This window comes from Labeo rohita, chromosome 9, assembly GCF_022985175.1.
Source record: "Labeo rohita strain BAU-BD-2019 chromosome 9, IGBB_LRoh.1.0, whole genome shotgun sequence".
NCBI lineage: Eukaryota > Metazoa > Chordata > Actinopteri > Cypriniformes > Cyprinidae > Labeo > Labeo rohita.
The window spans coordinates 15371149-15495570 of NC_066877.1; the positions used below are offsets into that span (position 1 = coordinate 15371149).

The 124422-nt window shown below is 35.6% G+C and overlaps 7 protein-coding genes across 10 annotated transcripts; 4 read left to right on the forward strand and 3 right to left on the reverse strand.

Annotated features, from left to right (window-relative positions):
- Window positions 1-2902: 2902 nt before the first annotated feature.
- Window positions 2903-14853, reverse strand: arl5a (ADP-ribosylation factor-like 5A). 2 transcript variants are annotated; one of them, XR_007828513.1, is made up of 7 exons: window positions 14486-14853; window positions 7056-7116; window positions 6441-6588; window positions 6280-6363; window positions 6003-6154; window positions 3318-3443; window positions 2903-3174 (listed from the first exon to the last, which is right to left on the reverse strand). XR_007828513.1 is itself a non-coding variant. In XM_051120066.1 (6 exons), exons 1-6 carry the CDS (start codon window positions 14529-14531, stop codon window positions 3395-3397), a joined length of 540 nt encoding a protein of 179 aa, XP_050976023.1. In that variant the 5' UTR covers window positions 14532-14852; the 3' UTR covers window positions 2903-3394. The 2 variants fall into 2 exon arrangements, 1 of the variants encoding a protein (XP_050976023.1); XM_051120066.1 differs by having other exon boundaries at window positions 2903-3443; window positions 14486-14852.
- Window positions 14854-16380: 1527 nt separating this feature from the next.
- tsn (translin) lies at window positions 16381-21574 on the forward strand. The gene is made up of 6 exons (XM_051120063.1): window positions 16381-16651; window positions 16961-17054; window positions 17131-17227; window positions 17308-17423; window positions 17512-17591; window positions 19618-21574. The coding sequence occupies exons 1-6, from the start codon at window positions 16586-16588 to the stop codon at window positions 19846-19848; spliced, it is 684 nt and encodes a 227-aa protein (XP_050976020.1). The 5' UTR covers window positions 16381-16585; the 3' UTR covers window positions 19849-21574.
- A 605-nt stretch (window positions 21575-22179) lies between these two features.
- Window positions 22180-71020, reverse strand: si:dkey-91i10.2 (uncharacterized protein LOC555224 homolog). 3 transcript variants are annotated; one of them, XM_051120047.1, is made up of 9 exons: window positions 70966-71020; window positions 70619-70768; window positions 40735-40886; window positions 35814-37324; window positions 30108-30291; window positions 26963-27164; window positions 25696-26273; window positions 24943-25088; window positions 22180-23871 (listed from the first exon to the last, which is right to left on the reverse strand). In XM_051120047.1, exons 4-9 carry the CDS (start codon window positions 37271-37273, stop codon window positions 23067-23069), a joined length of 3375 nt encoding a protein of 1124 aa, XP_050976004.1. In that variant the 5' UTR covers window positions 37274-37324; window positions 40735-40886; window positions 70619-70768; window positions 70966-71020; the 3' UTR covers window positions 22180-23066. The 3 variants fall into 3 exon arrangements, with proteins under 3 accessions (XP_050976004.1, XP_050976006.1, XP_050976003.1); XM_051120049.1 differs by lacking the exons at window positions 70619-70768; window positions 70966-71020 and adding an exon at window positions 56055-56191 and having other exon boundaries at window positions 26963-27161; XM_051120046.1 differs by lacking the exons at window positions 70619-70768; window positions 70966-71020 and adding an exon at window positions 56055-56191.
- A 192-nt stretch (window positions 71021-71212) lies between these two features.
- eaf2 (ELL associated factor 2) lies at window positions 71213-74921 on the forward strand. Its single transcript, XM_051120062.1, has 6 exons — window positions 71213-71448; window positions 71920-72014; window positions 72110-72246; window positions 72332-72495; window positions 73882-74112; window positions 74199-74921. Exons 1-6 carry the CDS (start codon window positions 71346-71348, stop codon window positions 74246-74248), a joined length of 780 nt encoding a protein of 259 aa, XP_050976019.1. The 5' UTR covers window positions 71213-71345; the 3' UTR covers window positions 74249-74921.
- A 1403-nt stretch (window positions 74922-76324) lies between these two features.
- Window positions 76325-92606, forward strand: LOC127171405 (sterol 26-hydroxylase, mitochondrial). The gene is made up of 9 exons (XM_051120056.1): window positions 76325-76854; window positions 79301-79491; window positions 80149-80348; window positions 86646-86843; window positions 87634-87797; window positions 87979-88145; window positions 90272-90353; window positions 91387-91590; window positions 92056-92606. Exons 1-9 carry the CDS (start codon window positions 76639-76641, stop codon window positions 92209-92211), a joined length of 1578 nt encoding a protein of 525 aa, XP_050976013.1. The 5' UTR covers window positions 76325-76638; the 3' UTR covers window positions 92212-92606.
- Window positions 92607-94072: 1466 nt separating this feature from the next.
- rnd3b (Rho family GTPase 3b) lies at window positions 94073-100832 on the reverse strand. The gene is made up of 5 exons (XM_051120064.1): window positions 100454-100832; window positions 100222-100309; window positions 97887-97996; window positions 95122-95250; window positions 94073-94535 (listed from the first exon to the last, which is right to left on the reverse strand). Exons 1-5 carry the CDS (start codon window positions 100559-100561, stop codon window positions 94290-94292), a joined length of 681 nt encoding a protein of 226 aa, XP_050976021.1. The 5' UTR covers window positions 100562-100832; the 3' UTR covers window positions 94073-94289.
- A 9405-nt stretch (window positions 100833-110237) lies between these two features.
- On the forward strand, window positions 110238-116333 carry mmadhcb (metabolism of cobalamin associated Db). The gene is given in 9 exon segments (XM_051120060.1): window positions 110238-110364; window positions 111015-111053; window positions 111971-112109; window positions 112288-112505; window positions 113337-113384; window positions 113386-113446; window positions 113762-113892; window positions 114341-114427; window positions 115666-116333. Coding segments are annotated over 8 exon segments (888 nt in total). The 5' UTR covers window positions 110238-110364; window positions 111015-111044; the 3' UTR covers window positions 115861-116333.
- The last annotated feature ends 8089 nt before the right edge of the window (window positions 116334-124422 follow it).

Sequence of the window (124422 nt, forward strand, 5' to 3'; positions counted from 1 at the left end):
TACTGAATGTGAGTATTTGCCCACTCAAGTTGGTTACGACGACGAACTGCAGTCAGGTTGAGACCCCGATGAGGACGGCGAGCATGCAGATGGGCTTCCCTGAGACAGTTTCTGTCCAGGTGGCTGGTCTCAGATGATCTTGGAGGTGAAGATGCTGGAAGTGGAGGTCCTGAGCTGGTGTGGTTACACATGGTCTGCGGTTGTGAGGCAACAGCTCCCTCAAAACTTGCGACATCTGTGGCATTGTGCTGTGTGATAAAACGGCACATTTTAGAGTGACCTTTTATTGTGGCCAGCCCAAGGTACACCTGTGCAATAATCATGATGTCTAATCAGCATCTTGATATGCCACACCTGTGAGGTGGATGGATTATCTCGGCAAAGGAGAAGTGCTCACTAACACAGATTTAGAGAGATTTGTGAACAATATTTGAGAGAAACAGGCCTTTTGTGTACATAGAAAAAGTCTTAGATCCTCGAGTTCAGCTCATGAAAAGTGAGGCCAAAAACAAAAGTGTTGCGTTTATGATTTTGGTCAGTATATTAATAAGCAGCAAATTTATTGAGGCAAAAGTTTTAGTTAATAGTCAGTTAATAGTGAGAATCAGTCCCCAAACCAAAGTCTGACCAATAGCTCTTTAAGCTAACATTTGCAGGTTACCACTTTTCACAGTGTACATACTAACAGGATGCCAAGCAATACTGGGAACAGGTAATAACATGTACTACTGCTGACTGAGCCAATGCACAATTCTTCAGCACAGTGGCATGAGGCTTTAAAGCTTAGTCACTGGAAAAAAACAAGTAGGTAATAAGAGGGGTCTGAACAGCTGAGAATGAGTATTAAACACCTTGGATGACTCCTCGTTTAAATAAAACCACATCTCTCCTTCTGGAAAACAAAACACGGTGGTAGACAGATGCAGATACTGTGCTAAAACCTGTTTACTATGACTCATGAAAGTAACTTAAGATGTAAGTAACTCTGTCTGCACAAACAGCATCTGCTACATCAAATGTCAGTAGGTGGGTTTGTATAGGAATAGCATTTTGTCATGGTAGTGGAAATGCCACTGCAAAATTTTATATAACACTAAGAGATTATGAGTATTAGAGCATGAGAGTAAGAGAGTATGAGTAACAGCCTCATCAATATGTTGTCCTGCTTCAGACAGATACAAAAATAACTATCAGGATAACAACGTCTCACATGTCATTATTAGGCACTGATGTTCTACATGAGATCATCTTTTGGAGAGAGTCAGTCAAGGGTCAAGGACTCTTCATTGTGGTAAGGACCAGATAACAGCTCAGCGATTAGCGGCTTACACTACCAGTCAAAAGTTTTTTAATGTTTTCAAAGAAGACTCTTCTGCTCACCAAGCCTGCATTTATTTGATTCAAAGTACAGCGAAAACAGTAAAATTTGGAAATATTTTTACTATTTAAAATAACTGTTTTCTATTTGAATATATTTTAAAATGTAATTTATTTCTGTGATTTCAAAGCTGAATTTTTAGCATCATTACTCCAGTCACATGATCCTTAAGAAATCATTCTAATATTCTGATTTGCTGCTCAAAAACGTTTTTTATTATTGTTATTATTATGTTGAAAACTTTTCAGGTTTCTTTAATGAATAGAAAGTTCAGAACACCATTTATCTGAAGTAGAAATTGTCTTTATCATCACTTTTGATCAATTTAAAGCATCCTTGCTAAAAAAATACTATAATTTCTTCCTTTTTATTTCAGACGAATGATGTTTTCTGAATTTTCTATTCATCAAAGAGACCTGAAAAAGAAGTCTACTCAACTGTTTTCAACATAATAATTAAAAAAAATGTTTCTTGAACAGCAAATCAGCATATTAGATTGATTTCTGAAGGATCATGTGGCACTGAAGACTGGAGTAATGATGCTGAAAATTTAGCTCTGATCACAGGAATAAATTACTTTTTAAAAATATATTAAAATAGAAAACAATTATTTTAAATGGTAAAAATATTTCACAATATTGCAAGCTTTTGCTGTATTTTGGATCAAATAAATGCAGGCTTGGTGAGCAGAAGAGACTTCTTTAAAAAAACATTAAAAAATCTTTTAATGTTTTAAAAAACTAAATAAAACTTAATAAGCTTAATAATTAACACTAAAGAAGCAAACAAGGTTAGAGAAACATTTTTCAAAAATCTGCTCTGTGAAGATATCCTGAACAATGCCACTTATTCAGGCACTGATGCCATTTTTACATATTTCATGACCAGATTTTAAGTACCAGATTTAACGCGTAGTGTTTTTGCTACCAGTTAAAATATTTAAAAATAATAATAAAAAACATTTCCCTTTATATATACATAGAACTAAACTTATAAAAAAAAACATTTAACTAAAAAATGTTCAATAAAGAACATTTAACATCCAAGTATCCTTTCCAAAGAAAGAAAGAAAAGAAAGAAAAAGGTTCTTTGGGGAAACATAAATGGTTCTTCTATGGCATTTTTGGAACCTTGTTTTCCAGTGTGTATGTCAACGTATTAAAATGATCTGTGCTTATTAAAATTAAAACTATGCAAATAATTACGAAATTAACTGCTCTGAAGTCCAAATTCTGATAATATTATATTGGTATGATCTGTGGTTTGTATTGAAATACTATGATTTTAGTATAAAAGTTCTGATCTTTCTTAAATGTGTCACTTTTTTCTTTCAAGTTAAACAATTAAATAAATGAAATTCCTTTTTAACAATTAAAACAGGTTTCCCTTCAAACCATGTGTCGCCCCCTAGAGGTAGCAAAAGAGCTGTGACCCCTAACCAAATAGTTCAACATCTGTCAGTTTGGACAGTGCTTAAAGCTCTGTAGGGGAAAATCTGTAGAGAATTAAAGTGTGAAACATCTGTCATGACAGATAAAAACACTTTATTTAGTTGTATTTTACATGAGTGCAGTCTCCTCTTGCATGGTAATGTGTCTCCTCAGTCCAGAGGAGACAGAGAGTCAGGTGCAGGCACAAGGTTAATGAAAATACTGGACTGTACACACTGGGCAACACCATGTCAGGTAGCTGGGCAAAGCAGCGAGGCCACTCCAGGTAGGGTTCTCCACTCAGCTAGAGCCAAGTCCTCTTAGTCCAAGGTCTGTGCCATCCCGTTACTCTTTCAACGGCCATTTCTGAAGAAAAACACTGGGTTTATGCTGTCTCGCAAGTCCTGACTTTTTTTTTTTTAGTAAGTTAGTTGCAGATTGTTTGTTCACAGTTCTTAATAATCTGTAATAAATTAATCAAACAAGTTCTGGTGACGTCGCTGGGTCACCTTCACAGTGAGCGACAGCCGGCCTCCACGCCCGGTGGGAAAGACAGAGAGAGCACACTGCTATCTGAGGTCAGAGGTCATCTTACTCGCAGCCGTGACATCATCCATTCTAGACCCTGGCAGAGCCTGCGGACAGGAAGGAGACATTCAGTTAACAATGCTCCTTCTTTCTTTCTTTCTGTAAATCAGACAAAGAAAGACATTCGTGCTTTCTGCCTGTTAGTCAGAGAAAAGCTTCGGAACTAATGACCTTGGCCATAAAATGAGGAGCATTTGAGTCTTTTCAGCAACATTAATCACCAGTCTCACTTTCCATTACAAAATCACTGACTTTCTGGATCACATTATGGCTTTACATAACATATTTTACATGTTTTCTGTGCATTCTGGGGCCAGCTGCATAAACTTAGTCTCTGTTTAGACAGTGTCTTAAGAACTAGTCTGACCAACTAGTGGTTAGCCAAGGGGTAATCTGCCTTTTTTTTTTGGATTCAATTTAGACTAATCTACATTTTTATGCAACTGAATTTTAAAAATGATAACCAGTTTTAAATAAAAAAAAAATAGCTGACTAACTTTTAAGACTAGTCTTAACCTTTTATGTAACTGGCCAGGCATCTGTGTGTATCCACGAAGCCGTCAGAATGGAGCTGAGAAAAGGTACAATTTGAAATTGAATTGGTCAGGGTTGGTACGCTTTGGTAAATCATAATCACGACTTTTGTCATAGTATTACTAAAAAGTCAAAATGACGAAAAGTAAAAATTACAAGATAAAAAGCAATAATGATGACCAAAAAGTAATTTTTGAGATAAAAAGTCAAATTTATGAAGTGGAAATTATCTACTTTTTATATCATAATCTTGATTATCAATTTCCAGTTTTTGTAATTATTTCTAATGTAATACCAATTTCTAATTTTTTTTTTTTTTTTAAACTTATTCAAACTTTTTTTTTTGTCAATGTTTCATCTCATTTGAACTTTTTTTGTCATAATAGTAACATAAAAAGTCAATTCCTCAGACATTTTTGTTCTCATAATTTTGACTTTTGTCAGAATATTACCAAAAAATCAAAATAACAAAAAGTTAAAACTACAAGATAAAAAGCAATAACTATGACCAAAAAGTCATTTTTGAGATTCAAAGTTAAATTTATGACATGCTAAGTCGAAGTTATATCATTTTTATATCATAATCTTGACTACCAATTTCCACTGTTTTTATTTGTAATTATTAGTTTTATCTGATTTTAACTTTTTAAAATAATAATAATTACATTATTAATTATGACATAAAGTGTCAATTTCTCAGATATTTTTGTTTTCATAATTTTGACATTTGTCATACTATCAAGTCAAAATGACAAAAAAAGTAAAAAATTACAACATTAAAAAGCAATAGTTGCGACCAAAAAGTAATATGTGATAAAAAGTAAAATTTATGACATGCTATGTCAAAGTTATCTACATTATATATCATAATCTTGACTAACAATTTTTACTTTGTCATAATGACATAAAAAAAAAAATCAATTTCTCTCATTTACTTTCAAAACTTATTTCTACTTTTTTTTGTCAATGATATTTTATCTAATTTTAACTTGTCATAATGACATTAAAATTACATTTTTCAGATATTTTTGTTTTCATAATTTTGACTTTTGTCATATTACCAAAAAGTCAAAATGACAAAAAAGTAAAAATTAAAAGCAACAATTATGACCAAAAAAGTCATTTTTGAGATAAAAAAGTCACACTTATGACATACTAAGTCAAAGTTATCTGTTTTTTATATCATAATCTTGACTACCCGTTTTAATACCAATTTCAACGTTTTTGTCAGTTATGTTTTCTCTCATATTGTTTTTGTCATAATTATGACATAAAAAGTCAATTTCTCAGATATTTTTGTTCTTATAGTTCTTATAGTCTTTTGTCATATTATTACAAAAAAGAAAAAAAATGACAAAAAGTAAAAATGGCAAGATAACAAGATACAAGATAAGCAATAATTATGACACAAAAGTAATTTTTGTGATAAAAAGTCACATTTTAACTTTTTTGTCAATGTTTTACCTCATTTTAACTTTTGTCATAATTATGACATTAAAAGTCAATTTCTCTGATATTTTTGTTTTCATAATTTTGACTTATGTTACCATAGTCAAAATGACAAAAAGTAAAAATTACAAGATAAAAAGCAATAATTATGAACAAACAGTATTCTTTGAGATAAGTCAGAATAATGATGGTCACAATTATGAACTAAATCTTTATTTAAATCTTTTTATGATATAATTACAATTTTTATGTCATAATTATGAGTTACCAAAGCTTGTTTTTTTTTTCTTATGTGGCGGAAATGGGCACAGTTCCATTGTTGTCTACTTAAAGCCATCAAAGACAGAAAATTCTTGTTTATTAATAAAAACAAGCATGGACTGGAAACACAAGGACATGTCTGCATTTGTCTGATGGCAATTGCAGTCTATGCAACTTTTAGACATCCAATACTGATTCATCACTTCTATTGCTGCTAGTTCTATATTCAGCCAAAAAATGACTAGAACAGCAGACTTTTACACAATCTGTGACTCATTACATGTTCTGTACTGATGAATAACAATAACATTTAACTAAACGTGTTTTTCATGTGGCTCTTTTGTAGGTTTTTGTGGCCTTACCCTTCTCCAGTGAGGGCACAGCAGGCCTGGATGTGCCACTGATGGTCTTTGACGGAAGTAAGCTGAAGACTCTGGGAAATTTCAGCAACAGTCATACAACCCTTAACATCTTGCTTGTTGGCGAAAATCAACAAACCAGCCTTTTTCAGATCCTAAGAAAGAAAAAAAGAGGAATTGAAATCAAGTAGTGTGACGGCACAGAAGGGAAAACCAGACAGTCTCCGAACAATCCCTTCAGCAAATGCTCATGCAATACCAGTCACATACACATACTCGCCTCATGGGCTAACATCCTGTAGAGCTCCTCTCTGGTCACTGAGATTCTCTCTCTGTCTGTGCTGTCCACGACCACAATCACAAACTACACAGGAGAAACATGTTAATGAGATGCTCTCTTCATAATTCAAGATACTTTCACAGCTGTCTCAGTGCGTCTACCTCTGTGTTAGTGTAGTAAGTGTTCCAAGAGGAGCGTAGAGATTCCTGTCCTCCAATGTCCCACATAAGGAAATGTGTATTATTGACCACAATCTCTTCCACATTGCTGCCTATGGTGGGTGAAGTGTGCACCACTTCATTCATAGAACTGGAGATTACAAAAAGAACAATTAGAACAAAACCACAAATATCAAAACACTACAAAATGAGGCTGATGTAATCACGCTATTGTGTAAACTTGTTTGGTGTCAGTAATTTTATAAGGAAAATAACATTTTTTATTCAGCAAGGACACATTAAATTGATCGTAAGTGACATTATAAACATTTATAATGTTACAAAATATATTTTAAATATTTCTATTCAAAGAAACCTAAAAAAAGTATGACAGTTTTTACAGAAATATTAAGCAGCACAACTGTTTTTAACATCTGCATATGTGACATTAAAGACTGGAGTAATAGTAAAATAAATGGTGCAGTAAAATAAAAACAGTTATTTTGAATTGTATTAACAACTCACAATATTATTGTTTTTACCGACTCCAAGCTGGAATTTAACTGTTTAAATCAAGAACGGACTGCTGGATTTATAACTCAGTGTAATAGTACTTACAACTGATAAAGTATGGTGGTCTTTCCTGCATTGTCCAACCCAACAATAATGACTTTGTGCTCTGGGGGGAAAAACAGGAAGACAGATAAATGTTTTAGTAAACACTTTAGATCATACCAAGCATTGCAGCCATTCCTCTTTGATTCTGATTGATGTCAAATTAGCTGAAATAATTAATACACAACCATGTGTAAAACCGGTATCTGACTGTGTTATTGAGCAATGTGTCATCTTATACAGTAACTCAAAGTATAATGGGTGGTGTCAGAGCAGATCTAAAGAATTGAATAGCCAAACCCACACAGTAAAATATACTACGTGTCTCAAACATGTTTTAGGCTGGAGACCAAAAGAACCAGCCCAGCTCCTGCCCTTAAAGGCACTGTTTAAAGGATTAGTTCACTTCCAGAATAAAAAAAAAAAAAAATGTTCACTCCATATCATCCAAGATGACATCTTTCTTTCTTCAGTCGAAAAGAAATAAAGGTTTTTGACGAAAATATTCCAGGATTTTTCCCCATATAGTGGACTTTAATGGGAGCCAGCGGGTTGAAGGTCCAAATTGCAGTTTCAGTGCAGTTTCAAAGGGCTCTACATGATCCCAGCCAAGGAATAAGGGTCTTAACTGGCAAAACGATCAGTCATTTTCTAAAAAAAATTAATTAATATACTTTTTAACCACAAATGCTTGTCTTGCACTAGCTTGACCTTACGCATTACGTAATCACGCACGTGTGACGTAGGCAGAAGTACCGACCTTGTGTTAACAAAACGAACGTGCACAGAAATTCAAACGCACTTTACAAAAAAAGGTAAAACGATGATGTTGAACGTTTGATGAGATTTGAACCGAAGTACACAAATGAAGAACTAACCACGCGTGACTTTCTCAGTGTGATTACACAATGTGTGAAGCTGCAGACACACATTGCAGAGCTAGTGCAAGACAAGCATATGTGGTTAAAAAGTTTTTTATTTTTATTTATTTATTTTTTTTAGAAAATGGCTGACTATTTTTTTTTTCCTCAAAAAGGTCAAATTTTTTCTATTGCACATAAAGTATGACACGGGATGTGCAGTATACAGTATTGGAAAAATGCTGGTATACATTTTATTTCAAACGGTTCGATGCTATCATTTTGATGAATTCAGTATCTCATACGCTGCTGTTCCGAAGTTGCTAACCAAACTGCTGCGAAACAGGTAAACGTGACAACAGACCAACGCGATGGATTATCAAACAGATGAAATCCATCAACACACTCAAAACTAGTAAATAAAGACAATAGTAGAAGTGAAATATCCCATTATTTTGCATACAAAACAGATGATAAAGGTGAACGAGCTGACCTTACTGTACCTGTATGCAAACTTTGCTATAAAACATGTCGCCACAGGAGGCAACACATCAAATCTTGCCAAGCCTTTGGCATTTGTCACTTGCTCATCCTGATCTTTAAAGCAAATTTAGAGTTGACAGGTGAGTGCATCATTCATTATTTAGAAATTCAGTTTTAATTAACTTTTATTCACAACTGATCAACACACATACGTAAGATGTGATACAGAGTAAACACGAAAGCTCAAATGTGTGTGACACGCTAGAACCAGTATAGCTTTTGGTCACATGATATTTGCACTTGCATTTCAAACAATCAAATATTAATTGAATTTGAATGAAGCAAGAGTTTTGCTATATTCATTTTAGTATCAATAATATTATGAAGGGAATGAAAGCAGCCGAGAGAGCGTGAGAGAGATTTACATTTAATGCTTTGGCTATCTGAGTCTGAAAACAGTCAGAGACAGAGAGACAGAAAATAATGTGACTTTAAATATTTTAACTGTTAGAATAGCACTTTACAGCAATGGTTCTCAAAGTGTGGTACAAACAATAGTATAGTAGCGTGCAAAGGAATCACTAAATTAAATATAAATTAATGTTAAAACACAATACATTTTAATTTAATCTTTAAGTAAGCACTGTTTGTAAGCACTGTGCAGTGTTAATGTTCAAACTGTGTATTTACAATGTTAAAGTGGCTAACAACAATAAATATTCTTTTAAGGAATAAAACTGCCTCCGATTTTAACCGTGCGGAGCTGTAGCTGAATTAGTAAGGCCTACAACGCTACTGTATTTTAATGTTGGTTGTTATGGTGGTACATGGCGAGCCAATTATATATTGAGAGGTGGTACTTGGTATAAAAACTTTGAGAACCACTGCTTTACAGTAAAGCAACTTTGTTAAAATTCATTTGGTAAGCTGACTTAACATTATTACAGCACTCTTTAATCTAGGTCAATAACTAGTTATTAAATGATAAATAAACTAATACATGTTTAGTATTTTAACAGTACTTACGAAGTTGTTTTCAATTCTCTTTTCTTTTGAGGCTGGTTATTTGTACCTATGGTATTGATTTAGTATCGATAACTAGGTAACACATTCTGGTACTGAAGCCAAAATTATGGTATCGAGCCATTAATTGACATTAATTAGACTCATTTAGGCCTACTACACTTACACCTACAATCAGTCTGTAAATATCAGGCCAACTGAAATTATTGCTTCTTAAAACACCACAGATCTTGGTAATGTTTCTTAATTTTAATATTACTATGATAAGTATGCTGTGCAGCACCAACCACGTTGCAACCAATTACATCGCAAATTCTAAGCAACTCTGGATACAGTTGGTTGCACCTACAAAAGCATCAAAGGCTTAGATACTAGCTGACGTGGTAACACATTTGAGTGTGTGTAAAGGTGGCTGAATAGTTTCCACAAAAGAAAACAATGCTTAGTTGCAACAGAACTTTGCATACCACAGTTTATCAAGCATGAAAATGGGCAAGAATCATACGTAGAGCTAATGCAAATATCTTAATATAATTTAACTGACTGTCACATGCAAAAGAGCCAGTGATAGAGTTTAGGTTTTATATAATACACATTTCCGTCATCTTTTCGAGGGGGTTTCTTCAATAAAAGTGGTCGTGAAAACAAATTTGGCTAAAAATAAACTCTACATGTCTGGTGCAATTGCAATTTTGATGAAACCATAAATTGAAAAAGGGAAATGAAATCAGCATCCACAGACAGGATGTGAGGAATCATTTAAAGACTGTGATCCACATATGCTAAAACTAACATGACAAAAATACAACCAAATAGTTTATGAACTCGTCACACGTGATGCCTGAATATGACTAAGCTATTTCAGATAGACATATTTCAAACTACAATTGTCTGAGAAAAACTGAATGAACCAGTTTAGAAATAATCAGAATGCACATTAAATAAATTAAAGATCATAAAGAGGGCCTGAACTTTAAGATGACTGACAGATGATATGAATTGGAGAATACAGTGAAAGAAACTAAAGAACAAAGACTACTTTTTATCTGAGCCAACACCACAGATAGACATACAACACAAGAACTGCACTCCACGTCACTACTACAGACCTGCACTGGGTGTGTCTGAATGTCCTCGAATACCCATTCAGATGTGTTGGAAAATGAAAACCAAGTATGCACACTAGAAAGACCACTGTTCTTTTTGAGGACACTGAAACTTGTTTAGTCTGACAAAAAAAATAAAAAAAGAGAGCGCTCTCAAAAGATTTTTTGGTAGATAAGATCTCAGTCTTGCTCTTGTTTGATTGGGCCATTTAATTTGAAAATAACAAACAAAAGAGGAAAAGCTCAGTCAAATAAAATCATTCCAAAGAGATGCTTTTACCAAGACACTGTGAAACCGATGACACTCAGAATTTAAGGCTGATGCAATCCTGCCAGCTAAGCATTCATATGTCAAAGAGGGTCCAAAGGTTAGGTAACCTTCAATTAAATATTATGCCTTCTTATTTCTTGTTTACAAGAACATACAAACTAGGTTAAAACCAAGTCCTTGCCTTTGCAGGAGAGAAGATTATAGCTAAATGGGACAAACATGAGGTGTGTATCACATTCAAATATACAACTGTGTTGACATTTAGATTTAAAAAAAAAAAAAAGGTGGTTGGAATCACACGGTTCCGGATCTTTCTTTCTTTCCTTAAGGTCTTAAAAAAAAAAAAATATATATATATATATATATATATATATATATCTGTGAATTATCCAGCTTTAATATATGCTTTTGTTTTGATAAAATGTGAAATATGGTGTGTCATTTTCAGCCATTTTAGTTTATGCTCCCAAGAGAATCACTAAGTGATTTATGCAATTTCAACAAATCATAATCCATGTAACTAGCCTGGAAACAGTCTGTGACATCAGTTAGATTATCTGTGTATGTCACAGCAACAATTTTCATTACCTCACAGAAAAAAAAGCTTCATTTGCAAGGCATAAAACACTACATAAATATACAACAATAATACACAAAGCTGACAACTAAAACAAAAAGACAAAACTAGCCGGTTCATCACAGTGCCGGGTTTCATTTGCAGCGTCAAATATCACAACATCTAACCTAAAGACTATGAAACACTTCAAAGAAACCTTACACACGCATTGCCTAAGTTTGTACCTGGAAAGTTTTATACTAACCTGAACAAGAACAGACACGAAACTGAGGAATAAACAAAGAAAAATCAAAGCAGTGCAAAGCGTGCAGGAAAGGCTTAGAATCTACTCATTCAAAGGCTCTGATTATGTCATCGAAACCACTTCTGTCTATTGCATGAAATGTTTTGAAAGAATTTAAGCAACTTGTGTGTGTCACTGCTGCTGTGTGATGCAGAAACAGTCAGTAACAACAAAACATGGATATACACTACCAGTCAAAAGTTTTTGAACAGTAAGATACAGATTTTTTAATGTCTTTTCTGCTCAAAAAGCTTGCATTTATTTGATCCAAAGTACAGCAAAAACAGTACAATTTTGAAATATTTTTACTGTTTAAAACAATTGTTTTCCATTTTAATTTATTTTAAAATGTAATTTATTCCTGTGATTTCAAAGCTGAATTTTTAGCATCATTACTCCAGTCACATGATCCTTAAGAAAACATTCTAATATTCTGATTTGCTGTTTAAAAACATTAATTATTACTATTATTATTATTATGTTGAAAACAGCTGAGTAGAATTTTTTTCAGGTTTATTTGATGAATAGAAAGTTCAGAAGGACAGCATTTATCTGAAATAGATATCTTTTGTAACATTATAACGGTTGTCACGGTTTGGTACGTTCAAGGGTTCAAGGGTCACGGTTCGATATGACTTCGGTATAACAGAAAAAACAAACAAATCTACTATACTAGATTTCTTTTCATTTATTTTAAACAGACAGACACTTTTAGAATCAGCACATGGTCACTGTCTAGTGGACTTTGTTTTCAAGTGCGCAACTCCTGAACAGAGTTGCTCCTTCTGGATTTAGGGTGAATTGCCTGTATTCGTTGTACGGCCTCATGCCCGCACCGTGACGGTTCGGTACGAATACATGTATCGTTACACCCCTATTATAAACGTCTTTATCATCACTTTTGATCAATTTAAAGCATCCTTGCTAAACAAGTAATCATTTCTATATAAAAAAATAAAAATAAAAAATAAAAAAAGTAAACAAAATTACACTGACTACAAGCTTTTGAATTGTATAGTGTATAATGTTACAAAAGCTTTTTATTTCAGATAAAGAATCCTGAAAAAATATGTACTCAATGGTTAAATACTGATAATAATAATAATAAAACATGTTTCTTGAACAGCAAACGAACATATTAGAATGATTTCTGAAGGACTGTGTGACACTGAAGACTGGAGTAATGATGCTGAAAATTTAGCTTTGATCACAGAAATAGATCACATTTTAAAATATATTCAAATAGAAAACAGTTATTTTAAATAGTAAAAATATTTCAGCATTTTACTGTATTTGCTATACTTTGGATTAGGGCTGCACGATTATGAAAAAAAATACTAATTGTCGATTATTCTCTTGAAATCGTAATTGCAATTATTAATTACAAGTATCACAATTTACATTGAATGATGTTTTGAATAGCTTTACACCATTATTTGAAGCAACTGTAGTTTCAATACAAACAATAGTGTCTTCTTTAAATATAAAAAAATCAAAAACTTAAGATAACCTGTAGGAAAAATACACACACTCTCTCTCATACACCCACCCACCCACCTTAAGAAAGCAGAATAATGTAAGTGGAATTTTTTTTTTGGTAACTGTGCTTTTGAACGATTACATAATTGCGACATCTGTAATTGTAATCACGGTTAAAAATTCGATTAATTGTGCAGCCCTACTTTGGATCAAATGAATGCAGTCTTGGTGAGCATAAGACACTTACTGACCCAACATCTGAACAATAGTACGTCACCTTTTACTATACTTCTTCGAAAAGAAATAAAACAGACTAATGGTACAGCATCTGACTGCAGGCAACCGTCTCCAACTCTCATGTTACAAGGTTCACCCATATCACAATGATCTGTTCAGCTAATGAGTAAGGTGAGAACCGAAGAGAAATGTTCCACTGGGTTATGTTACAATTTGCACATGCTCTATGCTCCATACGCTGATGTGCAAATCTTTGAAACAAGATTATGCTTTATGGATATCCCACAGCATTTATATATAAATAAATGAGAGACCACTGGCCATCACATGGAGGTGTGTAACAAGCAAATCTGACACAAACTCCAGCGCTTTGAGGATTACACCACAATTCGAGACACACAAGCTGACCAGTGTTGCAAAATGCCCAGCAGGCACAATCACAGAGGAAAGAGGCACAAATGATCTGGCTTAAAAAAAGCAAAGAGTGCTGCAATGGGTGTTTTTTTTGCTACCTACTGGTGAATAAGCAGGTTAATCTATTCTCAGTGCTGACAACTGGCTTTCAAATTCACTTTGTATTGATATGACCTCAACTGAGTTGAGTTGTTTTATCAATACCAGACGAAAAACCCAAAAACCCAAAAATGTCATTGCACAGAGGAATATAATATCCGTATTTAATGGTTAAATGCCAATAAATATGTTCTACAACATTTTTTTTTTGTGTGACATTACATAAGCGCAATGTTACACAACAATAATCTACAAGTGCGTAAAAAATGAAGATATCAGGGCTCCAACCTCCAAAAACACAGAGACTAAACCTGACAGCAGAGTACCTGTCAACAGCCAGTCCTGGACCATCGTAGGCAGCTTTATTAAAGCCTTATGGACCGTTTTAATGTCATGACATACGTTCACACAATATTTATGTATTTACAACAAGTTTATAAATATTTAAGTCGTATGTAAGCACCAGCATCGCTGTTTTAAAACGAAACTACAGCAGCAGGTTAGCAGACACTTGCTAGCTAGTAAAAATCCACGATATAGCCAGTCAATATTTACATCGAACATGATCGCATTATGTTTAGAAAAATACTATTTTACATACCTTGGTGGTTGAAAAGCCTCCATAATTTAGTGAAAATGATTCCCATCGCTGGTGTCCGGCCTCGGGCTACACCACCCAGCAGCAGAGACTGAAAATCTATCTATTAGCAAGCTAAGCTAACGATCCGGTTCAGTATAAAACAGCGCTCTCGGTAACAGTTGTTTTACTCGTTTAATATTCTCCTGTGAATGGTATCCATGTTTTGTGAGGATGGGATTTCTAAATACTGCCGCATTTCTGTACTGTCATGTGTGGAGGTAAGTGAAATGAGGGCGTTCATTTGGTTCTGCAGCAGTGAGACCAGCGTCTGTTCGCTGCCGCAAAAGCTGAACTCAATCAAAGCTGCTTACGGCCACGCAACACTCACCGGAAGTCACTTTTGTGGCCTGTCTCGAATCCTATTTCGCAGCCCACCTAGACAGCATAGCAGGGCGTTTAAAACACGGTTGGGCATGTTTGGGACGTATAAAATGCGGCCTAGCTAGTCAGCTTACTAGGTTTTTGAAATACGGCCACACTCTCACTGACAGCACAGTGGAGTGATACTAGAGATAGCATTTCTACGAACATGTATAATAAATATGTGACCAGACTTGTCTAGTAGATAGTTAATCTGTTTAAAAAAAGGCAAATGCAATGCATAAAATGTGGGGAGTTTTTTTTTCTAACTAAGCCTATACATGTTCTTGATAAATAATTTTGTTGTTATAAAAACAGTTGTGAAACTCCATAGGCCTGCATTTAAAAAATGAGTGAATACTGAAAGAATGAACGAATGAATGAATAAATATATAATAACTTAAAAAATATATATGACCAATATCTGTTCTTGTGATTTGCTTGCTTTTCTGTTGACAGTTCTGTTCTGAGTAATTGCTATCATTTATTAGTTATTTATCTTGGGGTAAAAAGAATATTTATTTATTTAGAATTTTGTGTTGAAAAATAATGGAAGTTAAGACATTCATACATATCACAGAGAGAACAGCTGTGACAAAAACCATTACATTACACATTTTCTGTAATATAAGACTACTTTTAGATTACTTTTGACCTAACTTGTTTATCACATTGATGTAAATAGGATAATCTTGTACCGTATTGACATAAACATACAAAAAGTAAGAAAATATATTTCATTTGTTGTTGTTTACAACATGAAGTGCATTAAACATTATATTGCGACAAGTTTGTGCAGGAACTGCAGGGAGTTTATGAGTTTGATGAAAAGCTAATAAGCAATTAAATTATTAATTAAATTCAAATAAATCATTTTAAAATCAACCAAAAATAAATAAATAAATAATTTATTTGTTTACCTTCAGGTCCTGTGACCATAACCAGATGAGAACCAATGAAAATGCAAATCATGCTTAATTATTAAAGTATTTATTTTAAATGTTTATAAAATATTTCTTTTAAAATATTTATTAGAACATGATTTAATTTAATTTAAAAAGATATTTTAAAAGCCTCATTAAAAAAAAAAAAAAAAAACTAAACTAAAATAAAAATAAAATAAAAGAGCTAGGTATTTATGACGGATTCTTAATTTTTTCAGCTTTGGCAACTCAGATCTTTTTTTTTTTCAAAATGTAATGATTCTGAGTAAAATAAACGGTTTATTATTTTCTTATTATTATTTCTTATTATTTTCTTATTATATCTTTTTTTCTTTTGATAAAACTATTTTAAAAGCCTCGTCCAAGAGCTAGGTATTTATAACGTATTCTTTATTTTTTTCGGCTTTGGCAACTCAGGTCTGTTTTTTCTTAATAAGTCAAAATATAATGATTCTGAGAAAAAACTGAGTACAAAATGTTGAATTAGTTGAAATAAAGCAAAGCCAGTAGAGGGCGTCTGGATCACCAGCAACATGCATGAAGAGAGACGATCATTACATCATTATAATGCGACGAACTGAGCAAGGACAGATGTTAACGTGCATGCTGATGACTTCAATTATAACTGCAGGCTGTTTGGTTCGCGACAACGACAATTAATAAACAGTCTTTGTTTACATCCTAACGTTATCTAAATAGTGTATTTTCGGAGCAGCTGTTCACAACAAAAAGCGACGCCCAAGCAACACATTTGAAGATGTCTGTAACGGAGATGTTTAGCTATATCCAAGGCTTTCTGAGTGCCGATCAAGATATTCGAGAGGTAAACAACTACACTGACACGTAAACGGGCCTTTTCTAAAATCGCAAAATAATTTTCCCGAACAAGGTTTGTTAAGAAGCATCGTGAAATCCGTTTGAAATGTTATGCACTTGTCGCAGAATCCTGTATAAAATATTGCTTTTTCAGTAATACTATCACAGGACATTTATGACTTATGAATTACACGCGATAAAGTGCAACAGATGTTAAAGTCTAGACAGAAAGTTCTGCTAATTTCTTTCTGAATTGTGCTGTTTTTGAATCCATATGTGCTGTGGGCTGACTCATCTTTCTATCGTTATCCTGTAGGACATAAGAAAAGTTGTACAAGTTTTGGAGCAGACGGCGAGAGAGATCCTTACTGTTCTTCAAAGTGTCCATCAACCGAGTGGTTTCAAAGACAGTAAGTTAAAATACTCAATCCAAGTCTTTTGGTCTACATAATGTCCTTTATAATACGTTTTCATTACCTCCTCCAGTTCCCAGCAAGTGTCTGAAGGCCAGAGAGCTTTTCTGCACTGTAAGAAACCACACTGGAGAACTGAAAACGAAGTTCCCTGTGGAACAGTACTATCGGTTAGTGTAGATGCCTCTTACACATGCTTCTAGTCTTGATAATTGATAATCGAGACTGACACGTCCTCACCTTTTCACAGGTATCATGAACACTGGAGATTTGTTCTTCAGCGACTTGCCTTCCTTGCAGCTTTTGTGGTATACCTGGAAAGCGAGTCCTTGGTTACACGTGAGGAAGTGGCACAAATACTTGCCAGTATGTAATGTTCATGTTTATTTATACTGTATATCTCGAATACTAATGTGAGACTGTTGTAGATTAATTCTTCTTTGCACATGTGCAGTTGAAGTTGATAGAGAAAAAGGGTTTCATTTGGATGTGGAAGACTACCTTGCAGGAGTTCTTATTTTGGCCAGTGAGCTGGTAAGTGTTGTTTTTTTTTCTTTTCAAATTCATTCAAACTACCAGTCTTACCATCTTTAGTAGTAATAATGTTCCTGATACTGTATGCAAACTTTTATGTTTACTTTAAGTTAACATTAAAAGGGTCATGACATGGATTTTTTTTTTTTTTAATTTGAATGTTTCTGAAAATTCACATATCAAGCAGTCCTGCCCCCTTTTTTAAATAGTTTACATCGCAGGTTCAGGGTTCTACGGATACTTTTCTTTTTAGAAGCACTTGTGCTCCTAACTTAATAAATTTAGCAGCACAGTCAGAATTTTAGGAGCACCTTCTAATCAATAATCAAAAAATCTGATCCAAAATTAGCCTTCCCATTACGAGGTGATATTTGACTCCTTAAAGTGATTTACAGGGGAATTTTTATGATGCTTAGAGGTGACACGAGTGCAGTCAAATTACATATAAAATTTTGAATACAGAAATATGAAATGATTTAAATATCTTTAAAAGTTACTTTAAAAATCAAACTAAACCTGCCAGTAGGGTGGCGGCAAGTCACTGATTTAAAGGAGAAGTCCACTTCCAGAACAAAAGATGTTCATGTCTTTCTTTCTTCAGCTGTAAAGAAATTGTTTTTTGAGGAAAATATTTCATTTTTCTCCATATAATGGACTGATATGGTCCCCCGATTTTGAACTTTCAAAATGCAGTTTAAATGCGGCATCAAAAACGATTTACAAATTATATACTCATGTTCATGACAATTAGGGTATGTCGAAAAATTCACATCTCATGTTCTCCCTCAACGTCAAAATAATCCTAAATTGCTGTTTTATGTTTTTTGTTAATGGTGTTTAATCTTCTTTGCATGTTCACTTTGCAAAGACTGGGTCGGTACTTCTGCAGCGATGTAGGATGATTTTAAAATGATTTTTGAAGTTGAGGGAGAAAATATGGTCGGAGTTTTTCGACATACCCTAACTGTCTTGAACCAGAATACACAGAGTTCAGGGACAGCAAGACAAGATGAGCGTTTGAGATTAAAAAGTATTTAAATTGTATTTTTAAAATGAAAATAACTAATCGTTTTGCTAGATAAGACCCTTCTTCCTCAGCTGGGATTGTTTACAGCTGCATTTGGGATCGTTTGAAGCCGTATTTAAACTGCATTTTGGAAGTTCAAAATCAGGGCACCATATTAGTCCATTATATGAAGAAAAATCCTGAAATGTTCAACTCAAAAAACATGTCAAAAAAAAAATTAATTCTTTACGACTGAAATGGACACACAGTTGAGCACTGAACTTGGGCCAGAGCTGTTAAGCTGCCTTTGACAGTGTATGGTAGCCACAATCTCATCCATATCACTATAAAATATAGCATTCTGTCAAATTCAAATAGGTCAGATATGTTTTATGGACTGCGCTGACTCGCGATTCTAGACTGGAGCAGACTGTGCACTCCGGTTTGTGTGACAATGTGAAACCAGACTTCATTTGCCACAAAGGAAAGCATATTTACACTGTCTGAATCGTTCCCTATCCCCTATATAGTGCACTACGTGCCATTCACTGTACAGAAAATGCCAATTCTGTGAACAAGTGAGCAGATTCAGCCAAAGCTTCAGCATCTATTTATAGTGTAAGGGGCAGGACACTTCAGAGTCTAGAAAGCATTTGATTGGACAGAAAGTTTGTTGAGAAGCTGATCCATATTGGCAGAAGTTAGAGACTGTAAGTTTTGTATGCTTACATGTTTTGTACACTAGCTTATACATAACCTTAAGACTAACAGGATAATCTTAATATTCCAAAACTTGAATTTTGATTTCATAGGGACTTTAAGGCTTCTCAGTAAACGGCCACTGTTTTGATTGGCTAACGCTAACATAAGGTGCACTATCACCATCTACTATGTTGGAGTATCAAAAAGATAGTTCCTGACGTTAGATTATTTATAATATTGTTGTATGTGCAGTATTAACACAACATCAGTATTTTAATTTTTTTCATAATTTACCTGTTGCATTTTTTTTCCATTTAGTCCAGGCTGGCAGTGAACAGCGTGACCGCGGGGGACTATGGGCGTCCGCTGAGGATCTCAAACTTTATCAATGAACTTGATTCTGGCTTTCGGTTGCTCAACCTAAAAAACGACCCTCTTCGCAAGCGCTACGACGGCCTCAAGTACGACGTGAAGAAGATCGAGGAGGTGGTGTATGATCTTTCCATTCGGGGCCTTGCCAAGGAGCAGGAGGCTGGAGGAGAGAAGTAGAGGTGGTGTGGGAATGCAAGAGGCCGCGGGGCACTACCCTGGCTGGGATTCTCCACAACTGGAATTGTGGTTAAACCTGTCAGCGAGCAGGCGGTCGGAGGAAGAGGGGAGGGAATGGAGGTTTTGAAGCCCCAGCAGCCTTGGGCGGTGTCTTTTATGCCACCACCACCCCCCCGTGACAGAGATCCCTTCAGGTTTTAGAGGGGAGATCTTCTCTTTCTCACTTTTGTTGAGAGATGCTTATGTACAGCTGCATTTGTTTGCCTGTTTGTTTTTTTGATTGGCTGCTTTTTACTATTATTGATGTTTTTGTTTCAGCTATCTCTCTTCTTGTGAATCATTGTACAGTCAAACAAGAAGGAAGGAAACATTTTTGGCTGGGCGATATTTAAGAATGCTGTTAAAAACAGTTCTGTGGCTTGTCCAGTTGAGACATCAAAACATTTTCTTGATGCTGAACTACATATTACATACATATACACATATAATCATTGCTTCATTAGATTGGATTTTGTACCCAAGCACTTTTCTTGAATGTAACTGTAAACGACACGTTAATGATATCTTGCTAAGGTGTACATAGTTAAACCTGTGCCAAAATGTTTCATTTCATACTGCAAATACATATTTAATCTTCTAAAGGGATAGTTCACCCAAAAATGAAAATTCTGTCGTTGATTACTTCCCCTCATGTCGTTTCAAACCTGTAAGACCCATAAGAATCTGAGAGCTTTCTCATCAAAAATATCTCAGTTTGTGTTCCGAAGATAAATGGTCTTACGGGTTTAAAACAACATGAGGGGGAGTAATTAATGACAGAATTTTAATTTTTGGGTGAACTATCCCTTTAAATCATCTAGTGGTTAAATCACCAACCACTTGCTATTGGTACATTTCATGTATTTCTCCATTAAAAGGACAGTTAATCAAAAAAAAAAAGTCTGTTATCATGTACTCGCCCTCATGTCGCTCTAAACCTGACTTACTTTCTTCTGGGGAACGCAATATTTTCTTGTCTATGTAAAGTCAAAAGTGTCCAGTGTTGTTTTGGACCCCTTTGACTTTAGTTACATAGAGAAAAACAGTATGAACATCTTCAATATCTCTTCTTTTGTGATGCTTAGAAGAACGTTATGGTTTGGAACAACATGAGGATGAGGATGAGATTAATACTTGACATCAAAGTGATTTCTTCGCTGGTTTATCACTTCTGCTTTTCGGTTCATGTGTTTCTTTTCCTTTGTTCTGGCTCTTATGTTGTTGCATGCTGAACTCCACCTGCAGACAGTGTTGTATCAGAAAGAGCTTTGGAAAAATAACACTAAAACCTTTCAATCAAATATTTTCAAAGAACAAACAAACAGTGTGTTTGTTTTCCTTTGTAAAGCTTTATGGCAACTTTTATGTTCCTCCCTATTTTGTTTGTTGATTCTCAGTGCATTGAGACTTGTTTTTATTGCTCTTATTGTTGTGGCTTCTTTGTGGGTGCATGTTTTGTCTGCTCTTTCAGTGTTTTGGGGGGCTTTTACTGAAAACGGTTAAAAAGAAATTCTCGGCAATAACGCGTTGTGTTGTTTGTTTCTCTCCAAAGATGGTTTCTCAACTCTTCTAAGTATTTGCATTTGAAATGCTTGTGTTCGTGTGCTGGTTCAACTTTCTACTTTTCGCTTTTCACTGGGAAAACATTTGCTCGTTCACTGATGTAATAAAGATTCACTGCGAGTCAGTTGAGAGAGATGGATACTTGTCATTTTTAATTGTAATTCACAATATTTTACACAACAAAAAATATTAAATTAGGTTTTTAAGAATGGAAAAAGTATTTAACAGCTTGATTGGTCTCCGTTAAAATTCATATTTTTCAGTCCTGGCAGGTTCAACTCTTCATTGTGTAATGTGGAAGCTACAATATGATATTTCTAACAGTATCAATGCCATTGGAAAAAACAGTAAATATTCATGTTGAAACCTAAATGCCTAAATCCAGTGATAGCAACAATTTATATCCATCCGTATTGACTTGAAACACACAGAGAGACCAGAATGACTGAATGTGGTTGATTGCTATTGCTGAAGTCAACTGTGGATCATTTTCTCTTAAAGCTAAAACAATGTTGAAAACAAAGTACAGTAAAGCTTTGTAAACGGCAGAACAATGTCCTCGCTCCAGTTTCAGGACCTTCATATTAAAGTGCATCAACCAAAAACAGTTAACATTTAACGAGTCGCCATAAAGCACGGTCTGAATATCAACGGGAAAGTCGGAATACAATAGCAGCTAATGACATATCTTATCCTCAATTTGACATAAGGCCTGATTTGTAGGTAAACACAGAGGAAAACTTGAACAAATTAGACTCATTCAGTATCAAATAAAAAAAGGCACATATCCCCCCCTCAGAGATCATAAACCAAAGCAAAATTATAATTATAACCTACATAATATAGGGGGGGAAACATCCAATTGACATTTTCTAATCAAAGAGCTGGTTTACGGCCACGGATGGTTTCAGCACAACCATAATGTGGCAATGGCAATACTTGATGCTTAGACTGATGCTACACCCTCATTAGATTGTGGAGAAAACATACCCAAAATGTGTTACATCACCAATCACAAGAATATGGGTACCTGTGAATAAAAACAGCTCGACTGCCGCTACATAATACAATGAAGATTATTGCTGTTTTGTAAACCAGCACACATGAGAACTGCTCCTGAACGGCAGTGGGAATAGATGCTAACGGAAGAGAGAGATTACAATGATCCGAAAACAAAACAGCTTTACCTCAGTCTTCACACAAAACACAGGTTTCCACTCTGTTGTGCAAACTAAAAAGTCCACATAACATGTTCCCTCATGCTTATCACAAATACCACTTCGCAGCCGAGAACATTTCTTCTCAGTGGCAAACTGGTTTTACAATCAGTGTTTTACAAGTGCAGCAGTGAGGCGCCAAACAAGGCCCTCATTTTGGATTACTTTTTGCTTGACAGTGGATTTTTCCTCTTCCCAAATGTCATTAACTTGCTTTCCACTTGTACAAAGTGCCTTCTTGCAGTTTATATTAATATTCAGTCAAATCACAGTAAAACCTTGCAATTTTAAAGTCCATGAGTGGATGGTTCCCCCACTCAAATACTGTTCGCTCAACAAAATATTGATTTTTTTCTTCTTATTATTATTATTTACATCAGAGTTCTGGGAAGGGGAGTCTCAGGACCGGCTCTGGGTTGTGTTAATCATGATATTAGGGAGAGCGTTACGTCTCTTTCTCCAGGATCCCAAATCGCAAGCGTATCTCTTGACCTGGCGAAACCACTGCTGAGTGCGAGGTTTGTCGGAGGCACGGAAAACGAAGGCCTCGCGTCGGATGTCCAGCACCTCGAAGGTGTCTTCACACTCGGGGTCGGCGGACACCACGCAGTTCGCCAGACGGATTGGTTCCCGCAAAACAGTGAACTTCCCGCTGCTTTTGTCCTTGATGAGCACCAGTACTCCGTCCTGCACCGTCTCCGTTGTCTCCAGACTCCCTTCAGTCACCGTGTCTGCGTTGCGCAGAGTGCGTACCATGAGTAAACTCTGAACGTTTTGGAATTTGAGGGATTTGCTTCCCTTCTTGAGCCACTGGCCATCGGCAGGTTGTGCTAACTGGAGCGGCCCCTCCATGATGAAGCGTGTGCTCTCTCGCGTCCAGCCCACCGTCTTCATCGAAAGCTCTCTCATCTCGATGTTGATGACTTCTCGGTTTTTGCGGCTGTCGCGCCGGAAAGAGCGCAAGGACCATGTGGCGGTTCCCTCCTGTTTGGTTTTCATGTTGATGTGCTCTAGATGGGACTCCACGCGACTCTTGGCTTCTTTTAAGCGGGAGTAGTCCGGGTGGCACTCGTTGGTGGCCTTGCTGATGCGACTTAGCAGTAACGGGTATTTGGTCACACGCTGAAGCGGTGCCATAAGGAAGGAGCGCAGGTTCATACGCCGGAGTGCTGTGTTGTCATTCTGGGACACGTCGAGGAATATCCTGAGGGATGTAAAGGAGCAAACTTTCATATACAGTTGAAGTTAAAAGTTAACATACACCTTGCAGAATCTGCAAAATGTTAATTATTTTAATAAAATATTTCACATAAAAGATGTTTACATATAGTCTGCAAGAGAAAATAATAGCTGAATTTATAAAAATGACCCTGTCGAAAGTGTCCATACACTTGATTCTTAATACTGTGTTGTTACCTGAATGATCCACAGCTGTGTTTTTTTTTTGTTTACTGAGAGTTCATGAGTCCCTTGTTTGTCCTGAACAGTTAAACTCCCTGCTGTTCTTCAGAAAAATCCTTCAGGTCCCACAAATTCTTTGGTTTTTCAGTATTGTTGTGTATTTGAACCCTTTCCAACAATGACTTTATGGTTTCGAGATCCATCTTTTCACACTGAGCACAACTGAGGGACTCTATGCAACTATTACAGAAGGTTAAAACGCTTACTGATGCTTCAGAATGAAAAATGATGCATTAAGAGATGGGGGGGGGGTGAAAACTTTTTGCATTAGAAGATCAGAGTAAATGAGTAAAAATTATTTTGTTTTCTGTGGGACATGTAAATATCCTCTGTAGCTTCTGAAGGGCAGTACTAAATAAAAAAAAAATATGATGTTTAGGCAAAATAAGACAAATTTACACATCCTCATTCATTCAAAAGTTTACACCCCTGGCTCTTAATGCATCGATTCAAAAGAGAAGAAATTATTGTTGAACAGAGTTGTTATTTTTGTTTTCTTTGCGCAAATTAAGGTTGAACCACTGATGTCACATGGACAATTTTAACAATGTCCTTACTACCTTTCTGGGACTTGACGTGTCAGTTGCACTGCTGTCTATGCAGGATCTGAAAGCTCTCAGATTCAATAAAAAAAAAATCTTATTTTGTGTTCCAAAAATGAATGAAGGTCTTACGGTTTGGAACGACATGAGGGTGAGCAATTAATGACAGAATGTTCATTTTTGGGTGAACTATACCTTTAACTACCTATATTTGTAACACTGAACAACAGTTGGAAAGCAATTAAGCAGTTTATATTATACATTACATGTACCTAAGAAGCTCTTTTTCTTTCTCCAGAGTGTTGAGCATGTTCACAGATGTGGACTGCTGCAGGCAGTAGGTCTGAAACGCTGGAAGCATGTTGACAAACTCCAAGAAGATTTCTCCAATGCATACAGTCTGCAGGTCTTCATCACCCTGTACAGAGACAGTTACTGTTTAATTTAGGTTTACTATTACTTTTCAATAGCCATTACTCCAGTCTTTAGTGTCATATGATTCTTCAGAAATCATTCTAATATGTGTAGCATGGGTTTATTTGTAGCAACAGCAAAAATTACATTGTATGGGTCAAAATGATTTTTCTTTTATGCCAAAAAATAATTAGAATATTATAAAGATCACATTCCATGAAGATATTTAGCAAATATATCAAAACTGAATTTTTGCAATATGCTTAATATGCATTGCTAAGAACTTCATTTGGACAACTTTAGGTGATTTTCTCAATATTTAGATTTTTTTTGCACCCTCAGATTCCAGATATTCAAATAGTTGTATCTCGACCAAATATTGTCCTAACCTAACAAACCATACATCAGTGAAAAGCAAATGTTATTTATTTAGTGTTCAGATGATGTATAAATCTCAATTTCAAAAAATTCACCCTTACAACTGGTTTTTTGTCCAGGGTCACATAAGCTGATTTGGTGCTCATGTAACATTTCTTATTACCTTTGTTATGTTAATGTTGAAATGGCCACATTCTAGCCTGGCAAAATGTTCAATCACTAGTGTTCTTTACCTGATCAAAAGCCTGATCAATGCTGTCCTGCAGGTGCTCTGTGAACCTGTCATTGACATCAATGAGCTCTTGAACGTTGCTGAAGACCACGGCCAGCTGCTCTGCTGTGAGCAGCCCTGCACTCTGCATCGGGCAGTAAAACTCTTCCTTGATAATGCGCAGGTCCTCTCCATAACTCGACTCAGTATTGAGAAACTCTAGGATGGCCTCTTTGCGCTCTGTTCGCAACTTGGAACAACGTTCACACATGCCTTCCTCACGGGCGCCCTCTTTGTGTCCACAGTCGGGACAGGGCTGCTGAACATCCCAGTTCCTGAGGGACGGCGAGGGTCTCCTCCAGCCCCGAGCCAATCCAGGGCCGATGCCGCTGTCCACACGTTCTACCTCGGCTCCGGCGCTGTGGCGGGTACGACGGGGCTCTTCCTCATCTTCACGCTCATCACTCAATCCTACGACACCGCTGTCTGCGCTCAGGCTGCTGACAGTACTCCAGCGGTGCTGGGCTGAGCGGCTCACACCCAGGCCCCTGCTCCGTTCCTCACCTCTGGGTTCCGAGCGGCCCCTGGCTGTGCCAGGCACTGATGACAAAGAACAAACAAACCTCTGATCAGCTTTCAGAATTTCATAACAATAGTTACATTAATAATATAGTGATAATCAAAAAGTATAATAAAACAGTAAAAAATTAAACCTAAAATGTTAAAGTTACATACACTGAAACAGTAGAGGTAAAGAAAGACCATAAAAAAATAATAAATCACTTTAATATCATATTTCAATATTTTAAAACTTTAGTTTTCCTTATCAAAGTAACATTTAATATTTATCCTAAAATAGCCAGAAACAACTAAGTATTTCAATGTTTGTTAATACCAACGCATTTAAAAAAATGACAAATAATGGAAAATATCCAATATGGTGCTGATACAGTATAATGTGCACCCATAATTTTATACTAGACATGCATTTGGTATGCCTTCAAGTCTAAAAACAACAATAAAACAAAGTACAGACACTGTATAGATGCTGCGGTGCAGAAGGACAAAAGCAGTCCTCAGGGCAGAGGTCATGCATGTGATGGACCTACAGTAAAAGCCACCTAAGGCCAGGTTTTAATAAAAGCAAAGTACTCAAGTGATACCCTTCGGTTACAGACAAGCCTAAAAATTGTTTCAAATGAAGTATTTTCAGTGCAAAACTAGGACACGAGTTAAGTTTACTTACAGCAAGAACTGTGAGCAAAGCTTAGTGCGGTTGAAAGTCTTACCACTGTCCCTGTCTCTGCGGTGAATGTGCAAACGTGCCGCAGCGGCGATCTTCATCTCCAGCTGCTTACGCTTGGTGGCGTCTGCAGGCATGGGGTCGCTGTAGTGGGGCCGCAGGCGGCACTCTCGCTGGGCCCTCACTGACTCAGCCAGCTCATAGGCCGCGTCTGAGCTGGAGCGTCTGCAGCCCGCCCCAGAAACCTGCTGATAGGGTGGAGATCTGTCAATCAACAGTGCACATGGCAGAACACTTGTCTGAAATATATGTGTGTGTGTGTGTGTGTGTGTGTGTGTAAGGGTTTAACAGTGTAAAACCTCAATAAAGGTAGATTTGACTTCTAAGTATATATGAGAATTAATGGAACAGCTAGTTTCAGACATCAATCAGCGTCCCTGCATCATGGTATATCCAGATGGTGTTACATTACCAAAGCTTTTAATATATTGTGGTGGTAAATGGAATATTTTCTGATGTGGCTTTTCATGCCCATTTACTATTTATTAAAATCTATTGACAGACTCCAAAGACATAAAATGCATCTCTTTTCTCAACAGAAATAATTTGGAAAGCTAGTTTCCTGTATGACTTACTTTTTTCTTTATTTAACTCAACTGTTGCTTAAAAATGACTATATGGCTGGATGAAAATGAACCCAAAATCAGACATAATTACTAGAGGCATCAGCAATAATCATGAGCATATTAACAATGTTAGTTTCCAGCCTATTTTAGGCTGATTTTAATCAAGAAATATAGTCATTTTTAAGTAATAGTTTAGTTAACTAAAACTACCCTGAAGGTTGGGTTAAACATTTAACCAAACTGCTTGATCAAAACAACCCATTCGCTGGGTTTGTCCATATTTCACCCAGTGCCGTGTTGTTTTTAACCCAGCATGCTGACCTATCTCTTACACCCTAATCGACCCTTAAACCTACCCATATCACCAAACCTGTTCCACCTCAATAGCAGCAAAAGTGTTTTGCAATACAATATGAGCACAATAAGTATATTGTACTTATTTTTTGATGTACAGTTGAGGTCAAAAGTTTACACCCCCCTTTCAGAATCTTCAAACTGTTCATTATTTTACCCGAATCAGAGGGAACATACAAAATGCGTGTTGTTGTTTATTTAGTACTGACCTGAATAAGATATTTCACATTAAAGATGTTAACATATAATCCACAAGATAAAATAATAGTTTAATTTATAAAAATTACCCTGTTCAAAAGTTGACATCCCCTTGATTCTTAATACTGTGTTGTTACCTGAATGATCCACAGCTGTGTTTTTTTTTTTTGTTTGTTTGTTTGTTTGTTTGGTGATGTTGTTCATGACTCCCTTGTTTGTCCTGAACAGGTAAACTGCCTGCTATTCTTCAGAAAAATCCTTCAGGCCCCACAGATTCTTTGTTTTTCCAGCATTTTTGTGTATTTGAACCCTTTCTAACAATGACTGTATGATTTTGAGATCCATCTTTTCACACTAAGGACAACTGAGGTAATGAAACTTTTACAGACGGTTCAAACGGTCACTGATGCTCCAGAAGAAAACACGATGCATTAAGAGTGGGGGGGGGTGAAAACTTTGAATCAGGGTAAATTTAACTTATTTTGACTTCTGGGAAACATGTATCTTCTGTAGCCTCTGAAGGGCAGTACTAAATGAAAAAAATATAATATTTAGGTAAGATAAGAAAAATGTACACTGTTCTGTTCAAAAGTTTTCACCCCCGTCTCTTAATGCACTGTGTTTCCTTCTGGAGCATCAGTGAGTGTTTGAATCTTCTGTAATAGTTGCATATGAGTCCCTCAGTTGTCCTCAGTGTGAAAAGATGGATCTCAAAATCATACAGTCATTGTTGAAAAGGGTCAAATACACAAAACCAAAGCATTTGTGGGTCCTGAAGGATTTTTCTGAACAACGGCGGGCAGTTTAACTGTTCAGGACAAACAAGGGGCTCATGAACAACTATCACTAAACAAAAAACAGCACAGGTGAACAGAAACAGGTGAACAAGAATTAAGGGAATGTAAACTTTTAAACAGTGTCATTTTTATAAATTTAACTATTATTTTTCTCTTGTGGACTGTATGTAAACATCTTTTATGTGAAATATCTTAGTCAGGTCAGTACTAAATAAACAATAGCATGGGCTGTGTTTGATCCCTCTTATTTTGGTAAAACAATTAACATTTTGCAGATTCTGAAAGGGGGATGTAAACTTTTGACCTCAACTGTAAGTACATAGTAGTTTATGCCACCTAATACAAAGTGGGACCAAATAAATCAATAAAAAAACTTGGGACAGACAGAAACTATGAAACAAAATGTAATATTACACCTGTAATATTACAGACTTTTTGTGATCCAATAAAGTGTAGCTCACTTCATTTTCCAGTTTAAATTTAACTAAAAAATCTGTCACATTGTGAAAGGCGTTCACACTGACTACACCTGCCTTAACTGACAGAACTGATAACCTTTCACCTTTCAAACCTCTGCGATTCTAAAATGACATTACATATAGTGTATTTCAATTGCATCTGCTACAAACACATCTATGGTGTAAAATCCTCAAAGGTTTCTCGACAGCATTAGGTTTTCATGTGTTATCAACGCACAAGAAACAAGACACCATGGCTTCAGGTGACGTACAGAATAATTAATAAGGCGGCTGTTATCTTAATTAAAGACACAGAAATGCAGAGATGGAAGAAGCATCTGTGCGCAACGGCTGACCAATGCATCATAGCAACATAGCATATGAATGCCAGCATTCCTCGACATCACCCTTAACCTTAAAAACATGCAGCCAGTCATGTGGCGTGAATGAATGTGGTGCAATGAAGAGCTGGCCAGCATCTCAAGCAGCAGTGAGCATCAACACACAACCTGACACACAGAAGAACCATAAAGCAGTTACCACCATGAAACCTGGCTCTAATCCTCCCTGCGTGCAGCTCTTAGCTGCGGCTCTGCGCGCTCAGCTGCATGTCTGCAGTCGCCTCTACTGTGCAGATTCCCCTGCAACCTCAGCCTCCCGTGCACCCTGATCACGCTCCCGTACATGCATGACAGTTGCCGCTGTCCTCGTTCAGAGGTGATATGCAGAAGTGTGCGTGAGACGGCAGCATTCCTTACGCATTCTGTCGCCGCTTTCCCCCGTTGTCCCGCGGGCTCGGTGCAAGCCTCCTCTCCGCAGGCCGACGTTGTCATGGCAACGTGGGCAGACTGATGGCTGGGCTGGGGAGCGGTGATGTCAGTGACGTCATTCTGCTCACGCGACAGTCGGACGGGAGTCTCGGCTGCAATCTCTGCACTGCAGCTGGAGCGGAGAGGGAGAGAGAACACAAAGGGAGGGAAATGGGAGTGTTAAATTGGAATTACAATTCCTGATTCTCCGCTCCTACACGTGTCGTGCGGTCAACCCCCATCCCCCTAGAGAGGACCGGTGGCCCCCAGACCAGAGGGGCTCACAGAGGACAGCAATTAGACGCATCAATTCACATTAACACCTGAACTCCTCGCTGCAGGGCTCCGAATGGGAAACAAGCACAATCAATCTTTTAGATTCCTTTGTGTGTGCACGAAGTAGAAAAAGAGCTTATGTATCCGTGGATGACCCCACACACTGCGTCTGGTGAATAAATAACAGCACATAATAGACCAGTCAAACTGTGTAAGATTTCAGATTTCAGAAAATATCTCTTGTACCTTTTTGGCATTTTTTTTGCAATTTGTTTGTGCAGTTTTTATTGTTTTAAGAACATAAAATGTTTTCTGATCTTTTTTTTTTTAATCCCACATAAACCAATTTTAAACTTATGTTTGGATTTACAAGAAAATATATTATTTGATTTCCCAATGGAGTAAAAATAAAATAAAATAAAAATTAATAATAAAATATTTTCTTACATAATAATACTTTTGAGGTAAATGTACACTCTTGTTGAAGTGTTTGGGATAAGTACGTACTGAAAGAAATGATTACTTGCATCTAGCAAGGACACATTCAGTTGCTAACTAGTGACATTTATAATGTTACAGAAAATGCTGTTCATTTGCACTTTCTATTTATTAAAGAATCCAGAAATGTATCATGGTTTCCACAAAAATATTAAGCACTATTTTTTTCAACATGAATAATAATAAGAATTGTTTCTTGGACATCAAATCAACATATTAGAATAATTTATGAAGGATCATGTGACACTGAAGACTGGAGTAATGACTACTGAAAATTCAGCTTTGCCATCAAAGGAATAAATTACGTAAAAATTATATATATATAACCCAGTTATTTTAAACTGTAATATTATTTCACAATTTTACCATTTTTTATGGAAGCCCGTTTTCTCCACTGAATACAAAAAGGTTTTATTTTAATCTCACAATCATTTTTTGTCAAAATTGTGTGATATAAACTTGCAACTGCAAGTTATAAAGTCAGAATTGTGTGATATAAACTCTCAATTGCGAGTTGTAAAGTCAAAACTGGGTGATATAAACTCATAATTCTGACTTTTTCTCATAACTGCATGATAAAAAATTAAAAATTGCGAGATATAAACTCGCAATTTTTACTTTTTTCTCAGAACTGTATGACATAAACTCACAATTGCGAGAAATAAAGTCAGAATTGTGAGATTTAAACTCACAATTGTGAGTCATAAAGTCAGAATTGGGTGATATAAACAGCTTATATCTCGCAATTCTGACTTCTTTTCTTGCAGTTCTGTCTTTTTTAAAATATAAACTCAATTGCGAGAAATAAAGTCAGAATTGCCAATAAAGAATTGTGAGATATAAACTCACAGCTGCAAGTTATAAAGTCCCATTTTGAGAGTCACAATATCAAGATATAAAAAATATTTATTTCTCAGAATTGTGACTGTCTCACAGTTCTAACTTTAAAATTCAATTGCGAGTTTATATCATGCAAAGTGAAAACTCGCAATTGTGAGAAAAAGCCTGAATTGTGAGATAGAAAGTCGCAATTACCTTTCCTATTTTTTTATTCAGTTCCGGAAATGGGCTTCCATAGATTTTACTATATTTTTTTAACAAAATAATGCAGCCTTGGGAAGCATCAGAAACTTTTACTGTCATATCTGACCTCAAATATTTCAATGGTACTGTATCTAGTTGTAAGGATATTTAGATATTTATAAAAATAAAAATAAAAACAAATAAATTGAATAGGAACATGATTTTTTTTTTTTTGTGTGTGTGTATAAAGGACATAATTGTGAATGAATGCTGATGGCTGTGCATTCATTGTTGAATAAACATACTTTTGCATATATCAGTCAGCTGTTTTCCCCAGCTATTGTTCATATACAGACATGTCTTAGGATTAAAAAACAGGTGTTTTGATTGATTTGTTTTAAGCTCTTAATTGCCCCTTCCACATCATTTCCATCTCCTTTGATGCTTCAGTACCTCAGAATCTGATAATGCTGCGCTCATCACTGTCATAAATTTGCATAGACGCCATCTGAGAATAGTGCTGACAGCACAGCCATGAGCTCTGAAGCATTCAAAAGAAAACACACAAAGACAAAGAAGTCCTGACATCTCACTAGGAAAAGAAGCATCACAAAATGCAGATGTTAATAGCTGGTGTGCGTCTAATATCAGTTTTAATCCTAACAATAAAATGTGGAAAAGTTCATTCACAAACCTGTAGCCGTGGACTGACAGTAATTAATTTAACGCTCTGAAACTGGCAATAAAACCAATGTCTTTCACACGTGAATGAAATTGTCATTAAAGCACTGCATATATATTACCTGTCATTTCAGCCGTGCTGTGTGAGGTCATTAATTGGATTTTTTTCTTCTAAATTATTTTCAAATTTATTAAGATGTATAAAGACACTTATTCCAGTGTACAGACAGGCTTTTATAAAAGCATTTTTTAGGATGATGTTCTATTATTTATTTAAAGGTACAGATGTGCATCCTGTTTTTACTCATCTAAAAAATTGTATTAACACTACGATAAAAGAAGAAAAGAAATCACATCAGGACAATAAGCTCTTCTGAAATGTGCTCATCTATTCTAGTCAATAAGATAAAGTGACTGCAAGCTTAATAAGAGCATTGCCTTGTGGCTTGCTCTTCTTTCTTCTATCAAGCAGACAATAAATGAAAATAACTATATAAAAGTCTCATAAAAAAGACCTGGAAGCCCCGGGCTGCTCTGTACTAAATGAATACCCTCACTTGAGGCACTACGGGACAGCTGGGATATTGGATGTTATATTTAGATGGTTCACAGCCCGGATTGAACTCCTGCCCTGGAGGAACACAACATTAGAGAAAGGCTCTGTAATGTCGAAAAGCTTCTGACGCACCAGCAATTAAGCTCTGTACTATGTCTGGAGCAAAAGCGGCTGAAGGAAAATCTATACAGATTTATGCATCCATGCTAAATTTGAGAAGACTGCCAGGGCCAGAGTTATGTGCTGTTATGTTAATCAAATTTCTGTCAGGTTCGCATATTTCTTGCTCGCGTGAGATTCTTTGCGTGAAACGTGCTGTTGGTGGACAGGTGTGAACCAGACAACTGCCACAACACAACACAACCACTGAAAAATCTACTGCCTGAGTGAATCAATGGGGAATTAATGGGGTTTGTTGCTATAGTATCCAGTTCTTTACCTCTGATTGCTGCTACTGCATAAAGGTTTGTTTTCCTGTAATAATATGTAGTGATAAAATACATCTATCTGAAGCTTTAACAAAATTCAATAATGTTTATGTTTAAATTCTACAAAACATGCTTTTGCATTTTTGCTTCAAAGGAAAAATGATTTTTCTGGGTTTTAATTTTATACTGGAAAACAAGACAAAGATGATTAGGACATGATATTTAACAGCATTTGTAATAGCCATAGCTAAACCTGCTAATCACCACAGAATATGCCACTATATGCAAATATTACATCTGCTACTGTGCACTTGGCATAAATGAAGACATTAAAAATCACATCAACAATGATATATTCACTCTGTTTCTCTGTATACAAGCTGTGGAGAGATTCAATAATAAATCAATAACACACATGCTGATGCAAACGTTACTGGAGCTGCTATGGGATTCATTTTCACAGCTAACAAGCAAAACTGTTAACCTAGAGATCCGCTGTCCAGCTGATGTCCATTTTTCCCATTTAAAATCTGTGGTATCGAAATAGTGGATAATGGAGATTTGTTACCTAACTGGTAATGGTCAGTATTGGTTATATATTGACTAATATTTAATATTGAATTGTTCATGCTTATTCCTCTATTTCAGAATTTAGTTTCCTTTGCCATTATCTACTAAAACTAATTTAAAGAGTTAGTTCACACATTAAAAATGATAGTAACATTAAAAATGATCCTGGCTCTTCTGAGTTTTATAATGGCAGCTGGCATGTGTTTCTGTTCAACAGTCCAAAAGAAGTCCAATAAAGTGCATCCATCCATAACATAAAGTGCTCCACATGGCTCCAGGGGGTGAATAAAGGCCTCTTGTAATTGATGTGTTTTTGTAAAAAAAATATCCATATTTAAAACATAGTAATCACTTTTCTCCAGCTTGCACTAACTGTAATATACAGCCGTTCCAGGCGGATGACGTAGGACGTATGCTAAAAATGTAGAACACGGAAGCACAGAGGAGACAGCAAAACAACGGCCATGAATTAGCAGTACAAAAGAAGGACTTGTGAAGAAAAACATCAGAAGATTTTGATATAAGCCAAGAGGAGACTGGTTTTATTTTGCTAAAGTAAGGAGACTTTGCTTCCTTTGCTCCTGTAAACAAACATTTTTTTTTGTAAACAAACAGGATATTTTTTTAATGTTACTCCGACTGTATTCATCTGAAAGAAGGAAGTCATATACACCAAGAATGGCTTGAGCGTTGAGTAAATCATGGGCTAATTTTCATTTTTGGGTGAACGATCCCTTTCATCTTTAAAAACACTACTAATTTAATAACACTGCAATGTTAAATCAGCAAATTTCAATGTTAATTTCTATTTTTTATTTTGTAAATTATAATATGGTGCCTTAAACCACTTATACCAGGCATGGGCAAACTCGGTCCTGGAGTGCCGGTGTCCCTGCAGAGTTTAGCTCCAACCCTAATCAAACACACCTGAACAAGCTAATAAATGTCTTCAGGATTACTAGAAGGCTACAGACAGGTGAGTTTTATCAGGGTTGGAGCGAAACTCTGCAGGGACACCAGCCCTCCAAGACTGAGTTTGCCCATGCCTTATAATATTTACCTTTTCATAATGTCAGACATTTGTTAGTTATCGGATATTAAAATCTGTATCGCCTGATTTTAATATAATGGGTGATCCGTATTTGAATCCAACCTAGGTTCCCATCCCATTCCCTCTCCCCCCCATTTTAGGTCTCTTTTTATGTGTGCATCAATAAAACGTGGCAAGAACTGCAGAATTCAGATGAAGAATTAAGAAATTCTGAAAGGTGTCTATTGAAGCCTCACAATGTACATCACAATACGAAAGAAGTGATCTGTCACTACTCCCATTGCAACTTTAAAGGGATAGTTCACCTAAAAATGAAAATTCTGTCGTTAATTACTCACCCTTATGTTGCTTCAAATCTGTAAGACATTTGTTCATCTTCAGAGCACAAATATGCAGGGTTAGAAGGCTCTGGGATTTCATCAAAAATATCTTAATTTGCGTTCCGAAGATGATCAAAGGTCTTACGGGTTTGGAACGACATGAGGATGAGTAATTAATGACAGAATTTCCATTTTTGGGTGAACTAAGCCTTTAAGTACAATGTGAATGCACAACAGCTCCCATCCACTCACCTTTTTTTAATAAGGTCCAGGGCGGATCCCAGGAAGCCATCCCTCATTTTGTAGATTTTTGCTCCATAGCTGGAAAGGTCTGTTCCGTCCAAAATGATAGCCGGGCAGCAGCTGGATGGGCCATCGCCACTCTCCCTGCGGGGCGGGAAGGGGAGAACAGCTACATCTGTGGCCCCAGGGCCTGCTGGGCCCTTTGTCTCCTCTTCTCTTCCTGTAGCAGCTTGAGGGTGTAATGGAGAGCGAGCCACTGGGCCTGTGCAGATGGGTCCTCCTGGGACCTCCGTGGTGGAACTGGGCTCAGACACCTCCACTGCGCTGTGTTTCGAATCCTGAGCTGTGTTGACGTCAATGTCAGTCCTTCCAGCACTTTGCGTTTCCTCTGTCTGTGTTGTTTCCTCTCTATGCTTGTCATTACTCGCTATTTCAGAGGACCTGTGGTTATTAATGCCCTCTCTTTGTCTCATTCTCTTAAACTCCTCAAATGTAGGTATGTGCAGGCGCCCCATCGGGGGTCTTTTCCTCTCAGGGGTCGAATGGGCAGAGTTAGTGCAGATGGGCTCTGCGGTATGAGCTTTACTAATGGTACTAGACTCCTGTCTGGAATTCAGTGCCAGGTTTGGAGTGCTTCGTTGCCTTCGGAGCTGCAGTCGTCGGAGTGCTTCCTGTTTGATCTCTTCAGGACTGGTGATGCGACGGGCGCTCAACTCTTGCTGTCCGTTCCTTTGCAATGATGCCAGCCCAGGCCGAACTGCTAAGTCCTGATCGCACGGATACAGCGGAGAAGGTGCATTACCAAGCACGGGCTGAGGACGCAAGGGCTTGTTGGGCTCCAGCACACGTGTGCTCTGTAGCCGCAGCTTGTCTCGAAGACCCTTTCGAGCATTTCCATTCAAGCCCCAGTCCTCAACGGCTGGTAAAAGCCATTGTGGGAAGAGCGGTATATCTTTCCTAACCACTCCTCGGCGGCCGTAGATCGCCATGCTGTCATGGGAAGGCATTAAGCCGTAAACTTGTGGTCCCTGAGGAGGCCCATCGTACCAGTGGCTGCTTGAAGTACAGTGAAGAATAAACTCACTGTCCACGCTCCTGTAAGGATACGCATTGGGATCAGACATGGCGGCCCAGTGCAGGTTTTCCAGGCTGCGGTAAAGCCGGGTGCCACCGGTGTTCACGCAGCCCTGTGGAAAGCGCATCGTCCCGTAGCCAGACTGGCCGTCAGGCTGTTTAAGGGGATGCATGCTGCTGGTGGAGCAGTAGACCCCCAGGTTGCTGAGTAGGCCATTGTTGTTGTTGCAGTGTCCTGGTGCTACATCCTGAGCAGGGAATGGGGGCACGCCGTGGTGAGGGAAAGCAGACAGCGGGGAGCTGAGGACGGACAGGTCCATGGACAAGTCCATGCTGCAGCCTGCAGGAGAGCCTGCTGGGGAGTACTCACATTGTGGGGCCTTCACATCCGGCATGGCCACAGAAATAGCTGCCACATTTCAGAAAGGAGCATCGGGATCACAGCCCTGCAGAAATACATCAGTAAAAACATCAGTAGTGCACCAACACCTGGAGTTTAAAATTGGTTTTGAGTGAAAATGAGAAAAAGAAAATAAAATGTTTAGTATCCACAAGTTTTCTATGCCCCATGAGCCCTTGCGTCAAAAGTGGGAGCATCTTCTGGTTCGAAGTAAACAAGCAGGACGTAACACTCAATTCATTCAACAGCTAACAGTAGTGATGGGCAAATGAAGCCTTGTAAAGCACTAACATTTCATCTGACTGTTTCGGGAAAAGATTCAAAGCTTCAAAGACTCAAAGAGTCGAAAACTGCATGATCTGGTGGTTAGTAAAAAATAATGCAGAAGCATGTGTAAGAAACACCGTCGGAAACACTGACCACACATTTCACAGATCAACTCACGTTACATGCACAAATATAAGTCTAACAGTGTGTGTTTGTTTGTTGAATTTCTTTTACCCATTAAACTGTGGCATTAAATGCTAGTACAAATATCTATATGATGTAACAGAAGAATAATGTACACATGAACATCAGCATATGGCAAATTTTTAATTTAATTCTGAAATCATTTGTATTTTTCATATTATAACTGGGTATTTAAAAATATACATTAAAAAGTAAGTACAAAATTTGAGTTAAAAAAATCGAATTATCATGCAAAGCGATAAAACAGCTTCTCTTCCCTGCAAACAATACAATGAAGAACGTGAATATTTAACTAAAATGTACAAACAAAATGAAAGACTAGCAGGTATCCATATTAATTGAAGCATTTGTAGCAGAGGGTGATCCTCCCAAAATGGCGGCGGCACCCCAGCATGCAACGTGGCACGACGTAGCTTCACATTCTCTGTTGCGATTCTCTATACACTCCATATTGCGAGAAATAGTCAGAATTGCAAGATTCACAATTCTGACTTTATTTCTTTCGATACTGAGTCTATATCCTGCAATTCTAACATTATATCTCACTATGCTGACTTTATAACTCAAAATTTTCAGTTTATATCTCACAATCCTGATTTTGTAACTCGCAATTGAGGTTTCTTTTTTTTTCCAACTTTGGTTTTTATTTATTTTGCTACAAAGCCCCCATGAACATTACAAAATATAAAATTATATATCATTACAGAGTAGACTTTCCCACCCCTACATTTTTCAAAAAGAAAATAACATTTAAATAATAATGAATTCTAAAATAAAATAATATATACAAATACAAGAAATTAAATAGTAATAAAAACAATTAAATAACATTCACCAATGTATATTTAAAAAAATATAGGAATTCATAGGAATGTTTTCTTTTTTTAAGTCAGAATTATGAGATGTAAACTAAAAAAAAAGTCTGAATTGTGAGTCGCAATTGCCATTTTTTTATTTAGTGGTGAAAACGGGCTTCCATACTTTCTCCGTGGCTTATAAATACATAAATAACCAAATACATAATAAATATATTCCACTGATAATCCTAGAGTATATGTGAGCAATTGAGGATTTTAAAATACCAGATAAAATCTACAATTACCTCAGGTTTCAAAAATAATCATGAGGATGTCCTACCGAGGATTTCATACAAAAACTACCTCCTGGAAATTCTAAATGTCTAACATTTGGTATAAAAATAAATAAATTCTCCCTACACTGTAAAAAACAATTTGTTCAGTCAACTTAAAATAATTTGTAACCTGGCTGCTTTAAAATTTTAAGTTCAGTCAACTCAAAAAAAGTTTATTCAACTTGAAATGTTAAGTTATACTAAGTGACAACTTAGATATTTGAGTTGAATCAACTTCAAATTTTAAGGCAGCTGGGTTACTTACCCATCTGTTAAGTTTAGCAAACACAAATATCTAAGTTTTTACTTAGTACAACTTAACATTTCAAGTTGAATAAACTTATTTTAGTTGACTGAACTTAAAATTTTAAGGCAGCAGGGTAACAAATTATTTTAAGCTGACTCAACAAATTGTGTTTTTTATTTTTTACAGTGTACATTTCTCGCATATTTATAAATGGATTTAATTTAATTCATTACATTTATATAGCACTTTTCTGCTTTTCCAAGCACTCTACAATGTGAAGGGGCATCTCCTCGTCCACCACCAGTGTGCAGCATCCACCTGGATTGAGTTTACTGTACAAAGCTACTAATATTCCTCTTGCTGTAGAACTAGTTGGATACTACTCTAAAATGTTCCTTCCAAAGATAAAACTACAGCAATGTAACACAAGGATGTTTAACGGTTCAATAACCACTACAGTAATTATAATCCTCATCATGCGTAGTTCCAATGACTTGTATAATCAAATTCTTATTCTAAAAATGTCTCGATCTTTTTTACAAATCAAATGACTGAGGGGAAGTTCTGTCTGGAATTAAAAACATTAAACCTAGAGGGAGGAAAATCAGAAGGGACAGTAATGAAGAGAGCCACAACACTCGCCCAGGGCTCTTATTCCACTAATCAAATGAGAACCGTGGATTAACAAGGAGAGCGCTTCTCTTTTAGTAATTAGTACAAATTGCCTTGCTTTGGGCCATATTGATATCCCCCCTTAATCTTAAACAGAAATCAGGGTCAAGCCAGGAGCTACAAAAGAGCATGTCACAATAATTCCAGGCAGCAGAGTCTGGACAAATCCATCTAGATGAATATTCATCTTCTTCACATTGCCTGTCAGAGAACAACAATGGCATCGCGATTAGATTGAAAAAGGCGGAAAACTAGCGATTTTAAGTGGGGGAAGCCCAGCATGTTCAGGTGTTCAATTAACGTTTGGCACAATTTAATTAAAATGAAGCTATTGAAACCCCTCTGGTACTATCAGGGTAATTTCAACGCACCATTTAGGAGATAAAAAGATTGAAAACACCCTTTTTGTTTTTCTGTGAATTGTACAGTGGAGCGTTCGGGAGGATTTATCTTCGTGGGTGACTAGACTCTCTGTCTCAATAGCGCTGCCAGTGTTTTCTTCGTTTGACTTGAAAACTGCTGACGTGTGAATAAACAGTCAATTAGCATAAGGAGCTTGTTTAATGAGCATGTGGCACGGGATCAGCTCATGACGGGCCCACTGTGTCCTCTCTGTGTGTGACAGACAGGCAGATGCTCCGCTTCCTATTTGAGGAGAATTATTACAGACACAAGCAAGCAAGAGCAGACAGTCCCTCACTGAGACAATAGGTTCATACCAAGCTAAATACTGGAGATTCAAAGACACTCAAACTTGAGGACTGGATTAGCCAGATTCATGACAAACTAATCAGTTTCCTTTATTGATTTTACATTATGTACTTTGTATATAATACTATACGGCTATACTTGTATCTGCAGGCCTTTGGTAAAAAAGTGTGTTAGAGAAACCCTTTAGGATAGGTCTATTGTTGTGTTAGTCATAAAAACTTACCCCATTTTAATCAAATCTGTGTGTGCACCTTCGCTCGGCTTGCTTTAGGCTCTCATTCACAGGCTCTGAGCCAACAGAATCTCTTTTGGTTTGGATTAGAGGTAGACAAACCATCCACAACACCAGACTGTTGCGACCTCAAGCATAGGCAGCTACAAAAGAAGAGAAAAAACATCAATACGGGCATCCAAAAATAATATGAATCAATTTCTGGAATGAACAAAGGATCCTGCAGTATTTCTGAGGATTTTGTGTGTTGTTTTCCCAGAGAAAATGCATTTGCTTTGACTGAGGAAATTTTGTTAAGAAGTCAAACACTTTGAATAAAACAAAGTCATCATTGGGGTTTCCCTTATAAAAAGAAAATGATTTCTCTTTGGATTTAGAGTATTATTAAAGGAGACCAATTATGCACCATTTACAACATGTAATATAAGTTTCTGTGCGTCTGTGAAGTCTCATCTCAAAATACCCCACAGATCACTTATTATATCATTTTGAAAATGCCCCTTTTGAGCAGAAGCAGAAACACGCTGTTTTCGCACGTCTCTTTGAGCTGCTGCTCCCCTCCCCCTTTTCCAGAATAGGACTGTGCCTTCACAGCTCGTAATTCTGCTTGGTTTTGATTATCATGTTTATCGTGCTGAAATCATGCGTTTTAAACCATTCGTTTAAACTTCTCATATAGGGTTTTCTGAGCGCACACATCCGAAACACAGAAAGCGGCTGACACACAGCATGTGAGTACTAAACTAAGTTCTCTTTCATGTCTTATTGTGCTTAAACTGTCAGATGCACACAAGTTTATCTTAAAAACACACATGAGCTGCAAAAACAGTCGAATATGTCTGTGAAAGTAAACAGCTGGGAAAGAAATTACATGTTTATATTAGATCTGTGTGGCAGCAGCATAATATACAGTAAATAAATCAATAAATCCACTGCTCTCTTGTCTCCTCTGAAGCTGGGACTCTAAACAGTGTTATATGCTCGTCTGTGCAATCAACATCAGAACAGTTAGCATGATTTGCTTGAACTTTTGCCATAGCGTTAGAACTGGTACATCATTGTCACTTGCGAAAACAAAATGGCGAAAACTGACGCGCACGCTTTTTCACAAGCTTGCAGAGAAAGGCTTAGCAAAAAAAATGTACTGGGTTGCTCTTTTTCGTGTTTTCTTGGTTGGTAGATGCACCAGGGACCTAATTATAGCACTTAAACACAGAAAAAGGCACATTGTCATGATATGTCACCTTTAAACTTAATCATTTTCTTGCTTTCTTAGAACAAAAAACTTCTCAAAATATTCCAAATCGCACATACTTTGACCTCCTGTGATTCAAGACTCTGAAATTCAAGGCATGTTGTGGAGTTAGCCTTACAATTTTATCTCTTCTCACCTCAATATCAGCCAGAGACCTTCTGGAATTAGTTCTAGTTGTGATAGTGGCATGTCAGTGAATGCAGTTTCAATGATTTCTCATTACTGAGGGAGACACAGCTCGACCTCCACCAGGATGGAGTCAGGCTTCAGTCAATAAACACATTCAGTTGCTGTTCTACTCCATCCTGCTAATCACGAGAGCTCTTGGTGTTTGACGAATGTCTGTCAGTATGTGGTCCAGCTGCTCACTAACACGTCTTCTCAAACCCTGAAGAGACGCCTTTCGAGTTGCACTCAAGATATGCACCAGAGTCAGAAATTAACTTTTCCATTAAGGAAATTCCAGGGGCAATTTTTACATTTGTGGGGACAATTTTTATAATCACCCTATTATTATAAAAACCACATATTGTTTTTAATGTCAAATACTTAAACTTACCCAATTACTTTAATCACTGTTGTCAGTAACAATAGGCTGTTTAAAAATTGTATCTAAATTATACATGTAAAAAACAGGAGTTCACAGGGCTGCAATATTATGACAGAAATCATTATTGTTCATTTTGGTGAAATTTTTTGCCAAAAGCCCTCATTAATTTTCGACCCTGGAATGCACAGGCGTTCCATGCTGATGCTTTAGTCTGATTTATGACTAAATTACTCTTATGAGGGGTCCTTTTAACAAGTCGTTCAAATTCTTCTCTGAATGAACTCACTGATGATAGACAGATAGATAGATAGTCTACACACAAATAGACACTGAACACCATTGTATAAAGAAGTGAGAATACCTCATTATCACCTCATTGTAGCAACTCCACCAGTTCAATCCCTTGAGTCAACAACCATGAAGAAAAAACAATGGAACTGTATCCACATCTATTCTCTGCTGGTGCTGCTTACATTTCCTAAGCCTGCATTTTTTTATTTTTTTCCATGGAGCCGCTGCTGTTGTAAGGCTGCACATTGATCTATGAAAGCTGCTCCATGGGGAATCAAAGACTAAAAGGCCACATATTGATTGTATCTGCAGGTTTGTGTGATAGCACAGCAGGGGTGTTTCTAGGTTTAGGGAGGTGGAAAGACATGGAGCGCAGATGGAGATTCACAGTATGATTATGCTGCAGAAGACTGACCTCATGATTGCTTGTTGAGATTGATCTATTTCGTCTGAGGTCACAATGGCCACAGCGTCACATGTCAACCTATTTCTAACCATTGGATTTGTGCTTCCATGAAAAGGATTTTCAGGCTGTTTCTAGGAGCAAAAAAGGGGGTCATATAAGTACACTGCTGTTGAAAATTGTTGAAGTCTGCATGTTTGAGAAGTATATAGGTTAGCTTTAGTTGAAATGGGGATGGTTTACAGAGTAAGATGTGCTCGGATTAGTACCTGTTGGCGATTTTGCCTAATCCATTTGATCCTGTGGAAAGCCGATATGCGGGAAAGCTCAGAAAGGTCCACTAGCTATTGATCATTGGCTGCTTATCTCCAATATCTTGCAGTAAGTGGACTAAACGCTATCTTTACAGTCACATTATTTGTATTAGGATTTATATTGTCCTAAATGTGAATGAACTTGCAATGTATGATTTCTTTTTTTAAAGTTTTGCGTAAAAGCAATTTAGAAAATTGTTTGTAAAACATTATAGCATTTATATATTATGCTGAAAACATGTTACAAATACTATAAACTATGTAGTACTGACCAATAAACAGTTTTTCACCATTCATAAATACATTATACATTATAAAATATGGAACCGCAAACAAATTATACCACTTTATTTATTCATAAATTAATTAGTAGATAATTAACATACTGTTTATCCACTTGCAGAAACATAAACACAATTTTTTACATTTTTTTTAACAGTGTTTAAATACTATTTACATTTTACATCATCTTTAAAACAAATTTTCATTTTTTTTCCGTTTTTTTTTTGTATTTTCTTAACAATATGTTTGAATACTATTTACATTTTTCATTTTTTATTTATTTTCTTTTTTTTCAATCTTATTTTAATTTTTTTATGTTTTTTTTTAACATAAGTATATTTGAAAATTATTTCCATTTTATATTAAAAAAATCTATTTTATATATAATTAAAAAATGTTTAAACAAAATCAGTTTTTATTTTCATTTTTTGTATTTTTTAACAGTATGTTTGAATACTATTAACATTTTATTTTATTTAAAAAAAATCCAATTTTCCTATTTTATTTTACATTTTTTCTCTTTTTTTAACATAGTATGTTTACATAGTATGTATACTATTTACATTTCATAATTTTTAAAATGATTTTTCTTTTTTTCAACTTGCCTTTCAATTTATTTTATTAATTTTTTGAACACAAGATGTTTCAAATACTATTTATATTTGATATAAGTTTTTTAAATATTTTTTTTACAAATTTCTTTCAATGTTTTTCATTTAATTTTTAATTTTAATTTCAATTGTTTTCATTTTTGTAGTTTTTTTAAATAATTTACATTTTATATAATTATTTAAAAAATACACATTTTTAAATTATTTTTAATTTATTGTATTTTTAACTGTATGTTTGAATACATTTTATATTTTTTTTTTCAATATTTTTTTCCATTTTATTTCCAACTTTATTTTCATTTTTTCTATTTTTTTTTAACATTGCATGTTTGAAAACTATTTACATTTTATTAAATGTTTAAAATAATTTTTCATTTTTTTTCAACTTGCTTTACAATTTATTATTATTATATTTTTTTTTGAACACAGGATGTTTAAATACTGTTCACATTTTATATAATTTTTAAAAAATTCTTTTTTACAAATTTCTTTCATTTTTTTTTTTTAATTAACAGTATGTCTGAATACTGTATTTACTATTTTTTTAATAAAATTTTTTATTAACTTTTGAAATGAATGACATTCACACAATTAAGTGTCTTAAGTGTCCAAACTCTTTTGGCCACCAAAGCCTGAATAATGCTTCATAGCATTGCTCCACCTGTTTCTGAAGCGGGTGAACTAGTCACGAAGGTGAGGTAGTTACAGTAGAAGCGAGTGCTATATAATCAAATGCAAAACTGAACTGAAGAGCTTCTCTATTACCTGTCAGCAGAGCACCGCACTCATTCTGACAAGAGCATCCGAGACAGAGCTGGGTTATGGCTCTTCAAAGTAAGAGGAGACGGCATCAAAACACGTTAGAGTGAGGCTCAGGAGAGGTGAAGACTCAAGCACCAGCACACCTCAGTTAATTATGCTACAACTCTGCCATGAGTTCACTGCATTCAAACAAAATGTACTGTCTACCATATCCGCAACATCTAAGCTAAACAAAAAGAAATAGCTTGCTACATATAGTAATCACATGCATGCAAGGTATCCAAGGTGAATACCGTACATCACGCAGATTAAAAAAACCCTTGACAGATATACTATAGGGTGTGTCTTTTCCTTTAGCTCAAGATTGTTTAGTGAATATTTTATGCTCGTGTAGTGTTAACTGAGCTGATGAATAATGCATTAGGTAGATTAGGTGAGAGAAGCATTGTTAGCGCACAAGTTTTTCCATAAACACATTAGTCTACATACTAGACTATGATAACAGTGATAGCAGGCTTGACGCACTAGTAATTGGTACATATCACAAAGCCATAATGAAGTTATTGCTATCAGTAATTGGTGCACACAGATGTCACAATCTTGCTCGTAAATCATTATATATCTGGCCGAGTATAGACGCTGCCTCAAATAACCAGAACAGATCATATCATTCTAGCCAGCAGCAACACAAAGGCAGTTTACAGAGCTTGCATTTCCAAGAGACGCACACATCAATATGGCGATGGATCAATGTCTGCCAGTCTTCTTCTTGGTGGATGTGTTTAATTAATGACCAAGCTGCCACATATAATATCATTAGTGCATGATTTCATCCTGTAAATTGGTGTGTGATAGAAATAATATTAATTGAAGTGCCACTGCAACCCAATTCATCAGTAAATTTGCTTCCTAAGCTTCAAATGCTGAATATGAGGGCAAACTGTCTTTCATACAAATATCCTCATTCTAATACTATAAGGCCGCCACTTACACAATTCATAGCGAGACGTGGACGAGGATAAGAATCTTTTCCATGAAATGTATATGCATTGAAGCTGTGTGACGTAACCCTGTTGTTAGTTGATTTTTGCCTGCAGAAGGAAATGAAGCAAGATGATAATTGCCTTTCAGACTGATGAATCAATGCTCTGCTGCTCCTCACAAGGATTTTTCCCCTCTTCCTGAATTAGATAAGTCACATGAACATGATACCGCTGCTCTGAAAGATAAAGCCGGTAGTTACGGACGAACTGTCAACAGTAGTCGGCTCCACCTTCAGAAAGAGTATGTGTCAGTCAGGGAGAAACAATTATCTATTGCTGCGAAATCATGATGAGCTGGATGAGCACTGGAAACATGCCAATCTCCTTCTTAAAAGCAGGATGACTGTATATCACAGTGATATATAAACTCTTCTGATTAAACAGTACATCTGAATAAAACTTGTGATACCTTTTATTTCAGTAAAAAAATTACTACAGTGAATTTTGGATTTTGTATAATTTCAATAATGTGATGCATGAATATGGTTATCAATGAGTATAGTTCATGTAAAAAGGTGTCAAATTTAGGGGTCAACCAATTATCGGTCTGCCATTAAGCATTTTTATGCTTATCGGTATTGGTCATTTTTAAAACCAATGAAATAATTTAAAAGCATTTAAAAAAAGTTTTTGTGAGAGCCCTTGTATTCTTAATTTCGACATTGATTTTCATTTTACACCAGACACAACTATTTACATTATATATATATATAATTCTTTTTTCAGTTTGTTTTTCAATGTACAGTTGTGGTCAAAAGTTTACCACCCCCACCCCCTTCAGAATCATTAAAAATGATTCTAAAACTATTTTTCCAAAATAAGAGGATCATACAATACACATGTTTTTGTTTATTTAGTACTGACCTGAATAAGATATTTCACATGTTTACATATAGTCTTTGGTTTTCCAGCATTTTTGTGTATTTGAACCCTTTCTAACAATGACTGTATGATCTTGAGATCCATCTTTTCAAACTGAGGACAACTGAGAGACTCATATGTAACTATTACAGAAGGTTCAAACACTCACTGATGCTCCAGAAGGAAAAACCATGCATTAAGGGGGTGAAAACTTTTGAAATGAATGAAAATGAGTACATTTTTCTTATTTTGCCATTTTTTCATTTAGTACTGCCCTTTAGAAGCTACAGAAGATACTTACATGTTTCCCAGAAGACAAAATAAGTTATTTACTCTGATCTTCAAATTCAAAAAGTTTTCAACCCCTGGCTCTTAGTGCATTGTTTTTCTTTCTGAAGCATCAGTGAAAAAATCATGCAGTCATTGTTGGAAAGGGTTTACAAACTCAATACACAAAAATGCTGAAAAACCAAAGAGAATTTTTCTGAAGAACAGCAGGTAGTTTAACTGTTTGGGACAAACAAGGGACTCATGAACAATTATGACTAAAAAAAAAAAAAGCTGTGGATCATTCAGGTAAAAACACCATATTGAGAATCAAGTGTATGTAAACTTTTGAACCAGGTCATTTTTATAAATTGACCTATTATTTTCTCTTATGGACTATATGTAGACCCCTTTTATGTGAAATATCTTACTCAGGTCAGTACTAAATAAACAATAACATGATTGACTGATCCCTCTTATTTTGGCAAAATAATTAACATTTTTAATGATTCTGAAAGGGGGATGTAAACTTTTGACCTCAACTGTATTTTTTTTTTTAACACAGGATGTTTGAATTTACATTTTATATACATATTTTTAAAAATAAAATAAAAAATAAATAAATAATTTTTTTACATTTTAATTTATTTCATTTATATCAGTCAACCCCTAGTAAAATGTGTTCTTAGCATCAAAATTATGTTAAAATATATGCAATTTTTTAAATGAACATATATACACTGGTTTTCAAGATTTTCCAATGTTTTTCACTTGAAAATATGTTCATTTATATGTATTTTTCACTTAAAAATTGTTTACATTTTAACATATATAATTTTGATGCTGAGGACACATTTTACTAAGGCTCGACTGATATGTTTTTTTTTTTTTTTTTGAGGGACGATGCATTGCCGATTATTACAGATCAAGTAGACGATAACTGATATTTTGAACTGATATATATGGGTGATGTATGAAATGAAAATTAATGTCAAAATTAAGCCTCTTGTTTGATCAAAAATACAGTAAAAACAATAATATTGTGAATTATTATTGCAATTTAAAATAACTATTTTCTATTCAAATATATTTTAAAATGTAATTTAATCATGTGGTGTCAAAGCTGTGTCACATGCTCCTTCAAAAATCATTCTAATATGTAGATTTGAAGCTCATAAGAAGCATGTCTTATTATCATCAACATTGGAAACAGCTGTGCTTCTTAGTATTTTTAAAGAAATGGACACATCTCAGCATTTGTTGATGATCTTGAAGAATAAAAGTATTCATTTACAATTATTAATTTCAAAACATATATTAATGACCCCAAACTTTTGAATGCTAGTGTAAATAGTCTTGTTATTGGCAACACTTTGATTTTTGCACCATTTTTATTAAGCTTTAGACCTCACTAGTTCATTTTAAATAGTCTTCCAGCCTGGAAAATAAACTTATAAATACGAGATCAGAAAACTGGCATGCGTAATAATTACAAAAGAACTGCCAAAGGCTATTTCATGCAATATTTGTTTAAGTAAACCTTGCCACACTGTAGAACATCCCAAATCATTTCATGTCAACTTCTAATATATATATAAACATCAAATGCCATCATTCACTACACCATGGTACCACCTAAGTGCTTTTATGTAAGGCGTCCTTGATTAGTAAACTTGTGGAGATGGTTTTTAAAAGCAGATAGGCTATTGGCTGTCATCTAGTCAGCCAAAGGCACTTCCTCTTCATTACTACCAAGTGCGGCTCTGTTTGTGTTTTCATTGGATAATGACACCAGCAGCTCTGGCAACAGTAACAATAACAAAAACAACTTACGAACCTGCCGACTTCACACTTATCAACCTCCAGAGAGAAAGAGAGAGTGCTATGGATCCAGTGTGAAATGCTGTGAAGATAACAAGAGAAAATCGTGCCAAGGACAGAGAAAGATGGGACAGGACAGGACAGGGCAGAAAAGAGTGATTGATAGGTGAAAGCAGAAAGCCTGATAAAAGGGTAACGTGTGGAAAGCAGGAGACACGAGTGATGAGAGATGAGCGATGGAGGGAGGAGAGCAAACATGAGCGAGTGGGAGAGAGAGAGAGTGTCCCAGGAGCTCCGCTGACAGGCAACAGCACTTGTAATAAGGCAGGACTGCTGTAAGAAGCAGATGGCCCTGTGGCAAGAGAGACAGAGATACGGGCTAAACAGAAAATGATAATATCATGGAATCACTGATAGCACTCATTTCTCCTTCATTGCCGTCTGCACTATACTGTCCTGGACTTCACAATCCTGGAGAAAAGCTCTAACCAGCTCAGACCACAGCTTTAGGGGGAAACAACACAATTTAAAGTGGTCCTATTATGCCATTTCAAATATTGCCTTTCATGCAGCATGTAATGTAGCTGAATGTGAATGCAACAACCTGATCTCATAACAAAAACATACCTGTGGGAACTTTTCACAAGAGAAAATACGCGAAATACGCACCGCCATGTACTTTTCGTGACATATTCGATGTGAAATGTCCACTAAGTGGAGCTAAAAAAGTTTTTTTCTTCTCCGGAACAGATGAACATACATATGGTATATTTTATGTGATGTTGGTTTGTACGTGTCACCACAGTTCTGACTTGCAATGTCTGTTGAGTGGCGCTATAACTCTAATGCTCCGTGATGTTTTAAAATTACATACCATCTACACTACACTATATCCGGTAGTATAAACAAAAGTGAATGTGATGTAAAAACGCAACTGCAGGCATGCCGTTTTAGCTTGTTTTTCAGCTCTTTCATCGTGAGTCATGTTTTTTTCACTGGATTCGTACTCAATGATTCCAAGCTTGTTATGTCCGGAAAGCGAAACATATGGAGTTGTAATCATAAATTGTTAAGTGCTGGCTGTTTTACCACCTCTAGTGTTCATTTCTATTGAAAACTGCAGTGATCTTGCGAAAAAAAGTTCCCACAGGTACATTTGTAGAAATGTAAACAATCTGCAAAGTTGTAAAGCCAAAAAAAAAGAATAGACTCCGATGGCTACACATAATGGGGTAACACATTTGCATAATTCCCGTCTATGTTCTATGTTGGCCGGCCGTATCAACTTGACAACTTGACACCCTCATGTCATTTTACTGCCGACCTATTCTCTAACCTTTGGAAGATCCACAAACCGCTTGCCCTTGATGGCTGAGTACCCAGTTTATTTGGACCAGCTTACAACCTGTAAGCAAGATAAAATGTTTATATTTTCTATCGAATGTTCAAAATATGCAACTATGACAATGGGAGTGTCGTTTCTAACACTTGCTGTAAGCAGTAGTCCAATCACAACAGACTGGGCCATCTGACCAATCAGAGCAAAGCAGGTTCACGGAAAGGAGGGGTTTAAAGAGACTGAATCTTTGAACTGCTTCGAACAAATCGTTTGAGAACTGCTGAAAAATGAGGTGATATTAAATTAATATTTGTGAAAATACAGTAAAAACAGTATCATTGTGAAATATTATTACAATTTAAAATAACTATTTTTAATTTAATATATTTGAAAATGTAATTTATTCTTTTGACAGAGCAGAGTGGGCTTACACAAAGGAGGAGTTTAGAGAGACTGAATCTTCTGCTTCGAACGAATCATTGGAGAATTGCCGGAAAATGAGTTGATATTATATGCATATTTAGAGAAACAAAAGCATTCTTGTGATGCATGTGAACCAATTGTAGGGACTCTAAAAACAATATTAGGAACCTTAAAAATGGTATAATAAGGGCACTTTAAAGTGCCTCAATTTTGAGCTTCCAAAATGCAGTTTAAATGCGGCTGTGTTTAAAATGTGTTAAATGTGTTTGTAAACAATCCCAGCTGAGGAAGAAGGGTCTTATCTAGCGAAACGATCCTTTATTTTCATAAAAATAATACAATTTCTATACTTTTTAATGTCAAATGCACGTCTTGTCTTACTCCGCCTAAATTGTTTTTTTTCGGTTCATGACAGACTATGACGAAAAATCTTATGTTCCCTCAACCTCAAAATCGTCCTATATTGCTGTTTTACCTTTTGTTAGGGGGGTTTGGTCTTCTTTGTATGTTCACTTCGCAAAGACTGTGTTGGAACTTCTGCAGCGATGTAGGATGATTTTGAAATTATTTCTGAAGCTGAGGGAGAAAATACGATTGGAGTTTTTCAACATACCCTAACTGTCTTAAACCAGAATACAGAGTTCAGGCAGACTAAGACAAGACGAGCGTTTGAGATTAAAAAGTATTTAAATTGTATTTTTTTTTTTAATGAAAACAACCGATCATTTCGCTAGATAAGACACTTCTTCGTTCTTCCTCAGCTGGACTCATTTACAATCGCATTTAGGATCGTTTGAAGACACATTTAAACTGCATTTTGGAAGTTCAAAATGCTGAAATGTTTTCCTCAAAAAACATAATTTCTTTATGACCGAAGAAAAAAAGACATGAACATCTTGGAGAACAAGAGGTTGAGTACATTATCTGTAAATTTTTGTTCTGGAAGTGGACTTCTCCTTTAATTCTGCGTTGAAAAAAAGGTGAATAGATCTTCTTAACTTATTGTATGACTAAATAGAACATGACAAATAATTTACAAAGCGACAGATAATTATTATTGGTAACGCAACCTCTGATCTCAACAGCGCAGCCATACATTACACAGTCAATACAGCAATCTATACTACATCCTGGGCTGTGGCATTAAATAGATGACAGAGCTGAACAGCATCACGCTTCTCTTTTAGTAGAGCAGAACTGTTGGATGTCCTCAGGAGCTGCCTGTGGCTGTCATATTTCAACAGCTCCATACGAACCCTAATAACCATCCACTGGGAGAACATCATAAGACCCACACAACCCTGTCCTACGGGGCCCTCCCACACACACACATCAGCTCCTTTGTTGTTCTTTGTGAATGAAGAAGGGATCAAAGCAGCGGATCTCTACGTGAAGGTGCCCCAATCTCCATCAGAACCACTTGGCCGGTAATGGGCTTTCATCGGGGGGTGATGAAGTGAGAGCAGGATAGGACAGACGGGGGGAGAAAGGGGGATTAGGAATTAGGAACACGAAGGAGGCGGCAATTGATCAGCTGTCATCTCCGCTTACAGTACGCCGGTGCACTTTTCACAGGAAAATGCCCGATCCGACTGGGTAAGATGCACACTGGGCACAATTATCACCATTTCAAAGTGGAACCATTTGAATGAGACCACAGCCCACAAATGCAGCAACAGGATACAGTTCAGCAAGAACTTTCAAAAAAGCCTCCTTTTAGAAAACCCAACATGTTGGTATTGACATTACTATTAATAAATTATGAATGAAAATATACAATCAAAATCATAATTTAAACCTCAAATCAAAATTTTTAAACAATAATGAGATGGTAAAATCCAGGTTCATGGCTGTTCTCTGGTGCTGTTCAGTATAATTATTCCAAACATTCATCACGCATGAACAATGGCAGTTCAATGCCACTGCCCCACATACTTTGCAACATAACTGTCTCCTCCTGCTGATAACAAAACCATACTCTGGCAGTTCACATACCAGACCAATGCTTAGCCTTCTGCAGTGACATAAATGAGAACCTTGCCTCAAAATATTTAGGTATAGACAGTCTGAGGCAAATATGCATGTTGTCCTATAGCAGCACAAGACGATGATTTAAACATTCATGTTCAAGTTCACTCAAAAATAAAACTTCTGTCATCATTTACGCTCACTTATTCTTCATCTGCACTGTCAGAAAGAAATGTTCAAAATGTGTAAACTTAGGGACATCAGCTTATCACTGAGCCAGTATCTTTAAAGGGGCAACTTTTGTGCCTTACTAGTACCTTAGAGTAAATAAGGCACGAAGACCCGTCTTTAAGGGTACATCCCTCCATCTGATTGACACCTTACAATTGCATGAGGCCATGTGAGAGGAGTTGTGATTGGCATTGAAGCGAAGCAACACACAACACACAATGTACAAATGTACACACACACACAACACACATATTAGGGGTGGGCGATACACCAGCAGACTTGATTAACCAGTGGAAATTTGTGAACCGGTAGAGACTTTAAGCCATTGAAATGCATTCAGCAGTAAAAGAGAATTCATTTTGTTATACTATATGTAATTTTTGACACTTTATAGCCCTTGAACATTTAAATACCAACACTTGTATGTGTCAAAATGTGTATTTTTCTTCATTTAATGGACTGACATAGTGCCCCGATTTTGAACTTCCAAAATGCAGTTTAAATGCGGCTTCAAACGATCCCAAATGCGGTTGTAAACGATACCAGCCGAGGAAGAAGGGTCTTATGTAGTGTAACGATCGGTTAGTTTCATAAAAATAATACAATTTATATACTTTTTAATGTCAAACGCTCGTCTTATCTTACTCTGCCTAAACTGTTTTTATTCTGGTTCATGACAGTTAGGGTATGTCGAAAAACTCCCATCTCATGTTCTCCCTCAACTTCAAAATCATACTATATCACTGTTTTACCTTTTTTGTTAAGGGTGTCTGATCTTCTTTGCAAGTTCACTTTGAAAAGACTGGGTCAGTACATCTGCAGTGATGTAGGATGATTTTGAAATGATTTTTGAAGTTGAGGGAGAAAATACGACTGGAGTTTTTTAACATACCCTAACTGTCTTGAGTCAGAATACACAGAGTTCAACGAGAGCAAGGCAAGATGAGCGTTTGAGAATCAAAAGTATTTAAATTGTATTTACAACCGCATTGGGGTCGTTTGAAGCCGCATTTAAACTGCATTTTGGAAGTTCAAACTCGGGGCACCATATTAGTCCATTATATGAAGAAAAATGCTGAAATGTTTTCCTCAAAAAACATAATTTCTTTACGACTGAAGAAAGAAGGACATGAACATCTTGGTTAACAATGGGGTGAGTAGATTATATGTGAATCTTTGTTTTGGAAGTGGACTTCTCCTTTAAAGCAAAATAACTATATCATGATATAAATATTGTCACAGTGAAATAAAATTACTCATACTGTGATTTAAGACTTTTGGTCATATCACCTACCACTAATATACTAATATACATATAGTATATAAAGCATATACTTTAAATGGTTGCAAAGTAATTACTTCTTGAAAAGGAGTACCTAATATAAGATTTCAGACACAGCCAAACTGTTGTACTACCTGTCTGAACTACCTGAGCAAGCTTGTTACATCCAGAAAGCTGTATGGAGCTGTAATCATAACTGTGTACAAAAATGATTATAAGTGCTCACTGTTTTACCACCTCTAGTGTTCATTTCTGTTGGAAACTGCAGTGATATGTACTTACGTTACTGGTACGTTATTTGCATCTTGCGAAAAAGTTTCCACAGGTACGTTTTCATCATGAGATCAGGTAGTATAAAACACAAAAGGGGAAATGTAGCAGAATGTCCAAACTGCTACAAATAGAAGCACAAAACACCAAAAAGTGGCAATTGTGTGCTGCATTCCTAATCATCTGAAGCTTTGATAGTTTTTGAGCAGAACAGACAGACTGAAGTTGCTATTCACTTGTTTGACAGCTACGCTCTGTTTCTTTGTTTGGCAAAGAGAAGCTTGGGCACTGCAATAAACACCTCATTTTGTGTTTCATAGATACACTTAAAAAAACATGAGGCTGAGTAAATGATGACAGTTTTTTTCTTTAAAATACATCGAAAAAAAACTTTTAGAAAGCGAAACCTAAGATCATCGGATTCCCACCCCACCTTTCTGCTCTACAGAGATGATGTTATCCTCTGATGAATACTATGCAAACCTGCAGGTGTCACATCAATTTATTTTCCAATTTCCTGTCCGCTGAGATACCCTCTTTCGATATCGCTCTACTGTCCAACTAGATGAAAAATTGAGGTCTTTCTGCCGAGGAGAAAAATGGCCCATTTTTACCCCATACGCGCCAGACGCTGAGGTGATCGTCTTGAGCATCCGGCTCAAGTTCTGTAGCATTTGTGCCCACACAACAACACACAATAAATCAATGAAGCATTTCATTAGAGCAGACGGCTACATCTCCAGCCAGCCGGTGCCCTGTGTATTGTAAAGGTGCTCGGCGGTGGACCGGGTCAGGCCAAAAACTAGATTGCCGGTGTTGTCACAACGAAACAGCCTGACCCTTTACTCCCTTCGTCACAACGGAACGTCAAGAGGTCAGTGAGGCATGACAACCCCACACAACAGAAGGATCGTGTGACAGCGCAGCGAGTATAAATGTATTCAGCTCTTCTCTTTTTCTGTCTCTCCCTCCCTCCAGAGGTCTATCCTCCGCTTCAGATCTGTCCAATGTCATGAGCAGAAGTATGCAAATGATATTCACAGTGTACTGTTCAGCAAGTCTGCTCTGCATATTCCAAACTAGAAATCTCCTCAGGTGGAAATTCACTCACGAACCACGAGTAATAAACTGGATATTTTTATTTCAAATACTAATTAGACAAAAGATGTAATCATGTATCCACTGATCTAAATGACATCCTGGCATATCATCAGCACAGAACATATGTTCATCTTATTCAACAAGCACAAAATAAAAGCTTTTTAAAGCATAAACCAGTGGCAAAATTATTCTTTTGCCAGTCAAAATCCCCCCCAATCCCCATCCAGAGTTACATACCTCGTTCTCAAGCAGGAACGTCAGGTAGGGGACGAGAAGGCAGAGCGTGTCAGCAGAATGAGCAGTGCGCACGCAGCGGTCTATTCCACTCTGATGTGATAGCAGCATGTGAGCTGCTTTAGCTCTCTCAGCTATTGTTACAGCCGCCAGCTCCGCACTGAGCATGCTCCAAACACCGCTCCACTCACCGTTGGCATGGGAACCACTCAAGCACAGACCTCACTAAAAAGGACCTCCCTGAGATGCACTCTCTGTCTCTCCCCCACCTGTCCTCTCAAGGGGGTTTTCCTTGTTTTTGCGTCTGTAACCCTGTGAACCGAAGCAAAGCTTCACAGATGAGAATAAATTGACGTAAAACATCCACTTGTGAAGTTAACAGAGCTAAAAAGACAGCTGTAACAGTAGTTGTAACATCAATTTCTGAGTCATTGTCTTGAGTTTTGAGTGTTTCCACACTGAGTCAATACTCTGCAGGAATGTCCAATAATCAGTTAGTAAATTTGAAAGATTAACTACTAGGTTTATCTGGGTGTTAATTTTATATTTATTTATTTATTTTTTTTTTTAAAATATTTTTTTAAACAAACAAATGCAACTCTATTTTAAAATATTTATTTAAATAGTTTTGTAAATATTTATTTTTAAAATTACCAAATAACTAAAAATTAGTATCACTAATTAACAATATTTAAAAAAGACAAACAAACAAAGAAGTGTACGTGGGTTTTTAGTTTATTTGTTTTAAAGTATCTAAAATTAAATAAAAATTAATTCATTAAAATCTAAGCCTAATTTATCTAGGTTTTTGTATTATATTTGTTTATTTTTAAATAAATGCATATAAATATCTAAAAAACTATAATTAACTGATTTATTTAGGCTTTTAACATTAATAAATAAAAAATGTTTTTAAATTAACCAAACAACTAAAAGTAAATATCAAAATCTAAATAAAAATATTTAAAAGGTAAAAAATAAAAGATAAACAAACAAACAAATTTACCTGGGTTTTTAGTTGTATATTTATTTATTTCAAAGTATCTAAAATTAAATACAAATGTTAATTAATTAATTTAATCTAAAATTAAAAAAAAAAAAATTGAAAAAGCTAATTTATCTGGATTTTTGTATTATATTTATTTATTTTAAAATAAATACATATAAATATCTAAATAATAAATAAATGTGTTTATTTAGGTTTTTAATATAAATAAATATGTTTTTAAAATAAACAAATAACTAAAATAAATAACAAAATCTGAACAAAACGATATACATTTATTTTTAGTTGTATATTTATTTTGAAGTATCTAAAATTAAATAAATGAATGTTTAGGTTTTTGTATTAGATTTATTTTATTTTTAAATAAATACCTATAAATATCTAAAAGTAAACTAGTTTATTTAGGTTTTAACATAAATAAATAAATACATACATACATACATACTGAAAAATCTAAAACGTAAAACTAAATAAAAATATTTTACAAATAAAACCAGTTTATCCACGGTTTTTGTTGTATATTTATTTATTTTAAAGTATCTAAAAATGTAAATTATTTAATTAATTAAAATGTAAAGATAATCTATATCTAAAATAATATATCTACGTTTTGTATTATATTTATTCATTTTAAAATATATAAATATCTTTATTTAGGTTTATTTAGGTTTTTAACATTAATAAATATTTAATACATATTTTAAAATGAACAAGTAACAAAAAATAAATAAATAAAATAAATATAAAAATAAATAAATAAATAGGCAAACAAACAAACCAAGAAATAAATAATAAATAAATACCAAAAATAATTATCAAAATCTAAATAATAATGTTTAAAAAAATAAAAAATAAAAACAAAACAGGCAAACAAACATTACATTTATACATTTATTTATCTAAAATGTAATAAAAATGTAAATTAATTAATTAAAATCTAAATAAAGATAGATAAAGAATAAAGAAAATAGGTTTTTGCATTATATTTTTTTATCTTAACATAAATACCTATGAATACCTAAAAATAAATAAACTGGCTTATTTGGGTTTTTAACATTATAAACAAACAAACAATCAAAGAAATAAATTCTAAATAAATAATCTCTAAAAATCTAAATAAATAATTCCAAAGCACAGGCAGTAATATCTACCGGAATGCGGTGCAGGATTTTATGGCATTCCTCAGAATTCCCATGAGAGGGCTTTCAAAGCATATTGGCTATGCTCTGTAATTACAGTATGTTGCGTGGGGTTGTCGTGGCTGGGCCATATGGAGAGAGCTAATCCTCTGTGTTACCGCACAGGCTTCTCAGCTCCTCCAGCGCTCAGAGCGCTAAACTGACATCAGCTGAGCCCGTCAAGCCCCGTCAGTCTGCCGTAACCCTGCTCACTGGATCTCTGGGGCTCAGGGCTAGAGTGGGTTAAAGAAGAGATTTCCTCTTAGTCTCTGCCATACATCAGTGATCTTTTGGGATCAAGCGCAGGAGGTCGGCAGCCGATGCATTATCAGCATTTGATACCGAACTCCCTGGGGAGTCTCAAATTTACTATTAGCTTTTCTTTCAGGGCTTCTAGCCTTACATTATCCAAAGTGACACTTTTATCAGAGACTCTAACAGCTTATTTCAGTTGTTACTGTGTAATTTATCTTTATAAGTTATTAATCATGATGTGTATCTGTTCAGCACTTTAATAGCTAACCGCACTTGTGGTGGGATCAAAATAAAATCACAAGTCCCTGTGGTTCAGTTGAGGTTTGTTTAATACACTACAGCCAGTAAAAGCTTCATCCATTAGCTTGAATGCTTCTCCAGAGGGCTGGGTTTATATAGTCTACTTATGAGCAACAGCAGTGCAAATAGAAACAATACAGTGAGTGAATCATATCATTTGATTAACATCGAAACACAACAAAATTCTGTATAGCTTCAATTACAAACACATGATACCATAATTTTTGGATATTTATCATAGTTAACCATTCATTTTAGTACTAATATTTGAGTGTTTCTTCAACTATGAGCTATTTTGGTCACTTAATGCACACGTTGCTCTCACCAAATTATTTAATTTTTTAACTAACAGTGTCCAAAAGTGATTTTTTTTGAAGTATCATGAGTATTTCACCACAGCATTATTTCTACAACCTTTCAGATTATGTTTGTTATGTGAAATAAAATGTCTGACTCCTTTGTCTTGCGAAAGCTAATCTCATAGCTAGCATTATATATATCCTAATACACCCATACAAAATGTTGAAGTTTTATTGAAAATTCTATTAAATATTCTGTTCAAAATGATATATATTAGATATGTAATAATTCATTTTTTATGATGGAAGTCTAGGTCTGGGACAAGAGTAAAACAACAAAAAAATCTATATAAAATATAATACGCACTATATAAAACACTAGCTATGAAATTAGCCATAGCATAAGTGCCTTTTTTTACACAGTAATAACAGTAAATTGCCGTAAAATTACTGTAAGTACTTTACAGGTAAATACAAAAATGTGCTGTTCACACAGGCAAAGACATTTCATCTTTTTACCGGTAAAACACCATTCATACATCACTTTCAAAATACCGGTAAATTCTTTGACATCATTAACAAGAAATTCTGTGACATCATTAACAACGTTTATATTCATGCAGCTGCTTTTGGCCCAGAGACATTGTATTAGACTACTTTAGACATTTTTTTTTACTTCCGTAGGCAACGCAGATTAAATGCATCATCTGCGTTGGAAAATAAAATACTGATATGATGCCCACAGTTACTGAAAAAACTTACAGGCAGTGATGGATATAAACATAGGCTTAAACCAAATGTTGTACCATAGACTTTCCCCACAAGAAGTCTAAATGCCCTGGAGATCAAGTGAAATCCACACTGAGAAACTCCTGCAGCATCATAGCAAGCATTGGAATGTTTACATCCTGCCAGGATGGCATCTAGTGTTTCTTGTCTCTGGGATTTGTAAGTTCTTTCAGTCTGTTGTCTACTTAAAGCCTCAAAGGCATCAGGGCTAAAGTGGAGAGGACAAAGACGAGGGTCTTTAGGAAATTTTTTTCGTCTGCAGGCATCTTCCCACTCTTTTCACCTCTTCTTTTCACTAGGAAACAGTGAAGACTTACATCACTTCTCTTGTTGCCCTTAAACTAAAAATTACAACTAAAAGCCGCACAATGTGGCATTATATCAGTATTTTATTTTTAGAGTTGTGTTGCGGTGAAAACAGGTAGCCCCAGTGGCTCACAGAGTGCAACCATTTCACATCATTGAAATAATGGTGGACACCTTAGTCCAAAATATGTATAAAACGATGTGGATTTTTTTAAATACCGCAAGTTTTTTTTTAAGCCATACGAGTCTTAAAGGATTAGTTCACTTCCAGAGCAAAAATTTTACAGATAATTTACTCACCCCCTTGTCATCAAAGATGTTCATGTCTTTCTTTTTTCAGTCGTAAAGAAATTATGTTTTTTAAAGGAAAACATTTCAAGATTTTTCTCCATATAGTGGACTTCAATGGTGCCCCCGAGTTTGAACTTCAAAACAAACAGTTATTTTCAAAAAAAAAAAAAAAATATATATATATACAATTTATATACTTTTTAATCTCAAATGCTCATCTTGTCTGGGTCTGTGTGAACTCTGTTTTTTTCCAGTTCAAGACAGTTAGGGTAGGTCAAAAAACTCCAAACTCATTTTCTTCCTCAACTTCAAAATCGTCCTACATTGCAGCAGAAGTCCCGACCCAGTGTTTGAAAATGAACATGCAAAGAAGATCAAACACCCTTTACAAAAAAGGTAAAACAGCGATGTAGGACGATTTTGAAGTTGGAGGAGAAAATGAGATAGAAGTTTTTCATTTAGAGCCCTTTGAAGCTGCATTTAAACTGCATTTTGGAAGTTCAAACTCGGGGACGCGATAGAAGTCCACTATATAGAGAAAAATCCTGAAATGTTTTCCTCAAAAAACATAATTTCTTTACGAATGAAGAAAGAAAGAAATGAACATCTTGGATGACAAGAAGGTGAGTACATTATCTGTAAATTTTTGTTCTGCAAGTGAATTTATCCTTTAATACCCGGGGTTCCCTTTAACAGTAATTTACCGGTAATTTAGCAGTAAAAACTGCATGTATAAAAAGGGCTATTGTCTCGCGCAGCCAGACGGCAGAAGGTCTGGGAACTTTGGCCGCTTTGAATGGCCAAGGACCGCCCAAGAGGCCATATGACTGACAGGTAAAGGAACTAATCACGTTTCGTTTTATGTTGTGTCATGTTTAGGGGCATGGAAATGTCCCCACAATAACAGACAAAAAAAACACTCTTTGACATAAATTGCAAACTTTGCATATTTCACATACTTTTGAAAATCCAGCATTTAGTTGATCCTGCTAAGTACCCATTGTCACAGTTGTAAACACAACGGCTTTCTTCTTCTATGAGGTGGTTTGGCATCACAACATCTTTATTTCCAGGTGGAACATTAAAGAACACGACACACACGTCTCCCAGAAATCCTGTATAATTTAACTAACCCGATGAAATTCCTGAAGTGTTTCCAATTTTGTGTGCCGTACGCATCAGACAATCATCCAACAGTCCATAGGTGTGATGTCTGAAGATGAGACTAGCCGTAGCAAGATAAATGAGTTTTAGGAGAATTTATAAGAAATAAAAAATCTTTTATAACATTATAAAATGTCTTTACTGTCTCTTCTAATCAATAATGTGTCTTTGCTGAAGAAAGATATTTATTCATTTAAAAATAACACTGACCCGAAGAATGATTAGTACTAGCGTATTTACTTTAAAAAAAAAAAACTTTTTTCATGCCCTTCCAAGGTTCATAGTTTTATTGTGACCAAATGGTTTTACTACAAATCAACCCAATGGACACAAAAAGTGCCTTCATTTGAAGAAACATCAATTCAGAGTGCAGTGAATTATGCATTTCTAAACTGACAAATGCACAAAATGGATCCAGATTTTTAATACACAGCATTTGTTGCGGTGTCTGAATGAGGGGAAGCATTAAAGAGATTGATGGGCCTCAGGGCTTAGAGAGAGAGTCTCAAGCTGGTGGCCATGACACTCAAGATGCAGAGCGGCCACAGAGCAGCGGTCGTCACCCTGCCCAAAGACTTGCCATTCCTAATTTATGAGGCCTCTACCAAGCCTCAATAATTCATACACCCAGCTCCACACAGTGATCACTGAAGCACAGACCGCCTTTCACACGAGACTAAAAAAAATTAATAAATAAACACAATTCTCTTTCAGACAAGGTTTGCCTCTCCATTATGAGATTCTTTATTTTGGCAGCAGTGGGACTATATTTGGCACTGCCTATGAATCATCTGACGCACAAATAGCTGAATGATGAGAAAGCTGAAACAGCATTCACAAAGCTGTTAAATCAAGTGAACAACTGTTAATATATCAAAATAAAAAATTAAAAACACCACAATGACTTCACTAAGAATGCACTGAAATAATGCTATTTAAGAGCGTCCCTATAAGTAAGCCTAACCGAAGTGCATTTTTGCGTGGGATGTCATAAAAAATGTATTAGTTTAGCTCTAGGGCTCCACAACCTATATTTGGCACCATTATGGGAGACAATATTGGTGAACGGATGAGAGACAATTGATTGTTCCCTGAGAAAAGGGCTCACAATACATGCTGACACACATACAGGGAGAGGGCAGCTGGGTTTAACACACTGACACACATACTGATGGTACATGTGAGCATCTCTATCAACTCTACCAGCTGAACAAAGAAACTAAATGGGATGTGCATTTATAATGTATCAGATGTGGGTCAGTGTGCAATACATTCATTGCTCATATAGATGCATATGTTTAATGTGCCATATACTGAGGTGGTGGTTGGTGCTGGCATCACTTCCTGTGCTCTGAGCCTGGGAAACAGCATGGGAACTGTCCCACATTCCTCAGGCGATTCACGACTGGGGACTGCAAACGTGTCCAGGAATGTATTGTCATTAGGGCATGGAACTACATGGGTATTGACTCAACTGCTCTATTTAATGAAGCTGCTACGTATGCCAATGATATATGGGTGCTGTGTGAATGGAAAGTTTGATTAGTCCATTAATGGCCCAGACATCCAAAGGCATGTTTATATAACAATAACCAACCCACATTCTTACAGTCAGGTTCTCTCTGTTGGTTAATGGGTCTCTGATTAAATGCCCTACACAATGAGAAAAAAACTTAAATTCCCAAGCTGGACATATCTGTTCACAACTGTGTAACCTTTGACCCAGAACATCCTACCAACACCGTAGCAACCACCAAGAACACTCTAGCAAGACCCTCACAGCCACTGAAAACACACTATGACCCATAAAACCCCAGCAACTGCCCAATAAGTGCAATGACCCAGGAACCACCAAGAACACATAAAGGAATAGTTCACCCAAAAATGAAAATTCTGTCATTAATTACTCACCCTCAAGTTGTTACAAAACCATAAGACCTTTGTTCATTTTCAAAACACAAACTAACCCTTTCACTGGTGAGTTTAAAATATTCTATCTGACCCCCCAGAGTGATTTTTTTTTTTTAGGCGACTGTTATTTTAGAATGTTCCCTTTATTGCGTCATGATTGTCACGTGACACACGGCGGCCACTACAGCGCTGTATGACAGACGTTTCACTTTTATTTCGTTTTTCCCTTTTTTTTTTATTCAAAATATTCACACGCATGCTTAACATGTCTTCAACTATCTGATATTCCGATTCACGAATATGTGTAAGTGAGTGTATTTTGCCATTTTAAAACATTTATAAATTATATGGATTGTGATCTATAACGTGAGGGGGGCGCCGGAGTCCTGTCAGACGGATTTACAGCGCATAAATGAACCAGTTTCTCCCGAAATAAATGCAAGTAAGCGGCTGGTGAACTGGGAAATGACTGAAGTGAATTATATCATTACTTACACTCCGTGTGTATTTTACAAATACACAACTGACACATTCAAGGCCCAGAAAGTTAGCAAGGACATTGTTAAATTAGTCCATGTGACATCAGTGGTTCATTTGTAATGTTATGAAGCTACGAGAATACTTTTTTTGCACATGGAAAACAAAAATAACAACTTTTTTTATCAATTTCTTCTCTTCTGTGTTAGTCTTCGACTCATGTTCATATTCAGTGATATATGAAGGATATTATGTCCACATAAAAAAGAAAAAAACTAACAATGTAATCTGCGCATTCCACTGAATGTCATTTACCATATTAAAGGAGAAGTTCACTTCCAGAACAAAAATTTACAGATAATTTACTCACCCCCTTGTCATCCAAGATGTTCATGTCTTTCTTTCAGTCGTAAATAAATTATGTTTTTTGAGGAAAACCAATCAGGATTTTTTCCATATAGTGGACTTCAATGGTGCCCCTGATTTTAAACGTCAGAAATGCAGTTTAAATGCAGCTTCAAAGGGCTCTAAACGATCCCAGCCAAGGAGGAAGGGTCTTATCTAGCGAAACGATTGGTTATTTTCTAAAAAAAATTAATAAATAAAGACAATTCTCTTTCAGACAAGGTTTGCCTCTCCATTATGAGATTCTTTATTTTGGCAGCAGTATTTGGCACTGCCTATGAACCATCTGATGCACAAATAGTTGAATGATGAGAAAGCTGAAACAGCATTCACAAAACTGTCAAATCAAGGAAACAACTGTTAATATATCAGAATAAAAATTATTTTCTACAAAAATTACAATTTATATAGTCTTTAACCTTAAACACTCGTCTTATCTCGTTTGCCTGAACTCATCCTACATCGCTGCAGAAGTACCGACCCAGTGTTTACAAAGTGAACATGCAAAGAAGATCAAACACCCTTAAAACAGCAATGTAGGTCAATTTTGAAATTGAAGTTTTTTTTAGACAAACCCTAATTGTTCGTTTGAGGTTAAAAAGTATATAAATTGTCATTTTTTTTCGAAAATAACCGATTGTTTCGCTAGATAAGACCCTTCTTCCTTGACTGGGATCGTTTGAAGCTGCATTTAAACTGCATTTTGGAAGTTCAAAATCGGGGGCACCAATGAAGTCCACTATATGGAGAAAAATCCTGAAATGTTTTCCCCAAAAAATACAATTTCTTTAAGGCTGAAGAAAGAAAGACGAACATCTTGGATGACAAGGAGGTGAGTACATTACCTGTAAATTTTTGTTCTGAAAGTGATTTTCTCCTTTAAATATTTCTTAAATTATGAGTCTCACGATCAAATTAGAATTAGCCTTTTATGCTTGGGAAAACTGCATGGACTGCACACAATATCTTTGTACACGGTCCAAACAAAACATCATTGCTCACATTAATTTTGCACAGCATTAACAGTGTTTTCTCTCTTAATATATGGCTGTTTGTCTTCCGCAGCTGTGAAAACAGCGGTAAAGTCATTTTGCTATGTTGTTTGCTTAATTTGCACACAAGTAAATTTGTTATATTAATGCATTTATTTAGATTTTATAGCTTAAAAACTGGGTAAGTTAAATCTTTGCATCAAAGCCTCATTAAAAGCTTTGTTAAATGATAGTATATGACACTGCCATCTGCCTTGCTTGGGGTGAAAGAGTCAAGTTCTTCAATAGCAATGTAATGTCTTATAATCATCTGCTTACAATTGTGTAGTGGTAGCAGGAAGTGAGTGGTACCAGGAAGTAGCCCATATTTGGTCAGAACGCTTCTTATTAATTGATTTAATTGAATTAATAAAGCGCTATTTAAAGTCAACTTTATGTAAAACAGGAGGAAGAGCTAAACTCCTCACTGGCATCAGTATTTACATAACAAAAGGGGTCTTAACAAGCCCTTTCAGCACACATCAAGCACCGGCACTATTATGATGCAGAATATTCAATGCATTTGATGCTGAACGCTATGCAGATGAGGTCCGGTAACAGCCAGGGATGATTTTGCGACCAACAATGTGGCCATTTCATCTCTGAAAATTGAGTTTTTCAACCAGCCTTGATGTAGACAGAATATTAAACTGTGCACTGAATGTATTACTAAGCCCTTGATGGCCTTTAGTCCATCAAAACAACTATGGCAAATCAGCCTTGATTCAAGACATCCAGGTGATAGTGCTAAGTATCAAAAAAGAAAGCACAGCATATCTAAATAAAGTGTACTGCATTGATGCCTCCACTGATACAGTAAACTCTATATTGCTACAGGACACAGAATATGAAAGGTTCCACTGAAGATTCTATGAAAGCTACGAGGAATAGGACTGACTTCATTATACTGTGTTTTACAGACACAAAGAAGTATAGAAATGAAAACTGTTCATTTAATCCAGGCCCCTGCTGTTTCCTCAATTTGGTTTCTCTGGCTAGAGAGGGAAAACATGATTATTTCACTCATGCATTTTGCTTTGAAAACTAACTGGTTTTATCAAGGAGCATGGTTTCACAGATCTGCTGATTCAGTTGAACTACAGATTCCCCAATACTTAAAATATGAAGTATGTCAAGTTTTCAGGCCAGAAGTCACAAACAACATAAGACTATTTTGTAATGTATGCAGTGCTTCTACAATTATTTAGTCTTCTTAAACCCTGACTCTGCAAAATCACATTCATCTGCTCTTGTTTTTGAATGCAACACCTCTCAAGATCTCAAAATCTAACCAACAACCAATGCACGAAACCAGGTCCCTAAGGTTTTTGAGGAAAACATTCCAGGATTTTGCTCCATATAATGGACTTCAATGGGAATCAATGGATAGGGTCCAAATTGCAGTTTCAATGCAGCTTCAAATGGCTCTATATGATTTTAGCCGGGAAACATACTAAAATAGATAAAAATTTATATAATTTGTAACCACAAATGCTCATCTTGCACTAGTTTCGCGATACGCGTCTACGACTTTATGCATTGCATAATCACGTTGGAAAGGTCACGCACGGTTAGTGCTTCCTACGTGTACTTTGGTCCAAAAAGGTAGGGTAGGGTGAAAAACTCCATCTCATTTTAACTTCAAAATCATCTGACATTGTTGTTTCTTTGCACGTTTGCTTTGAAAAAACAGGGCTGGTACTTCCTCCTACGTCACGTGTGACCTTTCCAACATGATTACATAATGCATGAGGTCAAGCTAGTGCAAGATAAGAATTTGTGGTTAAAAAGTATTTTTTGTTTGTTTTTTTAGTAAATGGATCATTTCACCAGATAAGACCCTTATTCCTCAGCTGGGATCATATAGAGCCCTTTGAAGCTGCATTGAAACTGTAATTTGGACCTTCAACCCACTGATCCTCATTGAAGTCCACTATATGGAAAAAAAATCCTGGAATGTTTTTCTCAAAAACCTTAATTTCCTTTCATCTAAAGCAAGAAAGACACAAATATCTTGAATGACAAAAGGGTTTTATATAATTTATCTGGAAATTTTAATTCTGGAGTGAACTAAATAACTTTAAGTGTTTATATTATCATTTTATAGAAAATTATATTCTAAGCAGAGCAGTTGTGCAGACACCTAAATAAGATAATGCACTTTAATAAACACTCAACAGTGAATAAAGCCTATTACAATCTTCCTGACATTGTACACATTCCCACTTTGTCTCAAGGTCATTCGAAAATCCTTGAATTACAACAAGGCAATTTTCAAAATCAAATAAAACATCTTTAACCACCCAACACATATTGGTCCTTCCAACTGACAAGGTGACCTAGACTATATTTAAGAACAAAACAATACAAACACAGCAGGGAGGACATTCATCATAGAGCTGCACATGAGATGTGCTATGTCAGAGCTATATGGGCTGAACAAGAGCTGTATATATGTATATATAGTTCCTTTGCTTTATAGCAAACTTGAGTCATTTGTCAGATCATCTTCGTAAATGAGTCAGATGAAACACTGAAAAATGAATTATGCTGATGATGTTATCAGCCTCACTGTCATTATGCTTTAGCCATCATCTTGCGGTGGTAATTTAATCGTCTTAAAATCCACATCATAACATGACAATGTCATGTGGTATTCTAGTTGTGATACTGCTTTAGTAACATTTCAGATTATTCTTTCTCGAGATAAAGCGACATGCCTTGTTTCAAGGTCAAGGCCAGACTGATATGATGTTGTTTTTGCAGTAGACCTTACAGAGAACATCCACAGTTGATTAGGCAAAACAAACAGTAGCTATATAACATCATTTGCATCTTAGCTAAGTTAAATTATGGAACATTAAAGGTTTGTTTAAATAAAACACATTTAAAGTAGGCCACATACTACATGTAATCTACAGGAAATATGCAAATGTGCTCATACTGAGTGACTCATACTGAGCAGTTCTGAGCTCATCTGTCCTTGCGTTGCAACTCTCCTGTCATGTTTCTGCTAGTGACCATGATACATGTCGAGGTCATTTAATGTGTTTTTAGTTCATCTAATCTAGAGCTAAATACAATTTTGTTGTATAGCTGTCTACACAACACTGAAATAGGCAAATTTGCTTTCATTTCAGTTTGGATCTTATTTATTTCACTACCCTTATTAGAGGATTTTTTTTGTTTAATGACAAATGATGCATACTGCACATAATCAAACAATCATTTAAACCATTCTAAATTATAGCGATGCACTGAAATTTCAGCAAAGAAAAATTTATGAAAAAATTTGTAATAATTTTTAGGTTTCAATGATGCTTTGACTGTCATTGTCTTATTTAGTGAACACAATGTGGATAAGCTACAACAAGTCAACATGTCAGCAGTGCAGACCAAGACCCAAAAATGATGCTAGATGTGTAAAAACAGTACTTTACTGAAAACATGTTTTTTTAGTTTTGGTTTTCAGCTAATTGAAAACTTTAATTTCGGTTTAATTTCGGGGAAAAAAATCATTTGGTTGCATCACCAATAAAGTTTCCTAAACTTTCTGTTAGAGACCAGCTGTCAGCTCTCATTAAAATTAACTACAACTTTATTTGTCCAGTAAGCAACTGAGGAAAGAACAGCAATCCTGTAATGACTCCCTTGATGACCATTACTTAGATAATGCAGTCTGTGTTGAAAGGACTCCTGATCTCAGCCAATCATTTAATGGAAAACAATCATCCTCTGTCCACCATTGCTGAGTCCACTATATCTGTGTATAACACCTAGCAGTGCCATTTGCAGTGGGGACAAAAGGGCTGAGACCACTACAATTGCTTTTATTTTGCATTTTTGTAATACAGTTTTCTTTCATTATGAGTTATGAATTTCTTGAGCTTGCATGACTTCTAACGTGCTGTAAAATGTTTGCATGACTAATGTCATTAAGATGATTTTTTAAAAATTAAATCAATACATTTCCATGTTTTAATAAACTAAATCCCAGATTTTCAATGTGATATCAAACTTTTGGAAACAACTATAAATGAATATGATGTGTGTTCACAGGAACACTGTCCATTCTCAGCATATGTGACCCTGGACCACAAAACCAGTCATAAGCCACACGGGTATATTTGTAGTAATAGCCAACAACACATTTTATGGGTCAAAATTACTGATTTTTCTTTTAATGACAAAAATCATTAGGATATTGAATAAAGACAATGTTCCATGTAAATTTCTTAATATGCACTGCTAAGAACTTTATTTGGACTACTTTAAAAGTGATTTTCTCAATATTTAATTATTTTTCTCCACCCTCAGATTCCATATTTTCAAATAGTGGTATCTCGGCCAAATATTGTCCTATCCTAACAAACCATACATCAATGGAAAGCTGATTTAATTCAATGAAAAAATGACCCTTATGACTAGTTTGGTGGTTCATATTTAAAAAATCTGATTGATCAATGGGGTCATAAACAGATGCAGAAACTCCAATCTAAGAGTGCCAGCTGGTCTCCATCTGTAATGGCAAATACTGGCAAATTTCCAGTCATCTTCACCCCATTATGGGTCTTAAGAGTGAAGACAGTCACCCAGCAACCTGCTAGTTCCCACCAATCACATGCTACTGCTGCCCCCCCATCCCTGGTGAAAAAACCAGCATATGCTGGTAGGTATGTTTTGATGCTGGTTTAAGCTGGTCCTTAGCAGGTTTATGCTGGTCCTTGACCAGCAACATGACCAGCAAAAACCAGCAAAGGACCAGCTTAAACCAGCATCAAAACCTACCTACCAGCATATGCTGTTTTTTCACCAGGGATCTCAACCTGTGTTGACTTTTAACGGTCATAGATATGAATTCTGATATCATGACTATTTACTTCTACGTGTATGAATGACATCCCACAGTAAAGCTGCAGCTTTAATTACCCAGCATAATGTATCCTGTGAAATTAGACTCACAGACGCTGACTAAACTGAAGAACGCTTGCAGAATGGGAAAACCTCGCTCAAAAATTCAGTGAAAACTCGACCTCGAAGTCCATTCATTTAACTTGCGCTGTTAATGAACCAAACGCCGTGAGTCACATTCACAACCGGCTCATTAGAATCTAGATATAGGACGAATGACAGTTTAATGGATGCTCATACTTACATTCCGCGCGAGTCACTCGTTTCCTAGAGATGACGGCGTGACGGTATCATCCAAAAGCGATTATGCCGGTTGAGCGGGACACACACGATGTTCGTGAATGAACCGGCTAGTGACGACGACCTCCAAATAGGTTACGACCCGCTATTCTGCCTGTATGAATGGAAATAAAAGTACACTATTTTTTTCAAGCACGTAAATGCGTAATCGCACCTTTGTGCGATACACTATAATCAAACTGGAGACTATTCTGCTGACACATAATTATATTATAATAAATGTAAAATAATTTATAAGTCATTATAGATACATATTACGCGCTCTTATGAAATTACCAGCTTTGAACATACCTTAAAATATATATTTTTGGACTTTTTTTTTATTCTTTGTGTTGCTACTCCAAACTTACTAGGCTAAAAAAAATAAAGAAAAAAATAAAATGCATTTTCTTAGAGAGCACTAGAGGGCACCCATGCATTAAAGTGATCCAAAATGGACATTTCCGTCCGACGTTGCGTTAGCGTTGACTGACTGTTTTCTTAGCCAATTACAGTGAAGAAGATCTCCAATGAGGCGTGACCGAGTACACAAACGCATCCAATCACAGCGTAGCAAGCGCAAGCAACGGGTCCAGACTCCAGAAGTGAGGTGTCTATTTCTGCCGTAGATGGTATCGAAACAAGCATAAAGTTAAAAACTGCTAACATATGATTAAAAAATTGTGATTAGAATGAATGGAACAGCATATTCAAACTTTGACAATCAAGAACACGTTCTCAAACTAGGCGAAACTTTTGAGAAACAACCTAAAAGTGCATTCCACACGGTACGATGTAAGTGGCGTCTTTTACATTATTATCTCTATCTTTGGAATATTTATATAAAAAACATGAAAACAAGTCATATTTTGAAAGAAAATAAACACGGTTTCTTACGTTAATACTGAAACCATAAGTTGTTTTCAAACAATGTGCACAGGCATATGAGAAGGCAGCTATGTGCTTTTCCACCTTGCTGGCTAACTCAGCTTTTTATTGTAATTTGGAAATATAAAAGAAGCATCTGTCTTTGTGCTTATAATGGAAACCTTCTTAAACGAACATTCCGTTCTTTCAGCTGAAAAGCTGTGGTTTAAAATTAAATTTTGGAGACCGTTTAATTCATGAAGAATTCTAGACTTTTTATTACAATAGGAAACACGCGCCATCTGTAGGTTCTACATTGGTACTACACTACTTATGTTGTATGCCAGTAATGGCACACATGACTCTTATGAGATAACATTTTTTTCTTCCTGATCATAGATGATTTCAAACCAGCCTCCATAGACACAGCATGCGAGGGGGAGCTGGAAGTGGGCAAAGGAGAGCAAGTTACAGTCACACTACCAAACTTAGAGGTATGTTCAAAACCTTAGTTCCACCATAAAAAAATCTTGAATGTACAGTAGCATGGATGTTTAAGCTGAATCTTCTTTCCCATCAATCTTTGCAGGGATCCACGGCACCTGTTACTGTATTTAAAGGTTCCAAAAGGCCTTATATGAAAGAATGTGTTCTCATTGTTAATCATGACACAGGAGAGTATCGTCTGGAGAAACTCAGCAGCAACATTGCAGTTAAGAAGACCAGGTATATATATATTTTAATATATTTAATTATATACTCATTTAAAGCCTTTAAGTAAATAAATTGTCATATTTCTGTTTCCCTACAGGGCTGAGGGAAGCAGTAAGATTCAGTCACGGTTGGAGCAGCAAACCAGCAGGCTCAGTCAGCAGATGAAGACTGGCAGTGGAAGCAAGGCTCCATCCAGCACCAAGAGCTCTCCTCCCAAGGAGAAAATGTCACCATCATCTCCCATGGATGATATTGAGCGAGGTAATATGTCTGACCAATATCTGAAAACGTCAGTATAATCAGCAGGACAACAGCTACAGAGCCATGAATCAAAAACATATCTGAAAATTGTAAAATAGTACACAACTGTTCAAATGTTTGGGGTCTGTAAGGTTTGGTTTAAATAAATAAATTATTTTATTTATCAAGAACACATTAAATGAACTGAAAGTGACAGTAAAAACATTGAAAATAATAAATAAATGCTGTTATTTTGAATCTTCTATTCATAAAATTATTATGAAAAAAATTGTCACAGTTTTCACAAAGATGATCCCAAAAATGAAAATTACCCTATTGATTTACTCACTTTCAAGCCATCCTAGGTGTATACGACTTTCTTCTTTCAGATGAATACAATCAGAGTTATATTTTAAAATGTTCTGGCGCTTTCAAGCTTTATAATGGCAGTAAATGGGTGTTGATATTTTGAAGTCCAATAAACTGCATCCATCCATCAGAAAAGCTGCTCCACAAAGCTCTGGGGGGTTAATAAAGGCCCTCTAAAGCAAGTCGATGCATTTGGGTAAGAAAAATATTTTTATTTAAAACTTTGTAAACCATAATCTCTAGCTTTCACTAACTGTTGTATGGGCTTTTACGAGAGAGTGGCATTCCAGCGAGAAGTGACGAACGCGTGCATTGGAGAAAGTAAAACAAAACACCGGTAACGAATTAGAAGAACAAAACAAGGATTTGTAAAGAAAATTGTGAGAGGATTTCTATATAAGCTGAGAAGAGACTGGTTTTTCTTTGGTGTAAATAAAACTTTGTTATTGAGAGACTAGCATATTCTTACCAGCGCTTCCAGCGGGTGACACAAACACATCGATTCGCTTCAGATGGCCTTTATTAGCACCATGTGGAGTACGTTTCATGATGGATGGATGCACTTAATCAACACCCATTCACTGCTATTATAAAGCTTGAAAGAGCCAGGGTATTTTTTTTAATACAACTCAAATTGTATTCATCTGAATGAAGAAAGTCATTCAAACCTATGATGGCTTGAAGATGAGTAAATCATAAGGTAATTTTCATTTTAAGGTGAACTATCCTTTTAACAGCACAATTGTTTATAACATTGATGGTAATAACTGAGCATCAGATCAGCATATTAGAATAATTTCTAAAGGATCATGTGACACTGGAGTAATGATGCTGAGAACTGAGCTTTGCCATTACGGGAATAAATTATTTTTTAAATTATATTAAAAAAGTATTATTTTATTTTACAATATTGCAATTTTTTCTGTATTGATCAAATAAATACAGCCTTGGTAAGCAAGGAGACTTCTTTCAAAAACATTAAAGTGACCCAAACCCCTTGAACAGTAGGAATCCTCCTTGTTTTGTTCGTTTCTATAGAGCTGATGGCAGAGGCGCGTGTCATGGATCAGATGAGCAGTGGAGACAGCTCCTCCGATTCCCACAGTTCCTCCTCCTCCAGTAGCGGGGACAGCTCCAGCAGCAGTGACTCTGAGGATGAGGATCGGACCTCGCATAATGCGGCCCCAGCTCCTCCCCAGAGCAGCTCTGCCCTCAACACATCTCAAAGCCGTGTGGAGGAGAGCAGTGGGCATTTCATGAACACACTCAGTGAGTTTCAGGGCATCTGGGTGATTTTGGATAGGTGTGTCTCTCTCTTATATGTGTCTAATATGCCATATTTTGATTTATTGCAGAAAATGATCTTCAGTTGAGCGAGTCTGGAAGCGAAAGTGACGATGACTAACCGCAAAAAGATGTGTGGGACACGGGATACTGAAATAGGATCAGGTCTTCAGGAAGTACTTTCACTAGCTGAAACATGGTGATATCTGAATGAGAATCCCCTCAGCTTATCAGTTACGGAATCTTTTCTTTCTCCCAGTTTCTTAGTAATACTTGCATCTGTGCCATTGGACACGTAGCTGGGGGGGTTTGCTGTATTAGTAAATTAAGAAAAAGTATTTATTTTGTTGAGAATGCTACTGCATAGAAGTTACTTTTATAGGAATGTCCTATAATTGCTTCCTCAGAGGTTATAGAAATATATCTGTTTGTGAAATAACTGTTTAGAAAGATCACTATAGTCGTATATCTATTTTTTGTTTTGAGGCTTATACTCAAGCACAAGTGATTCAGCATCATTTTAAAGTAAGTCTTAAGCAGCACCAGTGCGTTAAGGTGCCAAGCTCAATCTCAGATATTTACACATTACCCGACCTGCAATACTTGAATTTGTCTCTCTTTGATTCAGAGACATTTGTTCATAGCAAACTGTGCCTTGTATATAAGGTGTTTTTTGACTATCCATCCCATTCTCTTACATTGAAGTACGCCCTTTTTTTTTTTTTAAACACAATTCCTGCTTGGATTCCCTAAAATATGATCTCCATTTTGAGGTAGAAGTCTCTGTGTTGTGTGTGTCTTACTGTACGCCTCTGGAAGGCCCAAAAGCAACACTCTCAATCTTAAAGGATGTCCTTAGCCAGCCCTTCTTGAGCAGTAATTGCAAAACATAACGTGCCATTCTGTGTATTATAGCAGGGTTGACTGATGTGGTAAATGTAGTTCTGTGGAAGGTGTTTGATCATTAAAATTGTGTGTAGACTAATAAAGATTTGTTTTGTGATGTTTATTTATCATTTTATTGTCTTATAGCAGAATCTGACGTGCGAAGTATGTTAACTGAGCTGCATGTTATGGCATGGTTTACTTGATCAAGTCTGATCGAGTTGTGAGGTAGCAATCGTTTCTTTAATTATATTGAGGGTTTCAACATAAATTTTGTTGAACATTATGCAGTTACTCACAAGAGATGCCTCTTTTCTGCGAGGAGAAACTATATGACTGTTTAAAGTCACAAACTTTAAAAACACATTGATTTGTTTCTAAAGCAAAGATGTTGAAATAGTCTCCCCTCTATGGCCCCCAGCAAGTGTGCATCTAAATATTTGTGTTTGTGTACATACCTGTACCAGTATCTGTAACAGTATGCATGGAAACATGACGTTGCTCATTTTTAATACCATCACAAAAAAATTGGCGTAAAATACCAGTTGTTAGTGTGCCATCCGACCATGGATACTTATTATTTGTCACTACGATCAAAATATAGTAGTCAACATTTTAAAAGGAACAAAATCTTTCAAGTTGTCTAAAACTAAAACAATACCCGTTCTTGTCTCAACTTCTTTTGATCCAGTAATTTTGATTACTGTATATATATATTTTAGACGATTTCGTAGCTTGTCCTCCCAAAACACTTTCAAATGTTTATAAAAACGCCTATTAAAAAAAAAACAAAACAAGTAAGTACTTCCCACAAATTTACTTGCCAAAAGTGTATTTGTACCGTAATGTGTTGATCTGGAAAAGTTTTTTTTTGTTTTGTTTTTATATAATTTAACATATATTAAAAGTTTTTTTCTGTAGCAACAACAAAAAAAATTGAAATGCCTTTAACGCATGAAAAATAAACCGAGTGAAATATCCAGTCTGACAGACCATGGTGAATTCATTAGACGAGTCCTTGCGACCCAACTAGTAATATTCAGTGAACAGTAACACGCTATTCGTTTGCAAATTTGTTCTTTTTTTTTTCTCTTAGGGGTGCTTAAAATACAAAAGTTGCAACCAGAAGGACACATTTAATTGGTCAAAAGTGACAGTGACATCTTTTACAATGATGCACAAGATTCCTGTTTCTTTTGAACGTTCTATTACAAATCAGTTCAAAAATCCGAAGAATCATGTGACACTGGAGTAATTGTTCAACAGCTTAAGACAAAAGTTACATAGTTATTAAAAAGTCTTAACTGACCCCAAACGTTTGATCGGTAGATTCACTTGAAATTACAATAATACGCCGTAAGATTACATTATTAAATAGTTATGATTTTTACTAGTAACAGTTGTATTTCGGTAGAAACAATGGTTGCCGTGGAGGTGAATGGGTACACTAAATAGGAATGGTAGATAGAAAACACTGTCGACTTTCACAGAATCTCAACACGAACGAGTTTACTCAAGTTCATTCGGAGGAAAAGAGCCGCTTTTGACACAGCCTGCCATTACAGGGTAGCACACTGCTGTAGCAGGGCTTTTGTACAGATTGTGCTGTGGACTGCGTGATTAGAAATGTTTTCCAACTCATTGTTGAGAACTAGATTATTTTTATGCAAGTTGGACTACGGTGGAATGAAATGCCTGACATCGGCATCCTTCGCTCGGACAACCAGTACATTAATAGGTGATAAACAAAAAACCATGGACGACTTGCATGGTCCTAGCTTTCTCACATCATTATACTGGCTCTTCGGGAAAGGTTATTTTCAGACGACACATCAAATGCAGGTAAAGTATTAGTATTCAGTGTTGAACCAACACGTTTAGTACCTCCAGATGATGATGGCTTTAAATCTTTGTTATATATGTATTTCACTGTTGTGTACCTTTCACTACTTACGTCAACGAGTGGGATGACATTTTCAGTAATATTTCTGAAACTGTTTACAATCGAAACCTAAAAATTATATATATATATATATATATATATATATATATATATATATATAAGTAACAAAATGTGTTGTCCACACACAAAAGTGTGTTAAGAAACAACACAGGCTGTACTGTTTTCGACACATACTTTAAAGAAAAAAAAAAAAAAAAAGCTTGGGTTGAGTCAGGATCATAATCTTTCCAATGGTTAAATATTCCCATTTCATTAAGAGGAATGAAAATATAATTGACCTGCAAGGAAAAATGCAAAATAATAATCTAATTGATTTCTGGGGTGAAATCAGTAGAAAAGAATAAATAACTGTGGTGTATGTGGTGTAAGTGGTTCAGAGGAAATTACTTTAGTTGTGGCAGAAACATTATTATGACCTGTTCAGCTGTGTTAAAAGTAACTCCTTTTGTAGTGGGTAATATGGGTAATAATGAGGATGTGACTATTTCTCTGCAAGAAGTTTATGATGCAGTTATGATGTTAAAAGATAAGGCATGGGGTATGGATAAGTTATCTGCTGAACACTTAAAGGTGCAATAGGAGATCTTGGAAAATGCTAAGTTTAACCTGATAGCACTGAAAGCGAACGTCCCACCCTCCCTGCAAATCGCCGTCCAAAGCCACGCCCCCTGAACGCAATAAACCCACACAGACTAACCGACCAGAGACAGCATTACTACAATACATTGTAACACCGAGATGAAATGTTAAACAGCCAAGATAGGAAAACCGTGTGGTGCTAATAATGCACGGATGGCGTGTTTTCCCCGAGTTTAAATAAAACGCCTCACGCGTCATCACATTCGTCCACACACAAGGAGATGGAGCGAGGAAAAATGTACACAAGCATGCATCCAACTCAGGTGACAACAAGTAAGAGAATTAATAAAATAAAGAGAGACAGATGACGGTAGAGCGAGTCATCTCTTCACCTTTCCAGAACGTACAGACACGTTATGCACATGCGCAGTCGTCAGTCTGCCTCAAAACTATTTGACAGGCAGGTAGGAAAGTCAATCAAAACGTTCGGTTCGAACGTTTTGATTGGACGAACATTTCTTGGTCTTATGCCTTCCACAGAATATATAAACATGTATAAATACATTTAGACCACTTAACTTAATGATTGCTATCGGGATGTGAAGACACTTTCAACCAGCATAACAAAAAATGTTTCTAAAGACAATCACCTATTGCACCTTTAAATTTTTCGAGTAGAAAAATCTGTCCTCTGCTTGCCATTTGCCATGTTAGTGCCTATTATAAAAGACAAAGCTGGCAAAATATACAGCATGAATAATTACCATCCTATAGCTTTGGTCAGTATTTTATCCACGGTCTTTGAAAAGACATACTAAATAAATTGAACAGTTTGTCCAGACATTTGACAACCAGTTTGGTTTCAAACCTAAACATGGCACAGATATGTGTATTTTTTACTACAAAGGAGATTTTAGATTTGTATAACAGGCATAATTTTACAATTTCTATTTGTTTTATTGAGCCTTGTGTAAATCATAAAAAAACATTTTACAAGTTACAAAACAGAGGGGTTTCTAAATTTCTAGTGAGAATTCAGGCTTTTGGTACACTTATCAGTCAGTGTATGTAAAATGGGGTAATTATGTGTCTGCTCCATTCAGTGTATGTAATGGAGTTAGACAGGAGAGCATTTTACGCAATATAACGTTCAGGTATGTATAGGTTATCAGACTCTGCAAACAGTATAGTTTAAATACTTTTGAACCCGGCACTAAGTTCAGTGAGATTTTTCTCCAGTATGCAGAACCATGTGATATTGTGGATTCTGTCTGTCTATATTATTTGTCTGTTTTATTGTTTGTATATTTGGACCATGTGTGTCCTTAAAGTAAAATTCTTTAGTAATTGTGTAACAATGATACATAACCCCCTGTTTTCACAAACAAGGCTTAAGCCCAGTCCCAGACTATTTTTAAAGGGATCATCGGATGCAAAGTTCACATTTACATGTTGTTTGAACATTAATGTGTGTTGTCAGTGTATGTACACATCTACCCTATAATTATATAGTTTGTTTGTGAAGGAAATGAAAGCAACTGATAACTGATTGATCTTGAAATATGTCAGTGCCCTTGTTTTTGTCTCAAGGTGTGTCTAATGTTTTTTCTAAGGCATGTTTATAAAAATGACTTTAATGTCCTAATTGAACTATGGCCTAATCCTGGCTTAGTCTAAGTCCTGTCTGTGAAACCAGCCCAACATGTTTTGTGTGTTTCCTAACACTAAAATGTCTAATTAATGCAGATAGAGCACAGCAAAATCTACGGCCCCCTTTGGAAGTCCAAATATGGACCACTGGTTGTTGTTAATGTGGCTGATGCAGACCTCATAGAACAGGTTCTACGGCAAGAGGGTCGCCATCCCATCCGTACTGACATGCCTCACTGGAGAGGCTACCGAAAACTCCGGAATCATGCCTATGGACCCCTCACAGAGTAAGTAACACCCCAGTATTATTGGCACGAGCATTCATCTGTTATTTAAATACGTTCATTGCACACATAATGTGCAACCATAATGCTTTCAGCTGCTGCTAAAGCAAATATAAAAACATCTGCAGATGTTATTAAGAGTCAAATGTTGTGCACGTCTGAACATGTATTGAATAGCTAGAAACATGCCTGAGGACACACATTATTGTGTCCGTTGAACAGTAAACCAAAACCTAATTTGAGAAAAAAATTTATTGAACATGTATGATACATTAACCCATTTTATTGGGAATAAATAGGGAATTGTTTTTAAGATTTTACAGTGAGCAATGAAATTGCATAGACGTGAGGGATTCTTTGTGAGGGATGACAACAGATCAATAAAGTTAATAAATTCAGGTGTTAGTGGGAAAACCGGTTTTGAGGAACCATAACAACCTCCAAACATAAAAGAAAAACTGAGGGCTTACTCAATCAGTATTCAGACACAAACTTAGACGGACTATAAGGTCACTACATTTATCAATTTACCACATAATCAGTGTTCTAAACTTATTTTGAATATAAAATGTCCAAAATGCTTTATGTTATCAAATATGTATGAGAAAGTCATTATGCTGTTATGCTGACAGAAATGACAATACTCATTTCCGGTTTCAGAATGGGAGCGGAGTGGCAGCGCATTAGAAGCATCCTGAATCCTCGTATGCTTAAGCCTAAACACGTGTCCTCCTACACCAATGCCATTAATGGTGTGGTGAGCGACTTTATTGAAAAGGTGGCTAAGCTTAGGACAACCACAGGCAATGAGGTTATGGTGTATGATGTGGCGGGCGAACTGTACAAGTTTGCCTTTGAAGGTATGACATATTGGGTAATTTCAAGGTCAAGATATTGCATTATGCCATAGAGTCATTCCCAGGTTTTTAGATCTTTTAGACGTTGGTATCTATAGCATAACAAAGGCCACTGGTTATCCTGTAAAGAGCATTGGCCTTGACTTCTAGTCATGTGCAGCTGACTATCTTAACTATCACTGTTAAAATTTTTCCTGTATTTTTACAATACATTACTGGCAACAAGGTTACCAGCAAGTTGCTGTAATTTGTTTTACAGCAATGTACTGTAATGCAACTTTACACTACACTGTGTGCAGAATTATTAGGCATGTTGGTATTCTGGTCATATTTTTTTTCCAAACACATTTTACCAATTCCAAACCACATCAGTCTTAATAACTACTGTTAATTTTGTGTTTAATCATTTATATGTGATATATAATTGTCCGTGAAGGCTGGAAGTGAAAAACTCCTTATATTCAGGTGTGCAGGATTATTAGGCATGTTTTCGTTTACAGCTAAAATGAGCCAAAAAAGAGATTTAACCCAGACTGAAAAGTCCAAATTATTAAATGCCCATGAGAAGAATGCAATACTAATGCATTACAAGAATTTGCAAAGTTAAGGCTTGACCATTGGACAGTGAAATGCTTGTTGAGTCTGCATGGTCAGAAAAAACAGGTGGAGAAGAAAAGATGCATGTTAACTGCAAAAGAATTAGGAATTAAGGTGAAGAATTAGGTGTGACACCATCAGGAACCGTTTCCAGTTCTCCAGCGCCACCATTTTCCAGAACTGCAACCTACCTGGAGTCTTCAGAAGTACAATGTGTCAGGTTCTCAGAGACTTTGCTTGGTAAAAAATCCTAAAAAATGCCCCTGACTTAATAAGAATAACAAGCTGACGTCTTGTGAAATACATGAAGACAGTTTTTTTTATATGCTTTAGAGACAGATAAGTTGAGAGTGACTCTTGAAGGACAAGCATCACATCCTCTTGTACCTCTGATTCAAGAATTGATCTTCTAAAATCTGCCAGTAAGTTTTGGGAGTTCATTTTAGTCCATCTCTGCAAGTCAGACTTTTCAGGATAAGAGACTAAACATGAACTCCCAAAACTTACTGCCAGATTTTGGAAGATAAATTCTTGAATCAGAGGCACAAGAGGATGTGATGCTTGTCCTTCAAGAGTCACTCTCAACTTATCTGTCTCTAAAGCATATAAAAAACTGTCTTCATGTATTTCACAACACGTCAGCTTGTTATTCTTATTAAGTAAGGGGCATTTTTTAGGATTTTTTACCAAGCAAAGTCTCTGAGAACCTGACACATTGCACTTCTGAAGACTCCAGGTAGGTTGCAGTTCTGGAAAATGGTGGCGCTGGAGACTAAACGGTTCCTGATGGTGTCACACCTAATTCTTCACCTTAATTCCTAATTCTTTTGCAGTTAACATGCATCTTTTCTTCTCCACCTGTTTTTTCTGACCATGCAGACTCAACAAGCATTTCTCTGTCCAATGGTCAAGCCTTAACTTTGCAAATTCTTGTAATGCATTAGTATTGCATTCTTCTCATGGGCATTTAATAATTTGGACTTTTCAGTCTGGGTTAAATATCTTTTTTGGCTCATTTTAGCTGTAAACGAAAACATGCCTAATAATCCTGCACACCTGAATATAAGGAGTTTTTCACTTCCAGCCTTCACGGACAATTATACATCACATATAAATGATTAAATACAAAATTAACAGTAGTTACTAAGACTGATGTGGTTTGGAATTGGTAAAATGTGTTTGGAAAAAAAATATGACCAGAATATCAACATGCCTAATAATTCTGCACACAGTGTATGTAGAATGATGTACTGTATAACTACAAAAAACTATTGTACTGTATTTTTACAGTACTTTGTAATTTTGTTTTTACTGTAATTTGCTATTGTGATTATTATTGTGTATTGTGTAGTTGGAATAGTACATACAAATAGTTAGTAAAATTGTGATAATTCAGAATAAAATTACAAATCAAAAGATAATCCAAACATTTTTACAAAAGTATTTTTATTAAAACACTTCAACCCAGAGTACAGTGCATCAACAATTTACAGCCATGGAAGCATTTTAAGTGTGCAAGAATATAAATTAAACAAACATGTGCATCTTGAGTTGGGAATCAATGTCCTAAGAGAGACCTTGTTTTTTCTTAAAACTATCTAAAAATTAACAATCTTAAAATTAGCAAAAACAACAACTAGGCGACTAGTCTCATAACCATCACCCCTAATTGCAGGGCATGTGGGTGGTGGCAAACAGGTCACTGACCCTCTCTTTAAAGTCCTCCATTTAAACATCATTTTGGACAGAATGAAGCTGTTGACATGCAGGGTTGATGCCCATCACTTGGCACCACTGTCCTAATCTTCTGCTCACTCCCTGTCTGGCAGTATACAGTGGGTACGGAAAGTATTCAGACCCCCTTAAATTTTTCACTCTTTGTTGTATTGCAGCCATTTGCTAAAATCAAGTTCATTTTTTTTCCTCATTAATGTACACAAAGCACCCCATATTGACAGAAAAACACAGAATTGATGACATTTTTGCAGATTTATTAAAAAAGAAAAACTGAAATATCACATGGTCCTAAGTATTCAGACCCTTTGCTGTGACACTCATATATTTAACTCAGGTGCTGTCCATTTCTTCTGATCATCCTTGAGATGGTTCTACACCTTCATTTGAGTCCAGCTGTGTTTGATTATACTGATTGGACTTGATTAGGAAAGCCACACACCTGTCTATATAAGACCTTACAGCTCACAGTGCATGTCAGAGCAAATGAGAATCATGAGGTCAAAGAAACTGCCTGAAGAGCTCAGAGACAGAATTGTGGCAAGGCACAGATCTGGCCAAGGTTACAAAAAATAATTCTGCTGCACTTAAGGTTCCTAAGAGCACAGTGGCCTCCATAATCCTTAAATGGAAGACGTTTGGGACGACCAGAACCCTTCCTAGAGCTGGCCGTCCAGCCAAACTGAGCTATCGGGGGAGAAGAGCCTTGGTTAGAGAGGTAAAGAAGAACCCAAAGATCACTGTGGCTGAGCTCCAGAGATGCAGTCGGGAGATGGGAGAAAGTTGTAGAAAGTCAACCATCACTGCAGCCCTCCACCAGTCGGGGCTTTATGGCAGAGTGGCCCGACGGAAGCCTCTCCTCAGTGCAAGACACATGAAAGCCTGCATGGAGTTTGCTAAAAAACACCTGATGGTGAGAAATAAGATTCTCTGGTCTGATGAGACCAAGATAGAACTTTTTGGCCTTAATTCTAAGCGGTATGTGTGGAGAAAACCAGGCACTGCTCATCACCTGTCCAATACAGTCCCAACAGTGAAGCATGGTGGTGGCAGCATCATGCTGTGGGGGTGTTTTTCAGCTGCAGGGACAGGATGACTGGTTGCAATCGAGGGAAAGATGAATGCGGCCAAGTACAGGGATATCCTGGACGAAAACCTTCTCCAGAGTGCTCAGGACCTCAGACTGGGCTGAAGGTTTACCTTCCAACAAGACAATGACCCTAAGCACACAGCTAAAATAACGAAGGAGTGGCTTCACAACAACTCCGTGACTGTTCTTGAATGGCCCAGCCAGAGCCCTGACTTAAACCCAATTGAGCATCTCTGGAGAGACCTAAAAATGGCTGTCCACCAACGTTTACCATCCAACCTGACAGAACTGGAGAGGATCTGCAAGGAGGAATGGCAGAGGATCCCCAAATCCAGGTGTGAAAAACTTGTTGCATCTTTCCCAAAAAGACTCATGGCTGTATTAGATCAAAAGGGTGCTTCTACTAAATACTGAGCAAAGGGTCTGAATACTTAGGACCATGTGATATTTCAGTTTTTCTTTTTTAATAAATCTGCAAAAATGTCAACAATTCTGTGTTTTTCTGTCAATATGGGGTGCTGTGTGTACATTAATGAGAAAAAAAAATGATAAAAACTTAAATGATTTTAGCAAATGGCTGAAATATAACAAAGAGTGAAAAATTTAAGGGGGTCTGAATACTTTCCGTACCCACTGTATTTGAAGAGTGCAGATGCAAAACCAGCTAAAAGCCAACTCGGTCAAAAATAAGATAATGATACTGAGTGAATGCTCCTGACACATATTATACGTCCATAAAATACTTTTACTTCAAACTCGCTTAATTCCAGCCTCTGCCCAATCAGAAGTACCAGTACTTGCATAGAAACCTGTACAAAGTAGCCAGAAAATAGTTAATATAAATTCTGTAGCACAGATGAAAAATAAATTAATAAATAAATACAGTTGAATTCAAAAGTTTACGTACACCTTGCAGAATCTGCAAAGTGTTCATTATTTTACCAAACTAAGAGGGCTTATCATACAAAATGCATGTTATTGTTTATTTAGTACTGACCTGAATAAGATATTTCACATAAAAGATGTTTACATATAGTCCACAAGAGAAAATAATAGTTGAATTTATAAAAATGACCCGTTCGAAAGTTTACATCCACTTGATTCTTAATACTGTGTTGCTACCCAATTGATCCACAACTGTGTTTTTGTTTTGTTTTTTGTCTAGTGATAGTTGTTCATGAGCCCCTTTTCATGTGTCCTGAACAGTTAAACTGCCTTTTGTTCTTCAGAACAAATGTGAAGATCAGGGTAAATTTAACTTATTTTGTCTTCTGCCTAACATGTAAGTACAGTATTTTCTGTAGGTTCTAAAGGGCAGTTCTGAATGAAAAAAAATGATATTTAGGCAAAATAAGAAAAATGAATCTTCATTCTGTTCAAAAGTTTTCACCCCTGGCTCTTAATGGATCATTATTCCTTCTGAAGCATCAGTGAGTGTTTGAATCTTCTGCAATAGTTGCAGGAGGCCATCATTTGTCCTCAGGGTGAAAAGATGGATCTCAAAATCATACAGTCATTGTTGGAAAGGATTCAAATACACAAAAATGCCTGAAAAACCAAAGAATTTGTGGGACCTGAAAGATTTCAGTGGGCAGTTTAACTGTTCAGGACAAACAAGGGACTCATGAACAACTATCACTAAACAAAAAAAAAAAACCTGCTGTGGATCATTTAAGTAAGAGCACAGTAGTAAGAATGTGATCATTTTTATAAATGCAATGATTATTTTCTCTTGTGGATTATATGTAAATGTCTTTTATTTGAAATATCATATTCAGGTCAGTACTAAACAAAAATAACATGCATTTTGTATGATAAGCCCTCTTATTTTGGTAAAATAATTAACATTTTGCAGATTCTGCAAGGTGTATGTAAACTTTTGACTTCGACTTTAAATAAAAATTAAATAAATTTTAGTAATACTTACAAAAAACTGCCTTGTGACAGCATTGGCCTTCCCAGGGTGCAAAGACAAGTGGACCACAGTCTTTGTTGACTAATAGATCATTAGTAACTAATAAAAGTAATTGTCCACTACTCATATACTCATAATCATTTTTATCAATCCCCATGCTACAGAACTGGTCTCCCACCTAAATAACATTAGTTAATAACCTGTAACGTTACCAATATCTCTGACCCCAAACCACCCATTTACATCCCAAGTGAAAATGTATTTCTGAACCATGTTTGCATAACTGTACTATTTTTCCCCCAAATAAAGGATTATGACGACATATTTCAGTCTTGACTATTATGTTAGTGACAGTTTTATGAGATAAAACTCAAAAAACAAAGATGTCACTACCACCACATGTTTTGGTCGTGACTGTTTCGGTAGTGACAGTTTTAGATACTTTTAAACCTATAGTTCAAAGATGCTACTTAGCACAGTTCTGGGGTGCGTTTCCCAAAAGCAACTATGGTTGTAAGTTCTGTCGTTGCCAATAGATTTCAATGGAACTAATGACCATAGTTAGCTATTTGGGATGCTTTTGGGAACAGTTGTACACATATAAAAACTTAATGTTATGGAATAACTCCCAAAAAAGTGTGCTTAATTATAAAAAAAATGGTGTTCGATAGTGACGTTCCTTAAAGTTATACACAGATTTTTCATACTTTTGAACACATTTATCTCAAAATGATGGGGCCTATCTGTTCACCATGTGGCTATGAGAGAGAGTGACACTTTCTATAAATGTAGTGCTGTAGTTAAAATCAGCCTCAGCCAGTGGACTAAAAACTTTTTTTGGTAGTGACATTAAAATCCAGGACACATTTTTTTACATAAAGTTTCATGATTTAGGGTTAGAGAGTGTGAGTGTGTGTATGTGTTGTCCATCACACTAATGTTGTTTTTGTATTTCCCTCATAAGGAATATGCTCAGTGTTGTTTGAAACTCGTATGGGGTGTCTGAATGATGTGGTTCCTGAAGAAACACAGAAGTTTATCTTCTCTGTTGGGGAAATGTTCCGTCTTTCTCCCATTGTGATCCTGTTCCCCAAATCTCTCTGGCCCTACATGCCTTTTTGGAAGCATTTTGTGGCTGTTTGGGACCATTTGTTTAAAGTTGGTAAGTCTGTTTCTTTTACTGTCATTAAAAAAAAAAAAAACATTAAATTAATACTGTTATGTTACTGTTATTAAATACAATTACTGTTATGAATAAAAAAATTTTTATTGTTGTCTTTTTTATATAATCATTACTGTTAAAAAGTTTGGGATTAGTAAGACATTTTTAAAGGTAAATTAATGCCGATTTCCATCATAAAACTCTACATAGTGCAAGCTGATGGGTCGTTAATGCAAACTGATGATTTTCACAGTGTTAAACTACTTGGCACAAGCTGATTGGTTCATGTTGCATACGCAGCCAATAAGCTTGCGGCTTTACATTTAAATGGCTGGTTAGTGTTCACTTGAGTTCCTCTGAAACCCTCCACCTCCCCAGCTCCACCTGTATAGATCTGATGTGGGTATTATATCTTAAAGAATTAGGTCACTCCTAAATTAAAATTTCCTGATAATTTATTCACCGCCATTCAAGATGTTCATGTCCGTCTTTCTTCAGTCAAAAAGAAATTACGTTTTTTTAGGTAAAACATTCCAGGATTTTTCTCTATATAATGGACTTCATTGAGAGCCAATGGGTTGAAGGTCCAAATTGCAATTTTAAATGCAGCTTCAAAGGGCTCTATATGATCCCAGCCAGAATAGGAGACAGAATAAGACTTTTTTCAAAACATTAAACAGTCCCCCAAACATTTGAATGGTAGTGTGTAGAGAGACTCTATTCTAGACATACTTTCATAACAGAATAACAGAATGCCAGTCATCTTCAGATAAGCTGTTTTCTTGCACAGCGGATGAACTGGTGCGGAAGAAGATGACAGAGATACAGGAAATGGTGAAACATGGGCAGCCAGTGGAGGGCGAGTATCTCACACACCTCTTGATCAGTGAACAGATGTCCTTCACTGAGGTTTTGGGAAGCATTACAGAGCTTCTGCTGGCTGGAGTCGACACTGTGAGTATCTTCATTCTTTACAGTGGCAATGCATTGCAGATATTTTTATTTTGTTTTTGGAAGTTTCATTTTATAAACACACTTGCCATTTGCAGCATTTGATTTAAAACTAAAGGAAATAAATAAGCAACGTAAGTAACGTACTTGACATTCTCCATTTTTGATGCATGCTCATTTTTAGACATCAAACACTATTTCTTGGGCGCTATATCATTTGGCACGGGAGCCAGAGATCCAGCAGAAGCTGTATGAGGAGGTTATCGGTGTCTGCCCAGGAGACAAAGTGCCCTGCAGTGAAGACATCACCAGGATGCCATTGCTAAAGGCCATCGTTAGAGAGACTCTTCGGTGTAGTATCTTCTGTATCTCTCAGTTATACTGTTTATAAACATATTTAAAGGAATAGTTCACCCAAAAATGAAAAGTTGCTTAAAGGAGAACTCCACTTCCAGAACAACAATTTACAAATAATTTATGCACCCCCTTGTCATCCACAATGTTCATGTCTTTCTTTCTTCAGTCACAAAGAAATTATGTTTTTTGAGGAAAACATTTCTGGATTTTTCTCCATATAATGATGATATGTACTGATGATATGTACATGTACTGATATGGTGCCCCGATTTTGAACTTCCAAAATGCAGTTTAAATGCGGCTTCAAACGATCCCAAATGCGGTTGTATACGATCCCAGCCAAGAAAGAAGGGTCTTATCTAGTAAAATGATCGTTTTTTTTTTCATAAAAATAATACAATTTATATACTTTTTAGTGCTAAATGCTCATCTTGTCTTGCTCTGCCTGGACTGTTTTTGTTCCTGTTCATGACAGTTAGGGTATGCCAAAAAACTCCCATCTCATGTTCTCCTTCAACTTTAAAATCGTCCTATATCGCTGTTTTACCTTTTTTTGTTAAGGGTGTTTGATCTTCTTTGCATGCTCACTTTGCAAAGACTGGGTCGGAATTCTGCAATGATGTAGGATCATTTTGAAATGATTTTTGAAGTTGAGGGAGAAAATACGGTCAGAGTTTTTCAACATACCCTAACTGTCTTGAGTCAGAATACACAAGGACTACAAGGCAAGACAGGCATTTGAAAATAAGTATTTCAATTGTATTTTTTTAATGTAAATAACCGATCGTTTCTCTAGATAAGATCCTTCTTCCTTGGCTGGGATCGTTTACAACCGCATTTGGGATCGTTTGAAGCCGCATTTAAACTGCAATTTGGAAGTTCAAAATCGGGGCACCATATCAGTCCATTATATGGAGAAAAATCCTGAAATGTTTTCCTCAAAAAACAGAATTTCTTTACAACTCAAGAAAGAAAGAAATGAACATCATGAACATTCAATTCAAAATTCAATTCAAATTTATTTGTATAGCGCTTTTCACGATACATATCGTTGCAAAGCAACTTTACACCAAATTAACTTTTTTACAATATATGTAGTAGTAGCTTACTAGTGTTGACTATGTCAAGTTGATGTACATATGGCAGAGATGTATAGTAAAGATCAATTAATGACGGAATCAAACATGGATTGTATGACAAGGGGGTGAGTACATTATATGTGAATCTTTGTTTTGGAAGTGGACTTTTTCTTTAAAATGAAATCATCCTCAAGCTGTTGAATATGTAGATGAGTTTGTTTCTTCATTGGAACAGGTCTCGGATCCTTTGCAGTGAATGGGTGCTGTCAGAATGAGAGTCCAAACAGCCGATAAAAACATCACAATAATCCACACGACTCCACTCCATCAGTGGAGAAACTGAAAAAAGCAATATTATGGATAAAGGACTCATATTTTAGCTGAAAACAATGGTTTCCCTATTGAAAAAAATATGTTGTTTTGAAGCATGGCATCTGGTTTGAGTTTAAACTGGTCCTTAGTTGATCTTTAGCTGGTTAAAGCTGGTTCTGAGCTGGTTATAAGCTGGTCCTGAGCAGGAGCTAGTTGCTTATGACCATCTTATAACCAGCTCATGACCAACTAAGGACCAGCTCAAACCAGCTGCCATGTTTCAAAACATACCTTACCAGCATATGCTGTTTTTTTCAACAGGGTTGACACTGAAAATGTCTTAATCATGTATTTGTTTACTTCAAACACGTAACTTTTCACTTCACAAGACATAAATTCATGGGCTGGAGTCGTGTGGATTACTTGTGGATTATTGTAAAGTTTTTATCAACTGTTCGGACTCTCATTCTGACGGCACCCATTAACTGCAAAGAATCCAGTGGTGATCAAGTGAAATAATGTAAAATATCTCCAAATATGTTCTGATGAAGAAACAAACTTATTTTGGATGGCCTGAGGGTGAGTACATTTTCAGTAAATATTCATTATTAATGAACTATTTCATTAAAAAGCTATCTAATGTGCAAGTGCAGTGTGAAAATATTGTAAAAACAGTGTTGTGTTAGTTTGCAAAATTAATCCTCCAAACATGTTCTTTGACATTCTCAGTTTATATCCAGTGGTTCCTGGGAATGCTCGTGTCATTGCTGAAAGGGAAATAGTTGTGGGTGACCACCTCTTCCCTAAAAATGTAAGCTGAACTACAAACTGCCATTTTATAAACAAATACAGATGAAATCTGATATACATTCTGCAAAATGTTAATTATTATACCAAAATAAGAGGGATCTAATGCAAGTGACTTTTTTATTTAGTACTGACCTGAATAAGATATTTCACACTGAAGATGTTTACATATAGTCCACAAAAGAAAATAATAGTTGAATTTATAAAAATGACCCTGTTCAAAAGTTTACATACACTTGATTCTTAATACTGTGTTGTTACCTGAATGAACCACAGCTGTGTTTTTTTTTTTTTTTTTTTTTTTTTTTGTTTAGTGATAGTTGTTCATGAGTCCCTTGTTTGTCCTGAACAGTTAAACTGCCTGCTGTTCTTCAGAAAAATCCTTCAGGTTCCACAAATTCTTTGGTTTTTCAACATTTTTGTGTATTTGAACCCTTTCCAATAATGACTGGATGAATTTAAGATCCATCTTTTCACACTGAGGACAACTGAGGGACTCATATGCAACTATTACAGAAGGTTCAAACGCTCACTGATGTTCCAGAAGGAAAAACAATGCATTGAGGGGGTGGGTGAAAATTATTTGAATTTAAAGATCAGGGTAAATGTAACTTATTTTGTCTTGTGAGAAACATGTAAGTATCTTCTGTAGCTTCTGAAGGGCAGTACTAAATGAAAAAAAAAAAAAAAAGATATTTAGGCAAAATAATAAAAATGTACACATCTTCATTCTGTTCGAAAGTTTACACCCCTGGCTCTTAATGCATGTGGATCATTCAGGTAACAACACAGTAAGAATCAAGCATATGTCAACTTTTGAATGAGTTCATTTTCATAAATTCAACTATTATTTTCTCTTGTGGACTATATGTAAACGTCTTATATGTGAAATATCTCATTCAGGTCAGTACTAAAACAAAATAACATGCATTTTGTATGATCCCTCTTATTTTTGTAAAATATGTAAAGTATGTAAACTTATGACCTCAACTGTAGATATCCAAACTAATCAGCACTGTGTATTCTGTGTTTTCCAGACTCTCTTCCACCTCTGCCACTTCGCAGTGTCCAACGATGAGAATGTGTTTCCAAATCCTTCTGTCTTCCTCCCCCAGCGCTGGATCCGGGAGCAGAAGCAGTTAAACCAGCATCCCTTTGGGTCTGTGCCATTTGGTTTCGGCATCCGTGCCTGTCTGGGTCGCAGAGTGGCTGAACTGGAGATGTACCTCCTCTTGTCCCAGGTAAGAATGAATATATCAGTCAGCACAGTCACCGTCAGCAACATTTCACAGATGTTTCTGTTATAATATGAATAGACTTCTTTTTGTACCTCACAGATGATTCAAATTTATGACACACTGGCATTTTTGGTTCGAAATACTGTACAGTGAGGCTTACATTAAAAATCTGGATTCAGGTTTTGTGGTCAAACCACAATACCTATTGCAAGCCATTACATTACGTCATATGAGCTCAAATGACTATTCGACAACAGAAAATATTTGTAGACAATTTTTGGCTTTTGTCGACTAATCGTTTCAGCCCTAATCTGCAGTCCTTAACCTTTGGTCCAACCTCCTCTGCTAACACAGAGATTCTGCTAATCAATGAGTAACTATGTTTTGAGAATGCTCCCTGTGATACACATTACACCTAAATAAACTGCATGTTTAGGTCAATGTGCCTTCTTTTTTACCCTTCTGCAGTTAATAAAACACTATGAAGTGCGTCCAGACCCTTCAGGAAAAAACGTGAAGCCGATCACACGAACTCTGCTGGTTCCTGCCACATCTATCGACCTGCAGTTTATCGACAGGCAGAAGGAACAAGAGGAGCCAGTCAAAGCAAATACTTCTATATGAATAACGACGCACTTCTTAAAGCAGTTTGCTTCTTGATAATGTTGTTTACATATTTCATATGACTTATATCCACCTTATCTTTCCTGAAAGAGTGGGGGCAGCCATTTGTAAATTGCATGGGTTTGGCTTCCGGTCTCATCTGCTTCCAGCTATTTTTAGCTGAACAAAACAGCTTGTTTTGCTGTTTGATATAGCAAACTGGTGTGTCTTACCATATTATTTTAATGAATACTAAGAATATTAAGAATACTATTGATATTAATTGCATCACTTGTCCACAATTTGCATGAAATTCTTCTCTCACTAGTTAAGTTTCAGTATAAAATCAAACTCCACTGTTGCCCCCATGTGGGAGACAATTGAAATTGCAGTAAATGAAAATTTTCCAGCTTTTACATATTTCTGTTTTTCCAATGGAACATTTTCCTTTTTTCTATCCCAATCTTACAATAACTTTACTATGAAATAGATTTTGCAAGCCCATCACCCAGTTGCATTCTCCTCACTTGCATTCTCAAGTTTATTTTGCAGATGATTTGACCTTTTACTCCTTAATGGAGTAGTTCACTTCCAGAACAAAAATGTACAGATAATGTACTCACCCCCTTGTCGTCCAAGATGTTCATGTCTTTCTTTCTTCAGTCGTAAAGAAATTATGTTTTTGAGGAAAACATTGCAGGATTCCTCTCGATATAGTGGACTTCAATGGCGCCCTCCAGTTTGAACTTCCAAAATGTAGTTTAAATGCAACTTCAAAAGACTTTTAAATTACAATTTATATATTTTTTAACCTCAAACGCTCGTCTTGTCATTAAAACATTGATAATACTTTTAAGGTTGAGGAGAAAATTAGACATACCCTTACAGTCTTGAATAGGAAAAAATGGGATCTTTAGAGTCCTCTGAAGCTCTCAAACTTGGGGGCACCAATGAAGTCCACATTTTGGAGAAAAATCCTGAAATGTTTTCCTCAAAAAATAATTTCTTTACGACTGAAGAAAGAACAGACTTTTTGGATGACAAGGGGGTGAGTACATTATCTATATATATATTTTTTTTGTTCTGCAAGTTAACTTCTACTTCAAAAATAAAAATAAAGGAGCTTTAGCATACACAATTTTACAATATTTTCATATTTTCCCAATTTACCCGAGTTTCCAATTGTATCCAGCAGATGGCAGTGTTAGATCAAACTAAATGCAATAGAAAGCTGAAGGAAACGCTCCTTTTGCCAGTGTCAGTGAAGGACGTTTCAGTATAGCTTATATTTAAATAAACACAGTATATTTTTGTACTATGGAAGTCAGTGGCTACCAGCAACTGTTTGGTCACCAGCATTCTTCGAAATATCTTCTTTTGTGAAGAAGAATGTAAGTCATACAGATTTGGAACAACTTGAGGCTGAATAAATGATAACAGAATATTCATTTTGGTGTGAACTGTCCCTTTAAGTTATTCTAAAGAAAGAATACAGTCAAACCCTAAAATCCTCATACTTAAAGGATTATAAAAGTTTAGTTTGTCTATGATGTGTTTGCATATAATAACATGAGTTCACAACAGTTTTCAACAGGTATGCTTCATTTATTGCCTCATACTAATATCTCATATAAAAAAAAATACCTACAATGTGTATCTGTGACATTATTTGACACTTTTTGATGCAGTCAGGTCTAATAGTACAGGACTAAGTTAGCAGCACTGACCATGCATTAAACCAAGTTAGTTACAGCTATAAACTGGAGTATGCTGCAATGCAAAATAACACAACAAAATCCTACGGAATTCTTCTTTGGACAGTTTCTACAAAGTTATTAAGTGCTTATTTGGCAGTACATAGGAACATTTTCCCTGCTTGAGGTTTTATTTAATGGCTAAAAATATTCTGAGGTGCTTTTAAATGGGAGAACAAACAGCATCATCATTAATACTTGTCACTGACTCAGTCGTACATATTGCGAATACTAGTGAAGTGCAAAATATCTCCCTTCAGTTTATGTCCTGTAAATTCCCCAATGGAATTTTAGTAAGAATCCTGATAGGAGAAGGAATGCATGCAGATGAAATGGCTCCTGAAATCACATGACTGTGCAGGTTTTTGCCTTGGTCTTGTGTAGACGTGACACTGAGTCCAGCTCAGGCCTGTTAGAAACATGTGAAGTCCTCTTTTTGGCTCTGCTGGACTTGATGCGCTTCACGTTCTTGTTGCTTTTACTGATACAGGCCAGTGTGGCTATGTGAAAAATGTCCCTCACGCTGTTCTCAGACTGCTGTGCTGAACACTCGATGTAAGGAGCCGAGATCAGCTTGGCCATGTTTGAACCCTAAAACAAATAGTCAAAAATGCCTCAGTACATGATTTCCTGTCATCTAATGCAGACGTCAACAATGTTGAGTCAATTTAAAGGCATAGTTCACCCAAAAATGAAAATTATGTAATTAATTACTCACCTTCATGTCATTCCAAACCTGTAAGACCTTCATTCATCTTAGGAACACAAATTAAGATATTTTTGATGAAATCTGAGAGCTTTCTGACCCTTGTAAGGAGCCAGTCTTCTCTGAAAGCTCTCGGATTTCATTAAAAATATCGTAATTTTTGTTCTGAAGACGAACGAAGGTCTTACAAGGTTGGAACGACATGAGGGTAAGTAATTAATGACAGAATTTTCATTTTTGGGGTGAACTATCCCTTTAAAATATAATGTACAAGTATATGACTGTGTGCAACAATAATGATTATTTTAATGGTTTGCAAGCTAAGCATCTTAAAATCCTTCTACTAATACTATTATACTTAAAATTCTATTCTAAGGATCTCATTGCATTATTTTCTAGTACATGCTTTTAACATTCTTTGTTGTATCTGTTCTTTTTCATTAAGATGTAAAATGTTCTTTAAAAACCCACCTGGTCATATGATGAAGGAATGTCATTGGACAGCTGTACAAATGTGGCCAGGTCTGCACGCAGGTCTGACTTGCATCCAACCAAAAGTACTTTAGTATTAGGACAGAATTCCTCAATTTCTCCCTTCCACTAAAGGATTTAAAAACAGTGTTAGATTGATGACAATCATAAAATCATATGTATTTAAAGAAAATTCTGATATGTAGCTGTATTCCTATTGTTAACTATAACTATTAAAAAATTGTATTGTTTCTTGTATTAAAGCAAAATAAAGTCTAAACAACAATATATGACAAACATATATTTTTTTAAATTGAAAAAAAAATAGAATTAAAAGTTTAGGACGCAGTATTAAAATTAAAACAGAAATTAAAAAAGAAAAAAGAAATGAAAATAAAAAAAATAAAATAAAAGCTAAATCAATACTACGATTGGATATATGGCCCATTCTAAAGAACTGGTCCAAAGTCAGTTGGAAATGTTTTGAAAAAAAATTTTGTATGTATGCAAATTGTGTAATATCCAAGGTTTACACATTTCTAGTAATTGTGCAGTGAATTCTCATATTGTATTTTCAGAAGGTTTTGGAATATTTGTCCTCTCCCCAAATTTGTCACTACCGAAACACAGTAATAATAACTTAATTAGAAGGGTTATATTGACCTTTTAATATATTATATATAAAAATATAATATTTTTTTGCTATTTTATCACAATTTTTTTGAGGTAAATCAATAACAATTACCTTTTTAACAATATTTAAGTGTAATTTATGAGATTTGTTGTATTTTGAATCCAATTTTTCTTTGTAAAAGGCAAAAAGTTGATCATTCTGATTTCGAACTTAAAGGAGAAGTCCACTTCCAAAACAAAGATTCACATATAATGTATTCACCCCATTGTCATCCAAGATGTTTATGTCTTTCTTTCTTCGGTCGTAAAGAAATTGTTTTTTGAGGAAAACATTTCAGCATTTTTCCCCATATAATGGACTGATATGGTGCCCCGATTTTGAACTTCCAAAATGCAGTTTAAACGTGGCTCCAAACAATTCAAAATGCAGTTGTAAATAATCCCAGCCAAGAAAGAAGGGTCTTATCTAACGTAACAATCGGTTATTTTTTTATTAAAAATAATACAATTTATATACTTTTTAATGTCAAATGCTCATCTTGTCTTGGACTGCCTGGACTGTTTTTTTCCAGTTCATGACAGTTTGGGTATGTCGAAAAACTCCCATCTCATGTTCTCTATCAACTTCAAAATCGTCCTATATCGCTATTTTACCTTTTGTGTTAAGGGTGTTTGACCACCTTTGCATGTTCACTTTGCAAAGACTGGTGATGTAGGATGATTTTTAAATTATTTTTGAAGTTGAGGGAGAAAATACGACTGGAGTTTTTCAATATACTCTAACTGTCTTGAGTCAGAATACAGAGTTCAACGAGAGCAAGGCAAGACGAGAGTTTGAGAATAAAAAGTATTTAAATTGTATTTTTTTAATGTAAATAACCGATCGTTTCGCTAGATAAGACCCTTCTTCATTGGTTGGGATCGTTTATAACCACATTGGGATCATTTGAAGCCGCATTTAAACTGCATTTTGGAAGTTCAAAATCGGGGCACCATATCAGTCCATTATATGGAGAAAAATGCTGAAATGTTTTCCTCAAAAAGCATAATTTCTTTACAACTGAAGAAAGAAAGACATGAACATCTTTAATGACAATGGGGTGAGTATATGTGAATCTTTGTTTTGGAAGTGGACTTCTCCTTTAAGGATTCATTAGTTTGAACATACACTGAACCAAAAAAATATCATAACATCTTAGTTGATAATTCAGTATACTTTACTTTTATCAAAAAAAAAAAGATGATTTTCTATATATTAAGCTTACTGATATTTTAAATATTATTGTGGGAGTCAATAGATAATAAAAGGATCTTAGTAAACAAATAAGATTTGAATACCTAAATGCTTTTTAAATGTGTTTTTTGGTTGTGGGACAGCAGTTTGCACCAATTCTGCAGAATGCCCCATATGTTAAGTGTTGTTAAAATTCCTTTCAAAGACCAGAATATACTTATTATTTTTTCCAAAGAATCTTCTGTATAATTCTGGATTTAGCTGTTTGTTTGGAAAATGACAGACCTCACAAATTCTTTTTCACATTGTTTATATAACATCTACTGATTTTAGACCATGTTTGTTATCTTAGCCCCCATAACAATTATATGATTGTTCTTCATGATACTAACACACATTTGGTTTTAACTATCATTTTTCCTTCTAGCCAGTGGAGAACTCTAGCATACAGTATAGTGACTGTATGTTCTTTAGTTTTCCTAGAATCACTCCTGATGACATCAGCATAGAGTTGGCACAGATCAGTATAGTCAGTGGGAGCACCAGTGGAGACCGTAGCGCCCCAAAATGGCTAATTCTTGCACTCTCACAACCTCCTGCCTCCCAGTGACATCAGGGGTTACAAAGCACCATGTGGCACAAAGACTCTATGATTCTGAGACCCAACGTAAACAAGCTCTTATTGGTTGTCGTTGTCCCCCTCATGTGATAGCCAAAAGATCAAAGCCCTCTCACACATTCCCCGTCTCATTCATTGGACCCTTCTCTCAGATGTCTGGACTTTTGTTCTCAGTGCTACAAAGACAGCGCTTGTGAGAATATCCCAACCACAATTCAGAGCTATAAGAGTTTATAAACATTCAGCATCGATGAACAAATGTCTTTAAAATCAGCCTACCTTCCTTAACACATTCTCCAGAGTCTCTGGTCGGCCAATATCAAAACAGATGAGAACCGCATCAGCGTCCGGGTAAGAAAGGGGGCGCACGTTGTCATAGTATGGAGACCCTGCAAATAAACACAAAAACACTGTACTAATAAATAAATTATTATTTAACAATATGAACAATAAAAGACAATGGAAAATGTTGAACAATGAACATAGCATTTATGCAGCTGAATTGTTTTAAGGTATATCGCTAGTAGATTTATTCCATATCCACACTTTGCTAAGCTTTTCAACAGCGTAAAAACAATTTTATTATACAATTTTAGATTTTTGATTAATATATTCTAGCTTATAGGTTTAAATTTTCTATTTTTATCTATATTTCATTTTAATTTTATTTTGAGTTTTAAAAAAGTTTTTTTTTTTTTGTATTTCTGTATAGCTTTAATTTATTTTTATTTTAGTTTTAGTAATTTTAGTACTTCAACTTATTTATTGCAGATAATTGCCAAGGCAGCATTAAAAGTTTTTTATGTTTACATTTTTTATCTAATACATTATTTTATTTCAGCTTTATTTCAATGACCAAGAACAATTCTTAATAGTTTAAATAAATAAATAAATAAATATAGCTTCTGACAGACATGGCTACACATGCAGTGTGTCAGAATCCATGCTTTTTTTTTTTCATTTATAGCATGCAGTTTGTCTGCGTTTATTTATTTATTTAAAAGTCTTTAAATAAAGTCTAATAATTAAAAGTCAAAAGTAAATAATTTCCTTATCCATTTATTTATTGGAAGTGTCACTGTGAGTAAAATCTTCTTAGGACATTCTAAACAAGTTCGACTGATGTTGGTTGATTTTCTGCCGGGGTCCCTGTGCAAGTCACTGTCCCGCTATAGGAAGACAGCACATGTACTCATGATCCAAGCCCAGTAAATTAGGTTACAGTGCTATTCTGGGAGGTGAGTGTTGAATCTGCTCTAGAAAGTTTGTAGGGCTTGAAATGAGTTCAAACCTCAGATCATTAGCCATCATTACTAAAATATTTAAAGGTCTCATTTTGAAATGTCTGTCCATTCTGATAAAAGGATGGCGAGTAGCTTCATGGGTTGCTCACAAAAACATAGACGAGAAGTGAAAAAAAGATGATAACTGTAAGTTCAGATTTCATAATGCATAAACAGATTTGACAAATGTGTTGAAAGAAATCATGCTACGATCACATACTACCTACATATCTGTAGTTTATTTTGAGAATAGTATTACCTAACATTAACAACATTCATCTGAGTCATTCTAGAAGTGTGGGAGACAAGAGTGAGTCTGCTGTGTGAACATCACGGTCAATCTGTGGTCTTTATCAACTGGATTAGTCAGGTTTACTGTACACTCTTAAAAATAAAGCTTGGTCCTAACAGTTAGGACCAAGCACAGTTTTACAGCTTGATTGAGAGAATTTAATATGCTGATGAAGAGCTTATATTAAACTATTTAACTAAACTCAAGATGTCCCTATAAACATTGCTTTTGATAAGAAAAACCTGAAACCAAGCTGAACCGAAACCTTCATTTTTAAGTGTACATTAATAAAATATGAAAATGGCCCATTAACACTCACTTTTAGCCTACATTTTTGCTCTTTTGCTCTATCTTCACATCATCCCACATATTCACGATTTTATGAATTTCATTCGCCCACAGATGAATTGTGTTAGTCTAACAAGAATTTCTGTGGTCCTCACCCAGTCCCAGTCCACCAGAAATGGGAGGAGGTTCATGCCCTTTACATCACATAGCCCACAAAGCCAAAAACCTCACAAACTGCATTACAGCTGCTATAATGGCTAATAAATACATGTGACCCTAGACCACAAAACCAGTCACAAGTAGCTTGAGTATATTTGTAGCAAAAGCCAACAATACATAGTATGGGGCAAAATAACTGATCTTTCTTTTATGCCAAAAATCATTACGATAATAAGTAAAGATGATGTTCCATTAAGATATTTGGTAAATGTCCTACCGTAAATATATCAAAACTTACTTTTTGATTAGTAATATGCATTGCTAAGAACATTAACGTCGTTTTTTTCACAGCCTCAAACTGCAGATTTTCAAATAGTTGTATTACGGCCAAATATTGTCCTGTCATAACAAACCATCAATGGAAGCTTATTTATTCAGTTTTTAGATAATGTATAAATCTCATTTTAAAAAAAATGACCCTTATGACTGGTTTTGTGGTCCAGAGTCACATATGTGAATATGATGGAGGCTTAGATGATATTTTTTCAGAGACATCAAATTAGCTACATCAAATGGCTTCTGCTTCTCTTACCTGAAGTATCCCAAAGACTGAGCTCAACTCTCAGTGTGTCCACCTCAAAACTGGCTGTGTAGTTCTCAAACACTGTAGGAACGTAGTTCTGTGAGAGAAAGAGCAAATGTTTGATATTTAACTAAACAAAACTACTACCTCAGTGCTAAAACATAACGTTAACGTAAGTTTGAACCCACGACACCCGTGTCATTGAAAGTCGAATTAATAGTCGTGACTTTTCTCTACAAACCTCTGGAAAGGAGTCTTTGGCAAAAACATTTAACAGAGACGTCTTCCCACACTGAGTGTCCCCGACCACAACTATTTTACATTTCAAATCGTGATGGTGATCCATCATGGACTAACTGAGCCTCATCTTCATTCACTGTCGCTGAACATCAACCGGTTGACCCGAGTTTGCCGTCTGTCCATGTTACAGTACGTTAGAAATATTCCAGTAACGTTACTTTGTTCAAAGTGCTTTGAGTTGTCCTCAGTGTCCTCGGGGTGTGATAAAGGTGAGTTAGGACTAAAGCTGAACCTCGGCTTTCTGCGAAGGCGTGAGGCGCATCCTCTGTCCGCTGCGCTGAGAAATAAACGGCTTCTACCGTGTCGCTCTGGAGTCTGTGAAACATCCACATACTTGTGTGATGAGCGCAGCGCGGGACCGCCCCTCGCGTCGGCTCACATTCCAGCGCGAGTGCGCGCTGCGCGCTCCAACGCTCGAAAGAGACCAACGCTGCTAGAAAGACAGGATTTGTGTCTGAGGACTGAGATGTGAACAGTTAAACAGCATGTCAATTTTAATCTGTTTTTAACTAAAAAGTAAATGTTTGTGGGTCGTATAAAACTTTTTAATATTTTTAAATATTATCATCATCAAGGCAACATTTATTTGATCGAAAATGAAGACATTGATATTGTGAAATATTATTGAAATTTAAAATAACTTGTTTTGCATTTCAACATATTGTAAAATGTAATGTATTCCTGCATTCGGTTTTACGTGATCCTTCAGAAGAAGAAATATTTATTATTATTATCAGTGTTGAAAACAGCTGTGGTGCTTAATACCTCTGTGGAAACCGCGATTTTGTCAAGGTTATCTGATAAAAAGAAAGTTGTGGGCAGTGCGTCGACATATGGTGCAGCTGCACCTCGGGTGTCCCGAGATCGAATCCTGCCTCGTGGACTTTTCCCGATCCTACCCCCTCTCTCTCTCCCAATTACTTCCTGTCATATCTCCACTGTCCTTTCTAAGAAAAAATGGAAAAACACAACCAAAAAAAGCAGCATTTATTTTACGTCAGCATTTATTTTTATGTCACTGTCATTTTGATCAGTTGCATCCTTGCTGAATTAAATATTACTTTCTTTAACAAAAAGCTTGCTGACTCCAAACTTTCAAGTGGTATTGTAGCTTTTTATGTATGTATGTACACAACCAGTCAAAAGTTTTAAACAGTAAGATTTTAAATGTTTTTTTTTAAAGAAGTCTCTCCTGCTCACCAAGCCTGCATTTACACAATTTTGAAATATATTTTTTACTATATAAAATAACTGTTTTCTATTTGAATATATTTTTAAATGTAATTTATTCCTGTGATTTCACAGCTGATTTTTTGCATTATTACTCCAGTCACATGATCTGTCAGAAATCATTCTAATATTCTGATTTGCTGCTCAAAAAACATTATTATTATGTTGAAAACAGCTGAGTAGAATTTTTTCAGGTTTCTCTAATGAATAGACAGTTCAGAAGAACAGCATTTATCTGAAATAGAAACATTTTGTAATATTATAAATGTCTTTATCATCACTTTTGATCAGTTTAAAGCATTCTTGCTAAATAAAAGTATTAAATTCTATAATTTTTTTATATATTAAAAAAAAAAACACTTTTGAATGGTATAGTATATAATGTTACAAAAGCTTTTTATTTCAGATGAATGCTGTTCTTTGGATCTTTCTATTCATCAAAGAATCCTGAAAAAATTGTATTCAACTGTTTTAAATCTTGATGATGATAAAAGTTGGGGAAAGTTACTTTTAAAAGTAATGTATTACAGTTTTGCGTTACTCCCTGAAAAAGTAACTATTTACGTTAGTTACTTTTTATGGAAAGTACTTTTGCGTTACTTTTTAAATCTGGACGGGGCTTGCTTCTTTGTTTTTAATTTAGAACAATTGTAATGTAAAAGCCCTTTTACACCAAAAGTGAATTGAAATCACCTCAGGCTGAAAGAAAAGTACATTTATGTGGGAGATCACTCTTCAGCTATAAAAAAAATTAAGCACAAATGTTAGTTTATCTAAAGTAATTTTTGCTTATTAGTACAGTTGAATTGCATCATTAAAGGTCATCAGCAAACACACTGGTTAATAAAATGGGATTAAATACATAAAGGAAATTTGTTTTATTTAACATATTTAGTTATTGCATGGTTACATCATATTCTGAGTTTGCATTTCAGAGTTTTTATTCATTTTGAGGAATACTGAATCTTTTTTTTTTTTTTTTTTTTTTGTAAGTGAGATGAATTAATGCATGTTCACATTTAGTCTAGAATACAGTAACATCATGTTTACTCCCAGGTTCCCGACAGGAGATTTGTCAATCAATAAATAGGGAAAAAAGTAACTGGCGTTACTTATTTGAAAAAGTAACTCAGATATATTCTTAGAAATTCAAAAGTAATGCGTTACTTTACTAGTTACTTGACAAAAGTAATATTATTACGAAACTTGTGTTACTTGTAATGCGTTACCCCCAACACTGATAATAATAATAATAATAAATGTTTCTTGAACAGCAAATCAGCAATGATTTTTGAAGGATCATGTGACACTGAAGTCCAGAATAATGATGCTGAAAATTTAGATTTCATCACCATAAAAATTACATTTTAAAATATATTCAAACAGAAAACAGTTATTTTAAATAGGAAAAATATTTCCAAATTTGACTGTTTTTGCTGTACTTTGGATCAATTAAATGCAGGCTTGGTGAGCAGAAGAGACTTTACTAAAAACATAATCTTACTGTTCAAAAAAAGCTTTTGACTGGTAGTGTATGTATTTATTTACAGTTAAGGCTTCTTTTCCTAAATCCTGCAAATTCTAAATTAAAATGTAATAATAATTCATCACGGTCATCACTGTCACCACAAAATTCATCACTGTCTTGAATTTAAGTTCTAACCAAATTATAGGATGATGTCAGGTAAAATAGGCCTTTGTTCATAATGATGGTTTTGCACAGACTCATTGGCCCATTTTGAACCCACTCATTTTGAATGCTGATATTTAAATGGCTGATTTTTGTGAGCACACATTTTAATACTGTTCTAGAATATTTATCAAAATGTGGCAATGTGAAAACGTTCAGATATCCTTGGAAGTCTAATTCAGAGAGTAGTTTGCAAGGGTGTAATTCTCTAGACAAATTACAATGAGGAGGAATTTTAGTCAGCCCATTTGCAAAAGCTCTTAAAAAGAGCAGATATAGTGAACTATTTTATGTCAAATATCAACAAGTTGAAAATGGGTTGAATGTCCTATGATTTTTCAATACATTCTGACCTGATTGTCCCAAAGATCACTCTCCGTGAGGTCAACATACAAGATATTTTAAAAGAAAACAACCAAGGAGGGACTTTTCAAACTTATAGGGAGGGTAAGCTTTTGATGAAATGTGAGAAGAATGTCTTGCGGTTGGTTTGTCCTCTTTTCCCAACAGTTTCGCAATATTTTTGGCTCCCCAAGCCTGCGTCTTAACACAAAAATCACACGAATCATTCGTTTTGTCTTTTTACTCCGGTATAAAACATGACCATCATAAGCAGCAATAATGAAATCATATTCCTTTTTTTATTTAACACAGTCATTTGCACATATTGATTATGCTGCTCCTTCTGAAATTTTATTATTTCAGTAATAATCTGAACAAATATTGTGCTAATCTCATATACTATTAAAACATTCAAAAAGCCTTTCCACATCATTATCATTTTTATTTTATATGCTGAAAATAATAGCGAGCACCCTCCTGTTTTTCTGTGTCAGCAGCAGTTGAAGAGCACAACCCAGAGCAGGAATGTTCTTATGTTGGAGAACAGCCAGAGCAAGACTGAATGAATACCACATCCTCACAGTCAACCAACAAGAACTGTCTCCTTTCTGGATCAAAATCATGATAAATACTTTTAGGAATACTGATCACATATGGAAACACTTGATGATTATTTTTCCACTTCAACTTGTGATTTTACTAACCTGCCGATCTAGTATGATTCTTTGTCTTCAGAGCAAATTAGCACAATATTCATTTTTACGTTATCAAATGCAGCTCTGATCATTGTATACTGCAGCAGAACTGCTAGAATGTTTCCGTGTGATGAAGAGTATCTGTATTCATGTCTGTCAGCATCACCGTCTACATGTTTGTGTCATTTCCTTTTCTGTCCCTGGAAACCCTATTGGCCCCAGCTGGTGTAACTTTGTGCTGACTGAGTAGAAATACCACATGTGCTTTACACAGAACCCGAAAAATCTTAGAGGTAGCGGTCGCTCGCTGTGTGTGGAAACATATGGATCTGATAACACCATTTTTCAAAAAAGTTATTCGCAACCCCCGCTGGACCACCGGAATATAGAATAACAAACTGTGTGAGTCTGTGGAATGTGAAAGTTAAACATCAGGCATGGGCCTCTTCTGTTACAACACAGCTCCTCACCTGATAAAAGTGCACTCCGATTTTAGACTGAGGCGGGAAAGTCGGAGATGGAGGCAATTTGCCAGAAATCTGTTGTTCCCACCATAGAGACATGAAATAAACGAAAATAACTAAGTGCAAGGACAGTGTATATTTAGATTGTGACCATTTCATGGAAGCATATGAGTGATTGAAAGTTTGTGGCAAAGCCCAAGGTCATCATGTATGTTTTTCTTTCTTTTCTTTTTTTTTTTTAGGGTGTACCAGTCGCTGTCCCAGATTTGTGCTCCAGGCAAGATAAAACATAACCGAAGAAAAAAACATAAACACTTGCAGTACTGAACAATAGCAGTTAGGAGTGGTACATACGTTTTCATTTAGTGCAAGAGGACTTGGGTTCAAATTCTATATTACATAGTATATTAATGTAAATCAGTTTTGTGTATATTGTTATTTATTAGTGCATATACACTGCCTTTCAAAAGTTTGGGATCCGTAAGATTTTTAATGTTTTTAATGAGGTCTCTTTATGCTTATCAAAGTTTTGATTATTTAAACAAAAATACAGAAAAAAGCAACATTATGATTTTTTGTGATTTAAAATAACAGTTTTCTATTTTATACTTTCAAGCGTAAAAGCTGAATTTTCATCAGCCATTAATCCAGTCTTTAGTGTCACATGATCCTTCAGAAATCATTTTAATATGATTTATTATCAGTGTTGGAAACAGCTTAATATTATTTTGGAAACTAAATTATGTTGTTTTTATCGTTTTATACATCAAAGAATCCTGAATAAAAGTATCATAGGTTCCAAAAAAAAAAAAAATCAAGCAGAACAACTGTTTCCAACAATGATAATAAATCAGCATATTAGAATTATTTCTGAAAGATCATGTGACACTGAAGACTGGAGTAATGATGCTGAAAATTCAGCCTTGCATCACAGGAATAATTTTTATTTGAAAGTATATTAAAATAGAAAACCACTATTTTGAATTGCAATATTATTTCACAATATTACATTTGTTTTGTATTTTTAATCAAATAGATGCAACCTTGATGAACATTAAAAGTCTTACTGATCCAATACTTTTGAACAGCAGTGTATATTTAGTGCAACAGTTGTGCCAGCTATCAAAGTATCTAGAATTTTTAAAATATAGTGTGAGAACCTCTCAAGTGAGAACAGAAAACTGAAGTGAAAACAGTTTTCTCTTTAGCATTTGATATACTGTGTGTAAAGTGTTGAACTACAAATAGAGAACAGTCTGCCCAGTTTTCATCTTAACATGGAAAAATGTTATATTCCCAGAAAATATGGGTGAATTCTCAACCCTGGGAAACTACATTTCAAAGGAACATATGCGTCAGCCAGCAAATATGTACTCCAATCTTAACTTAAAAAAATATTTTTCTCATTTTTCTAATTTTTCTCATTTTTCTCATGTACCACTGTCACTATTGGTTACCATTAGCTGCAGGCTCAACACAGCACTCACAATGTGAGTTAGTGTCAGGGGGTTTAAGGAAACACTGAAAAGATGAAAGCTTTCGATTTATGGTAAGATAGCACACCTATCACCATCAGAAAACAAATTTTATCAACTAAAATCACACCACCATCTGTACCTTTTTCATGCTCTAGTAAATGGTTTGTGCCTCAGGCACCTAGCAGTACTTTGCAGTGCACAGAAAGCAGGTATCTCTGAGCTGACCGGTTCCTCTAGTGATATGGGGAAACATCAGCATGTGGTGGCTTGTTGTAACTCAGGATGTTTTGTCTTTGAAACCCCAGAGATGAACAATTTCTCAGGATTTATTTCTATTACTCAAACATGTTTTCTCCACTGCATATATCTGTGAATTTTGTATTTTTCTCTAAAGATTGCAAATGTCTTAACTGCTGTATGTGTTTAGCAATCCTACAGTTGAATCATTCTGGAATCTGCCAGCCATTCCAGTCCTTCAGTCACACATTCCTGGGAAGCAACACCTTGGATCATTACTTGGTATTCTCGAAACACCACTACAATCCTTCCAATAAGTAACGAAATATGTTCTCTATAATTCCAAATGACAATCAACTGGAATCAGAGAATACTTACTGTTACTGGTAGGAAGTTTTTTTTTTTTTTTTTTTTTTTTTTTTCCATTTGTGTTTAATGGAAAGTAAGTCATACAGGTTTGGAATAAGTGGGTTTGTGTATCACCCGATCATTCAATCTGGCAAATGAAATACGGTGAAAACTGGTCCATATTTTACAGTTTTTCTAAAATAAATAAATAAATAAATAAAAATAAAAATATATATATATATATATATATATATATAGTGTATATATAGTTTATATGTATATATATATATATATATATATATATATATAGTTTATATATATATATATATATATATATATTTTTTTTTTTTTTAACATATATATATAGTGTATATAAAATATATATTTTATATACACTGCTCTCCAAAAGTTTGGAAATGTCCCAGAAAAGTTGGGTTTTGGACAATATTGGCATGAATCCCTTTTAAATTTGTGATAATTTTGCACTGATAAGGGACAACACAAACTATGAAAACATATTTTATTACATAAACAGTTTATACATAGAAAAAACGTACATTTTTGATTCATCAAAATATCCACCATTAGCAGCTATTACAGCTCTGCATAATCTGGGCCTAAATTCACTGTATTCTAAACTTAATTGGAAATAAATGGTTGAAACTATTAAGGTGTGCTGACCCAAAAATCTTATAAAAACCTTGGCCAAGTTTAAACCAGTAACCAGGCATCACAGCTGGCAAAGGGGCATGTCTGACTTTGACATGTATATATTGCCATCATTGTGTAATCACAATGAAAATTATTATTGCTGGTCTTCAATGATAATGTCAAGTTACTTTAATGTATTTGCATCAAAAAATGATAAGGATTTATGCTGATATCATCCAAAACCACACTTTGCCAGGGGTATTTCCAAACTTTTGGATATATCTGAAGGATCATGTGACTGTAGTAAAATTATTTTATTTATTTACATATTTATTTATTTACATAATTCCCAGTGATATTCTCTCCCCAATATGAAAATGATGAGATTGCTGGTTTACGTAATGGCTGATCCATTATGTAATGTACTGTAACTAAACACATCTTGCTGCGTCATCTTATAAAACAGAAGTTTTCCTGTGCTTTTAAGTGTGATTAATCCACACAGTTATTAGTGAATGAGTCCCATTGTCATGCTGGAAATGAAAAAGCCCCTCCAACTCCTCCTCAAACTGTTGAAAAAAAGCTGGAAACACGCAGTTCTCTATAGAGAGTCACTAGCACAGCATAAAGATAAGAGTGATCTTCACTGGAATTAAGAGGCATAGCCCAACAGATGTATAAAAAAGTGATGACCTCATACAAATTTAGATTTCACAGGAAATCCTGCCACATTGCAGAAGGGCTCTTTGCCATTTCATATCTAACAGTATTTTGATGTTGCCTAACTGAGAAGCAGTCAGGAACAGAATCATGTGCTGTCACATGTTGAGACTAATTCATGACTAGTTTTACAGAAAAGGAAATAACTTACTGCACCCAAGGAAAAAGATAAAGTCAGAGCCTGATGATAGACATTTTTAATTTAATATGGTGTTTTTTGATGTTAAGAAATAGATATATGGAGGTAATGAACAATTTTACATATTTGAACATGCTTCACAATAAGGTTAGATTCAGTAATATCATTGCTTTTGATATCATAAGCTAACAACGCTCAAAAAATCTTACAAAATCCATAGCTAATGTTCATTTATAATGGTTTCCTCAGCACATGCATTTGGCATAGAAAGACCAAGCCATCTTAGGACATCTTTTGGGTTTTTATCATTAGAAATAAGGCAGCCAAGTGGCTAAGTGCCACTAAAAGAACTGAGGGAAAACCTGAAGCTACTGTATTTCCATTACACCTCATTGGAGTAAGTGCAGTGCTGCAGTTTTTAACTGTGCCTTTGTTGAGGAGAAACCCTTTAGCTTTAGTTCAGCTTTTAGACGTTCAGTTGCCACATGCTCATTGATAGGACTGACAAACAGTGCCTGGTAATGCAATTCAGTGCTTCAGGGTGACCTGGAATGTCTTCAGAGTTTCAGAAGGCAGTGGCAGCATGCAAGGCAGTGAAAGCCTTAATAGGCCTCAACAAAAGCCTTCTGTCCTTTACAGAAATGGGGACTGTTGCTGTTTTTAGTTTCGGTGCATATCACAACTGACCCATAATGTATGAAAACATGACAGATTTATAAGGACCCAAAAGGAAGACCATAAAAATGCCCTCACGGTGGGACACCGTTATGTTTGCTTATCTTTGCTTTATAGATAAAAGTAATGAGAAAATCATATACAATTGCAATGCAGCAACAGTAATGTTCTTAAAGCTTACATCTGCTAAAAATACAACTGTCAAAGATGAAACACTTAATCACTGTTTTCTTGTTGTCATTATATGTGAACTTTGAATGCATGCTGTACTGCAGAAAATCCACATTTTCCTTTTATATTCTCAAGCTGGCTTTAGTAGAATAAAGGAGGAAATGCCAAGACGATTTTAATAGACTACATAAATCACATACTCTGGCTGGTCTTACACGCTTGGAAGAGATGGAAAAATCTGTATAAATTTGTTTGGTTTTCAAATGTCACATTTTCTTCATGGCTGAAAGTAATGAGGTCTATACCCGTCATGGTGCATGGCAGAAAACAGAGTTAAGATAAATTGTTTTAAACATGGATGGTTTTATATAATGTGAAGGTGCTTTCATCACCAAAACAGCGCTAAAGCATATTCACATAGTTGTTTTTGTTATACCTTGTTATAATTGTTTCTGAAGTGTGCCTTTATCCCACTGGAAAATGAGTCATAGCTCTAAACAGATCTTTCCAAGTTGTCCTTGATTGCAAAAAGCTTTTCCTGGTCCTGCCTTAAAACAACCCAGCAGCTTGACTTTTGATAGTATGGGCATTTGGACTGTGATGCAAAGTCAAATATTTACAGTGCAGTCATTTCTTGCTTGAAAAATATGAAAATAACAAAATTATTGTGATGTAAAAATAAAATAAAAATAAAAAAGAGGCACTGTATGATTGACACCAGCAGATAAACAAAACAATAATTTAATAATTTAATTTTAATTTTAGTTTAATTTTATTTTATTCAATTATTGTTATTATTTTATGGTTAAAGAGAGTGCATAGCTAATTACACATGTGTTATATGCTTGAAAGAAACGTTTTCTACCTTCTCCTGACATCTAGTGCATCTGTAAGGAATTTCATAGACGTTCTTGGTTTGTCCTTTACGCGCTGCCGTTGTTACGTACTCGAAAGGTTAAACAAGACTAGCTTTTAGCAAGCTAGCGGCTAACGTCAAGCTTACAAAATTCAGGTAATCGCAAATAAATTTGTGGCATTTGAATATCGTTACTGACTGTCTAGAAATAGAGTACGAAATAATATAAAACACAGCGTACTTTATTCATTTTTCGAGTGATTATTAAATGTAACCTCATTTTAGTTTAGCCACTAGGCTAATGAGACATGCATAAATATTAAGAAATGTGTCGTTAAATGTTTACCTACACTGAATCTATTGTTACTTTAAATTTATTTTTAGACAAACGGATTCGTTTTGTATTGTAACGTTAGTTATGTTTATTTTTAGTGTAGCTTTATTGCTTTATTGTCCCTGTATGACCTTTATGTTTCATTTGATTAAAAACACAACAGACAGATGCTGTTTAATTACATCTTGCGTGTTTCTAAAAATCGTGTTTTTATTGTTTACTTTTCAGAAATAAGAGGAAATGTGATGATCTAACAAAAATCGCAATTTCTTTAAAGCTTTACTCGACTGTTTAAGTCTTCTGTAAACAAACTTTTAAACACATTTTTGATATCATCCATGGATATCATTTCCTGTAGGTGTTTTGTCAGGGGCCTAATAAATATCTGCATTAGTTCTGTGTAAATGACAGTTTTGTGTTTATTTTAATAAGTATAGTCGTGTGGCTATATTAATGTTTTTTCCATCCTCAGGTGAACTGTAAAAAAGAGAAGCCCAACAGGATGGCCAGTGTAAGTGTACTGTAAATTCCAGTTTACTGTAATTGCTTTGTATTATGCAAGGTGGATCTGAATAAATGCAACACAATCTATCATCATATACAGTACTGTGCAAAAGTCTTAGGCCACTAGTATTTTCATCAGCTAAAAATGGTTTAAAGTCTGTCTGTTGCTGTAGTGTGTCAGTAGGAAATATCAGTTTACATTTCTAAACATTCATTTTGCCATTAATTGTAATAATCCAGTGAGATTTTTGTATGGAGCACAGGCTGTTGTCAGACTCCTTGTGCAAACAGAGATGTGATCTCTCCATCATTCAATCCAGTCTGTCTTAAGAAACAGAAAAAACAGAGACAGACTGAATCCAGAAGAACTGTGGCAACATCTCCAAGATGCTTTAAGAGACCTACACCTACAAAGCTACAGTACTGTTAAAATTTTTAGGCAGTTAGGCACATAAAATGAGGATGCTTGTGCAGAGTTTTTCAGGTAACTTTGCAGGTAGGTTACTTGAAACATCTTGGAGATGTTGAAACAGTTCTTCTGGATTTAGTCCGTCTCAGTTTGTTCTGTTTTTTCATGTCATTCCAGAGACAGACTGGATGATGGTGAGATCAGATCTCAGTGTGGAGCACTGGCTGTTGTCAGACTCCTTGTGCAAACAAAAATCTCACTAGATTATTACAATTAATGGCAAACAGAATGTTTGGAAATGTAAACTGATGTTTCCTACTGACACACTACAGCAAAAGATAGAAATAACTTATTTAAACCATTTTTTAGCTGGTGAAAATACTAGTGGCCTAAGGCTTTTGCACAGTACTGTATAAAAGCTATTCTCTTCGATGTTTTTGTTTTTGTTTTTGTTTGCATTTTTGATGTTTACATCCACTTTATAAGCACTATGTATACTTACTGTGTTTTGTCAGGTGCTCTGCAGCAGAGCTCGGCTGGTGACGTACCTGCCAGGGCTTCACATTTTAGTTCATCGTGTTGTAGGAGCCAGGACATTCTCTGGGGCGTCCGGCTCAGACGAGCCACACCTGAACAACACAACCCTTGATGCTGGTAAATGATTGCATTCCTCTGTACAATACTAAAGCAACTGTTATTTTCTAATTAAAATAGTTATTGACAATACCGTCACAAATAGATTTGATTACATAATATTTGAGATACAGGGTAATAATAGCACTTGCTCTTGTATTTCTAGTTGATAATCTGAGTTTGATATTTCTGTGAATAGCACAAAGGACGGTGTGGCCAGACGAGACCATGGGCCCATTCGGACCTCAGGATAAGCGTTTCCAGTTGCCAGGTAATGTGGGTTTTGACTCTCAATTGGAGGGTCCAGCAGAGCAGAGGACCGCAGCGATCCACAGCGTAATGCCAGACGTGTTCACTGCTCAGTCCAGCAACGAGAGGCACAACTTCATCCTGGCCCAGTTCATCAATGAACTTCATGTATGATGCTTTCGGAATAATTTGACTGAATAAACAAAGAAGTAGTAAAATTATAACTTTATTAATGGTTGTGAAGTTAATACTTTAAGATCATAATCACTTAACAATATAAATCTGAAAAACAAAAGTAAAGTCTAATCATTAATTAAGTTACGTTTATTTATTCAGGTTTTTTTCTATTGCTTGCTTACAAGTGTTATCTCATAATAGATGTAAGCTCATGATATTTGTATTAAAATGTGAAATATAATGTGATGTAATGGTTTAAAAGTGGTCAGTAAGATTTTTTTTGTTTTTGAGACTCTTTTGCTCACCAAAGCTGCATTTATTTCATCAAAAATCAGGACAAACATTAATAATGGTGAAATATTATTATATTTTAAAATATTTTAATATATTTTAAAATGTAATTTGTTCCTGTGATGGCAAAACTGATTTTTTTTTAACATCCATTACACCAGTCTTCAGTGTCACATGATCCTTCAGAAATAATTCTAATATGCTGGTTTGCTTCTCAAGAAACATTTCCTGTTATCAATTTTGAAAACAGTTGTGATGTTTAAAACATTGATGGAAACCACATATTTTCAGGTCTTATTATATTTAAAAGAATATACTAGAATATTTAAAAAACGGCAAAAGAATCAAAAGAACAGCATTTATTTGAAATTGTTTGTAACAATGTAAAGTTTTTGCTGTCATGTTTTTAATTTAATGAATTGTTGCTAAATAAAATATTATAATAGTAATAATTTCATTTAAAAAAAAAAAAAATCATCAATAACATTACTAATCCCAAACTTCTCTGTTTCTCTTTATGTTTTTTTTCAGGAAAGTGATAAAACATCCATGGAACGGAGCGTGGATAATGCAGAAAACTTTTTTTGATCATTCCAGTGTGGAGTGTGCCATTCAGTCTTGCCCTGAATTGTTAAAGAAAGGTCTGTATGTTACTGTTTTAGAGTGTTTGTGATCCGATTTATCATGGACTGCTATAATGCACTGCGACTTTCTGAAAAATTATTGCCATTATTGGTGAGCTCATTTGTAATGGTTCAGTATAAAATGTGACCACAAGAGGGAAGCATTTCCATTTATATTTTTGGCACTGAACAGTGTGGTTCTATATCTTAGCATGTAATTTGTGTAATTACTGTATTTATCTTTTTTTTTTTTTTTTTTTTTTTACTGTAGTGTAGCTGTTGTGTGTTTGATGTTCAATAATGTTTGCATTCTGTGTTCATCATCTAATTCAGATTTTGAGTCCATGTTCCCCGAGGCCCCGTCGACTGGCATGATGGTGGTCACAGTGACTCAGAAAACACAGAACGACATGACGGCCTGGACTGAGCAAGTGGACCAGGAAAGAGAAGAGCTGCTTGCTAAAGTGAGTTGATCTAGATAATATAATATGTACAACATAGAGAACCTGCTTTCACAGTGTCAACATAGCTCATTATTAATTTATTATATTTTAGGCTTTTTCTATGGCTTTGTATTGTCTTTGGGCAAAGTTATGTGGCTTTAGTATAATAAAACATGTGTGTACGAGAGCTCTGTGACTCAGCAGTGCGTGCCTTTGGCATTCTGTGTTATTTACTGTCTGCTTCACATCACTATGGAGTTCCTGTCTAACTGGCATGTAGCCATCCTGTAGGAATGCTGCAGGCACTGTATAACTCTCATGCTGTTGTTTGTTTGTGAGCTGCTGCATATCAAAGGAAAGATTTATAACTAAGCATGTGCCAAAACAGTGTAAGAGAAACTGAATGGAAGCTCCATAGTTAAAGTTCTTCATTACAGATGAATAGTGAGATATAGTGTGTTGTATGCAGTTCATTGCAGGAGCAAAGGAGATCTGTCATGCTCTCCAAACAGAGGGATTCTGGGCTGACTTTATAGACCCGTCATCTGGACTTGCAGTAAGTCATCTACAGTTGAAGTCAAATGTTTACATACTGTACACCAGAATCTGCAAAATGTTAATTATTTTACCAAAATAAGAGGGATCATACAAAATGCATGTTATTTTTTTATTTAGCACTGACCTGAATAAGATATTTCACAAAAAGGATGTTTACATAGTCCACAAGAGAAAATAATAGTTACATTTTTATTAAAAAAAAATAAAAGATCCTGTTCAAAAGTTTACATATGCTTGATTCTTAATATTGCGTTGTTACTGAATTATTATTTTTTTGTTTAGTCATAGTTGTTCTTGAGTCCCTTGTTTGTCTTTAACAGTTAAACTACCCACTGTTTTTCAGAAAAATCCCTCAGGTCCCACAAATTCTTTGGTTTTTCAGCATTTTTGTATATTTGAATCCTTTCAAACAATGACTGTATGATTTTGAGATCTGTCTTTTTACACTGAGGGCAACTGAAGAACTCATATGCAACTATTACAGAAGATTCAATCACTGACTAAAAGAAGACACAGGGTGAAAACTTTTTTTAATTTGAAGATCAGGGTAAATTTAACTTATTTTTGAAGTATCTTCTGCAGCTTCTGAAGGGCAGTACAAAATGAAATAAATATGGTATTTAGGCAAAATAAGAAAAATTTACACATCTTCATTCTGTTCAAAAGTTTACACCCCTGGCTCTTAATGCATTGTTTTTTCCTTCTGAAGCATCAGCGAGTGTTTGAATCTTCTGTAATAGATGCATATGAGTCCCTCAGCTGTCCTCAGTGTGAAAAGATGGATCTCAAAATCATACAGTCATTGTCGGAAAGGGTTCAAAAACACAAAAACACTGAAAAACCAAAGAATTTGTGGGACCTGAATGAATGATTTTTCTGAAGAGCAGCGGGCAGTTTAACTTTTCAGGACAAACAAGGGACTCATGCACATCTATCACTAAACAAAAAAGCACAGCTGTGAATCATTCGGGTAACAACACGGTATTAATAACCAAGCGTATGTAAACTTTTGAACTACAACAAACATCTTTTATGTGAAATATCTTATTGAGTACTAAATAAAAAATGACGTGCGTTTTGTATGATCCGTCTTATTTTGGTAAAATAATTAACATATTGCAGATTCTGCAAGGTGTATGTAAACTTGACTTTAACTGTAAATTCATACCAAAATTTTAATGCAATCCAAAAACTTTTCTTAATCTCTGTATTTGTATTGCATTTCTCTATCTGCAGTTCTTCGGTTCATACACAAACAATGCGCTCTTTGAAACGGATGAAAGATATCGCCATTTAGGTTTTCAGATCGAGGACCTGGGCTGTTGCAAAGTGATTCGGCATGTCATGTGGGGGACGCATGTTTTCGTGGGCACACTTTTCACCACAGCACCACCCAACAGCCAGATCATGAAGAAGCTACAAGGGAACTGAAGTTAATTCGTTAAAGATGCTGAGTCTTGGGAACACTATTAATATAAAACCAAACCTCACCTTTGAGAAGATTAGCACAATCAAAACACATTTACATACCGTAATTACCTTAATACAGTTGCCCCATGTCTGCTGCTCCAATGGCTGGAAATATGTATTTATTTTTGTAGATCAAATAGCACTTTTGGTGTGACTTCTATTTATGTGCGTGTGCTACAGAGGGACATTCTGTGTCACACGTCCAGCATCTTTGAATCTCTTCCTAACTCTGTTGCCTTTCTTGTATTACAGACCTCAAAGGAACTAAAATGTGACAGCTAAAAATTTCCACACTACTGCTCCATACAAATCTGTATTTTTTGTCCATACGTTATATTTTAAAAAGTTATAGTGGTAATTAAGAGCTTTCGATTTATTTCAGTATTGTAAGCTTTCTTCATATGATAGTCACAATAAATAATTAAGGAGCTTAATGTTGGTTTATTGTTTGTGTGAACAGTTTAAAACCATGCATTAATCTAAACGCTTGACCTATCAAGATATAAGGCCTTCATGACATAGTAGAGCCATGCATTTTAGTGAGTAGACTTGGTAAATGTAACTAGAGTTAAACTGATAACTGGTTTCATTGAGATTTTTTTTAAGACTCTTGTACATAAAGTAAACACTTACTGGTTCTTTAAAGGGATAGTTCACCCAAAAATGAAAATGTCATCCAGACCCCTAAGCCCTTTATTCTTCTTCAGAACACAGATTAAGATATTTTTGATTACATCTGAGAGCTTTCTGACCCTGCATAGACAGCAACACATCTGACACATTTAAGGCCCAGGAAGGTATAAGGACATTGTTCAAATAGTCCATGTGACATCTGTGGTTCAGCTGCCATGTTATGAAGCTACAAGAATACTTTTTGTGCACTAAGAAAACAAAAACAATGACTTTATTCACAAATTTCTTTTCTTCCGTGTCAAGTCTTTCACGTAGGTTCATAAGGACACATTATTTCTGTGCATACTATAACACAAATAACGTAGTAGTGTCAGTAAAAAGTGCTGTGATTTACCTGTCTGGTTTTTAGCCTGTCTAAAACCTAAATGGTGGATGTTTTGCCCTTATTAGCCTGTCGCGATCAAAGCTGGCATCTGCTGAGGTCAGTGTCTCAAGGGTGTCATTAGAATTCATTCAGAAGCACAACAGATGGACTATAATCATTCTTCTTTAAACTCTGACACTACCATTATTGTAGACAGTTCTTCACTCTCCATTAGCACATCCCTGTAAATTATTAAATTATTTGTAAACTGTTGTTCTGGAAGTGGAGTTCTCCTTTAAGTGATCACTCTTACGGCAAAAATAAGGTGGATAAAGTGTTTATTTATTTAAATGTTTAGTATTATATCAGATTTGATAATTCGCTTACATTGTTTTTCTCCATAGAACATTTTATTGCAAACTATTTTTTGTGAGTGCATTTAATCAGTATGGTTTTCTTCTCGTAGTAAGCAGCACCTGAAGATTTCGTTTAAGACATGTAACAAAAATCCTGTCATGATGTGTGGGGTAATCAAAGCATGCGGTTGATCAAAGCAGGGCTGTTTGTATGGTGAAACGTTTTAGAGACAGCAGTCATCACCCCATGCCTGTCTGATTGACACGGCTATCAATTAGATGTAATTGTCCTGCTAAAACTTGGTTCCTCCCCTTTGTTCGTTGGAAAGTTCACTTTTAACTGTTTCACTGAATTCAGCTGTCAACCAAACAACTCATTAACAATATGATTATAATGTCAACTGGTCCTTTTATCACTCTCACATATTGTTTAAATTTATAAATCCCCTTTGTGTTGTGAGGAGGCATCCGTTTCCACGTCTCAAGTTAACAGATTGTTTCAACATTGCGGAGTATTGTGTTTCATGTATATACAGGTGCATCTCAGCAAATTAGAATGTCATGGAAAAGTTTAATTATTTCAGTAATTCAACTCAAATTGTGAAACTGGTGTATTAAATAAATTCAGTGCACACAGACTGAAGTAGTTTAAGTCTTTGGTTCTTTTAATTGTGATGATTTTGGCTCACATTTAACCAAAACCCACCAATTCACTATCTCAACAAATTAGAATTTGGTGACATGCCAATCAGCTAATCAAATCAAAACACCTGCAAAGGTTTCCTGGGCCTTCAAAATGGTCTTTCAGTTTGGTTCACTAAGCTACACAATCATGGGGAAGACTGCTGATCTGACAGTTGTCCAGAAGACAATCATTGACACCCTTCACAAGGAGGGTAAGCCACAAACATTCATTGCCAAAGAAGCTGGCTGTTCATAGAGTGCTGCATCCAAGCATGTTAACAGAAAGTTGAGTGGAAGAAAAAGATGCACAACCAACCGAGAGAACCGCAGCCTTGAGAGCCTTGTCAAGCAAAATCGATTCAAGAATTTGGGTGAACTTCATAAGGAATGGACTGAGGCTGGGGTCAAGGCATCAAGAGCCACCACACACAGATGTGTCAAGGAATTTGGCTACAGTTGTCGTATTCCTCTTGTTAAGCCACTCCTGAACCACAGACAACATCAGAGGCGTCTTACCTGGGCTAAGGACAAGAAGAAATTGACTATTGCCCAAGTCCTCTTTTCAGATGAGAGCAAGTTTTGTATTTCATTTGGAAACCAAGGTGGTGGAGGAAGGGTGGAGAAGCTCATAGCCCAAGTTGCTTGAAGTCCAGTGTTAAGTTTCCACGGTCTGTGATGATTTGGGGTGCAATGTGTTTTTTGAAAACCAAAGTCACTGCACCCATTTACCAAGAAATTTTTAGAGCACTTCATGCTTCTTTCTGCTGACCAGATTTTTAAAGATGCTGATTTCGTTTTCCAACAGGATTTGGCACCTGCCCACACTGCCAAAAGCACCAAAAGCTGGTTAAATGACCATGGTGTTGGTGTGCTTGACTGGCCAGCAAACTCACTAGACCTGAACCCCATAGAGAATCTGTGGGGTATTGTCAAGAGGAAAATGAGAAACAAGAGACCAAAAAATGCAGATGAGCTGAAGGCCACTGTCAAAGAAACCTGGGCTTCCACACCACCTCAGCAGGGCCACAGACTGATCACTTCCATGCCACGCTGAATTGAGGCAGTAATTAAAGCAAAAGGAGCCCCTACCAAGTATTGAGTGCATATACAGGAAATGAACATACTTTCCAGATTCCAATTCACTAAAAATGTTTTTTTTTTTTTATTGGTCTTATGAAGTATTCTAATTTGTTGAGATAGTGAATTGGTGGGGTTTTGTTAAATGTGAGCCAAAATCATCACAATTAAAAGAACCAAAGACTTAAACTACTTCAGTCTGTGTGCATTGAATTTATTTATTTCACGAGTTTCACAATTTGAGTTGAATTACTAAATTAAATGAACTTTTTCATGACATTCTAATTTATTGAGATGCACCTGTATAATGCAAAAGAAAAAAAGCTTATTTTTTTCATTTGATTGTACTGACCTATTGACCAACAAATAATCAAATTAACACCAGACAATGTTGTTAAATGTCTTTGATCTGTCTCACTGTATTTCCTTTATTGTTGCTGCTACTGTTGAACTCTTATCCTGCTAAGAATATCCTTATCCTAGCCCTAATTGTTGAGGTACAAAATGTGACCCTGGACCACAAAACCAGTCATAATGGTCAGTTTTTTGGAATTTTTTTGAAAGCTTTCCATTGATATGGTTTGTTAAGACAGGACAATATTTGGCCAAGATTTTTATTTGAAAATCTGGAATCTAAGGGTGCAAAAAAAATCATAATATTGAGAAAATTGCCTTTAGCTCTCCAAACTAAGTTCTTAGCAATGCATATTGCTAATCAAAAATTAAGTTTTGGTATATTTACAGCAGGAAACTTACAAAATATTTCCATGGAACATGATCTTTACTTAATATCATAATGATTTTTGGCACAAAAGAAAAATCAATCATTTTGACTCACACAGTGTATTGTTGGCTATTGCTACTAAAATATCCCTTCTGATTATGAATGGTGTTGTGGTCCAGGATCACAAATAAGCAACAGTATAAGTAAGATAAATAGCAGGATAAAATAACATTTATTAAATACATTTATTGACAAAATCAAATAAATAATGATTTTCTTATGACATAAATAATAAATATATATTTATAAACTTTATGTTTGACTAAAGCATTTGCAGCGGTGGAATAATTCAAATCACAGGAGAAAGTCAGGATCATACATTTTTAATTGGGGTTAGATATCTAGGTCAGACAGCCATCTTGTTGCTTTTCATGAGAAATAAATTATTCAAACAAATCCCCTTTCCTCCCGACCCCACGTCCTCTAAGAACATTTTTTTGAAAAAATGGTATTAGGATTATATATAGATTGATAAAAGTCCTGTTCGATCTAGAAGATTGATTTTTAAGAAATATGTTAACAGCATTTTTGGTAAATACATACATGCATTAGTGATAACAACAACAATAGTTGTCAGATGTTTGATGGAAGTAGAAGTACCCACCAACTTTTTTTTTTTTTTTTTTTAAATTTTATAAATGCTTTATTCAACAATTGCACAATTTACAGGAATGTTAATCTCCATTATAAAAATAACAAAATGTGCATTTTCCAACATTGCAGGTGTTTTAACATAAACAAAACATAAACAAGACTCACATCATCACATTTTGCCAGGGGAAGTACGAATTTACAAAAAGATATCAAAGTGTTTACAAACATTCACAGTTTTTGTTGCCTTTTGATTAAGGGAATGCTTAATCGAGTTGACATATTGCTTGACCTCATTGTTAAAAGCAAAAAAAGATGTTTTTGAATGCGCAAACTTACATTTATGAATGTAATATTTTGCCAACAGAATAATGAGATTAATAATGAAAGTTTCATTAGGCATAGTTTTAGTTCTGTTGAGGTCATAAAGGCCAAAAAGAACATCCTTCCAAAATAACTTGAAATCTTTCTCAATTTTTTCAGCAATAAAAATACAAATGTCAGACCAGAAGCTTTGGACAAAGGGGCAGTGCCAAAACAAATGGGTAACTGTTTCAACATTCACAGAACAAAAAGTACACATTACATCAATATCTTTTTTAAATTTTTTAACAATATGATCATTAGACGGGTAAAACTTATGAATTAAGTACCCACCAACTAACTAGAATGATTAGGCATATTTTTGGAGACATAAGTGACAAGGAACATTCAGAAAGAAGTCAGACAAGAACTAAAAACACAAGAAATGAAAGTATATCTGCAAAAATGAAAAACACTGTGAGTTGGGTGGGGGGCACGGAGCACTTCTGCCTCCTGTTAGTAAAGTGACAGCCAGCGCCGGGTCTGCAAAGCAAAGGAAAACCTGGTGTCAGAGGTCTGTGCAGACAATGGAACGTTCCCAGTCGTTATCTGCCAACACTTTCCTGTTTTTAGAAAGCAGCTAAGATTTACATTGGCTTGGCCATGTAGAGATCTAAACCGTCATGCGCGCTGTTAAAGACTTTTCTCTGCACTGGGCAAACAGTGAAAGGTATCTCTTGTGGTCATTTACTTTTCAAGTTGATGAATTTAACATAGATTTGTTTTTTTAATTTTTGTCATAGTGCCATGTTTCTTTTTGATGTTTTGTTGACTCAGAAGCTCAGAGTCTGTGTATCTGGACTCCTGGTGAGCATGAACCGAACAGCAGTCGGTGTAATGCCAGACATAATGTGACTTGTGTACTTGTTCATTCAGGTCTGTCTATTCAGACTCATAATCCTTTTATGGTTTTCCCTGCTGGAATTTCATTGAGTTAGACTCAGATTAGATTTAAATTTGTAATGAATTAGAAAACTCAGACAGAAAGAGTGAAAGATGCAGCTACACGCACACAAAACAACTGGATCTTCAGAAACAACAAAGCAAACAGATGATGGTGATAACTGATAATTAAGATCATATGCTAATACGTTTTATAGCAAATAATTAAATACTTATCATTTCAATATTCTGTAATATGTTGTAAAAATATAGTTTTTCTTTTTCTTTGCTCACTCTTTTTGTCTGTGCTTCTTGCGTCGATGGTCACCTGAAGTGTTTGTTAGAATTTCAGAACACCAGAAGTTATTTGTGGGACTCATGATTCATATTTTTGTGTATCCTGAGCCTTTATTCCCCCTGGGTCTGTCATCATCGTGTAATTCAGTCATCGTGAAGCTGAAGCTGTGATTGTGCGCTTTTCTCAGTCCAGTCCTTCCTCAAGTCTTCCCATCACACTGCAGCAGACTTCCAGTCTGTCCTGTGAGAATTTACCACTGTCTCCGTCTTCCTCCGAAGACAGTTTTCACACTTACATCATCATCTGTTGTTGTCTCCACCCTGTCCTGGAAACTGATATCGTATTCACACACCAAAAAAGCAGCTACATTTTGTCCAGCATGCATGATTTATTCAGTCACGGATAATAAAATAAAGATAAATTACTTTGAATTTACATGATGAGATCAAAACTTGGATCATGTTTTTTATTATTATATATTTTGTATTATTATCAATGCTGAAAACAGTTTTTGCTACTTCATATTTTTGTGGAAACCATGATACATTTACATTCAAAATTCTGTGGAACGTAGAATTAAAAAAATAATACTTTTATTCTGCAAGGTTGCATTAAATTGTTTAAAAGTGACGGTATGGACATTTATAATGTTACAAAAGATTTCTATTTCAAATAAATGCTGTTCTTTGAAATGTCCCATTCTTTAAAGAATCCTGAAAAAATGTAACAAGGTTTCCACAAAAATTTTAAAGCAGCTAAAACCTTAATTATTCCAAACTTTTGACCAGTATACATGCAACTGTACCTGTAATCATTGTTATGAGCACTCTGTACTGAAATCACTATAAACAACTGCCTTCTTATGTTGCACAATATTAACCCTATATTTTTATGTGTGGTTCAGTCATGCTGAACGTAGACGGTTGGCATTTTCCCACAGTAAAGAAGGGCTGCATTTGTTTCCATTGCTGCTCAATCTATCCCAAAGCTCGGCGGCAGAGTAATTAAAATCTCAGCATGGCCGTACTGAACAGGATATGCTGCCGTGCCCACCAACAATGAGGGTCATTCTTTGGACTCCAGGCCAGGTACCTGAAACCCAGCCTGCAACAGCTCTTGATCATTAAAAACATGTTACTGCTCATCTGGAAAGTCAGCTCTAGAGCGGAAATTTGACTTTGTATCGGCAGGGAATGAGCCGAGAAACTGGATTACTAAAGCAAGAAGATGAAGGGAGCTTTTGTTTTGACTTGGAAACTTTTCTGAACATGTGTCAAAATTTCTTTTATTCATTTGAAATGCATTTGCCCTGCTGCTACTCTGTTGTTTTGTAAAGCCAACTTTATAAGTCATTAGAGATTGTAAAATGGTATTTTTCTGCCATCACAATGGCAGATCGTTACTAAATGCCCCCATAAGGTTGACTTCATTTTCAACCTGTAGTCCATTTGTGAAACAAGAAGTGACCAAAAGGTCACTGGGTGTTCACCTTTGACCTCTGGCACTGAGTTTAATGGGAGTTGTGTTTCCTCTTCTCTGTTGCATTTCAAAGAGTCACAACTACAGCGTAAATCTAAAGACTCATAAAATAAACCTAAACCTGTCTAGATAAATTAAGACGATATTTGAGAGATATAAACCATTGGAGCTAGTTAATTCTGCAAATGCCAGCTAAGGTATAATGGGCATGTAAACCAGCACAAAGTGTTTTAGGCAAAGTGTTTTGTTCTTTTAAATCACATAAAATCAAACTAAATATATATATTTTTTAAATTAAATGTAAATTCATGTCCCAGTCACATTGTCTTGGTTAAACATTACTTTGGCCCACACTACCAAAATAAAAAATTTTTTTGACAGTGTAATTAATTCTACTTTTTTAAACCAAGTGTAATTCTCATCAGTTAAGCATTTTTAAGAATTTTACATTTAATCCAAAATGATAACTTAAGGCAGTAACAGTTTAATATATTTTAAGTAATTATATATTTTATTTACAAACTGGTAAAGGATAGTGGGTGGTGAATCCATCGCGATATAATTGGATATGACTGATTATGTTCGGCTGTGATTGGTTCGTGCGATAAATCTTGCCTCTTGTGTTCATGCTCGTTCAAGGTTCGTGAATCAGTCTGAATGTTCAGTATAATGGCGTTAATGGGAGGACTAATTTAAAAAATTAAGTAAAAAACTCACATTTAGATATAACCACTTTGTTACGTCAAGATAAGATTTAAAATAGCGTGAAAACCTGTTTTTAGTTTGTAACCAGCTTGATGAAATTTAAAATAAATTTCTGTCTTTGACCAGTATTTACTGAACTTTGACTGAAGATCCAAAAAATTGAAAAACAGTTAAAAGTTAGCTATTAAAAAAATGATCTGAACATAAATTCACAAATAAAATACAGCCTATTGTTTAAACTGTCACTGCCCTGAGTTATTATTTTAGAATAATTCTGTAAAATGCCTATAAACAGCATTTTATTAAA

Excerpts from the sequence above, each read along its gene's own strand:
- arl5a (XM_051120066.1), bottom strand. The coding sequence starts at position 14,531 with ATGGGAATCATTTTCACTAAATTATGGAGGCTTTTCAACCACCAAG. Across the intron at positions 6,589-7,055 it reads ACCACCATACTTTATCAGTT|TTCTATGAATGAAGTGGTGC; the intron begins GTAAGTACTATT and ends TGTAATCTCCAG. Across the intron at positions 6,364-6,440 it reads CTTACTACACTAACACAGAG|TTTGTGATTGTGGTCGTGGA; the intron begins GTAGACGCACTG and ends TCTCCTGTGTAG.
- si:dkey-91i10.2 (XM_051120047.1), bottom strand. The coding sequence starts at position 37,273 with ATGCCGGATGTGAAGGCCCCACAATGTGAGTACTCCCCAGCAGGCTCT. Across the intron at positions 30,292-35,813 it reads CTGGACCTTATTAAAAAAAG|CTGCAGTGCAGAGATTGCAG; the intron begins GTGAGTGGATGG and ends TCTCCGCTCCAG. Across the intron at positions 23,872-24,942 it reads AAAGAAAAAGAGCTTCTTAG|GATATTCCTCGACGTGTCCC; the intron begins GTACATGTAATG and ends TACATCCCTCAG.
- eaf2 (XM_051120062.1), top strand. The coding sequence starts at position 71,346 with ATGAATGGAACAGCATATTCAAACTTTGACAATCAAGAACACGTTCTC. Across the intron at positions 71,449-71,919 it reads TGCATTCCACACGGTACGAT|ATGATTTCAAACCAGCCTCC; the intron begins GTAAGTGGCGTC and ends TCCTGATCATAG. Across the intron at positions 72,496-73,881 it reads CATGGATGATATTGAGCGAG|AGCTGATGGCAGAGGCGCGT; the intron begins GTAATATGTCTG and ends TCGTTTCTATAG.
- tsn (XM_051120063.1), top strand. The coding sequence starts at position 16,586 with ATGTCTGTAACGGAGATGTTTAGCTATATCCAAGGCTTTCTGAGTGCC. Across the intron at positions 17,228-17,307 it reads CCTGTGGAACAGTACTATCG|GTATCATGAACACTGGAGAT; the intron begins GTTAGTGTAGAT and ends ACCTTTTCACAG. Across the intron at positions 17,592-19,617 it reads TTATTTTGGCCAGTGAGCTG|TCCAGGCTGGCAGTGAACAG; the intron begins GTAAGTGTTGTT and ends TTTTCCATTTAG.
- LOC127171405 (XM_051120056.1), top strand. The coding sequence starts at position 76,639 with ATGTTTTCCAACTCATTGTTGAGAACTAGATTATTTTTATGCAAGTTG. Across the intron at positions 80,349-86,645 it reads GTACAAGTTTGCCTTTGAAG|GAATATGCTCAGTGTTGTTT; the intron begins GTATGACATATT and ends TTCCCTCATAAG. Across the intron at positions 87,798-87,978 it reads TGCTGGCTGGAGTCGACACT|ACATCAAACACTATTTCTTG; the intron begins GTGAGTATCTTC and ends GCTCATTTTTAG.
- rnd3b (XM_051120064.1), bottom strand. The coding sequence starts at position 100,561 with ATGATGGATCACCATCACGATTTGAAATGTAAAATAGTTGTGGTCGGG. Across the intron at positions 100,310-100,453 it reads CCAAAGACTCCTTTCCAGAG|AACTACGTTCCTACAGTGTT; the intron begins GTTTGTAGAGAA and ends TTTCTCTCACAG. Across the intron at positions 97,997-100,221 it reads CAGTCTTTGGGATACTTCAG|GGTCTCCATACTATGACAAC; the intron begins GTAAGAGAAGCA and ends GTTTATTTGCAG.